The sequence below is a fragment of the Esox lucius genome, chromosome 4 (assembly GCF_011004845.1).
Source record: "Esox lucius isolate fEsoLuc1 chromosome 4, fEsoLuc1.pri, whole genome shotgun sequence".
In the NCBI taxonomy this organism is placed as follows: domain Eukaryota; kingdom Metazoa; phylum Chordata; class Actinopteri; order Esociformes; family Esocidae; genus Esox; species Esox lucius.
In genome coordinates, this window is record NC_047572.1 from 15,094,481 (window position 1) to 15,238,659 (window position 144,179).

The window sequence follows — 144,179 nt, forward strand, 5'->3', positions numbered from 1 at the left end:
AACTTTTTCCTGGTTAGTTTTTAAGCTTAGGGAACACGTGGACTTGCGTAGGGTGACCAGACGTCCCGGTTTTCTGTAAAACACTCAAATGTCCCCGGTTTCCGACATGCACTAGCAAAATGTCATGGTTTTCACTATAATTAAAATAATAAGAATAAAAACACTGTAATGATTCCATTTGAATCTGAGACAAAACAACTGCGTAGAAAAGCAACAATTCTCATCGAAGCTCAATGCGTCCCCCACCAACCGCTCCACCAACCACAAGCACGCATGATGACCAACTTGTAGGCATAAACGCGTTTCCGACGTGCACTAGCAAAATGTCATGGTTTTCACTATAATTAAAATAAGAATAAGAATAAAAACACTGTAATGATTCCATTTTAATCTGAGACAAAACAACTGCGTAGAACTGTGTAGAAAAGCAACAATTCTCATCAAAGCTCAATGCGTCCCCCACCAACTGCTGCAAGCATGATGACCAACTTGTATGCATAAACGCGTACATGTGCGCGTGCATTAACGGACGGTTACACAAGGGTCCCGGTGTGGAGGTTTGAAAATGTGGTCACCCTAGGTATAGGCTAGAGAGCAGCCACAATTAAACAAGAAAGGGAACCAAGCCTAGTTCAGCTGGCCCGCGATTAAAAGGGATGAATAATATAGCTCTCACTGGATTTGAACCAACAATGGGCCTCATGATCTCATCATGGTATCTCTGTGTATTCAAAATGCCATCAATAAAATGCACCTGTGTTCGTTGTCCATAACACACGCCTGCCCATACTATAACCCCACCGCCACCATTGGCCACGCTCCCTCTAAACTTGCGACATCTGTGGCATTGTGCTGTGTGATGGAACTGCACATTTTAGAGTGGCCTTTTATTGTGGCCAGCCTAAGGCACACCTGTGCAATAATCATGCTGTCTAGTCAGCATCTTGATATGTGAGGTGGCTGGATTATCTCAGCAAAGTGCTCACTAACACAGATTTAGACAGATGTGAACAATATTTGAGAGAAATAGGCCTTTAGTGTACATAGAGAAAGTCTTAGATCTTTGAGTTCAGCTCATGATAAATAGGGGCAAAAAGTGTTGCGTTTATAATTTTGTCCAGTGTAGTTCCCTAACCTAGCTAAAATCCAAACCAACAACAGGTTTAACAGGGTCGCTACACTACATTTGAGGCGTTAAATTAGAAAGAGTTTACTGTAAGTGGCTAGCTAATAGCTAGTAATTAAAACAATGACTCCAATCACTCCATGGCTGGTTTGTTGCTTTAGAAAACAATGACAGTTTAACGGCCACTACACTATGTGAACCTAGTACATAAATCGAAAGCAATGGTTAAACCTCAAATCGTATACTACATACCATATACTACAAGTAGGCTATGTACTGGTGAGGAGTGGGCCAAAATCCCTGCTACAGTGTGTGTAAACCTGGTCAAGAACTACAGGAAACATATGATCTTTGTAATTGCAAACAAAGGTTTCTGTACCAAATATTAAGTTCTGCTTTTCTGATGTATCAAATACTTATGTCATGCAATAAAATGCAAATGAATTACTTAAAAATCATACAATATGGTTTTCTGGATTTTTGTTTTAGATTCCATCACTCACAGTTGAAGAGTACCTATGATAAAAATTAGAGACATGCTTTGTAATTGGGAAAACCTGCAAAATCGGCAGTGTATCAAATTCCTGTAGCTATTGAAGCTTGTAGCCAGCAAAGTTTAGTCTATCCTGAACAAATCCTAATGCCTACTTTGTTCTGTCCAAGGATCAAACAGCGGTCGCCTACATGGCAGTTTGCGTCTCTAAACACTAAGCTATTTAGCAAGGGTCTGTCGGTCGAGGATAGATTCTGCCTTGCTTATTGTCAGAATTCACACAAACTTGGCAACCTGCTCCAGGTAAAAGGATTAGTAGGGTGTTTTAACAGCAGAACTGTTGATGATGTAATACTCAAGTGAGACAAAGGATCACACAATTATTATATTACGTTGATTTTCTTAAAAAGTATACAAACAAACTGACAAACAATGACAGAGCAAGCAATTACAGTGTTAAGATTTTTTTTGCATTATTTTCTGAAAATAAAATAAAAAACAATTCAGTAGGCTATCACAAAAAAACATTATTTCTCTACATCTCTTTCAAACGCGAGACAGTATTAACACATTATGGTAATGAAGGAGATAAGTTTAAATAAAGATACGTAATAGCCTGTATGTAGAAGGTAAAACACACAGCATAACATGCTGAACCGAATAATAACATTTCAACATATCACACCAAGTAAAAAGTAGCACCAGGACCACAATAGTGTGGTAAAAGAAAGCGTACAGTAACCGTCATAGCAGAGATTTTGTCTGTTTTTTTGGTTCACCTGATTGATTTTCATTTAAAATGCTTAAAAATAAGTACAGAACAATGAACAAAAAGTGAACATCTCTAATGTAAAGGTGGATTTGTTTTCTGGAATAACGTTGTAGCTTGAAAAACAAGTTCAAATAGGTTACATCTTGGCCGTCCTAATTGTTAAATCAACTTTTTTACCTGGCGTTAGCCTACAGTACCTACTGGAAAATGATTGTGGAACACAAAGAGGCACTCTCCCCAGTTTTTAAAGGGATAGTTCGACCTAGATTCATAACTGGGTGAAATTCCGCTTGAAGGTTTGATCTAAATATTAATCTAGTTCAAACTGTCCCTTTAATGTGCAATCTTTAGATAATAATGTTGTAACTTATCTGGAAATAATCGTTGTTCGAGCAAAAAAAGGAAATCAAGGAACCAAATGAACGGCTCCAAGCCTTTTATTATTTGTCGAGAGGCAGCTGCACTCATTCCAATTTGCTAACTGCGTGCTAAGACATATTAGTCAAGGGTTGTATGGCAATTGTAGTGCCATTAGGAAGCCCTGTAACAATTATATATTCTCGAAATGTCAAAGACCAATTTTACGGGGAGCCTTTCCCCAAAAAACGATTACACTAATAATATATCAAATGTAAGTTCTTGAAAATTAATATGAGGTGCATTAAAAAATACAGTGAAATTCCTTGAATATGCCAAAATCGGTAATCCATAAACTAAACTACTCACTCAGTTAAAATTAAAGATAAAATCCCCTACTAAAATGACATATGGGCATGTTTTGCTTTCCTTTCAGATCACTGGTCAATTTACCAGAATGTCAAGCCCTGGACAAGCTACACCACATGTAAGTACATTGTGAATCTGATGTATTACCTTCAGAATGCTATGCATGGTTAGTGACCTTTGGGTGCTACCTTTACTTCAAATAAGATGCTTTTATTTCAGTAAAAAAACATGTGTCCAAGTCAAACATTGCCCACTCAACAAGCAACACACGCATGGAGAAGAAAAATAGATTGGAAGCATAAAACTGACTACTTGAAGTGAGCCGTGCTTTGCCAAAGTGCCAATTATTTTCTTCTGGTGTAGCATTTCATTGATCACGCTCAACACCGGGAGTTAGCATAAACACTGCAGCCCACATTGTGCAGACTTAACGATGTAGTGGCAGCGTTGGTATAGTTTAGCTGTAATGCATTGGAACTGAGGGTTAACTGGGAAGTATTTAACGTGAAAGCCACTGAGGATTATGCATTGTTACAGTCACTGGAGATGTTGAAGGGTTAGTGGAAATATAATGTGATCCTTACAACGCAGGCCAAAGTGATCATTATATTTGTTGGCAATAAACCGCAGGAAAACCCATGAGAGTAAGTGTATGTTCTGACAGGGAATTCATGAGTGCAGGGTGAGTTTTAGAGTAGAGACAGTGAGTTGGCGTCTATTATCTGCTGGAGGATGCTGTCAACATCTGGTGTGTCCAGACTTATGCCCTGTAGGTCCAGGTGAGGCAGGATGGCAGAGAGCAGAGCCACCACGTTCCCACGGATCCTTTGGAGGTTCTCCTGCAGAATTCTGGAACACAGCAAGTAGAGAATGCAAGGCTTGAGAAGAGAGAACATGTATTTCTTGCCATGTATATGTATTTGTTGTCTTGGGTCTGTACGTGTGTTTCTGTCTGCATGGGTGTGTGTTTATCTCTGGGATTTTGTGTGTGTTTGTGTTTATGTCTGCACGTGTTTGTTTCTGTCGGTATCTCTGTGTCTGTGTTTCTGTCTGTGCGTTTCTCTGTGTGTGTATGTGTGTGTGTATACCCACCGGGAGCTCTGGTCCCTAGTCACTGGACTCTCAGTTTGCCTCAGCCTGCTCTGGGAGTCAGTCTTCTCCCTCCTCAGCCTGACCAGCTCAGACTGTTCTTTCTGGGTCTGGACACCCTCCACAATCAGTCCAGGAACCATTGAGCCACCAGGAGGTGCAGAGTTCTCACACTGTGGACAGAGAGGGTCATAGAATGAAGTTGTTTATTGTTTATTTTAAGTCCAAAAGATTATCCCCTCCCCCCAATTTTGTGGCTTCCAATTTGTGTTGGCAACTGTGTGGGCTTGAGAGAGTTGACCTTGGATCTATTCTCAGAAGCACGTCCCACCAATGCATCTTGCATTACATTTCTCTCTCAATCAGGATGTATGCTAGAGTACATACACTTTGAGGAGAATGCTTATTGTCTAACAACCACGATTAAACTTGCAGGTATCCGATCACAAGGGTGTTTCGGTCTGTGTCTGTTTCTGTCTCTTTGTGTATGTCTCTTTTTGTTTCTGTCTGTGTCTGATTCTGTCTCTTTGTGAATGTCTCTTTCTGTTTCTGTCTCTTTGTGTATGTCTCTTTTTGTTTCTGTCGGAGTCTGTTTCTGACTGTTTCTGTCTCTTTGTGTATGTCTCTTTTTGTTTCTGTGTGTGTCTGTTTCTGTCTCTTTGTGTATGTCTCTCTTTGTTTCTGTGTGTGTCTGTTTCTGTCTCTTTGTGTATGTCTCTTTTTGTTTCAGTCTGTGGATGTTTCTGTCTCTTTGTGTATGTCTCTTTTTGTTTCTGTCTGTGGATGTTTCTGTCTCTTTGTGTATGTCTCTTTTTGTTTCATTCTGTGTCTGTTTCTGTCTCTTTGTGTATGTCTCTTTTTGTTTCTGTGTGTGTCTGTTTCTGTCTCTTTGTGTATGTCTCTTTTTGTTTCTGTGTGTGTCTGTTTCTGTCTCTTTGTGTATGTCTCTTTTTGTTTCTGTCTGTGTCTGTTTCTGTCTCTTTGTGTATGTCTCTTTTTGTTTCTGTTTCTGACTGTTTCTGTCTCTTTGTGTATGTCTCTTTTTGTTTCTGTCTGTGTCTGTCTCTTTGTGTATGTCTCTTTTTGTTTCTGTCTCTTTGTGTATGTCTCTTTTTGTTTCTGTTTCTGACTGTTTCTGTCTCTTTGTGTATGTCTCTTTTTGTTTCTGTGTGTGTCTGTTTCTGTCTCTTTGTGTATGTCTCTTTTTGTTTCTGTGTGTGTCTGTTTCTGTCTCTTTGTGTATGTCTCTTTTTGTTTCTGTCTGTGGATGTTTCTGTCTCTTTGTGTATGTCTCTTTTTGTTTCATTCTGTGTCTGTTTCTGTCTCTTTGTGTATGTCTCTTTTTGTTTCTGTGTGTGTCTGTTTCTGTCTCTTTGTGTATGTCTCTTTTTGTTTCTGTGTGTGTCTGTTTCTGTCTCTTTGTGTATGTCTCTTTTTGTTTCTGTGTGTGTCTGTTTCTGTCTCTTTGTGTATGTCTCTTTTTGTTTCTGTCTGTGGATGTTTCTGTCTCTTTGTGTATGTCTCTTTTTGTTTCTGTCTGTGGATGTTCGTTTCTGTGTTTGTTGATACACCCACCGGGTGTTCAGATCCTAGGTCTGCCCAGTTCTGATATGACATCTTTTTTCATGTCACTCATTTTCTAAAACATTCAGCTCTTACATGTAAGAGATTAACAGTTCTCTATTCTTACCTCCTTTAGGTCCAGTTTAGATGCAATGGCTGCGAATGATGTCTCTGGCCCACCAGTGACCCTATCCACAGAAGCACTCTCTGTCATGACCCCAGCGTCCTGAGTTGCTGGGGGTGCGTCCGACCCCAGTATTCTCCTCAGTCTCTGAGTCTCCTTCTCCAGCCCGGCCAGCCTGTGGACCATTGTTCTTTTGTCCGACCCAGTCCCCTCCAGTGTCAGAGCCCGGGTCAAAGGGCCTTCTGGACGACTCAGTGGGGACACCACCACTGTTTGGGCCGATGGGAGGGACGGAGGCCAGGCCATGCTGGAGCTGGGCTGGGAAGGACATACTCTGTTGATCCCTGGCAATAACTTCTCAGCCTTGGTCAGGTCTGTCGGCCCAGTCAGTATCTGTGGTTCGTTGACCTCTTTTCCAGGTGGCTGCAACTCTTGGATCTCATCAGCAAACGGGTTTGGCTCCGCCCATGGATGGGGTCTCTTATCCATGTCCCTTGGCGGCCATCTTGATTTACGTTTGCTGCTCCTGAAAGATATTGATATTGAGATATATAAAGTGGGGAGAACAAGTATTTGATATACTGCCGATTTTGCAGGTTTTCCTACTTACAAAGCATGTAGAGGTCTGTAACAAGTATTGACATTAGTATTTGATCACCTACCAACCAGTAAGAATTCCGGCTCTCACAGACATGTTAGTTTTTCTTTAAGAAGCCCTCCTGTTCTCCACTTATTACCTGTATTAACTGCACCTGTTTGATCTTGTTACCTGTATAAAAGACACCTGTCCACACACTCAATCAAACAGACTCCAACCTCTCCACAATGGCAAAGACCAGAGAGCTGTGTAAGGACATCAGGGATAATATTGTAGACCTGCACAAGGCTGGGATGGGCTACAGGACAATAGGCAAGCAGCTTGGTGCGAAGGCAACAACTGTTGGCGCAATTATTAGAAAATGGAAGAAGTTCAAGATTACGGGCAATCTCCCTCGGTCTGGGGCTCCATGCAAGATCTCACCTCGTGGGGCATCAATGATCATGAGGAAGGTGAGGGATCAGCCCAGAACTACATGGCAGGACCTGGTCAATGACCTGAAGAGAGCTGGGACCACAGTCTCAAAGAAAACCATTAGTAACACACTACGCCATCATGGATTAAAACCCTGCAGCGCACGCAAGGTCCCCCTGCTCAAGCCAGCGCATGTCCAGGCCCGTCTGAAGTTTGCCAATGACCATCTGGATGATCCAGAGGAGGAATGGGAGAAGGTCAAGTGGTCTGATGAGACAAAAATAGGGCTTTTTGGTCTAAACTCCATTCGCCGTGTTTGGAGGAAGAAGAAGGATGAGTACAACCTCAAGAACACCATCCCAACCGTGAAGCATGGAGGTGGAAACATCATTCTTTGGGGATGCTCTTCTGCAAAGGGGACAGGACGACTGCACCGTATTGACCCATCTGCCTCAAGGTTGTGCGTGTTGTGGCTTCACAAATGCTTTGCTGCATACCTCGGTTGTAATGAGTGGTTATTTCAGCCAAAGTTGCTCTTCTATCAGCTTGAATCAGTCGGCCCATTCTCCTCTGACCTCTAGCATCAACAAGGCATTTTCGCCCACAGGACTGCTGCATACTGGATGTTTTTCCCTTTTCACACCATTCTTTGTAAACCCTAGAAATGGTTGTGCGTGAAAATCCCAGTAACTGAGCAGATTGTGAAATACTCAGACCGGCCCGTCTGGCACCAACAACCATGCCACGCTCAAAATTGCTTAAATCACCTTTCTTTCCCATTCTGACATTCAGTTTGGAGTTTAGGAAACTGTCTTGACCAGGATCACACCCCTAAATGCATTGAAGCAACTGCCATGTGATTGGTTGATTAGATAATTGCATTAATGAGAAATTTAACAGGTGTTCCTAATAATCCTTTAGGTGAGTGTATGATGCCAATAGGTTTCCATTCTGAAAAAAATAGGGGGCACTGTATGGTCTATTAGCATGGTGTGGTTTTGGGTGAAATACCCTATTCAAATTGCTTGAGTAAAGATTATAAGTACAGCTTGTACTCTTCGCACACACACCCATGCCTTATTGCTTAAATACAGTACACCACTCTATAAGCAAGCACTACATGATTAAGGGTAACTGTGGTGTAACACAGTATTCTACAGTATACTAGACAATTACTGTACTATAGTAGGTGCCACGGACGAAGAAACAACAGAGAGTAGTAGGGCGGCACGATATATCGTTTCAGCATGGACATTGGGATGTAGGCATCAGCAGTAGTCACATGGCAGAACGTGTGATTTAGTAAGGTCAACATATATCAGTCTACAATGTATATTTTTTTCAAATGGAAAAGCAGCATTATATCTGTCTGATATAAGGTTATTTACTCTGATTTATGGGTTATTGGAAACACAGTTTATTAGTATTATTATTATTTTAAACATGGTTCGTTGCTGAACTTAGTTGACATGTAGGCTCTGCTTGTGCGTGACGAAAAACAAAACATCGCAATGTCAGTTATTTCCAATATTGTGCAACCCTAGAGTGTAGTATAGTACACTACAGAATACCATAGTAAACTGTAGTATTTCCTTTCCTATTAACACGTATAAGATTAATTCATCTGCAGGCTGCATGGGCCAGGAGTCCATTTTATATGGACAGCATACTGTACTACATGTCTGTTCACACCATCTCACCCTGTCTTGGGCACTGCCATGCTGTCGTCATCCTCTGATGAGGCCACCACTGAAACTACTGTCTTGTCCATCTGGTTGTCCTCCGTCTCCTCCTGTGGGGGCGGAGGGAGGGGGGTACCACGGGGTAGAGGGCGGAGGAGGACTGGCTCAGAAAGGCCTTGGGGAAGGACTTGGTGCTTCCGTGGACGGCCTCGTCTTTTTCCTTGGTCCCTTTTTAGACACAGTTTAAAAACAGAGTGAGCCAACTAATGGTGCTACAGAATAGTTAAGCATGAGTAGATTAGGTCTACAGTTGGTTATATAAAGCTGTGGAAAAAATTAAGAGACCACTGCAGAATTATCAGTTTCTCTGGGTTTACTAATCATAAGTATGTGTTTGAGTTAAATTAACATTTTGGTTTTATTCTATAAACTACTGACAACGTTATAAAAATATTGTCATATAGAGTATTTATTTGTAGAAAACAACAACTGGTCAAAATAACCCAAAAAAAGATACATTGTTTCCAGACCTCAAATAATGCAAAGAAAACAAATTAATATTCATTTTTCAGCAACAAAATATTTAACTTAGGAAGAGTTTGGTGGAATAACCCTGATTTATAATCACAGCTTTCAGTCTTGGCATGCTCTCCAACAGCCTGTCACAATGCTGTTGGGTGACTTTATGGCACTCCTGGCACAAGTAGCTTGGCTTTGTTTGATGGCTTGTGACCTTCCATCTTCCTCTTGATCAAATTCCAGAGGTTTTCAATGGGGTTCAGGTCTGGCCATGACAGGGTCTTGATCTGGTGGTCCTCCATCCACACATTGATTGACCTGGCTGTGTGGCATGGAGAATTGTCCTGCTGGAAAAAACAGTTCTCAGAGTTGGGGAACATTGTCAGAACAGAAGGAAGCAGGTGTTCTTCCAGGATAAACTTGTACTTGGCTTGATTCATGCATCCTTCACAAAGACAAATCTGCCGGATTCCGGCCTTGCTGAAGCATCCCCAGATCATCACGATCCTCCACCAAATTTCACAGTGGGTACGAGACACTGTGGCTTGTAGGCCTCTCCAGGTCTCCGTCTAATCATTAGACGACCAGGTGTTGGGCAAAGCTGAACATTTTACTTGTCAATGAAGATGACCTTACTCCATTCCTCTACGGTCCAATACTTATGGTCTTTGCAAACTTCTGCCTGGTTCTTCTTTGCTTCTCATTGATGAACGGCTTTTTTCTAGCTCTGCATGACTTCAGCCCTGCCCCTAGGAGCCTGTTTCGAACCGTCCTCACCGTGCACTTCACCCCAGCTGCTGTTTGACATTCTTTTTGTAGGTCACTTGATGTCATCCTACGGTTGTTCAGTGACATTCGAATGAGTTGATGGTCATCTCGGTAAGTGGACAGTCGTTTTCGCCCTCTGACAGTTTGTAGCTTTGTTGTCCCCAATGTCTGTTGCTTGACCTTGTTCTTATGAACTGCCGACTTTCAAATTTTCAGGATGGAAGCAAACAACTCTTTTGTCATGCTGAATAGTTATTTTTTTATTCAAATTACCTTTGAGGTAATCACCTAATCAGTACCTCATTAAGTAAAATGAGGTGTGCCTGTGTTGGAATTTAACAGACACTGGAATGGAATGGCTGCCATACATGTAGAGATGCTGATTTAAGAAAAATTAGGAGTGGTCTCTTAATTTTTTCTGGAGCTGTGTACAGTTGTGGTCATACGTTTGCATAACCTGGCAGAAAATGTGAAATTTTGGTATAGATTTTGAAAATATGACTGATCATTCAAAAAAACTGTCTTTTATTTAAGGATAGTGATCATATAAAGCCATTTATTATCACATAGTTGTTTGGCTCCTTTTTAAATCATAATGATAACATAAATAACCCAAATGGCCCTGATCAAAAGTTTACATACCCTTGAATGTTTGGCCTTGTTACAGACACAAGGTGACACGCACAATGTGAAAATGGCAATTAAAGGTACATTTCCCACACCTGTAGCTTTTTAAATTGCAATTAGTGTCTGTGTATAAATAGTCAATGAGTTTGTTAGCTCTCACGTGGATGCACTGAGCAACCATAAGTGGTATGTTTGGAGAGGTGTCAGCAAGGCCTATAGTGAACAGAATACTCTCCTGACTGTGAAACATGGTGGTGACTCACTGATATTTTTGGGGGGTGAGCTCTAAAGGCCTGGGGAAGCTTTTGAAAATTGATGGTAAGATGAATGCAGCATGATATCAGAAAGTACTGGCAGACAATTTGCATTCTTCTGCACGAAAGCTGCGCATGGGACGCTCTTGGACTTTCCAGCATGACAATGACCCTAAGCACAAGGCCAAGATGGCTCTCCAGTGGTTACAGCAGAAAACGGTGAATGTTCAGGAGTGGCCATCGCAGTCTCCTGACCTTAATATCATTGAGCCACTCTGGGGAGATCTCAAAAATGGTTAATGCAAAGCGACCAAAGACTTAGCATTTTGCCAAGACGAATGGGCAGCTATACCACCTGCAAGAATTTGGGGCCTCATAGACAACTATTACAAAAGACTGCTTGCTGTCATTGATGCTAAAGGGGGCAATATGATTGTGCCATTTGTCTTGGCAAAATGATTGTGCCATTCTGTTATGACCTTCAGTTGAATGTGAATCCCATATGAAATAAAAGATGTGTTTTGCCTGCTCACTCATGTTTTCTTTACAAATGGTACATATATTACCAATTCTCCAAGGGTATGCAAACTTATGAGCACAACTCTGTGTATATATATCTATATAGTTACGCCTGAAAATATTTGGACACTGACACAATTTTCATAATTTTGTCTCTGTACGCCACCAGAAAGGATTTGAAATTAAACAAAAATATTGTATGAAACATTTAGGAATTGCAACCATTTTCATACACAGTCCCCTTATTTCAGGGGCTCAAATGTAATTGGACAAATGAACACAATCATAAATAAAATGTTCATTTTAAATACTTTGAAAATCAAGAATCCTTTGCAAGCAATGACTGCTTGAGGTCTGGAATGCATAGACATCACCAAACGCTGGGTTTCCAGGCCTTTACTGCATCCATCTTCAGTTGTTGTTTGTTCGTGGGTTTTTCTGCCTTAAGTTGTGTCTTCAACAAGTGAAATTCAGGCTCAATCTGGTTCAGATCAACTCCTGGGTTGCTTTCACAGTGTTTTGGGTCATTGTCCATCTGTAAAGTGAAGCGCCGTCACATCATCAATAAACACTAGTGACCCAGTGCCATAGGAAACCATGCATGCCCATGCCATCACACTGCCTTCACCATGAGTTACAGATGATGTGGTATGCTTTGGATCATGAGCCATTCCAAGCCTCCTCCACACTTTTTTCTTCCCATCATTCTGGTACAGGATGATCTTAGTTTCATCTGTCCAAAGAATGCTGTTCTAGAACTGGGCTGGCTTTTTTTAATGTTTTTTTGGCAAAGTCTAATCTGGTCTTTCTATTCATGAGGCTTATGAATGGTTTGCACCTTGTGGTGAACCCTCTGTATTTGCTCTCGTGAAGTCTTCTCTTTAAGGTAGACTTGGATAATGATATGCATACCTCCAGGAGAGTGTTCTTCACTTGGCTGGGTGTTGTGAAGGGGTTTTCCTTTACCATGGAAAGGATCCTACAATCATCCAGCACTGTTGTCTTCAGTGGACGTCCAGGCCTTTTTGTATTGCAGAGCTCACGCGTGCGTTCTTTTTTCTCAGAATATACCAAAGGATTGATGGATTTTCTTTGTTTTTGCAGCCTAAGGATGTTTTCACTTGCATTTAAGAGCTCCTTTGACCGCATGTTGTGGGTTCAAAGCAACAGCTTCCAAATGCGAATGCCACACCTGGAATCAACTCAGGCCTTTTACCTGCTAAACTGATGAAGAAATGATGAAGGAATAGCCCACACCTGTCCATGAAACAGCTTTTGAGTCAACTTTCCATTTACTTTTGGCCCCTGGAAAAAGAGGGGGCTACATATTAAAGAGCTGTAATTCCTAAACCCTTCCTCCAATTTGGATGTGAATACCCTCAAATAATACGGAGAGACTGCACTTTAAGCCCATAATCACTGTTTAACTGTAGCTTGAATATATTTTGGTAAACAGCCACAGTAACTAAACTTGTGTCAGTGTCCAATTATTTCCGGACCTAACTGTATATATATATATATATATATATATATATGTGTATGAAGGAAAGAGCAGAAGTTAGGTCTGCTATGACATTGTGGGTTTGACCACACCGGATTTCTCACACTCATGCTGAGAATAACGACGTAAAACACACAGGCTAAAAAACCACAAACTGACACATGCATACACAGAGAGCAGATGTATGACTAGCTGCGTACATATGTGCACGCACACATACATATGCAAATGTATAGCCATTAGCCTGTAGCCACACACACGCACACGCACACACACATGCACACACACACACACACACACACACAAAATATGGTGGCAGTGGAGGCGTTAACTGACTGTATATCCGGAGTGCAAGCAGAGCGGAGCGTGGTTGGAGGAGGCGGTGGGGTTGGAGGAGGTGGTGGGGGCTAGGGGGTAGGTTTTAGGTGAGGGTGGGCGGTGGGGTATTTACTTCTTGTTTGCTTTCTTCTGGTAGCTTGGTGTTAACTCCTCCTCACTCTCCTCTGCTTCCTCCGGCAAGGAGCAGCTCCTAAAACACCACAGATCATGTGACAGTTGATGAGAACAAAGGCCACCTAACATGCAAAACCCAGACAATAACAATAGCGGCCTCTTGCTTCCTGTCGGTCTGCCTCCTTTTCGCTCCTGTACCTGAGCATGGTGTTAGGGTTCTGGGTGCAGGTCCAGTGTTCTGGGACAGAGTTGTAGTGGCCTCCTGGGACACGCCTCCACTTCAGACAATCCTCACACTGCAGCCAAACTGGACTCCTGCAGACACACACACACACACGCACATAAACATTTGGATAAAGGTACAAAAGTTGTAAACAAACTCACTTTCTATTGCCCTTTATCCAAGAACCTGCACTGTGATGCCTTGGGAACAGCCCACCATAGACATGAAGCAGGGCTCTATATATATATATGGATGAGATACTGTCGGTTAACAATCATTCAAATAATTCAGACTAAATTAAACATTGTCATCGGCTCACTCCTCTTTCTCTTCCTCCTCCTCGTCAGAATCTTCCTCTTCAGTCAACTTCTGTGCAGCCTGGAATTCTCTTTCTCTCGCCCTTTTCTCCATCATCTCATTCCAATAGTCATTGAGTTTCAGGCCCAGTGAAGAGAGGGTCAGCCTGTGTTTCAAACCACACGGAAACAGCAAGACTTTTCACTCCAAATATGTTTGTCAGCTCTTTCAGTTGTTACACACAGATCTACCTCGGGGACCTTAGTGCTGCTATTTCTGCATCCCGGTTGCTCATGTTACCCTACTACATTACTCCTTTATTTGGCTCGTTTGCACACCTAAAATGCCATTTAAGAATTTGCCATTTGTACCCAAACATTTGTTATCCCACCTGTAACATTCACTATACCTAATACTTGTAAACGTTCTTCCCTCCCCTATTTGCCTTAATTGCACATTTAGTATTTCCATTTGCACTGCATTTGACATCTTCCCATTCCACTTCTAATATACATATACTTAATACTTGGAAATACTTGTACATTTTCAGCCCTCCATTTGCACTTCTGCTCAGATGCTAACTGCATTTCATTGTATTGTACTTGTACGGTTCAATGACAAAGGTGAATCTAATCTTATGAGTGTGTGAGTTAATGTGTGTAGTTCTACCTGTACTCCTTTGTGTACTCAAAGTCTTGCTTGTTGTGTGCTGGCTTTAGGAAATTGCACTCGATAACCCCAATGACCCCAACACCTGCCCTCTGACCTGATGACTGAGAAAAAGTAGAAGAGGAAAGAAATGGCGGTAAAGTAGAAGAGGGAATTCAGATGGAATTAGAGATGTAGAGAGGTGGACAGTAGAGCGATTATTTATTCCCTGTAACTACCAGACCAAAACCAAACCCCCACCCTGTATCTTATGCCAGCTGTTGACAGAGCCTGATAACATAGACTATGATTTATCTGTACCTTGATCTGGTATCCAACCTTCTCATAGGATTTGATGAGGCGGTTCTTATGGTACATCATGATGCCATAGTGGTCCTTGTTCTTACGGTTAAACCCAAAGGTGACCTTAACCCGGTCTTTCTGATGGAAATGGTTAAGGTTAAGTTTGTTTACTGCACATACGCCAAGTCTGACCCTGCCACAAGAAACCATGGTACATACGTCGTTTCTGGAATTACACTGGAAAAATCTGAAGGTTGAACCTTTAAGTTCAATTACTAAGAGAAGAATATTTGGGCTAGAAATTAAAGGACAAACATACTCCAAAAGGATACATTGAAGTGTGGCTTATAAACGTCATTCTCAATATGTGACAGGCTCTTGGCGACTAGCTTTGTCTGAACCTTCTTCTGTCTCAGGATGATCTGAGTACGAGGCTTTAGGTACAGGATGCTGAGGTAAGCCTGGGTGGAAAATGTGTGACAGAGAGAAACAGTCTGAAAGGTATGACACCTTTAAGACATTCTGTGTGATGTGGAGAATTCCTTTTCAGAGTATTGTCTTGCCATCCTGTGTAACAGTGTTAAGCAGTGCAGCCTATTAAACACTGAATGAGGAGAGACTGAAAAGCTGACCATAAATGTTCTCTTAAGAGTCTAACCTGTCTCCTACCACTGGAACACATCACCACCATCACCACAAACCCTCTCTCTCTCCTGTCTCTCTATCATTGTTTTCCTTGTCATCACTCACCCTCAGAGAGTAGTCCATCTCTGGTATGTTCTGGTCTGTCCTTTGTGGTCCTGGAAAGCTCCGCCTTTTGCCTTTCTCTTTCTTGGTCTCTTCTGAGTGGATTTCTGGCATCCGGATGTCAAATTCATCTGTCTCAAAATCCAGTTCTGGCTTCCCATCTTTGGTTCTGCATGGTTTACATTACAGACCTGAGTAACCACACACTCTCAAGTTTCTTCTTAAGACTCTCAAGTATCACTGTTAAATACATGGACAGTAATTTCATACTGTCAATAATTATCCTTTCTGTAATTTGAGATGTTCACAGTGACTGTGTTATAAGATCATTATAATGAAAATGTTCTTTAAACATTATGGGAATAGGCTATATCAGGCCAAGGGGTTAAGTTTAGGTTATTTAGGTTACGGTTAAGTTAGGGTAAGAGTTACGATATAGCGAAAATAGGAAATCATTTCTCTGGTCCCTAAAAGTATAGAAAAATAAATGTGTATGTATGTAAGCATGTACTGTGTGTGTGTGTGTGTGTGTGTGTATATGTGTGTGTGTGAGAGAGAGAGAGAGAGAAAGACCTGGTTTTACTATACATACAGGTTAGAGGATAATAGTGAATTGTTTCTCGTATCCCCACAACAATAGAAACAAACAGTGCGTATCCAGACCTGCGTATGTTCCATATGAGGATCTTAGTGCCCTTCTTGGAAGGGATGGAGTCAAAGTGCTTCAGCAGGTCTTCCTGGGTGTGGATCAGGGAGTGGGTAAGTATGGCCTTCAAACTGGCCTCAGAATCCTCAGTCACTACCAGAACCTGTAAGCCATAGTTAAGGAGGGCAACCAGGATTCACCTGCAGGCAGGCGAGCACACACACACGCACAAATAAACGCACACACGCAAACACACAACAGAATCCACGAATGCAAACAAATGCATTTTCTCTACATGCATGCACCCACGCACTCTCTCTCACTCCCTCTACTTGTCTCACAACCTCCCCTGAGAATGCCTTATTGGCAATACATTACAGTAGCCTAGATTTGTCCAATCTGAGGATATTAGTCTGTTGGTTGAAGGGCACTATGGGGACAATGACAGCCTGAGCCTTTATGGCCTGTAGGTAACTCTGAGACAGCATACCAACGGTCGAACAGCCGCCATTTTTAGTGAAGATGAGAGCGTCACGACCCAGACGCATGGACCCAGACTTAAAGCCGTTTCCATAGACACCGATTGCCTGGTGGCTGCCCTTACCAGAACCTTTCTCTGTGAAGCCAAAACTGAACAAAGACGAAGAGCCAGTTGAGATTTCAGCGTTAATTAGGTCAGCCTATTTTAGTTGAGTTAGAAAGTTACACATTAGACAATATTATTTAAATTGAAAGTGACAGCATTTTAACAACATTAAAGCTAACTAAAAAACACACCCCGGAATAATATGATATTTTCACATCTTCTGAAAAATTCACACATTGATGTGGTCATTTTGACCGAGATATCATCTGGATTATCATTTGATCGGAGAAAGATCAGCTCAAATCTAACAAGGGAACCGTAGATCCCTGAGCAAAGGGTTAAAGACTAGGGGCAATTGCATGCTTCTGTACCAACCTGGTTCCACTTCATGTATGACAACTAAATGGGAACTTCCACGTCTGACCGTGCACCCATTTGATTGATGCCAATGTCTTTCATTTACAAAAAGAGATATTAAATATGGATAACATTCATTACTATGCTCAGTATACTGTAGCAAGCTAGTAAAGTGATTCAGAAGTGTTGCAAACTAGCTGTATGGACCACTAGCTATATTGACCACTAGCTGTATAGACCACTAGCTGTATGGACCACTAGCTGTATGGATCACTAGCTGTATGGACCACTAGCTGTATGGACCACTAGCTGCATGGACCACTAGCTGCATGGACCACTAGCTGTATAGACCACTAGCTATATGGACCACTAGCTGTGTAGACCACTAGCTGTATAGACCACTAGCTGTATAGACCACTAGCTGTATAGACCACTAGCTGTATGGACCACTAGCTGTGTAGACCACTAGCTGTATACAGATCAGGTCATCCCTCTAACCAGGATGACTGAGCAAGTAGGAGAGTAATCAGACAGACTAGCAAAACAGCACCATCCCTGCATCATATAGTTATGGGTAAATTAATGGACCAATGTAGAGAAAAATCATTGAGGAAAACCTGCTGGAAATGGCACTTTTAAGCTTGACAGCAAATGTGTCTTTCAGTAGGACAATGGTCCAAAACACAAAGCTAAAACAAAATTATAATGGCTCAAGAACAAAAAAAAATGATGACCTACAGGGGATCAGTCAATGTCTTGATCTGCATGCATAAAAAGCTTAGCTAAAATGTGGAAAAAAGTGAGAGAAGTCGATCTGTATTTGTGACCAGAGATATAAATGTAAGATAAATGTTCTCGAGTTGAGTTTCTGTTTGTGCAATTGAAAAAGAGAAGATGTGTGTATTCACAAGTTTTTATCTGAGAGTAAGGAGAGTAGGGTAAGAAAGAAAAAAATTACCTCTGTTGGTTACTCATATTTTTTTTTTTTTGTGTATAACATATAGCATATAATGTTTCACCTTAGCATCTTATGCAGTTTGCCGGGAGTCATGCCACTACCATTGTCTGTGAAGGCCAGACAGAGCTGCTTCTGTTCCTCGACCACATCTATCCAGATCTGCTTGGCTGTCACTCCTGGGTCTGATGCATTATCTACACATCAAAAAGGCAATGTCTGTCAATCACTCAACTGTTGTTTGTTTGAATGACTGATCAATTAATCCATTAATGTAAAAAAGTTAGCCACAGACGTTTTTTTTTTACATCAACAACTTTTGTAAAATCAGAGTAAGATATGCTTCACGGAAACCTGGACTAGGTGAGCTGGTAATCAACCAGCCAGTTGACCAACATGTCATCCTGAGGTATGGCCACACATTTATGTAAAATAAAGGACTCTCATTATATCTGAATCAAGACATTTTAAGGTAATTTGGCTGACCAGTAATTCTATTTTATAATATATTTATTGTTTGTTAATCTTCTTTTAATTGAGATACTCTGAAAGCGCTGTAAAAGCTGAATATATTTATTATTATTATATGTATATTTAAACCGAACGCACTGTCCTGGAGAGTACACCGAGTACTCCAGGGCATTCAAAATATGCAAATACTGCATTTCCACCAGTTTGAAGGTGAATGATTGATCTACAGCTTGCACCGCACAAATCTACAGATCTGTTCTAACCAATGATCGTGTACAGAGTGGAGGCATCTCAGCGCTGACTGGTTGAAACATCTAGATTAGAATAAAAAGCGAAAAGATACACGACATGCTTAACGCGCATTGCAAGTAGTTGTACTTTCCTAAAATGGATGAGGAAATGAATTCCACCTAAGAATTCGGTGTTGCCGATAAAGTAGGATATTATCACACTTCATTTGTCCAAAGGGCCTGGTAACAGGACAAACACTATAGTTGCTTCCAACTAACGCTCGGTAGCCTAACAGACACATGCAGGTATTCCTCTGACAGTTTTGAAATATTAAATTGACCCCGCACACAGACAAAGCATTGCGGAAGTCAAGTCACCAGTAGGCTACGTTTTTTTTGCTGAAACCTTACAAAATAATAGGTCGTTACCTATTAATTCTGCAACTGCACTGAATGGCCACGTATGACTTGTTGAATTGCTATTCAGGAAGGATGGACTCATCTGCAACATAACAAAAAAGCAACAGGAAATATATTCTTTCTTTAAAATAAAAACAAAACGGCAACAGCCTATTCAATTATACAACGAAAGCAAATTACATCAATATTAATAATTAATATATGAATAAATGCAATGCATTTTTTAAAACTACAAATAACATTTGAAGAATACATACGGAACTGAGACGAATCCCATGCTCACTTAGCCTCGCCATGTTTTTTGTTTGCTTTTTTTATGAAGTGAAAGTCAATTCCAGACAATATGTCGCGCGTGCAGGTCGGCCCAACCCCCTCCACCCGGGGGAGTTTCAAGGTGGTGCACCTGCTTTTTTTTGCGTTTCAGGCTTATAAAGTTACAAAGTTCACTTAAGATGAACAAACTTCGATGTCCGTTTTGCAGAACAACAACTAGCCTACATGAACTACGTGTAGGCTAATGAAGAGTGCCTAACGAGGAAGGGCTTAATCTAATGTGGTCTAAAATTAGGAAACGACACTACAGAACAGAAGCAACATTTTCAACTATTTGAATAAAGGGAGTTTAGTTTGGACTGACGCAAACAGTCATGCGTGTGCTACTATAGTACATTGAAACCTGATTGAATTTACAGACATATCTCACGTGGAGTCGGTTTTTCAAAAGAGTTGTGTAGTATTAAATGTATTTTAGTAGCATGAATACAACCGTCAAATAATTTACTTTCATGGGGACTCATCTATTTATTATTTCTCAATGCAGTTAATCCATATCATACAGTTGTATGGTATACCTTTTTACACCTTCATAAAAAACAACCCCCTTTAATAGTGACTCCCTTATCCCCAGGGAAACCCCCATGAGACCTATCAGCAGAAATCCCTAAATATTTGTCAGAAATCGCAACATTTTGCTAACATGAATGTATCTAATAATTATTCTTTAGAAAGGATGAGAGAAGAATTTAAGTCAGATATTGGTCAATAATTCTACCAAATGCTGCTAGTTTACAATGTTATGTACAGTGAGTTTCGGAAATATTTGGACACTGACACAATTTTCATAATTTTGCCTCTGTACACCACCACAATGGATCTGAAATGAAACAGCCGAGATGGCAATGGCTGCTTGAAGTCTGGAACTCATGGACATCACCAAACACTGGTGTTCCTACTTTGTGATACTTTGTCAGATCTTTACTGCAGCTGTCTTCAGTTATTGTTTGTTCATGGGTCTTTCTGGCATTTCTATTTTTGAAGCTTGTGATGAACCCTCTGGATTTGCTCTCGTGAAGTCTTCTCTTTATGGCAGACTTGGATAATGATATGCCTACCCCCTGGAGTGTTCTTCAGTTGGCTGGATGTTGTGAAGGGGTTTTTCTTTACCATGGAAAGGATCTTACGATCATCCACCACTGTTGTCTTCTGTGGATGTCCAGGACTGTTTTTGTTTGCAGAGCTTACCAGTGCGTTCTTTTTTGCTCAGAATGTACCAAACTGTTGATTTGGCCACTCCTAATGTTCCTGCTATCTCACTGATGGATTTTTTACAGCCTAAGGATTGCCTGTTTCATTTGCATTGAGAGCTCCTTTGACTGCATGTTGTGTGTTCACAGCAACAGCTTCCAAATGCAAATGCCAAACCTGGAATCAACTACACACCTTTTACCTGCTTAATTGATGAAGAAATAATAAAGGAATAGCTGTTACAAATATAATCCATGAAACAGCTTTTGAGTCGAATGTCCAATTACTTTTGGTCCCTTGAAAAAGAGGAGGCTACATATTAAAGAGTTGTGATTCCTAAACCCTTCCTCCAATTTGGATGTGAATACCCTCATATTAAAGCTGAAAGACTGCACTTTAAGGCCATATTCATTATTTAACTGTAACTTGAATATATTTTGGTAAACAGCCAAAATAACAAAACTTCTGTCAGTGTCCAATTATTTCCAGACCTAACTGTATTTTACTACCATACTTGCCATATCTAAATGTTCAATAATACTACCCAGATTGCTGCTAGTTTACAGTACTCTTTTTTATACTGCTGCTAGAGTAAGTGTGATATGTGTTATGTATATTGTTGCTTTACTTTATTTAGTTATTTTTGTCTGGCTATATTTTTGCTTATATATTCTTCTTCTTAAAACCTCCTGAGACTCTGCAATTCATTTTTTCAACAGTTAGTCATTTGATGCTATCCTGTAGTTAAACACCTACAGAATAGCATCAGAGAACACTTAATGAGTTTTCAGGAAAGTTTGACTTTTTAAAAAATTCAATTAAAACATACACTCACCTAAAGGATTATTAGGAACACCTGTTCAATTTCTCATGAATGCAATTATCTAATCAACCAATCACATGACAGTTGCTTCAATGCATTTAGGGTTGTGGTCCTGGTCAAGACAATCTCCTGAACTCCAAACTGAATGTCAGAATGGGAATGGCATGGTTGTTGGTGCCAGACGGGCCGGTCTGAGTATTTCACAATTTGCTCAGTTTCTGGGATTTTCACGCACAACCATTTCTAGGGTTTACAAAGAATGGTGTGAAAAGGGAAAAACATCCAGTATGCGGCAGTCCTGTGGGCGAAAATGCCTTGTTAATGCTAGAGGTCAGAGGAGGATGGGCCAACTGATTCAAGCTGATAGAAGAGCAACTTTGAATGAAATAACCACTCATTACAACCGAGGTATGCAGCAAAGCATTTGTGAAGCCACAACACGCACAACCTTGAGGCGGATGGGCTACAACAGCAGAAGACCCCACCGGGTACCACTCATCTCCACTACAAATAGGAAAAGAGGCTACAATTTGCACGAGCTCATCAAAATTGGACAGTTGAAGACTGGAAGAATGTTGCCTTTTCTTGGCACACATTAGGCCCCTTAGTGCCAATTGGGCACTGTTTAAATGCCACGGCCTACCTGAGCATTGTTTCTGACCATGTCCATCCCTTTATGACCACCATGTACCCATCCTCTGATGGCTACTTCCAGCAGGATAATGCACCATGTAACAAAGCTCAAATCATTTCAAATTGGTTTCTTGAACATGACAATGAGTTCACTGTACTGAAATGGCCCCCACAGTCACCAGATCTTAACCCAATAGAGCATCTTTGGGATATGGTGGAACGGGAGCTTGGTGCCCTGGATGTGCATCCCACAAATCTCCATCAACTGCAAGATGCTATCCTATCAATATGGACCAACATTTCTAAAAAATGCTTTCAACACCTTGTTGAATCAATGCCATGTAGAATTAAGGCAGTTCTGAAGGCGAAAGGGGATCAAACACAGTATTAGTATGGTGTTCCTAATAATCCTTTAGGTGAGTGTATTAATGTAATGTACTCTGTAGAGGACATCAGGACTTGTTGACTATATTTTTCTCCTGTAGCACATAGTAGCTCACTGACAGAGGCAGAAAGGATTTTTTTATAAAATAGTTGAGGGTGACTCTGAACTAGACCTGTTAGATTTCCAGGAATTTCCAGAAGAAAAGGTAGAAGCTGTATCAAGATGTATGGCACAGTGCATCTGCCATAGATGGTTGGCTCCGCCAAAACATGCACAATTAAAGGATGTACAGGGACGTACATCAGATGTGTCAAATGTGACATGTTCCTCTGCTTAAACAAAATATACACAATAAGACCAGAGGTATGTGAACACCCCTACTAATTACATTCCGGTGTTTCAACCACAGCCATTGCTCACAGGTGCATAATATCCAGCACACAGCCATGAAATGTCCATAGCTCAGTGACTTTTAATGTGGTACTGTCTTAGGAAGCCACATTTGCCATGTCAGTTCATGAAATTTCTGCCCTACAAGATCTACTCTGGTCAACTGTAACTGCTAGAATTGTGAAGTGGAAGCATGTTGGAGCAACAGCAGTCCAGCCATGAAGTGGTAGATCACACAAACTCACAGGGCAGTTCCGCTGATTGTTGAAGCCTGTAGAGTGCCTATCACTCACCAGTTTCAAACTGCCTCTGGAAGCAACATCAGCACAAGAACTGTGCGTTGGGAGCTTCACAAAAAAATTTCCATGGTTAAGCAGCAGTACGCAAGCCTCATGCATAATGCCAAGCGTCGGCTGGAGTGATGTAAACCACACCGCCACTCGCCTCTGGAGCAGTGAAAATGTGTTCTCTGGAGTGATGAATCTGGGTGTGGCAGATTCCAGGAAAACAGTACCTAGAATGCATAGTGCCTACTATAAAGTTTGGTGGATAAGGGATAATGGTCTAGGGCTGTTTTTCAGGATTTGGGCTAGTCCACTTAGATCCAGTGAAGGGTCAGCTTAATGCTACAGCATATTAAGACATTTTAGACAATTGGATGCTTCCAACTTTGTGGCAACAGTTAGTGTGGTTGTTCCAAGGATATATCTGCTATACATGGATTGTGTGATGCAATCCATGTATAATAGACAACAATTTATAAAGTTCTGGGTCCTGACGTCCTCTGTAGAGGACATACTATATAAACCAAATAAATATTTAAAAAAAAAACACAAAATGTTTAAGTTGTTACTATAACTCCAAACAATTAGAATATGAAATAAAAAACACAAATGAGCAAAATGTTTCTCCCTGGGTCTCAGGAATATCTCTCACTACGTAGTTGTTGGGTGCCATGTCACAATAATTTCATTGTGCAGGATAACGCTGTGTTGTTCGGTACATTTGACAAATAAACCTTGAAACTGAAATGAATTACTTGAAACGCTAGATGGCGACAGTATTCACATCTAGGGAATCTTTGCTTTGTCAAGAACGGTCATGATCAGGGTTGCCATATCTGTGGTTTTCACACAATTGGGCTAATTTTCAAACTATGGTGGTGGGTTTTTGGCCCACCATTTCTGTCTTTATAAGCTACATCGTGTGTTTCTATGCTGTTTTCACAGTCAACATTTCCAAAAGTTGGGATGCATGGGTTTACTTTTGGCAAAAGACAAAATATATCTTCAGCCCACAGTGTGTGCTGCCAACTGTTTAACATGGTGGGGGAATCCATAATGGAATGGCAGCCATCTCATGAGAGTCGTCGGGTCCAATGATCACTCTGCATTGTGGTATAATGGCCAAGGAATATGTGGCCATTTTACAGGATCAGTGGTGCTCTATGTTGCAAGCACCGCTCCCGAACGATGTTTCAATATTCCAGGATGATAATCCCCTATACACACACTGTTAAACACATTTCAGAGTGGTTTTATCAATGCTAGGATGACGTCAAACACCTTCCATGGCCTCCACAATCACCAGATCTGAATGTCATTGAACCTTAATGGGATGTTGATTTTCACCTTGTTTGACTAAGTAGATTTTTACCTTGTTCGAGGAAGTAGATTTTCACCTTGATCAAAGAACTCAAGGCTTTTCTTCTTGAAGAATGGTGCAGTATCACACAGTTCAGGACTTGTATAACAGCATTCCAAATAAGGATTGGCGCTTTTCTTAAGGCAAAGGGTGGTCCTACTAGTTATTAGGTCCTTGATATTAATATATTGTTAGGTTTTTCCATTATTTTGTCCACCCCTTGTTGGTACCTGTTCCTGGACTCTGCGTGTCCCACCTGTGGACAATTGTCAAAGCACTTGGATTGTGGTCATTATACACTCACCTAAAGGATTATTAGGAACCATACTAATACTGTGTTTGACCCCCTTTCGCCTTCAGAACTGCCTTAATTCTACGTGGCATTGATTCAACAAGGTGCTGAAAGCATTCTTTAGAAATGTTGGCCCATATTGATTGGATAGCATCTTGCAGTTGATGGAGATTTGTGGGATGCACATCCAGGGCACGAAGCTCCCGTTCCACCACTTCCCAAAGATGCTCTATTGGGTTGAGATCTGGTGACTGTGGGGGCCATTTCAGTACAGTGAACTCATTGTCATGTTCAAGAAACCAATTTGAAATGATTCGAGCTTTGTGACATGGTGCATTATCCTGCTGGAAGTAGCCATTAGAGGATGGGTACATGGTGGTCATAAAGGGATGGACATGGTCAGAAACAATACTCAGGTAGGCCGTGGCATTTAAACAGTGCCCAATTGGCACTAAGGGGACTAAAGTGTGCCAAGAAAACATCTCCCACACCATAACACCACCACCACCAGCCTGCACAGTGGTAACAAGGCATGATGGATCCATGTTCTCATTCTGTTTACGCCAAATTCTGACTCTACCATCTGAATGTCTCAACAGAAATCGAGACTCATCAGACCAGGCATCATTCTTCCAGTCTTCAACGGTCCAATTTTGGTGAGCTCGTGCAAATTGTAGCCTCTTTTCCTATTTGTAGTGGAGAAGAGTGGTACCCGGTGGGGTCTTCTGCTGTTGTAGCCCATCCGCCTCAAGGTTGTGCGTGTTGTGGCTTCACAAATGCTTTGCTGCATACCTCGATTGTAAAGAGTGGTTATTTCAGTCAAAGTTGCTCTTCTATCAGCTTGAATCAGTCGGCCCATTCTCCTCTGACCTCTAGCATCAACAAGGCACTTTCCCATTCTGACATTCAGTTTGGAGTTCAGGAGATTGTGTTGACCAGGACCACACCCCTAAATGCATTGAAGCAATTTCCATGTGATAGGTTGATTAGATAATTGCATTAATGAGAAATTGAACAGGTGTTCCAAATAATCCTTTAGGTGAGTGTATATTACTAATGTTTAGTTCACCGGTTGTTGGGTGAAATAAAAATATACATTTTGAATAGAGAGCAGTGACTGTTTTTTCTGTTGGTGTGGCAAACAGGTTGTTGTGAATAGTCATGTTCACACCCCCAGCTACCACTGTGAATGATTGGTCAATAATGAAAAAGGTTGGTCGACTTCCAGGGCAAGATATGTTTTATTGACGAAGCCAAGCACAGGTGTTGAAACAGTGGACAAGAAAGCTTATCAAACTCATCCCTGTAATACCTGCTTTTGCATCATAATGTATTTTGCAGTAATATTTGGTTACAGGAATCAAATTTAAAATATCACAACAACTTGAATATAGAGAAGAGATAAGTGATAAGGGCGAAAACCTGTGTGAAAATAAATTGCCTGAATTAATCAGTTGAAGATGAATATAATAATAATTTAATAATTTATAGTCTCATGGTTATTCATCATTTCTCCATTAACAGTCACCCAGATAAAGTTATTTCCCTTCATATTTCCCTATTAAAAGTTAGGCTACATATAATACTGAACAATGTTAATAAAATGCATGCAATAAGTCAGTATGATTGATGTTAATAATTTTTGATTCATTGTTTTAGCTCTGTAAATGTAAAAAACTGACATACCATATTTGGCAACACTTCCTGATGATGAACTTCATATTACATATGTTTCTTCTATAATTTCACATTTAGAAAGTTATCTTATATTTCTTGAACTTATTTCACTCGAAATTGGTAGTAAAGTACTCCCTTGCCTAGAGTCAATGTTTTCTTATTATGAAACCACCTGCAGGTTGAACTCATTCTATCATATCAAAGAAATATGTTTGTTTCCAAATGCCAGTTAGGCATCACTGCATGGTTTGTCCATTCCAGCTTACAAACAAAACTGATTAAATTAAAATCAGAGTAGAAACATTGCATATAAACTAGTCACAGAGGTATATCTCTATTGAGCACAACCTATCATTACATTCTTGCATTTTGTCTTAAGTTTTGCTAATCTTTATGGCACCACCTTCTTTATTATGTTCACTGTGACCCGACCTTTGAGTCTAAACCTTTGTTATATACATTATGGACACTTAGCCCCTTACAGTCTGGACCAAATTCGGAAGGGGCTGGACTCCATGTCTGAATGTCTGGACAGACTGGTAATGTAGCAACAATGTCTGTCTCTCGTCTTGACCTCGTTCCCCTCTCATTTATAGACACTACTGTACAATTTCTCAACCTTTCCTGACTGGACAGAGATCAATGGGATACTGTCTACACATTTACACCTGTACCCAAACTACCCTCAAAAACAGGTAAAGACCTGTCTAACGTGTACAACCTCACATAATCTCCCTTGACATGCACCTTCATAACACTGACCGATTTCCATGAAAAGAAACTTTACATTGTGAGTTGTCTATGGTTGTTATGAGAGTAGTCCAGGGTGCAGCAGGCAGCACTCTTGGTGTACTCCAGTTCCTCGCTCCATGGCATCAATGAGCAACAGCGGGGTGTGTTTAAAGTGTTCTATCATCTCCTTCACTCCAGGGAAACTCTGCAACTCAGCAACACAACAGCATAGTATGTTATGGGCCACTGGTCGGTTTATGTTTCTTTAAGTTGACAAGTGCTAGTCTGTGCACAATCAGGCAATCAATACTGTACCCAGAGTGCCAGATATATTTAACTGTAGCCTGTTTATAAAACTCCTGCTTAGCTAGAACCTACTAGACCCCCCTACAAAAAGTTTTTTTTTCTAGTCCAAAAGTTCTGGAAAGTGCATTACTAATGATTATACTGATATTCTATACATTTTGCCATGAAGGGGAATGAAATAGTTAAAATTTTAAAGCAAATGCGTTTTTATTTAAAACTTTTATCTATGGCTTATAACATAGGTCTTTTGACCTCCAATCAGAAATAATAATAATTGGGTTGGGGCCCCTGGAGATTGACTTCCCAGAACAGGTATCTTGCAAAGCCATCAGTAAATAGGCCCCGACTACCACTGAGGTATACAGTGAGAGAGACAAAGGCAAATGATATTCACATAATGATGAAAATTGCAGGGTGGATAGAAAAGGCAGACGATTGATACTTTACGTGACAAACTGTATGCATATTATAACCAATTTAGAATTTTGTGAAAATTAAATTGACAAAAAAAAACTATGAAGTCAAACTAATTTGTAAAAAACAATATCTATGTAATGTTAACCCTGAACCTAACATTAAGTCAGGGTAAAATTTCATTAAAGGGGCAAAAACCTTGACAGAGCTGAGGGGAAGATGTTTGTTTACCTCACTACCCATGAGGCCCGTTCCCAGCTGATACGTGTTCCCTTTGCGGCGGATTTGGATGTTGTAGACCTTGTCTTGACTCAGCACCATTAGGGTGTAGGGCTGGTCAGGTGAGCCCTTGGAGCTGTCTCTGACCAGAAACGCAGCATCCTGAAACACACAGCTACACTGACACACACTACGTAGGCGGTTGTCCTTCATGCATGGAGGTCTGAGTGAAAGCTGGGTGTGTGTGTGAGGAGCATCGGGATGTGGGGAGATTGCTGACCTTGTTAACCTGTCTGAGGAAAGCTTCAGCCTGGCCTCTGGTCACCAGTCCTCCATACCACCCGGGGTCCATGTCCGTGCCCTGCCCGCCCCCCACCCCAAGCAAACACATGTACGCACAGACAGACCAGGGAATAGAAACAGAACAACTCAGTATCCAAAAGGAAGAGACAACCCCACTGCATCTACAGTAAATCCATGTGTCACTGCATGAGGTGTTTCTGCCAGGTTGTGGTGTATTAACCCCCCCCCCACCCCCCCACCCCCAAATTCTACACCCCTGAGTATGTTCTTAACATCTCAAAAGTGGTATGGAAAATATACATTTATTAGGGCTCTGCTGATGTAACAGCTTTGTATTGATTGATATGCTTACCCTCACTGTCCCTAGTTTTGTGGTGGTGACCTTTGAAGGAGGGTGAAAGGGCAGAGTGGGGTCAACATTTGGTGGTTTACTTGACCTGAATCTGTGGGTAGAGTATGAAATGTTTTTTTGACTATTGTCTTGAACTTTAAAGGAAATGCATTTTCTCTTCTTCTGTCTGCATCTGAATGTAATGAAGAAACCTGAGCTGGTACAAATGTAAATTCCTGTCATTGTTTGAATCAACACTGCCTTTCAATAGACAAGATTAGAAGAGGAAGAAGGCCCTTTCGACTACTGCCATAGGGCCAGTGGATGAAAGGTTTGGGTAGGTTACCTGTTAGAAGATTCTGGTGCCTTTAGTTGAGGGGACTTCCCTGTGGGGGACATACAATAAGAAACATAACATAGGAAAAATACATATACCAAACCTGAATGTTCTGTATCATTTGCAATGTAACTGTGATATGTAGAATAGTGTAAAAACACATTTCTAATTGCCCTTTGTGGATTAAATTTAAACATTTTATAATACTTGACCAGAACTGAATGAACTGACTATGAACCAGTTTAAATCAACCTGTCAAAAAAAAGTTCAATATGAACTCTAGTGTTACTTGTAGGAGTGACTGGGGTGGTTGGATATTGATGAGAAGGTCCTTTCATGGGGGGAGTAGACCGCCCCGGCTTTTTGCTGCGGTCAATCTGGGGGACCAAAGGGGCTGGAGAGGAAGATTTTAAGGAGGAAATTTCACAAGCAAAAAACTCATAAGCTTTCAAAGGCAATGCAAAGGTATGAACTGTTAGGTTGTTCTATCTAACAGGTAAAACCATACAATTTATTTATGACATGACCCGTCTAGTCATTTTAATGATATAGTTTTACCCAAGTTTGTATTCTTATTCATATAATGCACTAATTGTCCCAGTGGTTAAGGGTAAATGTAATTTTCTGGCCTCAGATTTCCTCAGGGAGCTTGATCTACCTCTAAACATATACCATCCTAAACCTCATTATGCTGATCACACCATTAAAAGACACAGACATGTAGTATTGGATTTCATGGAACATAGACAGAGACTTACGCTTTTTTATAACTTTATTTGATTGGTTTGGCCTGGGTAGGGGTGGTTTGACCAGCTAGAGAGAGAAAGATGCAATGAATGAGAGGGAGGGAGAGGGTAACCGAGAAAGAGAGACAAAGAGTACGATAAAATGACAAAGATATGTAAAAGAAGAAAGGGCGAATGTCGGTTGTGTGAAAAGGTAGGGGTTTATAAAAAGATATTGTCATAGATGAGCAGTCATAGTGGTTTAGCCTAAATGTGGCCAAGACATAGATCTGAAAAAGGGGTGTCTCTGAGATAGAAGACACTCACTGCGTCGCCCCTGGGAGCTGAGTGGTGATGAGCCTGAGGTGTGGGGCGCTGGGGTGGTCTGGGAGTCCTCCCTGCTTGAGGTGTTACTGATGGTTCTCCACGAACAGAATCTGCACACACACAGAAACACACGCACACACCAAGCTGAACTATAGAACATTCAGTGGTGCAGTCACTGAATAGTGTCTGACAGTGAAACTACTGGACCTATGTAGTCAGGGTTCTCCAAGGTCTGGGCAGGGTTGAGGAAGCGGGGGATCTCCTCAGTAGAGGAAGGAGGTAGCTCGTAGTCCTCATCACTGTAGTTATCCTCTGCAGCGCCCACTGGTGGTTGGAGTGATGGGTGATCCGACATGGCACAGATATAACTGTCGTCCTCTTCATTGTCGGGGCTCTCATAGTCGTTATCACTCATATCCTACCCGGGGAGGGAAAGGGTGGGGGCAGAGGAAAGGAAATGACGGGGGCAGGATAGGTTTTGATGCAAAAAGACATGTTAGTGATACAGTTATTTATAGTTTTTTTATTGTTGCTCTAAATCTGCAATTTTATTTTTTATTATCATTGCTCATGTGTATGCGACTTATTTGCAATCCAGTGTAAAAGTTCCATGCTTCATATTACAACTCACAAACTCTTCAGAATCCCAGCATTCTTCTTCTTGAACTAAATCTACAAAGACAATCATACAACATATACAATAAGAACAATGAGGGTGGATGTCTCTTATATGTTATAACAGTGGTGTCAGGACAGTCAGGGTGGATGTTTTATCTTATATGTTATAACAGTGGTGTCAGGACAGTCAGGGTGGATGTTTCATCTTATATGTTATAACAGTGGTGTCAGGACAGTCAGGGTGGATGTTTCATCTTATATGTTATAACAGTGGTGTCAGGACAGTCAGGGTGGATGTTTCATCTTATATGTTATAACAGTGGTGTCAGGACAGTCAGGGTGGATGTCTCTTATATGTTATAACAGTGGTGTCAGGACAGTCAGGGTGGATGTTTCATCTTATATGTTATAACAGTGGTGTCAGGACAGTCAGGGTGGATGTTTCATCTTATATGTTATAACAGTGGTGTCAGGACAGTCAGGGTGGATGTTTCATCTTATATGTTATAACAGTGGTGTCAGGACAGTCAGGGTGGATGTCTCTTATATGTTATAACAGTGGTGTCAGGACAGTCAGGGTGGATGTTTCATCTTATATGTTATAACAGTGGTGTCAGGACAGTCAGGGTGGATGTCTCTTATATGTTATAACAGTGGTGTCAGGACAGTCAGGGTGGATGTCTCTTATATGTTGTAACTATAGTGTTAGGACAGTGAGGGTGGATGTCTCTTATATGTTGTAACTATAGTGTTAGGACAGTGAGGGTGGATGTCTCTTATATGTTGTAACTATAGTGTTAGGACAGTGAGGGTGGATGTCTCTTATATGTTGTAACTATAGTGTTAGGACAGTGAGGGTGGATGTATCTTATATGTTGTAACTATAGTGTTAGGACAGTGAGGGTGGATGTCTCTTATATGTTGTAACTATAGTGTTAGGACAGTGAGGGTGGATGTCTCTTATATGTTGTAACTATAGTGTTAGGACAGTGAGGGTGGATGTCTCTTATATGTTGTAACTATAGTGTTAGGACAGTGAGGGTGGATGTCTCTTATATGTTGTAACTATAGTGTTAGGACAGTGAGGGTGGATGTATCTTATATGTTGTAACTATAGTGTTAGGACAGTGAGGGTGGATGTCTCTTATATGTTGTAACTATAGTGTTAGGACAGTGAGGGTGGATGTCTCTTATATGTTGTAACTATAGTGTTAGGACAGTGAGGGTGGATGTCTCTTATATGTTGTAACTATAGTGTTAGGACAGTGAGGGTGGATGTCTCTTATATGTTGTAACTATAGTGTTAGGACAGTGAGGGTGGATGTCTCTTATATGTTGTAACTATAGTGTTAGGACAGTGAGGATGGAGATGGTGTGCCATGCTGCATGTTTACCTTGTTTGTGGTTCTGAGTTTCCTTTGACCTGTTGAAGACAATAGATCCATCAATGTGTGCACTGTATCTCTCTATGTCTCCCTGTCTGCATCTCCCTGTCGATATCTCCCTAAGCAGATATATTCTCATGGGGAGGACACTTCGTACAGCAGCCTATCCACATAATCAATTATCATGGGTCAAATCAAGTCTGGCATTTTTAAGTGGAATTAGAAACCTCTGAAGCCTTTCTGAAGATGATACACTACAAGTGCAACAACAGGATGCTGAACTGGAGATGCAGCGCCTGTAGTATATAAGTATTTGTCACCTCCAGCCGAACATCCTCCTGTCTTCACTCCTGTTGATCTCACCACAGATCTTCATGATGATTCTAGAGAATACAGTCAGATCAGTTATATGATGTTGCCAACAGTCTCCCTCCCAGTTAACCCCATCTTCCTAATATTGTCCCGACAGTGAGACAGACAGACAGACAGGCAGATAGTGAGACACTACCTGATACACTGTCAAAGTCAAAGTATTTTTATTCGTCAAGTAGTGACTAGAAGCAATTTCAAATAACATATACATGGGAATATATATAGACAGTCTGAAAAGAAATCTTAAACTGTATAAATACAAGTGTTGTAGTACCTATAAATGGATACATTAAAATGTGCTAATGTAGATTGAATGTACATAGAACATTGACCAGAGCATATGAAGTGCCAACGCTGCTGCCACAACCAACCACTGCTGCTGTTTACATGGAAGCACATGCAGACCTAACCATTCATTTACTCAGTGGCCAGTTTATTAGATACACCAATCCAGTACCAGGTCGGAACCCTATACCTCCAGAACAACCTTCTGCGAAGGTGTCAGACTCATAACAATACTCTGGGGTCAATGCTGAATATTATTTTGATTGGAAGCTTTATGTTTAGAGTAGACTTGGCTGTAGACACGGCCTAGCTTGAAAAGCTATTTCAGAGATTCTGGAACTGCCACAGCTGACACTAACATATCTACCACGCTTAGCCGCTTATATCAATCATTTGGCCCATTGTAACATTCAATGAAACAGTAACTGAAGGCCTCAATGACTGTTTGGCTGTTTCATTACGTTGCGAAACAGCCATATAACTCACTGACAGAATGAGTGACCTGTTTTCCTAACGTCATCATCACTAGGCGCCATGTAAAAAGATGTAAACCCATTGAAGTCAATATATTTCAAGTGGTTTTATTCAATCAGACACTAAGTTTGGTAACAAAAACAACAAAGGTAAGACACAGTTTGTTGTTGTAATTCTTTTTAAATTAAGGTTTTTCTTTGATTAATAGTTTAGTGAGTGTTGGTCATAGAGGAACACAGCTATAACTGTTGGAATCTGTGAAGTAGCAGCGTTCGAATGGTGTATCGTTTGTGTAGATAGGTTGAGAAAAAGAAGTTATCTGTCTACATATATATGGGCAAGCATGCTTAAAAAATGCACGCTTAAAAAATTAAGAGACCACTGCACCTTTTTCTTTCCCTTCCAAAAACATTGAAAAGAAAGCTTTTGAGTAAGTAACAGAGTGGTTAAAATTTAGAGTACCCCAGATAAACAGGCCACTGTGTTTAGTTTTTAATGTTTATTTCAGGCCAAAAGTAGCCTGAAAGCCTTTCTATGCAGTTGAGAGGAAAGTGGTTAAGACACTGGATGATTTACATTTAAGATTAAAGAGTTGCTTCACAAGTATTACTTCATCTGATTATGAAATAACTTCAGACATACGGAATATGGATGGAGGGAAACCTCTGGAGATCGTTCTCTGTCATGTTCTGCAAGGGTGAACATTTTGGTAATTAAATACATGGATTAAACTTTGATATTTAGTTAAGTTCAGCCATTGTTACAACCAATATTTCATTGTAAACACATTGAACTCCAGAAGTATTTGGACAGTGACACATTTTTTTAAATTTGTTTAGCTCTGTATTCCAGCACAAAATATTAAATAATACAAAAACGATGGGGTCAAAGTGCAGCTTTAATTGACTGTCAGCTTTAAGTTGAGGAACCATTTAGAAATAACATATTTTGTCTCCGGGTTTTAAGGTACCAAAAGTATTTGGACAAATTGACACTAGCCACAAAAAAACAGTGTAACCCTTTTTAGGACAACCAAAAACGTATCACTGAATCGGTAACTATAGCGTATAGTGTATCGTTGTCATTGCATGAGGAAACGCTGTCCAATGATTTTAGAGGCATGAGGATATATTTGAGCAGACATGTCTATACTCTTCAGAAGCTGTAACACACCCTCCACCATGTTTCACGGATGTAGTGGTATAATTTAGATCATGGACAGTTCCTTATTTTCTTCGCTTTTCCTCTTTCCCCTGATAGAGGTCTCATATTGGTCTGTAGCAGTCTATCTTGGTCTTTGAGTTTGTTTGCTATTTCTCAGCTCACCAGTGCTTTCTATCTTCTTAATGTATCAAGCATTTGACATTGGCACACCTAACGTGTTTTGTACTGTATGTCTCTGGTCAATTTAATCATTTATATATCTGGCCAGCTTGACTTCGATTGACACTTCTTTGGTCATAATTTTGTCAGACTCCAGCCACAGACTCTAAGTGCAAATGCTACACATTGACAACACTTTCTGATGGTGCACTGCAAACACACCGTCCTGCCTAAAAACAAACAGCTGTGGAGACAATTGCACAAAAACTTTTGGCGCCCAAAAAGGGAAATATGCAAGCATCCTACATTAATGAAAATAAACTCAAATTAAAGCTGACTATCAGCATGCTAACAGTGTGGTCATTGTGTCACAATCCAAAGAACTGGTATACTAGGCAAAGAAGCTTAACATTTATCAGTATCTAAATACTTTTGGAGTTGCCTCATGAAAATGTGTCTAAGAATTGTATGTAATTCTCCAAAACATCCTATAAACCAACTAACTTATATTACATAAGAATGATATTGTACATAATGTCTGCATTCAAATATTTGTAATTTATCTCCTTTTGCAGAGCAATATATAGGCCACTTCGTAAAATGGGTGATCTGACACTTCCCCTTGATCTGACAGTATAACAGCACACAAGAGTTTCATGAAAGTAATAGCAGCTATGCACATACAAACATACACTCTTACCAGGAAGCGTTCTCCATTCATGTTGGATCTCTTCACCACATTGTCACAGCCAGAGAGCTTCAACTGAGAACATCACAAAAAATGCAGAGATGTCAATTTTTAAGACACAGGCATAAAATTAGAAGCATACATTTTCGTCACTCACTCGTTTCATGTAGTTGGATAGACTATGGGTGTTCCATCCCATAACCTCTGATTTCTGGGGGACACTCTCAAAACTCATTGTCTTTTATCCCCTTCTCTCCTTGAGTTTCAGCTCCGTAGGTGCTGATTAGGTTCAGTGCTTTTCTCAAAGTCTTCTTAGGTCCAGCGCTCTTCTTGATTCTTGGTTAATCTAAGCGTTCTGCTCAAGTCTTCATTAGGGCCCTGTGCTCTTCAATTAATTTAATGTCAAAGGCTTTGGCTTTCCTTCTAAGAAATCAGATTCACACTGCAGAAAACCTTAATGAATGTAGACGGGAGTCAACAACAAGTCTCCACTGTTAGTCCGGTGATGGTGCGTAGCTGCTGAACACCACTCTTCCTGTTGCTCGTTTACTTGGAAGGGTCAGTAGTATCAGTATTCATTTACTGGCAGCTGTTTCTGGAGTCCTCTCTGTAATTTTGTGTTCAGTTCAGGCGTCAGTGTGGATTTCGGTTTATCACACCCACCCTTTCTAGCCTCAGTCAGAAGGGGAAGTTTTGTGTGTGCTGGGTGGCAGCCCAGCAGTGCCAGAATTAGATGTGTCTTAACAATTCAGAGTAATGTGGTGTCTCAAACACATACAGTAAGTAGTTTCACTATTGTCTGACCCTTCTTGCACATGATTGCTTGCAGACAAATAGAACGTCTCTACCTCCTTTGTTGTATCAGTGTCTGAATGTAATATCTGCCCAGTAATAGAATAATTCTTAGATGATACAGTGCATTCAGAAAGTAGTCAGACCCCTTCACTTTTTCCAAATATTGTTACATTACAGCCTTATTCTAAAATGAATACAATTGATATTTTCCTCCATAATAACAAATCCAAAACAGGTTTTTAGAATTTTTTTTTTTTTCAAATGTATTAAAAAATAAAACACCTAAAAATCACATTATTCTAAGTATTCTGACCCTTTGCTATGACACTCCAAATTGAGCTAAGGTGCATCCATTTTTCCTTGATCATCTTCGAGATGTTTCTCCAACTTGATAAGAGTCCATCTGTGCTAAATCAATTGATTAGACACAAGGAATTGTGCACGCATGTCTATATGATATTTCATGTCAGAGCAAAAACCAAACCATGAGGTCTCACTAATTGTCCGTATAGCTCAGAGACAGGATTGTGTCAAGGCACTGATCTTGGGAAGGGTGACAGAAAAGGCTGCTGTCTGCCTTCCAAAAGCAAAGAAATAGAATCACAAAAATGAGTTTAGCCCTAACCATCCAGTCTATTCTTTACATTTCAATATGGCTGGCGATATGTCCGCTTTGATCATTACCACTGGTATACCTATTTCAACTGCATTTATATCTTCATGGACCTGGTCTGCAGACATTGACGTCTGTTACCATCGCATGGATAGCCAGCCCACCAAGCAGCCCACTGCTGAGTCTGGCATCTCACACCAAGGTGAGAAAGGAGGGCAAAGGCGATGGGGAGGATGGGAGGGGAGGGCCAATTTGAGGAGTCCAATAGAGGAAGGCAGTGGAAGGCTGTTGGAGAGAGGATGGGAGGGGTGAGAGGGAAGGGGAGAGGGGCGGATGAGGTGAGAGAACAGGGAAAGGAGGAGTGAGTGAATGAAGAGGAGAAGGGTTTGAGATGAGGGGGCTGGAAGGCTGATCAGTGAACCCCCAGGCATGCAGGGCTGTCTGGGTATGAATACATCTGAACTACTGGGGGGTCCTAACAGAGCCTGCCCCCTGGCAACCAGTCTTCACCATACTGAGAGACATTCCTTAATACGGAGGCTGCTGCTGAACTGAAGCGCACCCTATTGGCTTAAACTGTACACTGAATTTGACATGGGCCCAGTTCAGGTCAATAATAGTGCACGCTGAAGTGCAGAATAAGTGCACTATAGCATCAGAATCACCTTTATTAACTGAGTACATTTACACACAGAGAGAATTGTAATTAGTGTTTAGGTAAAGAACTGTGTAAGGTGTGTGAAACAGAAGTGAGTGAAAACAATGGCGTGCCAGCAGAGAACAGAGTCACTGTTTGTTGGCTGGTCACCACAGGACCTTAGAAGTGTTCCCCTGGGTCACAGCAGATGTCTCACACAGTAAGGTCAGAGTAACAATGTCAATACTGATCTAGGGCCATTTGTGCATTTTTGATCATAAAGAATGTGACTATGTTGAATCCCAGATCAGCAACTGAGACACTTTCAAAAAGAAGGCCCAGGAAATGTGTTCTCCTCCTCAATCAACCCCTAACTCGATGAAAATGCATATCTCCATGATTTAAAACAGATACACTCATAAAACATTTTTAACCAAAGTGGCAGCAATTACTTGTTTACCCTAACTGTTAGCTGAGTGTCCTCAATCTACTCAGCTAGCAAATTGATATATCTCCCTCTCCACATCCCACTATTCTCCCCCTGAGGCAGAGACCCCTGGTTGGGGTAATATCCCAACCATCAGTCACTGATCAGGGACTCTGTGACAGGTTTACGGCATGTCCAGCAGAGTGGAAGAAACCGGGCATGGTGGAGGACAAAACCAATGAGTCCTCAACAGGGTATAGGAGACAGATAATAGGACAGGACCATTCAGCTCTTTCTCCTGGTAATTATGAATAATGGAACTGTCTCCCAAAAATAAGTTAACCGTTTCTCCCCCTTTGCCCCAAAATATGTTGGCTCATGCTCATAACGTCAAACGTTTAAAGTGGCACTGTGCAGAATTCTGTCTCTAAATAATAATTTGACTGTCTCCTCTGCTGCTGAACGAGACTGGAATGGTATAGCCTAGGCAAGGGTGGTTTAGGGTGGGAATGATGGTACTGAGCGTCTAAAACGAGTATGGATTAAAAGTCATTGCAAATGTATAGACGGACCAGCGAGAACAATTTAAATGGGGAATATCTCAGGCAGCCCGATGTATTTGGGTAGAAAAAATATGATTAAAAATATGACCTGCAGATCTGTACTGGTCATTTTTGCTTTTTTATGCTAGCAGTACAGTAAATGGCATAAGGCCTAATTATTGTTCCTTGAAATGGCGATTAGCCTACATCATTTCACATTTGGCTACACCACGCGTGCACATAAAGCTTCCATGGACTTCGACTTTCGTATATGTCAAAAATGTGTTTAATGTTGAGCTACATTCCTGCCCAGTGTTCTGTCTAAGCACACCGCTTGCTTTATTGTGATGCAGTATTAAGGATGTGATTATAACAAGGTCGCTCAACCACCAGTGTCCAGGATTACCATGGCAAACCTCCATAAAGGTAAGCAACACCTCATTACAATTTCCTTCAAACCGCCTGATCCTAATTCGGATCCTTTAAGATTCAATCAACCAACGTTCATATCAAAGTGCAGTTAAACCAACGCTGAAACTGCGACCTGGTCAGGGTGTGAACGGCTGCATGGTTAATCCCATTTTAGTGTATTCACTGTCTGCCTTTTGTTATTCTAAGTGTTTTCGTGTTGTCCTAATTTGTTATGCGTAGGGGAAACGTTTTATTTTCATTAAGCGAAAAGTATTTAGAAGTATTTCTAACTATAAGTTCAACACGTAATGTAATGTTTTATAGGTCCATAAATAACTCCGGTAAGCAAAACAATAATTATTAGTATACTTTTATTAAATATATCCAACGAGGCACATAAATATATAATTTACATCTATAGGCAGAGGAACAGGGTCCAGCCAAGTAGGGGGAAGTGCAGAACAAATAATTCACAACACGTAAAGGTGGAGGAAAGTATTTGTGAATAGAAATAGCTTTGATGACAAGTGACACAAACAAGCTCGTGATTTTACAACGTCCATCATAATGATGTATACATAAAGCTATCATTGGCCTCTTCGGTTATTTGGGTCCTCGGTATCTCCGTCTGTTGTTTTGTCCATGGCCACCCTCTCTTCTAGCACACACGTGTTTTACTATCACCTGTGAGCAGTTATCACACTTAACCGTGCAGCACCATTGAAATATACAGTTACAGCTACTGACTATCTCCGTCCTTCTCTCCTCCACCCGTAGGCCGCACTCATGGCACAACCGGCGGCAGCTTCTCCTCTCCCATTGGTTCAAGCCATCACTGTGATGCAGGCACTCCCTGCCCTCCGTACCGTGAAGGCCCAAGCTGACGTTCCGACCGCAGTAGTCTGGAGATTCCTCCAGGTAAATGAGCTCCGTCCGGGCGATGCTGCTGAAAGCGTCGGCGATGGCACCCCTGTTATCCGCGCTGTTGCCCGACCTCACCCGCCTTTTGTCCATCTCCAGTTTTTGCGCCTGGTCGTGTTTGACTTTGAGGTAGTTGCCGATGTCTCTGAAGTCAGACAACTGCATCCAGCAGGTCTGGACCGAGCAGCTCTCAGACATTCCATGGCACCTACAGACTCGCTTCATGGTGGATTTTACCGCCTACTTGGCACACACAGACCAAGGTGTTAGTGGGTAATAAAAGAATGACCTAATAAAAGCACACACTACTAACACCATGGTTAACGTATGCATAATACGGTGCCCCGTTATTTTTGCAGCAGCGTGGAGGTTATTAACACACCAGTCTACCAGCCTCGTTGTTATGAAGGTTGACCGCAGCCCGGGAGTCCTGACCCGTCTCGAGTGCATCCACGTACTGTTTGGATATCCTCTCCCCGAAATCCACGTTATCACTGCAGCCACCCCACAGCCACCCGCGGCCCCCTAGGAGACAGAAGAAGAGGCCAAACACTTGAGTATCGGTACACATATAGCAGGATAAAACGTTGTCGTTCACGCTGGTTGTGTCATTGGTTTGTGTCTTACCAATTTTACCGTTCCTTGAGCCGTCGCAGCCACAGTTGTCCAGATCCCCAAGACTACAGTTGCGAGTCAGTGTGTACATGACACCTGCTGCACTGATCGCGTGTACAAAAGAGGTCTCTCTCGTGGCTACAAGGACAGATACAGACATCGAATATTTATTTGGTTGAGGCGCCTGCTAGCAGATATGGAAAACGTGACACATTGAGAATCACAATAAATTCAATTCTACATAAGGAGTATCAACCTCAACTCGTTTATCAGTATTTTGCATTACATTTCACTCTGTAGATATTAAAGCTGTTTTCAAAAGATAGTAACGATATGAGACGTAATTATGAGTATGCATTCTGAGCCGTCCTACCACTGCGGAGGCCTTTGTGAGTGGATAGTTGGAGCGCGCTCTCCGGGCAGTTCCACCTGTCCCATGCGAACTGGTGTTTGCATTCCTGAATCCCGCTCTGTGCGCCGACCTGCACGCTACTGGCATACGTCAGATAGGCCTGAAGATAGGTGGGAGAGCACGTTAAACCCAATACAGGTTTATTTCTCGAACTTAAATCCTCCAAATGATATTAGGATGCGAAGAATACGCTGTTACTAGTGAACATATTCATTCAAAATAATTCTACTAGAGTAGGCTTACAGCGTTTATGTTTATAATTACTTTCTATTGAAATTATTATATTGAAATAGATAGACACAACCTCTTTCTTTTCATAGTAAGATACTTTGGAACACTTATTTTATACTTACAAAACAAAAGCTTACCTTGGATCCAGTCATAAGGAAATTGTTTACGGCCCTGAAAGGAGAAAATGTAGCTTGAAACATCACTTAAAAACGGCACCGTAAATTCTACACAGGGTGAAGACCTATTGATCCAGATGAAAACTATTAAATATATATATATATAATATATTTAAAGTGGGTTCTTACCAGGCATGTCCAAAAATAGTTTTTTGAAGGAAAAGAAATAGGAGCCAATGAAATGAACAGAAGACCATTGTAAGTGTTTACCTCCAACCCCAAGGGAAGATCTTGGTATATGATGAGAACAAGCAACTTTCGCCTTTAATTTAAGGGAAGGAATCAGGAACAAATGGTAAGCTTGTTCTTTGTCTTGGCGTTCCGAGAACGCTGATTGGACAATGGCCACATAAGAGTTAAGGAAACTCCTATGGAGAACTTCAAACGGTGTCAGGACACTACAGTTTATTTTCTTCCCGCAGGCGACAAGACACCATGCAGCCAGATTAATGAGATGATCCCGGCCTCCCGTGGAGCCATGGCCCTCAATAGAACACCAATAAACAAAACAGACTGTCGAACCTGAATATAAAAATGTCCAAAACACTCTCAGAAAACAGGAATCAAAATAACATAACATTTAATATACAATTTCCAGTACAAAAATAAATCATTTAACGTGATCATAAAATTTAAAGCTATTTCATAACTGATGTGATCAAAATGGACAAACCAAAACATACATCCCAAACTGAAACTATATTTCTCTCAATAAAGTAAATACAGTAAATTGCATGAACAAAATAGTGTAGAAAAACAAAATTAAATATTTTAGAATAATTCACAATTCTATTAAACATGTTATAGAACATAAAGTGCATTTTAAACAAAGCGACAAGTGGAAATTGTCCTTCGATGTGGGATGAAAAAACGCCTACATTCATCAAGAAAATTGCAGGAGACAGCGTGTGGATTATTTGGGCAACAACATCAAATATAGATAAAATTAACTAATTAAACATTTTAAATAAGGAATTTTTAAAATAAACTGTCTTGGCCATGATCTGGGCATACACAAATCAGGTGCGTTGGACGTGGTGCCTTTTACCACTTTTCCTGGTGCTGTTTTGAGGCCTACGCACCTTGTCCCTGCGCGCGCAGTAATATTTGGTGACGACTTGAGTGCACCTCTCGCACTTGACTGTGCAACACCAATGGAATTTACAGTTGCAGCTGCTAATAACCTCCATCCTCCTCTCCTCAACCCTTAGGCCGCACTCATGGCACAACCGGCGGCAGCTCCTCCTCTCCCATTGGGAGAGATTCTTTCCCCCTTGCAGACACTCCCTTCCCTCCGTGCCCTGGAGCCCCAAGCTCTTGTTCTTGGTACAATAGTCGGGAGATTCCTCCAGGTAAATGAGCTCCGTCCTGGCAATGCTGCTAAATGCGTCTGCGATGGCACCCCTGTTGTCGGCGCTGTTCCCCGACCTCATCCTCCTCCTGTCCATCTCTAGTTTCTGCGCCTGATCGTGTTTGACTTTGAGGTAGTTGCCGATGTCTCTGAAGTCTGGCAGCTGCATCCAGCAGGTCTGGATGGAGCAGCTTCCCGACACGCCGTGGCACTTACAGGCTCGCTTCATTGTCGCCTTGATCGCCTAGACAGAGAGAGCATGCAGTAGAGAAACAAAATATTATTTAAAGCTCTAATAATGTCATACTAGCTCATTTGTATCTAAAAAACTACTACTAACTCAAAAGACCAAAATAAAGCTAAAGACACATAAGAACCAACAGCGGATATCGCAAATGAACAAATATTAAAAGGAAGCTGTAATTAAGGAGAAAACAATAAACACAAAACCTATTACGTGTTTGGAGATCAATCACTCACCAGTCTGCCTGCCTCGTTGTTGTGCAGGTTCACAGCTGCACGCGAGTCATGCCCGTTCTCCAGCGCGTCCACGAACTGTTTGGATATCTTCTCCCCAAATTGCACGTTATCACTGCAGCCCCCCCATACCCAACCCTTACCACCTAAGGAGAAATACAACATGGTTATTTCTGAAACGTTTCATTGTAGCGGTTTTCTGGTAATTCTGTACAATTTTCGTTCATTGCGTAATACTACTTTGCCGGGAAGAGACTTCAGGTGCTGCGTACATTTCGTTTCATTGATAATTGTTACTTAAGCAGTTACTAACTAACTAAATTTAAATGGTAATATGTTGTAGTGGTATCCTAATACTCACCCATCTGTCCAATCTTTGAGTCGTCACATCCACAGTTTTCAAAGTCTCCCATACTGCAGTTCTTAGTAAGAGTGTACATCACACCTGCAGCACTGATTGCGTGGACAAAAGACGTTTCTCTTGTGGCTGGAATTTAAAGACATGATATCTGGTTAAAATTGACACAACTGGCCTAGGGTGGTACAGTAGTTTAAGCCCCCTGCCTCTCATATAGATGTATGCCCTGGGGTCGAATGTGACCCACAACGCTAAATTATTTCCAAGCTTTAATGTCACAACATTTTAAATGTATAAATACGCATATACTTCCTCAGACCTCGTACTACTAACCTAACAGTTTATTTGCCACTGGGAAGTGCTTATGTCGAGTGAACAGGCAGGACTAGTAAATTAAGTGCTTATTGGTAAAAATAAATACATAAATAAAACAAAATCCATTCTCACCACCACGAACTCCATTTTGAGTTGACAGCTGGAGGGCCGTCTCTGGGCAGTTCCACCTGTCCCAAGCAAACTGATGTTTGCATTCCTGGATCCCACTCTGCGCGCCCACCTGGACGCTGTTGGCATAAATCAGATAGGCCTGGATGGGCAGAAGGATAAAGAGACCGTTTATTCGCACGCTGATTGAAATTGGACCAGACATTTAATGTGCTATGCCTTCTCCATCTTCGCCTCAATGTTTTAACCTTGTTTAAAAACCATTTACATTTGCAGCATATTTCTGTCATACAATAATACATATTCAAATGGATCAAAGAACCCAACGAAACAACATAATTAGGACTATTTTATCCCTATCATTTTTAGTGCACGAGTAAATACAGATCCCTTAGTTACCTTTGGTCCAGTCATCAGGAAGTTATTCACCGACCTGTGGAACAAAACAAAAAAACTCATGTTAAGTCATGGTATTTAGTCATATAGCCTAAACAATTTTGTACTATCCATAATCTATTATTAAGTGTTGAAATGCCCATAACAACAGGTAAAAACCAACCATGCAGTAGAGGACAGAAAATGACAACACATGCAAAGGACCAGTGATGTAAGCAGTTGGCACGGTCCCATGGCAGCAAATGCGTCTTCTGCGTCCAAAAACGACGGCCTCGGTGGAGTATCCAAAGCGCATGTACTAGAGGAGGGCGGTCAGAGAAGGAGAGGCTAGGTGCATACTGAGGTCTGCCGCTGGACCGTAAAGACATTTATAGTGTCGTTGTGTTTGATTGACAGATTTGTTCTGTTTGTAACATTTCACTGTGAAAATGCGCGAACTAGGTAATTGAATGTGTTCTATAGTCGTATAGGAAACACGTCGGCGCATTACAGCACTTCAAAGCTTCAGCACAGACACTATTAACAGCCCCCACATTCGTCCATCCAGCATTCGATCCATCTCCCTTTACAAGAGGAGACATTTATGGACTTAATACCAAAAATACAGTTGCTGGCATATCCTTGTTAAATTGCTGGTTTATTATAATAATCATAATTATTATTTTCATAATAATACATAATGTAGAAGTATTCATATTATTAGTAGGTCTAGTAATGTAGGCCTACAACGCGCATTTAAATATGCCATTTCTGGGTGTTGGATACACATACCAAAAGTTTGCCCAAAAGTTGAAATGTGTGCATATAAGAGGTCTTGCACGAATGTATTGTGTATGAACGTATACCTACCATATAACCCTATAGATATAACATTTGGGGAGCAAGCCTGTTCTCCACCAACTGTATGATGCAGAGATAAGTAATAAAGACATAGCATTTATTTAGAAGTAGGCTAATATACAGTATGTATATCTGCCTCAGTGTCCCCTAAAAGCTTTTGACTTCCTTGTAGAGCCTGTCTGTCTGGAGCAGTTCTCGGGGAAATAACACTGCGATGGGGCGGGAGGGGGGGGGCGAGACGAGACGAGACGAGGACGAGGACAAAGTCATAAAGGCATTCACCGTTCGTAAGAGTCCTGGAAATAATGCCTCACACATTGGTGACATTGGCACCGCCTTGATAATAAGATAATAGCCAATTTCATGGGAACGAATTTGGTGTGAAAATAGTCTGGAATTCAAGGAGGGATATGAAACGATATAAAACCATGACAAATAATGTGGTAGATTGTAGGCTAACTACTTGAAAAATGCATAATATTGAAGCAAAACAAGTCAATCCCCATAATTAGCCTACATTTGTGTTGATACATTCGCAAGGGAGCGGAATGATGGATAGGCTAAACTTGATCATCACTCTGCGTGACTGCTCTTATATTGGCTATAATCACCTGTCATCAGCTGCTAGTTTCTATTAATTCACATCTGATTTGATATGAGAAAGATAAACTATTGATTAAAATGGGCCAAAACCTTTCCAGTCAGATCACTGGGGCATGCGAAATCCTCTATAAACCACTCAAAATCCCCTAAAACAACTTCTCACTCCATGCTCGGACAATAGCGATGACCTTACAAAACAATAGAGGCGCGCGTAGGTGACGATAATCCGGACTAATTAGAGACATGCCACTTCACCGTTCCACTGGCTGAAACCAACACACAACTACCCATTCAAAATAAAAGGCGATTAAACGATGATCTCTACCTATTTCTGCATGTAGACAACTAATAGGATTTACCGATCTGCTTGTGACTTTGTGGGCAGACAAACTACATGACCACTTGTAAAACAACAGTACATCAATGTGGGCGTTATTTTACATGGCTGCTCTGAAAACAGAAACTTTGTTTTGAACAAACACAAAAACAGAAGCAAATTGCTAGTTCAACCAACCAATCGTTCACTTGATAGGCTACTGATCCGCAGTTAATTAATCGATCATATTTAAATGCATTGAGTAATTACTGAAACTCAAACGCAGTCATCGCATGCGTATCATTTTAAAACTTATTTAATTTGGCTAGAATAACCCAGTCAGTTGAGTAGCATACCGTTCCGCTTAAACATTCCATTATGTTTAACTCTCAATGGAATCTCAGGTGGCGAAATCAGAATCATCAGACGGCTTGATATAAACAAAATAGAACAGCCAAAAGTAATCTTCGTTTCCGTTCATCTAGATTGGCCAAACATTTTTGTATTTTTTCCACTATGCTAATTTGTAATTTGACCAATCAGAATAGATCTAGGGAAAACGTTGTAATGTAAAATATTAGTTTTTTGTTGTGATTGGTCAAAAGACAAATTAGTGGTAACATTTGGGCCACAGAATCACGCTGCGGTGGTAGCCTTTAGAGAAAAAATTGGACCCATACAGTGAAGTAGCCTGCAATACACTACAGTGAGTGGTGACTCGTGTATTATCCAACGGTCTGATTCACAATTCTGGACATCGAGTAGCATCCCACGTTAGGTTAACAATTATGCGTAAACACATTTTAATTAAATTGTTGAAATTGACGTTTGACTCCTTAGGCGCGTCCGTGATGTGCTGATTGAAGATTAACGGGGCTAGTGTTCTGATCAGGTAGGTTTATTGGGCTACAGTCAGGAGCGTGATAAGCGGAGTCATAAAACTGATAAAGGGAGCGGAGGTGAGAGGCTAGACGCACCGGTGAGAGGCTGGGAGGGGTGGCAGGACTAGCGACGCCAGCGATCCGTGTGCATCCATCAATCCATCAAAACAGCGGTAGCACTGCAGGTAGTTCAATAGTTGAAAGGCGAATGGTGATAACCTCACACTACAGTATTACACGATTAGCAAGTGTAAAACAAGACCAAACGAAGAGAATGAGTATTAGGCCTCCTCGTTAAGTGGTAACAGGTTAGATTATGGATGTGTGTTTGTGGAGAAGAATACAAGCAATAAATATCAATAATTGTTAGATTGTCATTGCCTTGTTTTTTAATATTACAGGGATAATACTCTCATTGTTCGCCAAGTATGTGCTGTCCCTCATCATTTGTGAGAGCTACTGATTAAGTAAAGGGAGAATCCCTCTAATTGGTAAAAACGGGTCATCTTTGGGTTTGTCATTATCCTTCCATCCTGAGACAAATGTTATTATTTTATATTTCATATTAACCCTGATGTCCTATATATGTTATATATCTGCAATCTACTAATTATGTTCTATGTGCACCTGCATGGTCTTGATCCTTCTCCAAAATATTAGTCCTTAGAGAAATTCAGACACTTATCTTTTGGTTTTTATTTCACCCTTTTGTCTTTATTTCATAAAGAAAAGTAAAAAGTGAAACATGAAAACACATCTGTAATCACCCCACCCCTCCCAACCTCTTATCCTGGATGCCTGACTTGGTTCTGTGTTCTACAACACAAACTGTTGTTTAAAACAGAACAGCTCAGGTTCTGTCAGACTCCAACTTTTTTCTACTAATGATAAATACACCCTGTGAAGACGCAATTTCCCGTCCCAAATGGCACCTTATTCCTTATAAATGGGTTCTAAAAAGGTTCTTGAGATGCCTGAAGAGCTAATGTCCTGCAAGTTTTCGTTCCAACCCTAATTTAGCACACTTTAGTATAATAATTAGCTGGATGAAAGCAACATCATGTTAGACCCAATTAGGGTTGGAGAGAAAACCTGCAGGATGGTAGATATCCAGGAACAGGGTTGGGCAGTCCCACTACAGGATAACACCTTTTGGTTCCAGGTAAAACTGTTTTTATTTCCACGTAGAACCCCTTTCATTTCCAATTAGGACCCTCTGTGGAAGGGTTTTACCTGGAATCAAAAATGGTTAGTCAAAGGCCATTGGTATGGGGATAGACAAAGAACCATTTTAGGTTTTTGATAGCACCTTGTTTTCTAAGAATGTACTGCATCTGCAGGGGTCCTACAGCACCCTATACAACTCAAAGTGATAGTAGAATACTGTGACGGTCAAAAGAAAGTGCTTCTGATGGTGGCATCTCTGCCACTTCCTCCTCTCCTCTTCTTCATCTAGCCATATCAAGGTGTGGCATCCCCTTTCCTCTCCTGTTCGATTGCTGAAACAGAAAAAAGAACATCAACTCCACTGCAAAAATCAATATATATATATATATATATACATATATATTGAGGTTCGGCTGAGAAATAATGGGCAGGGGTAGCCTGTAGTTGAATTGCAGATATGATACAGGCTGCTTCCACAATGGCACACTATTCCCTATATAGTGCATTATATAGTAGCAACAGAACTGACAACACCTATAGAATAGCTGCTGACATTAGGAATCCACTCCACTGCAAGAGCCAGATGAAGAGAGAGAGAGAGAGACACACACACACACACACACACACACAGACAGAGAGACAGCAAGAAAGAGAAAGGTGGGGGAGAGGAGGAAGAGCACTGCAGAGACAGTATGAACATTTCTCTCACCACACCCATTAAACACATGCACATCCACAAAGACACGCACACACACACACACACAAACTGCAGTAATCACTTACTCTCTTTGGTTGGCAGGGGGTTCTTTTCTTTGGTCTCAGTCTTCTTCAGTTTGGTCTTGTCAAAGCAGGCAATCTCCGTCAGGTCAGGTTTGTCGGACATGGTTGCTTAAGAAAGAGAGTGTGAGACAGTGAATTAGGCCGTGTGTGTGAGAGAGACATCCTTACTAGATACAGTTATTTAGCCTGTGGCTGGACCCCTTAGAAACCTTCTGGGACCCACTGTCCAACAAACAACAATCAATGCGGAATACTGCATACAGAAGATTGGTTGTATTATTTCTGGTTCTCTTTCTGCTGTGGTTTTTCAGACCAAAGATGACGATATGTTTTTCTAGTTCCCAGTAGATGTGCAATACATATCTTTAATCTTTGTCACATATCAGATGCAAACACCCCCACATTTCTCCTGATCAAGCCTCTCTTCCACACACACACACACACACACACACACACACACACACACACACACACACACACACACACACACACACACACACACACACACACACACACACTACCTAGTTTATCATGACAGCAAGCTTGCTCTCTGTCTGTCTGCCTCTCTGGGTATGTTGGGGATGGGCTCTTTGTTCTTTCCCTCTGCAGTATCTGTCTGTCTCTTCCTGTCTCTCGACTCATTCACCCTCTCATCTCTTTCCTTGCCATTGTGATCCTCCCATGTCTCAGCACTGTTTTCCCATGTTCTAATGCAGTCTAAGCCAACATCACCCCTCCTGTAGCACAGCTCTTTCTCACCAGCCAAGTCCCTTCCCTGGGCTATCCCAGCCCCAGCTCTTTCTCATCCCCAGTCCAGGACAATCCCAGCGCCAGCCTGAGTCAAACAAAGCCTGCCTTTCCTTCCCCAATCAATTATTCTTATATCCAAATCCTGTCAACATCTAATCTTCTCTCCATCCATGCATCGCTCAATTTTTTTATTCTTCAGTTCTCGCCATCCTTACATACCTCCATCAGATTATTACACCAATCTTCAGTGCTAAGCCACACCCCAGATCCTTTGTTTCATTCTACCAAGACAGAAGAAATGTAAGATGGAATGAGAGAGGAGAGATGACTGAGGCTTACCTTTGTTGCACAGCAGCGTGTTTCAATCCTCCGGGGCGGGGATGGAGAAAGACGGAGGAAGACGAGGTTGTGAGTGTCTGCCGATGTCTGCAAGTCTAGGTCTGCATCAGGATTTAACGGGGGGGAGGAGAAAACAAGAGACCGAGAGAGAGAGACGGCGAGGGAGAAAGAGAGGGAGAGAAAGGGGGAGGGAAAGAGCATGAGAGATGGGAGAAAGGAGCGAGTCATTTGTTTCCCCTCGTTCTCCATCTGGTTAATATTCATGTTCTTCTGGGAGAGGCTCCACCAGCTGTTGTGCTGGATGAAGATAGTCAGTGATGCATCATTCCATCATGACTAAGGGCATGTTTTTGGGTAGACTGGGGAAAGACAGATGATGTGAGACTTGAATGTATGACTTGTAATTGGTTTGAAGTAATAATTTGAAGTAAAAGATTATCGTGCATCATTTTGCACGGTTCATCAAGTCTCCCCCTGTTAAATAGTGTAATTTGTCTTAGGGCTTTTTGGTCACAATGCGCTATGTAGGGAACATGTCTGAACAGACCTGTGGCAGTAGAATGAGTCAGCCAGGAGGTATAAAGCCCATGTGCATAGCTCACACATCACTTAGCTGACAGCACACTTCCCTTTGAAACTCTACCACAGGACTGCATTGCAGGCTATTACGTACTGGCATCACTGGACAATGGCTGCCCACCGCTCATGACTATTTTAGTACCAGCTGCTCACTCATATCTCTCCAGGCTTAACACACGGCTAGTCATTAACAAGGCTTTTGCTTTTGACATTTGACGACTACTGCACAGATGCATGCCAACATACACATACACACAGGTTTTACCACCAAGGTGAGGACTGGATAAATACTTCACCTAATCCCTTTCCCTAAACCTATCCTCTAAGCACAAAATCACATTTTCTTTAGTGGGGACCGGTCAAAAAACCTTGTGGGACCGATTTTCAGGTTTTGCTATGGCATGTTCACATACACATGGATCACACACACACACACACACACACACACACACACACACACACACACACACACGTTTATTTAGCTGCTTAAAGGAGAACCTTAACTCTAATTCCCCATAAGTCAAATATTTCTGATTTAACCATAGTTTGGCAACATTTTTGTACCCATTATATAGTTAAATCAGAAACACCTTACCCACAGAAGGGAACAGAATACTAGCCCTCCTAATTCATGCGTGGTGTAATTTCCTGGATAGGGAAGGCCATGGGAGGTTTACTGTCATAGTCATTATTGAGTTATTGTGTGCATTCCAATTTGCAGCACATTTGCTATATAGTGCCCTGATTTATAAACACGTTTGATCAGGATCAGTGTAGGGGATAGAGGGCTATTTGGGACGTAATCATCATTGTCCTCACTTGGGTTCTCCAGTTATCTCTACTGCCCTCTTGTGGTTTTTATGAAAATATGCATCTATAGTTAGTGGCTTCCATGGTAAGGGGTGTTTTCAAAATGGAAATTGAAATCATTTTGGAATGAGTTTAGCACCAAAACAGAAAGGATGCGTTCAGTAGACTAAACGTTTGCAACCTGTTGGTGTGTTTTATACATATTTGTCATGATCACTATTAATATACCACCAGTAGTAATATCAAGTTCCTTAGCCTACCAGGTGCCATTAACATTCATTAAATGTTAAGTAAACGTTACATTATCTTTAATGCAGCCTACGTTTGAGAGAATACTTTGGTATGCACTATTTAAATAATATATATTTTTTTGTCTAATAACACATATAGTATTCTGCACAGACTCATTTAACAGACTCATTTAATACAGGAAAAAATATATAGGAAACATCCATTTATAAACTACTAGCCCTGTTCGTTACTCTGTAAATAGTTACAAACAGGGCTAGTAACAATTTTCCCCGGCTAGTGGAAAGTTTGGCCTACTTGCCCGGCTGGCAAGTGCCAGAAATCCTTAAGATCCACCCCTGAACACAACTTGTCTCCTCCTCATCTTCCCTTACCGAACAGGACTGGAATAGTATTAGTCCCCATGGTTTAGGGTGGGAAGGATTGTACTGCGAGTGTCAAAGTGAATATGAGGTGATTACAAGTCAATGTAAACTGTTGCGAGAAGGTTTATATGGGAAATATCTCAGGCACTATTTTTTAACCATTGTCTTTATCAAAGCCGTACTGGCACCATTTTGAACAGAACTTCTTTATCATTGAATGGAACTGCCACTTCCAAAGACACTTGCATCGCTGCCGCTTTCAGTAAATCAATTAGTTTACAACTAAATAACTGAAAGGGTACATTCTGCCTTATAATCTATGACTGCAGTGAAGCACAAAGCACATAGCCACTTTGTTCAAGGGTGCAGTTTCTTAATCATGATAAATCAAGTTCATGCATATAGGCCTGCCTACCTTCCTTTTCTCATTATGCTGCATCTTTCCATGTCTGTCAGCTGGGAAGGCCACATATTCCTAGATCAGACATTATATTCTGTCACTACGCAGTCAGAACTTTCCTGGGACGCCAGGGGAGGGCTTTCACCATCATAATTAACATTGGCGTCATTAGGATCAGAATGCGTGATTTTAGAAGAACAACATTATGGAACGTAATCATTGACTTCTTAACCTCTGTCTGGTGACAGTTTGTGATGCTCCAGGTCAGGGACAGGGTTTCCTGATGTGACTGTCAAACCACCATATTCAGTAACAGTCGCAGCAGTAAGCTATTAATGTTTGTGACACAAGTAGTAGCTGCAGCTGTTAAGCTACAACTGTCATGGACACTCACACTATTATCTTCCTTCCTTTATCTGCCCTGCTCACATAACATTGTTTCATACTTTGCATCATTTGGAGTAACACGATCAGATCTTGAGACAAACATTTTTTGCATAATTTATTATAATATTTAATAACATTTTCATTTCAGTTTGAATTTTCACGGGGCTCTAGACCTTCTGGGACCATAGGCAGCTGCCTACCTTGCCTAATTGTTGCGTCCGCCACTGCATATAGCCCCTGTACATGAAGAATGAACTGTGCTGCCTGTCTGCCACTGCGTAAAGTTGCTCATTCCAGTCGCCCATGTGCCGTATACAGTGGGGAGAACAAGTATTTGATACACTGCTGATTTTGCAGGTTTTCCCACTTACAAAGCATGTAGAAGTCTGTCATTTTTATCATAGGTACTCTTCAAATGTGAGTGATGGAATCTAAAACAAAAATCCAGAAAATCGCATTGTATGATATATACCGATTTAAGTTATTAATTTGCATTTTATTGCATGACATAAGTATTTGATACATCAGAAAAGCAGAACGTAATATTTGGTACAGAAACCTTTGTTTGCAATTGCAGAGTTCATATGTTTCCTGTAGTTCTTGACCAGGTTTGCACACAGTGCAGCAGGGATTTTGGCCCACTCCTTCATACAGACCTTCTCCAGATCCTTCAGGTTTCGGGGCTGTCGCTGTGCAATACGGACTTTCAGCTCCCTCCAAAGATTTTCTATTGGGTTCAGGTCTGGAGAATGGCAAGGTCACTCCAGGACCTTGAGATGCTTCTTACGGAGCCATTCCTCAGTTGCCCTGGCTGTGTGTTTCGGGTCGTTGTCATGCTGGAAGACCCAGCCATGACCCATCTTCAAAGTTCTTACTGAGGGAAGGAGGTTGTTGGCCAAGATCTCGCGATACATGGCCCCATCCATCCTCCCCTCAATATGGTGCAGTCGTCCTGTCCCCTTTGCAGAAAAGCATCCCCAAAGAATGATGTTTCCACATCCATGCTTCACGGTTGGGATGGTGTTCTTGGGGTTGTACTCATCCTTCTTCTTCCTCCAAACACGGCAAGAAAGCTCTATTTTTGTCTCATCAGACCACATGACCTTCTCCCGTTCCTCCTCTGTATCATCCAGATGGTCATTAGCAAACTTCAGACAGGCCTGGACGTGCACTAGCTTGAGCAGGAGGACCTTGCATGCGCTGCAGGATTTTAATCCATGACGGCGTAATGTGTTACTAATGGTTTTCTTTGAGACTGTGGTCCCAGCTCTCTTCAGGTCATTGACCAGGTCCTGCAGTGTAGTTCTGGGCTGATCCCTCACCTTCCTCATGATCACTGATGCCCCACGAGGTGAGATCACATGCCACCGGGATGCACTATGGGAAGAAGGCAAGCCAGTTGAGGCAGTGTGATGCTTTGGGCAATGTTCTGCTGGGAAACCTTGGGTTCTGCCATTCATGTGGATGTTACTTTGACATGTACCACATACCGGAGGATTGTTGCAGACCATGTGTACCCTTTCATGGCAACAGTGTTGCCTGATGGCATTGGCCTCTTTCAGCAGGATAATGTGCCCTGCCACAAGGCAAACATTTTCAATAATGGTTTGAGGAACACAACAATGAGTTCAAGGTGTTGACTTGGCCTCCAAATTCCCCAGATCTCAATCCAATTGAACATCTGTTAGATGTGCTGGACAAACAGGTCCGATCCATGGAGATCCCACCTTGCAACTTACAGGACTTAAAGGATCTGCTGCTTACATCCTGGAGCCAGATACCACAGCACACCTTCAGAGGTCTAGTGGAGTCCATGCCTCGACGGGTCAGGGCTGTTTTGGTGGCAAAAGAGGGACCTATACAATATTAGACAGGTGGTCATAATGGTTTGGCTGATCGGTGTGTATATGTGTAAACACAGTTTGTCAAACCTTGGAAAGGAACACAAATTATAAAGATCTTATTGGGATGTTTTAGCATGTTTCTGTAAGTATGCATGTGCAATAACTCAATGTATCATGTGAAATTTCATATCCACCCAAAACATTTTTTAGATATTGAACTTATGTTTATTCATATTGTTTCTAATGGTACATAGTTTTATTATAATATTCACCCGGCACAGCCAGAAGTGGAATTGCCACCCCTCAGAGTCTTCCTAAGTTTGGTCTTACTCGGGGGTGCTTCCTAGCCACTGTGCATCAACTCTGTTGTTTTTTGCTCTGTGTGGTTTTACACCCTGCTCAGATTAATAGCCTTATAAACAATTCTGGATGTTGAATTTTGTAAAAATTATATATTTTCTTCAGACAGAGGACAAACTGTGGAAGATGAATGTGAAGGAAGACAAAAAAGCAAGGGAGCATGCTGGGAATTGAATTCTAGTCTCCAGCAAGAAGCATCACATGTGCATACAGCCAGCAGGGTTTACCACTGGACTCCAGCTCTGCTGTGTCTTTCATGGAGGAACATTTACAACTGGAGTTGGGTTTATTTTCAGATTTTACTGGGATTGGAATGTTTTCATTTTGGTTTTGACCCCAAATCTGATAAGTGTATCATTTACGACTGACATTTGTATTCACCTGGCCAGACAAATTGTATATAAATATTTTTGTAGTCTGTGAAAAACTGTCTAAACTCTAGAGCCTGTTCTGAGTACCAACACAGAGAAGACTGTGGGAGAGGGAAGAAGGTTATATAAGAGCAGTGTTACTTAAAGACTAATGATCTTGCTGTGAGCTGTGAATTGGTGCTGTAAGATATTTGATGTAGCCAATGAAAATGTAGCGTTCATATGATAGCTTCAGCTTAGGACTTAGGACGGAGAGTGGGAGAGATGTTTTTCAGAAAGAGAGAGAGGAGGAGAGCCAAGCTGAGAAAGGAAAATAGGGAATGGGTAGTGGCAGAGATGGAAGGAGAGAGATAAATAAGATATTAGGAAAGAAGGAGAGAGAGAAAAAGATATTAGGAGAGAGATATGGAGGATATAGAGACAGCGAGGGAGGCATAAAGATTGACGGCAAGGAAGACCAACAGTTAGAATGCATGCTTAAAACCCCTTATCAAATATCAGAGAGGAGAATGAGTGATTTAAAATGCCTGTGTGTTGGTACACCACTGCCTCCAGGCTCCCCAACAGTCAATTGCAGATAAAGTGGTGGAGGAACACACTGCGTCAGGAAGGGACGGTTAAAACAATCACACAGCCATACTGTTTGGTGAGGGCGCTGTTTTTGTACTTACAACTGTACGGACACACACACACAGACACACAGACATACACACAAACACACACACACACACACAGACATACACGCAAACACACACACACACACGCGTGCGTGCGGCTCCCATAATCACATAGCATTGGTAACCATGGGAACAAGGAAGTGAGTGTGTGTGTGTTTGTGTGTGTATGTGTTTGCACATAGTGTGCACTCTCTTCCACCTACATTACCAGCATAAGCTCAGTGTTTCTGATGCTTGAAATGCCAGAGATAGCCGTCCATTCTCACACCATCTCAATCCCCCACACCCTTCTCTCATCTGTGGTCTCTCTCGGTCTTACGAGCGCTGTCAACCACAGATTTCCTCTTGCATGTTTCACAAGGTTATGGCCATAGACATTATAACATTTTGTATGAAGTAATATTTTATTTTTCACTTAAAGACCTGCCTTTATGGATAGAACATATGGATTTACTTTTCGGCAGCCAATTCAGCTGTCAAACGTATACAATAAGATTCTTCTGACTTTGCACAACTTAGGGCAATGAAACTCTGAGTGTATGACATCCTGAAGACTGAACAACCTTTGAAAGCTTGTGCATATCTACACTGAAATTCCAATTCCAATTGCTTCAATGGTTTTCTATGAGGAAAATGTGGAATAGTTTTTTTCGCGTTCTGAATTTACTGGAATTGAAATAGTTTTGATTCGAAGACTGAAAAAATGTGCAGTATTTACAGTTGTCTTCATAAGGCTGAGAACATTGTGTATGAATTATTTTTTGAATCTGAAAGCTTGTATTGTATTCTACAAAATGTCCCCACATTGAGAAGAACGTGACAAAATGAGACAAATCTTTGTATAAATAAAAAATTGTGTAGCATTCATTAGTCCACCCTAAGTTGAGCACCACTGTTTTGAAGTCTGAAAGCTTTCATAATTGTGGAAATATAACAAGCCTTGTGCTGACGGACGGATGAGGAAACTGTCTGTGACCTTCACTTGATATTCAGTCTCTCCCCTTAACCTTTGTGTTGTAAATGTTAACATTGCTGAAAGCTTCAGTACGCAAAGGTCAGTCTGACATCAAATTAACTGTAGGAAAACCCACAGCGCATTTTTAAATCCTAAAAGCATGCAACGCTGTTAAAAGTTGTCAATGATTTATCCAGTCCAGGTTTATTTTTATTGTGGGACAACATGGTCTGTTGCATGTCAATGGGTTTGTGTGTGATTGTTTCTGGTGTTTTATACATGTATGTTAGGCCCACTTTGGTGGAGGAGGCTGTAACATCTATGTGTGGCCACACAGTGGCGTCGGAGTCATAGCACTGGCACAGAGAACGACCACATCGCAAGAGCTGACAGCGGAATAAAGAGCTTAGAAGCTTTACACCGTTCCCAGAACGGCTGTGCATTTATACCCATGTGTGGCTTTAGGATTTCTTGACATCCACAACGAAGTTGAGCTTCTACATCTTGTAGAAGAATATAAGGTAGGATTTGTCTGGCTAACCTGAAGAGCAGTCTTCAAGGATCGTGTGGACTGCGAGGACAGTGAAAAGCACAGAGACAAGGACAGAGCACCAATCAGATGCAAAAGTCATTAATCCTCATGTCCAATGCAATTCTTATCTACCTCTTTTTCTCTCTCTCTTCATTTTCTCTCCTATCTCCTCTACTTCCTCTAATCAAATTTTGTCACTTGACCACCTCACTTGACTTCCCTTTCTTTATTGTGAAGGAAGTAAGTCCTTGAATATGTCCTTGGTATGTATAACTGAGAAAGAGACTGAGAAATTATAATTTTTATTTTAGAAAACCCATTATTTATTGTTACACTTTCTGATGATATACACAGTAAAATCAATGCTAATGTAAAAGGCTGAGACAGATAGGTTCAGAAGTACAGGAGGGTTGAAGCGACAGAAATGCCTGGCAGGCACTTAAGAGATTATAGACATCCCACACATCACTGGACAAATCCTCTTTTCTTTTCCATTTGCTACTTCCATCGTTTATTCCTCTCAGTTTTTGATCCTTGGAGTCGGGTTCATATGTCACTGCAACACAGTGTTCTGTGGAGCGTGGTGAGGGCACAGAGCAAATGGTCCACACTCACACACACACAAGTTGGCTTTACCATTCAAGTGAGGACCAGCAATTTAGTTTTTTAGTTGCTTTTCCTTGACCTTAGTCCTTGACCTAACCTTGACCTAAGCCTCATTTCAAAATCCTAAAATGTATGTCTTTATCTAACTCCTAACTCCTAACCCTTAATGCATAAATGTAACACACACAGACACACGTACACTCACTCACACACAAACACACACACACACACACACACACACACACACACACACACACACACACACACACACAGGTAACGGCACTTCTAAGTAACAATAAAGGCAGAGGTGAAGGAAGGGAAGTGAATATGAAGAAATGTAATCTACTTAAAATCTACTGATTGACGACCCTGCTGGGGCCATAGAGTGTGTCTCCTGAATAAAAGCTGCTTATTGGCAAAAGAAAACAGAAAGGAACTTAAGAGATGAGCTAGCCATTTTTCCAGCCACTCCAAAATGCGTTGAACAGTTTGACATCAACAGACTAGCCAAGGGTCGGTAACTTCTTGAGGAAGGCATGGCGTGTGGATAAGGCAAGCAACAGGCCTAACTGCTTTAAGAGACTCCTCGTCCATGTGCATCACAACAATGCCGGCTGCGAAGTACTCTTTATCCTTGTGATACTTCCAGCAGGTTTAAAGTGCAGCCAAGTAACTCTGTGTGAAGCAGTGCTTGAAATGGTTCATTAGAACCTGACTGTGATTCCGTCTTCTACGACTGAACGGATCAGACTCTGGGTAGACTGGCAGTGACAGTGATGAGTCTGGCCAACCCCCGGAAAAGGGAAGTAGGAGTGATTGGATCTGGATGGTCCTCAATAATTCTTCAGAAGTCATCTGTGCTCCGGTGGGCCGATAGTGGTTTCCAGAACAGTCTTGGTGGACTTTACATCTCTCAGGATTCTCCAAAATATGGTGGACTCGGTGGGTTAAAGGCAAATCAAATGTTCTGAATAGCCAAATGTTCCTGGAGCTGTGGGCGGAATGCTGCGATGGATTCATGGAGCGCTTATTATTTTCTTTTCAAATTATTTTCAACAGCAGACAGGATCTCAAAGGGCTTTTCTCTGTGAGAGATGAAGCAATTCAGGGCTATAAGAAAGGTCGAGCACCAACTGGTAAAGCAGTTCAGGGTGTCATTGTTGAACTCAGAGGCGAGTGTAACCAGATGGCTCGTCAGAAGAACTGGCTTACCAGCCTTTAGTAAAGAAAGGTCTTCTGGGAAGCCCTCAGACCAGGCTTGTCTGAGGATTTTCACACCAGCTTACTTGAAGTCATCAGTGGAGGGACTGTCATCTCTACTGATCACTGCATTTATCAACTGCACTGTGGCTTCAGCCAGTTTATTTTTGAAAGGTGCTAAAGTCAACAACATCAGGGAGAAATGTTGTCTTCTAGGACAGCATTACTTGGCCTGCCATATGTAAAGAGCAATGTCACTACCACAGTTGAGTTCTGAGAACTGAAATAGCATCTTGCTACATGTATCATCAGCCCAATTCCTCTTAATGTCTACATAACACCAGGTCAGGGGATCTGTGCGCAGCTGTATGTTACTAGCCTATTCTGGCAACAAAATAGGCTAATATTGTTTTTTGTACATGCAGCAGTCTGACTGAAACAAGGTTAAGACTGTGGTAAAATCCAACAGCGTATGTCCAGCTGGGCAGAGGTGGGGGCAGCGCATAGCTGGAGTTTTGTACTCTGGATCTTCAAGAAATGCCACATGGACACTGGTCCAAAGGTTCTTTCTTGGGGTTCCAAATCATCCTGAGTGAACAAGCGCTGACTGCTGCCTGACCTGGATTCTTATGGTAGATCACCAATGACTGCTGGATGATGGATTGGCAACTGGCATAGATTGTATCCAAACTCATCAAAATGCTTCAACTTGTTAACCAGTTTCTTGGTACATGGACACAGCGTTCTATAGAGAAGTGTGCCTCTGAATGGTTAAATGCGGTGCTGCTGAGACTGTGTGTCATTCCACAAGGACATTCTTACCACTAGTAAACATTGGCATGATAGTCAAGGTTCAGGTCTCACCATAGAAACCAAAGAAGTGGCTGGTGTTAGGCTAGCAGTTGAGTTTGAGTGAACTTCCCTATTATGTTGCTGCTGATGTACACAGAATCTTCCCTGGATCAGAGTCACCTGGGTCGAACGGGTCACCTGGGTCGGTCCAGGAGGGAATTGTTAATATCTCCAAGTCCTTTTGTTTTAAATTGAAGGAATGAGCTACTCATTGTGGTGGACTGTATGATGAGAAATGTGTTTGACTGTGGCTGGGGGAAATGTCTTGACATAGCCACAATCCACGTAACTTGTGAAGCTCTGCATTGCATGCTTGTTCTTTCTCTTGCTCATTGGACTGACTCTCGTTTGACTGACCTTGTCTTGACCTTATGACAAGCTTTTCACTCCTGTTCGGTACTTTAATTGTCTGAGCTTCTTCTCCTTCTTGAATGGCTCAGCAGATTGAGAGACAAAGGACATTAGAATACACAGTGGAACAAGACTAAGCTTAATGAGCATGTGCTCAGATGGGGATAGTCTGATGGAATTGGAAGGCCTCTGAGGTGCTGATACTGATACCTTAACTGAAGGACTTCAACAGGATAAGCATGCGATGCAAGGCCTGACTCTTCAGATGCAAAGGAGTGGGGGATGTTGAAAGATTGGTTTGACTGGGTAGCATGAGACACAGAAGGACACATAAGCTGTTTGGATTTCACATTCACGTGTCCAACAATTGTGATTTGTCTTTATACAGGATTCTTTCTGGTCTCTGGAAAGGAGCTGCAGGTTTGTGCACTGATTCATGTAATGGGCTTTCATATTGCAGAACAGGCAACACTTATTTGGCACCTTCCAAGACCAGTGCTTTATTGATAATTAGATTTTGTCTTTTCTCTGCTCACCTCTGTGAAGGATCAGGGTCATATTGCGCTCTCACCTTGAACTCAATCCACTTTGTCAGGTGAAGGATGTTTAAATATAATGCTTGATGCAGACATTGCACAAAATCAGTTCTAGATCAAAAGGGGGCATAACTTAGTTAACAAAATACATACAATGAATATAGAGGCACTATAACATTTGTTGAGTCAGATTCCTATTGTTTAATATTAGGTTTTGTTGAATATCTGAAAACATTCAGTGACCAAATCCTAAAATAGAAACAATCTTTCACAGCAGTGTAGATAAAAGCAATGTTGGACTTTAGGACTAATGATCCCTTTGTGGTGCTCTGAGATATTTGGTGTAGCCAATAAGGATGAAGCATTTATATGTTAGCTTCAGCTGAGGACTTATCTCACTGGACCAGCAGGATGAGACAGACAGAGACAGAGAGTGGGAGAGATGTTAAGAGAAAGCGAGAACCAAAGTGAGGGAGAAAGGGAAAGAAAGAGAAAAACACAGTGGCAGAGATGGAAGGAGAGAGATGGGGATATGAATCAAGATAAGGAAAAAGAGAGCTAGGGTGGGGGAAAGACAGAGACAGAGAGAAAGGCCAACGATTTACCTTTACAAAGAAGTCATACTTAAAACGCCATGTCCATATCGAGGATCAGAGAAGAAATGGAAACGTTTCCGCTGATAATGTGTGTGTTTTAGATGTAGGAAATGTCCGTGTCTCCTCTCTCCCACCAAGGTTACCAGCTTAAGCTCTGTGTTTCTGAAGCTTAACACTTCAAAGTCCTTTCTCGTTTTCTCCCTCTCCCCTTCCTTCTTTCTCGCTTTCGATCTCACGTTCCCTCCTCCTCCATCCTAATCTAGTTTCCAAAGTGACGTTGCGCCCTAATGCTGCCTTTATCCTTGAAGCCTTGCCCTACAGAAAAAGGCAGGTAAATGTAAGGACTGTGCAAGAGGTGTGTGGGCTTGCAGTCCTCATACATTTTTTGCTGTCTCTGTAGGACATGGATTCCAGCAGGAGGGCTACATTACTGCATATTTTCACTTTGGAAATGTTTAAGTGAAGCCAGAGCCATGAGCTGGTCAGTGTCCGAGCCAGGCAGTTTCCGAGCAGGGCAGTTTCCGAGCCGGGCAGTTTCCGAGCAGGACAGTTTCTGAGCCGGACAGTTTCCGAGCAGGACAGTTTCCGAGCAGGGCAGTTTCTGAGCCGGGCAGTTTCTGAGCAGGACAGTTTCAGAGCCGGGCAGTTTCCGAGCAGGGCAGTTTCTGAGCCGGGCAGTTTCCGAGCAGGACAGTTTCTGAGCCGGGCAGTTTTCTAGCAGAGCATTCTAAGATCCACTTTGAAATAAAGCCCCACAGGGCGTCTGTAGCCAAGCACCAACTCAGCGTGCTAGGTCAAGTCAGCGTGCTAGGTCAAGTCGATGTACTAGGTCAACTCAGCGTGCTAGGTCAAGTCGGTGTGCTAGGTCAAGAAACGTAGTGGTGCGCCGCCATCAAAACCCCCCAGGTGTCATAGCATCAATTCTCAGATAATCTTTTTCCCAGCCTGGGTTTTTGGATGGGCTTGAACCATCAGTGGCCTTTAAAGGTGTGATTGCTAGGTGTGTTCAGTTATTATGACTTGTCTCAGACTCTTTCCAAAATGACTCCTCCCAAATAACCTATTTTCTATCTCCATTGTACCTTTGCAGTGACCGGCTCCTCCAACCAGCCTCCCAACATCTGTATGTGAGGTTGTGGTCTGTCAAACAGCATGGTGAGGGAAGAAGGTCTGCTCTTTTCTAGCTGAGGTGCACAAGTTAGTTACTGTGCACAAGAAAACACTCATTGCCTTTACTGCGGCGCTCTTAGGCCAACATCCGTCCCTTCCCCTTCTCCCAACCCCCGTTGCCCATCTCCCAACAGACTATCTCTGCATCCTGCCGGTTAGGGTTAGGGTTACGGTTAGGGTTAGGGTTAGGGTTAGGACTAATTGGATTTCACCTCCATCCTCCTAATGCAGAGACAGCCTTTATCCACAAGCCTCACAGACTCTGGACAGTGAATGCTGCTAGTTAACACAACTTGGGCTTGATCTGGAGGCATGTGCGCATGCAGGTTGCAACAGTATATTCTGCCCTATCTGATTTAAAAGTAGTCAGGAAGTAACTGACCAAAAAGTGTCAGCACAGGTGTGAGGAGAGGGCTAACAGTTCTGAATGTATAGGAACTACAGCTAATTAATGTTTACTTCTGCGCCTCTGCATGCATATGGATGTTTTTATCAATAAATAATCATAAGTGTCCTGTTTGTCTCTCCCTAAATGGCATGGTTCCTGACTTCCAGGGGTTTCATTCTGGATTATGGATAATGGATTATGGCTAATGTTTAAATGAAAGAACGCGTTTTATGAAAATTCTTTCAAACTGAGTGAGAATCTTTCAAATCTCACTCAGTTTAAGAGATTTGGTGAATGGGAATTGAGTTGTCTTTAAACTTAATTTGTATGACTGTATTTATTGCATAAACAGGCTCCTAAACAAACATTGTTTATCACATCTTTTCAGTATTATTGATCTTTATTCATCAGCTCAACTCTTACTCGTTTATTAGAATGATTGTTATTGTGAGCGGACAGACAGCCTGTTCATTACCTGTTCATTACTGGATTGCTATCACTTGTGGCTTCCTGCCTAACGAGCTTCAGTTTGTGCAAATGGAGGATTGTGTTCACTGAGTGGGAAATGCTGGTATGTGGATTTTGTTTTTAAATAATATTTTTGGTACAAGATCCCAATCTGTCTCATCAAAGTGATTACACATCTTCCAACAAAAAACTAGCAAGCCACTCTAGTAATGCCAAAACTGGCATGCTTTTTCATTTGAAGCTCTTCTGTTACAAATACTAATCACAGCTGATTGTAACGTTACTCAGCTGACCAAATAAAGTAACAAGTTAAAAATTATGGAAAACATGTAAATCTTTTTTTATCTTCCCTTCAAGAGAATATGCAATATCATTTATTTTAAAAAGTTAAGCAAACTTTTTGTGTCAATGAAGGTACAAGAGTTAACTTCTTACTGTAGCTTTGTCAGTGTACTGAATATACAATCTATATAGCGGTTTATCAAGTCCCTGCAAAGGTTAATGTAATCCTTACATAATATAGCTTGTACAACTGCCAAGTATTAATTCACTTTCAATGGTATGTCATTTTTTCAATGGAATGGCAGGAGCTTGTCCCATTCACCTAATGCAAGCAAAGCCCAGGTCTCAATTAGCTTACTACTCCAATAATTTTTATGAACATCAATTGTCCTCCCTTTATGGCCTTCTTCTAGGGGGTTCAGCCCCTTTAAGTTCCAACATTGATCAGGCTTGAATAGTTGTTGAGAGAGATGTGGGAGTAAGCTACATCATGCCTATTCTTAATTCAATAAACCTCTCACATAATTTGTTGTCATTTAAATGAGCATGTTTGACCCAGAAATGTGGTACAAGCCTAGAACCTACGATTGTTGCCTTTTTTTAGAATCCTGAAATTCTTTAAAAAAAACTAGCCCAAATCGAGAAAAACACCTATCCAAACACACATTCATGTCACATGCTATAAGACCGCTTTGGGCCAGGAAATAAAACCGTTACCCTCCAAATGCTTTGAGAATTGAAGCTGCTAAACCAGGGGATTAATACAATACAGTTCGCCCAGAGTGTGTAATTCCCTGCTTTCTATGCTCCCTGTAATAAGAATCTGCAGACTGCTGCTCACCTGAAGACAAGGTTTGTGGGTGGGAGCTCGGGCACACAACGCTCAGAGCTGGATCGTGGTTGAATCGTCGGGTGGAGGTGGGGGGAGGGGGTGTAGAGTGTGTGTGGATTTTATATGCTTGTCTAGCGTTGGTATATCTCTCCATCCCTGACAGATTGGTGCCTGTAGTCATGATTCACTGACTCAGGTGCCACTGATAATTCAACACACATGCACGCACGCACGCACGCACACACAACCCTAAAGGAGCAGATGTTGATATTTCGATTGAGAAGTAGAGCAACATCACAGACAGATAAACATATGGGACAACTGCAGTTATACCATTCGAAACCCTATTTCTTTCTTACTCATCCTTCCATTTCTTTCCTCCTATCTCTCTTTTCCATCTCCTCTTCTCACCGACTCCATCCCCCCAGCACATTTAAAAAAAATCTCCTTCCCTCTCTCATTTTTCTTTTCCTCTGAGGGGGTTGTTATCCTGGTGTTATTTAACAGATTCCTTGGACATGTAAGTTAAAGGCTGGAGGGACAGAACGTGTGCTGGTGGTAGGGTGGTGGAATACAGAGATGAAGGGATGGAGAGATGGACAGATGGAGAGATGAAGGGATGGAGAGATGGACAGATGAAGGGATGGAGAGATGGAGAGATTGAGAGATGAAGGGATGGAGAAATGAAGGGATGTAAAGATGGAGAGATGAAGGGATGGAGAGATGGAGAGTTGAAGGGATGGAGAGATGAAGGGATGGAGAGATGGAGAGATGAAGGCATGGAGAGATGGAGAGATGGAGAGATGAAGGAATGGAGAGATGGAGAGATGGAGAGATGAAGGGATGGAGAGATGGAGGGATGGAGAGATGGAGAGATTGGGCAGAGGCCTGTGAGGGGGTGTGAGATGGAGATTGTGAACAAAGATGTTTCCAAATGACCAGCCCTCCACGCTTCTATCTCCATTTGAAAGTGCATATGAATGGATAAATTAATCTAAAGGACACTTGATGATAAACCTCTTTTTCACAATCACCTCTTTTTCTCTAGAGTAACATTTGTCGTTGTTGTGTATCAATAAATGTAAACCGTTTTTTTCTTCTCAACTAAATTTTACAAGCTGCTCCGCCTCGAGTTTAAAGCTTGTTAAACATTTCCCCAAAACCTGCACCGTCCTTCAACTGCCTTTAAGGTGTCTTTGCCCCTTCTTGATAGGTGTAGTGAGGTGTGAGCTGGTTCTTCTACATTCGACCACTCAACCAATGACATGCAGCGCACTGTACAAAATGGCCCACTCAGCCACCATTAATCAAACGGGTTTACATTAATCGCATTAAACGTTGCCCACCGGTCTGTCACGCTAAACGTGCCCCAGCGCTGGCTCAGAAGAGACACTAGCACGCCCCTGCGTTGTGGCTAGGGTAGGATTATGGAAAGAAAACGTTAGCCCCTGCTGCTATGGTCACGTGTTCAATCCCAATGCTAGGCCTACTGTATATTTATCCTTTGTCTATTTTTAACCCATAACCAGTTGGAATATTTGTCTAAACATAACTATTGGGATGTTTCTGTTTGAATGCCTAAGGTGAATGTAATGGATGTCCATCTTAATTGACATACCCAAAAGTAACTACAAATAGATTTGCTTAGTAGTTATATGACAGTGGCATGCATATATTTGGTATCATTGGAAAGAACACCTGAGCGATTATGATGAACTGCTCAGAACATACAGTCAAAAATGACAGTTCAGATTATGGGACAATCTTTCTTCGGCCTGGCCCGCATCGTTTTCCAGATAATGGGAGTTTGCACGGAGTAATGAAAGCATGAAATATAATATCTTACTACTTAGCAATGGTACACAGGATATAGTCACATTCCAATTAGCCACTTAGTATGAGACCTTATGCTTCAACAAAGTCCCAGTGTTTACATTTCAGTCATGGGCCCAGGACCAGGGCTCAAAACACCAATAACAAAACAGGCCAGTGTGTTCCAAGTCCTTCTGTAAACAATGAAACAGGCCAACCCAACATCATAGGCTTGTGAATTTCCTGTTTGGGAAAGCAGCGCAAACCTAGCTGAAGCAAAATAAATTAGGGTGGAAAAAAATTTCTATTGTAAAAGGCCTAGTTAATACGGTGGGTGTTTTTCATAAATTGCGAAATAAATGTAAAATGTATGAAAATGCCAACCATATAAATTCGATATACAGCATGTGCTTTTTTTTTTGTGGATATTATTTTACACTGATAATGACAGGGTATCTGTATGCACTCACTTGTGATAGGTATTTGAACTCTGCGCTGTACAAAGATGTTAGTCCTGCTAATGCAATAAACTGATCTGCACTTCATGTCAACTGATAATACAGAATACGTCCCTTGTGTTTATCTCGGGATTACATTTTGAAATATTGTGATAGCCCTATGGATATTTTAGATGCATACCACAGACAACTGCAGCCTGACAAGCAGCTATTTCTTATTTTTTGGGCGAGCTGCCAAAATTGTGCCCTGACTATGCTTGTGATTGACCCTATCATAGCGGTATAACCGATTAGATCTCAGGAAACTGCCACTGCATTTCTGATTAATCAGGAGACATTACAGCCAGCCGTCTTTTTTTAAAGGCGTGCTGTTTCGGGGGACCAGTATCCAGTCTGACAGGGCAAAGTCCAGCGGTTTCACCTCTTCACATGAGTCATTGTCTGTAAGTCACTACCAGCATCCATGTCTAACCTCAAAATAATTTCCTTCTAAGTCTCTTTCAGGGTAAACTGGGCTTTTATCATATTTTGACCTTGTCGCTATGTGATACTCTTGACTAGAGAAGCCATATTTACGCCAATGCGATGAAATATAACTTCAGTAGTCTAATGAGCTCTGTGCGTTCTGAGTGTGCCCTCAATTAAATGCCTGTAGCAAGGGTTCCGTTATGCAAATAAGAACCAGTGCCCTTCACAATTCTGTCAAGATTCCCCTTTCTACGTGCTACAGTCTCACAAAATGTACACTTTAATCTTGGAAACTATATAATAATAATATTCAGTGATGACAAATACAATAGTGTTCGAACCCTAACACATTTTTTTTACAAAATACTAAACAAATAAGTAGATCAAAATCCCACTCCATTCATATTCCAATCCAAATCATATCCATGCTTAGGCACATCGTCTTTTTCATGTGGGCGGTACAATTAATAACATGCGCAAAAAACACCACAAAATCCTTCTTCTTCAGTATCAGTGTCCTTCATCTGTTGAACATCTTTTTTAATTGCCTTGATTCCCCAACCCCTCTCACTTGTACTTTTTCCTGTGCCTCTGTGTAGGAGACCTGCTTTACTGCACATCTGAACTGCTTCGCACTCTTAAACCATGCAGGGCAATCCATGAATTTAGGAATGTGATTTTCACAACAACTGGAAAGCCTTCATCAGAATCTTTAACATACAGTATATATTTAGTTGGCACACATACATTATTTCTCTACTGCAAAGTTTTGTTCACGTAAGCTTGATACTCCTGTCCCCTATCGTATGATATTTCAGACAAATGAAATATAAAATATATGGTTGAAACAAATAGATGAAAACTCCTTAAAAACATTTTAAATAGTCTGTCAATAATATAAGTGTAATTAAACTTCATTTTAAATACAATATATTTTAAAACACATTTCCCAGAATGCATCAAGCACTACAGAATAGAAGGTAACTTGCTTATTTCATGACAAAAATATATAAAAAATACATATTTGATTTGTAATCATGCAGATTTTGGTATGTAATCTTTACTTTGCAAAAAGGGCAAATAATCTGGGTAAACGATTTATCTTGATCTTTCATGCTTTATGTCTCACTTGAGCTGGTTTCAATTAATTTTGACTTGTCTGTATTCAAATTAACCTCAAACTTCTCTTACTGTAAGATGTGACAAATTCCGATGTTACAATCCTTAGACACAATGGGGAGACAGATGAAGTGTCTGTTGTGTGGTAATTGATTTATATTAGGTTACTCTGTGTGACTGAAAACCTAGAACACAGAATAAAATAGACAAAGCCTGGCATTACCATGTGATGAGGATGGCATTGTTCCACCTGTCAGATGCCGCAATGACAGTATCCAGTACCTCTGTTCTGGTGCTGTGTTTGTGTTTGCCACCTGCTCTATGAGGCTGTTAGCTCTCGTCCGTCCTCTGTGATTTCATTGGCTCTCATTATGCAAACCATAACAGCAGTCCCACAGATACAAACACAGCCCTAATGGGTGATAACGAGCAGCTCAGTTTCCTCACTGCCGTCAAGAGAGAGCAGGCGCCGTGCCATGATAACTGCATCGCCACAGTCCCCAGCAAATCAGCAGGGCAATATTAGACAAGAAACGGGTGCTTCAAGACAAGCCGGATGTTACATAGAAAAAGGGAGATTTAGTACGTCTTAATCTCAGGTTGATGGTGATTATTAACTGTTGGCGAAATAAAGCTGTGAGAAAACGTGTCCCAACCAAGATAAGAAGAACAATAAAACATGAAACTGAGGATAAATCAAAGCACAAGTGGGGTGCTCAGAACGACTCCTTTACAGTGGCACTAGCACAAAATCCATTTTCTCTCCCTGTGTCCCAAACAATGAAAACACAGGGCTTGAATAGGACCACCCTTTACCCTGAATGTCAATTGACCCTTTTAGGAATGCAAACACATAATACTGCACATGATACAGATTCACACATCAGGAACACAGATAAAACATGTATTAAACATCCATTGACCACAGGGTGTTACGGGCCAAAGCAATTCACCGGATTTTCCAATTGCGTTTTGATTCAGGCAACTTAAATGGGGTTGCCAGTAATATGGTTAGTCTGCATGTGTACTGTCTGTGCTGTTCTCCTCGTTAGTGCGGCTTTCTTTCAACTGGGCTGGGGACAGCTAGTATTTAATAGCTGCTGGCGGGTGCTTCAAGTTGAAGAGTCGAGTTAAGAGCTGGTGATGAGAGCTGTCTGGCCCTGAATGAGAGCCTTAATGACAGGCAGCCAGGAGAGCCGGAGAGTGGCTCGGTACATAGGCTATAGGGATGGTGTCTGTGGTAAGAAGAAGGCGGAGGAGTACATTTGATCTTCAATCAGATGGTGGGAGAATTTAGGTTTGCTATGCCAGGAAATGGGAAGACTAGGAAAAATATTGTGGTTTAATAATACACATTCTGGTGGGTGTACAGTTTATTGAAGGCGAGGATAGAGCCCCCTAAAATCTGATAAATCCATTTTAGGGGGCCGAGCTGCTGGAAAGGGTGTTGGGAAAGGATGTGAGGACAACGGAAAGTGGATTAGTACTGATTTAGTGCATTTCTGTGCATCAGAAAAAGTGCATGTTACACATCTCCCAATTCAAAGGCTATGTTGTGTTGAGTATAGCACTTCCGAATCACCCTCTGTGAAAAAAGTGATTTCTGGAGTAGCGTTGGAAGTTGATCTTATGGAAATGAAGAATGTACAAGGACTGATTGATGCACGCTGAATACATCGGGTGGTGAATGATGTTAAGATGAATAGTTTTTTTTCTGTTCCATTGTTCTTTGATGCAGAGTTCCTTTCTACCCAGGTGACGTTGAAGTGGGTGTATGAAAAACCCTGTCAGAGCATTCATCCTGAGAATGATGCGGTGTGAATACTGAAATGCCTATGGCCATGTGAAAAATGATTGTAGAAGAGAGAAGCCAAGAGATTTTGTGGGAGGGGTCTTTTGGAAGAGTGAAGTGTTGCAACTCTGGATCAAATCGTGTAGCTAACATCTGAAGAGGGCAAAGCAGAAAGACGTTACCAAAGTCAGGGCTAAACAGACCATTCCATTTGTCGAAGCAGTGATTTTTTTTTTTGGGAACTAATTATACTCCTGAGCACTTCAGGGGGTGGATAGGCTGCAGAGTTGGCCTCTTGCCAGCCGGATCCAGAAAAGTTACATGCCAAGATGGTGGGTATTGTTGCGTTTCTAAACAACAGTAATTAATGGCACAACAAAAGGGGATTAGAAATCCAGTAGGATAAATGTTATTGTGTTGGCAGTGTTGGTATTTGAGGTGCTGGAAGTTACGAGGAGTTACATTATTAATTTCTGGGAGTAGCGATGAACTGAAAACGTTGGAGCTACAGTACTGTGCAAAAGTCTTAGGACACCTGACAAAAGTCTTCAATGCCATTTATTTGAGCTGAGAATAAAACATACAAATTATGACAGTGAAAAGTAACAAAAAACGTATAGTATTTCTTCAGCATTTTGTGTGGCCTTCCTTGCGAAATAGATGCCATTTGCTTTGAAAGATTACAGAGTAAGTAAGCCCATAGTAAATTCTTCCAAGCTTCATAAAAGATTTGCCTCCTTTCAATATTTGTGTCCAAGTAATCCCACAGAGTTGAAATTATGTTATGGTATTTCGAATTTTCCATATTTCTCAGTTTTCAAATTTCTTCTAGCCCTCGTGTCACGGGTTGGATATTAATTGTGCATGTATTTTGATTATGTTTGTGACTTGATTTACTGTGATTTTGGTTTGGATATTGTGTGTGGTTTAGTGTTGTGATTGGTGTTTTGTTTGTAGTGCTTTTGTGTTATTTTTCTATTCGTTAATTTGCTAACAACCCGTGAACTTCGACCTGTACAATGAGGCTATTGATTGGACTGTAGAATAAGAACAGGAAATAAAGACCGGACACCGAGAAGAAGGACACCGGAGACAGCTCGAAGCGGTGGAAAAGTTACTACGTGAGACACAAGATCTACGAGCCAGAGGATCCACGTAGGATCCCGTATACCCATAAGGCTAGACGTGCCCATCCCGGGGAATGGGCTACTCCTGTCTGTGACCCGGGCAGAGTTTGAGTACGCTAACGTGGAGAGATTGTTGCGCTCTGTTTGGGTATACGGAGAGTGGTTGTCCTGTATGTAGGATCCTGGTCGTGGATGACAGACGTGGTATACTCCTCTGGAGTGACCGTTTTGAGCCTAGTTAACAGAACACCAGACTGGCACATTGTCTTCCTCTGTTTTCCGGTTTAGCCCTTTCCTGCCAGTTAGACGAAGGCCGAACTCCGGTGGAAAGAAGCGGATTGCTCGGCTGGTCGCCGGTGTACGCTGCATCTCAGGGACTGGGACATTTACATGGATATGGGTTTTCATATATATATTTTATTGCTCGATGTTTTAAGTATTGTAATGCAATTTATTGTTAATGTAAATACATATTGAAGTTGTGGTGCAATAAAATATTGATTAAAGTATAGCTTCGCCTTTGGGATACTTTATATACTGCTCCTCCCTCCAAACGAACCTGATCATAGTTTGTAGTCTGATGAGAATTTATTGTAACTTTTGGTTGAGTTCCTAGAGCTCTTGTTAATTCTAGGTGGCGTTGTCGATAGGAAAAATAGATTAGCCCGACCTGGTTACACTCGCACAAGATGTCAATTACCTATCAAACAACAAAATGTTTTAGTTACTTTGCATTATATGTATTATAATGTTTATTTATTTAAGAGTCATCCTAATATTGTGTTTTTAAACTCTTACTGCCCAGATAAATAGCTTTCAGATGGCTAAAGACTATGCACAGTATTGTATTTTGCTTAAAATTTTGGCAGTGTGAAGTTTTTCGATTAGAAAACCTATAGTTTTTGTAGATTTTAAGTTGTCTTCCACTTATATGCCGTTTCCCATGAAAATTAAGATCACTCTTCTCACCTACTCTGAAGCTCCATGTTATTTTAGTCACTGACCACCAAGATAGGTGTCATATGAACATTAAACCATTGTGAAAGTTATATACAACCCAACGAAAACTAAAGTGAGTTAGAATTTCATATTTTGTGTAAATCCCTATTTAAGTGCACATAAATGCTAGGTAAATGTAAATCAAATCTTATAATTAATTCAAAGCACTTTGTCATAAATTGAACAATTGTTTCGCTTGACACAGCTGTGTGTAGAGGAGAACCCTCCCATCTAGAAACATTAATTAACTCAGTAAAATAGGAGTAACAGTCCTCGGACACAGATTGAGCCTAGTTCTGATGTAAAAAAATTTAGCTCAGTGGAGAACTGGATTTTTTTTTTGTCCAAGACCAGGGCATGCGGGTAATCTGGGTATGACCAGGGCATGCGGGTAATCTGAGTATGACCAGGGCATGCAGGTAGTCTGGGTATGACCAGGGCATGTGGGTAATCTGGGTATGACCAGGGCATGTGGGTAATCTGGGTATGACCAGGGCATGTGGGTAATCTGGGTATGACCAGGGCATGCAGGTAATCTGGGTATGACCTGGGCAATATGTGTAATCTGGGTATGACCAGGGCATGCGGGTAATCTGGGTATGACCAGGGCATGCGTGTAATCTGGGTATGACCAGGGCATGCAGGTAATCTGGGTATGACCAGGGCATGCAGATAATCTGGGTATGACCAGGGCATGCGGGTAATCTGGGTATGACCAGGGCATGCGGGTAATCTGGGTATGTGAAAACAGTAATGATCATAAGCATGCCATTTAAGTAAACAAAATGCTTTTGGAAGCAAAACAAATGAAAAACTGGGCTCATTTTAAATAAAGTCAGGCCATCCTACACCCTTAACAGAGCTCTTCATAAGTCACAACAGCTTTCTTAGACTGCCACACAAAGATAAGGAGTTGGATGTACATTTTAATCTGTGTAAATGGCTTGCTTAAATAACCGCCTGAAATCTGTTCACTCTTTCTCCAAAGTGTTCTTGAGGGAAAGGAAGCTCAAAAAGTGTATGTTGTTTCATTTCTGGATCAAATTCCAGTTTATGAAACATGTAAAGCTACTTACAAGCTGGTCACAAAGGCATACAGACAAAAGTTCTGTATACTACAAATGACAAAATTGTCAAGTCATATTGAATTTGCAAGGAAACTGAAATGTCCTTTTGAGTTTGAAATGTCCATTGGGCTTGATTTTTTCTATTTCTTCCCAGACTATACTTAATCTGTGTCCGCAAAACCAGCCCTAACTATTTTATACTATATGGGCAGTTCAAGAATTTGCCTTATGTAAGGGCTGCTATCTACTTAAGCTGGTAAAAATATCTATCTTAAAAAAGCTGCCGTCTTTGCTGAAGATGTTGACACAAAACAAAGTTAACAAACAGGCTACAAAGTACAGATACCTACATAATAAATAATCCAGAGAACTGGCGTGCGTCCACATGCTGTGCTGAAACTGTTTCTTCCTTAACACATGATCTCATAAAGAAGGACAGTGGAATAAACATATTGTCAAAGTGTATTTTTAAATGGCTGCAATTGTCAGTGTTTGTTTAAAAAAAAAACGTGTTCTGAAACAAAAGACCAATCCAGCTTTGATTTTAAGTGAAGTTATGAACTGCATGGGAATAGGGTGTACATTTTGGTAGTGTCTTCATAAGATCCCATTAATAACCACATGTTATAGGTCCTGTTGACACCAGAGCTAGAATCTGTCCGAAAGTAAAGTATTTAATTTCTACCTCATGCAGCAGAGCTCACCAGACCCTAGAATCACGCGGGATCAGGCCAGATAAGAAGTATTGTGTGGGCATGCGTGCGCGTGTGTGACGCTCTGAGAAAGTTACTTGTGGCTAACTACAGCGAGACCTTTGTCTCCCTGTCTGTGTGTCGGAGCTTGAGTCAGAGCAGAGAGGAGGAATCACTAGAGCACTAACACTTTGATCCATGCTGGAACAGCTTCAGAGAGAGGGAGAGAGAGATACAGGGATATAATGAAAAAAAGAGAAATACAGGGAGAAACTTCCAACTGAAATGAAACCCTGCAGCCAAAAGTATCACCGTGCACCCCAGAGAGATTCAAAAAAGAGAGGGAAGAAAACGAGAAGGAGAGAGGTATTAGGGAGCGTGTGTGTGTGTGTGTGTGAGAGAGAGAGAGAGAGAATGCTGCATACTATCTTTCTTTAAAAACTTTCTATGTCTCTCAGCACAGATTGTGTGCTAATGGTGAGCGTGAAACTTTTGACTGACATTTCCCAAATATGTGTGTAGTGGTGCATTGTAGGTCCTCTGTAGCTCAGTTGAAACATCAAGATGGAGAGAATGATTCCTGAGAACACATATACTGTATACTTAAAAATGCATTAATGAATGAATAAGGCCTTTTGGCCAAAGACTCTTCATACTGGTTGATATCCATTCCTGTACATCCAATTTCAGATGTTCTATTCATACAAAATTGACTAACCAAAGGGTTTGGGCTATGGATACCTACATCTGGCACACTCATTGAATTCTTGTTCAAAGTTTTTTCTGTGGTGTACACAGACATCTACGGAGACATTTGAAAGTATGTCACTTGGGGTGATTCAAAAATGAAAGTGTATGGTGTGCAATTACTGATAACAGTTTGGTCTAGAGAACAGAAATATGTCCTGAGTGCTCGAGTTTTCACAATACCTTTATCCGTATTATTTTTGGACAGTCTGTTTGAATGTTTTATTACATGCATCCCTAGTTCATAACAGTTAAGGCCAATTTCAGTAAAACTGTAAAAAAAAGTATATATCCTTTTTTATACCTAATTGCACACTATACCCCATAGTATAAAGCAAAAACAGGTTTTTAGAAATTTTTGCTAAACATAAACCAAAATATCACATCTTCTTTTTACATCAACACTACAAGCTTGGCACACCTGCATTCGAGTTTCTCCAATTCTTCCCTGCAGATTCTCTCAAGATCTGTCAGGTTAGATGGAAAATGTTGCCTCACAGCCATTTTCAGGTCTCTCCAGATATGTTTGACAGGGAACTGTATGGGCCACTCAAGGACATCCACATACTTGTACAGAAGCCATTCCTATGTTGTCTTGGCTGTCTGGATATGATTTTTTTCCTTTTGGAAGATCAACCTTCGCCCCAGTCTGTGGACCTGAGCCCTCTGGAGAAGGATTTCATCAAGGATCTGTCTTTAATGTGCTATGTCCAACTTCCCCTTGATTGTGGCTAGTCTCTCAGTTCCTGCTACTGAAAAACATCCCCACAGCATTATGCTGCCACCACCATGCTTCACTGTAGGATTGTATTAACTAGGTGATGAGCAGTGCCTGGTTTCCTCCAGACATGATGCTTGGCATTTACGCCTAAAAGTTCAATCTTGATTTCATCAGACCAGATAATCTTTTTTCTCATGGTCTCAGAGCCCTTAAGGTGCCTTTTGGCAAAATGGCCACAGGTTTTGGCTATGTCTCTGCTCCATTTATTTAGATTAATCTTCCTGATGGCCAGCTTGACTTGCGAGGACACTTCTTTGGGTCTCATGTTGTCAGATACCAACTCAATCCAAAAGGAAATGCCAAGCCTAGAACAAGACTAGACATTGACAATATAATATACTGAACATGCACTAATAAGGTTTCCTAAAATAGCGGGACTATGTACCAAACATGCTGTCATTTCATCCAAATGAAAATACCTTCAAATTAAAGATGACAGTCAGCAGTTTAAACCCATAGCAATTGAATTCAAAGTAATGGTCACAGTTTATTCAAAGTAAATGTCACTGTATGTAAAATAGGATACAATTTGCTAGCCTTAAATAATTACCTGGACCTAGACTTCCCCAAAATCTATCCTTAACCATTATGCTATGCTTCCCTTGCCTTTCCTCAAACTAAATGGGCAAAAAAAAATTACTAGTGTAGTATTTAGGTTGCCTTTTGAGACAAGCTCGGGAAACTCTCTTGCTAGTGTTTTCAGGAACTCTTGAATACAAAAAAAGAGCTTTGTGAGTTTGACTACAAAAGATAGAAAGCTGTGGTACTAATGAAGGCCCCTGTCTTAAAAAAGGTATTGTACCCATTCTAGCCCCCCCCACCCCACACGCTGTCTGTGTGTTCCTATTGTTTTGTTTGCTTGACGGTTTCCACTCAGTACAATCAGCTCTGGGGTTATTCATCAACACACATTAACTCTTGGTCACCCACCCACACATATACACACCCACCCACACATAAACACACGCGGCATGTACACGTACACATTGTGTGAACAATCACGTTTGTGCATAAACCCACAGATACATATGCAAGAATGCACCCCCCAACACACACACACACACACACACACTAGGGTTATTCAAACACAACCTGGCATTAATGAAATGTCATCCCCCCACATACACTGGGGTTGTTCAAACACAGCCTGGCATTAATAAAACGTCATCCCAGACGCCCTGTGAGAAGTGTCATCCTAGCAGCCTCTGCCTGCCTAGGTCATAAATAACCCCCTATTATCTTCATAGGGCACTACTTCTGATGAGACCCAATACCCTATAATGGTGGAAACTGGCATATATCCTCTGCCTCTCTGGGAAACCAGACACAGCTTATCCACTAGAGGCAAACACACACACATTAATATTCCCTTCCTATTTCATTTCTGGTACCGGAAGTAGAAAATTGTTTGCCTTCTGATGCTACAAGCCAGGCTTTGCTTTTCGGCAACTCCCGTTACCTGATGCACTTCATTAATTTGACTTTTCAGGATATTGGTTTTGATACATTCATGTGTGTGTGTGCGTGGGGATCCATATTACAACGGTTGGGGAAGAATTGCAACAGAACGGTTATAATGCAATTACAGTTGTCCCGATCCGTCCTGCCAACTGGCCTGGGACTAGGTCGTAAGGGACATAGAGGTTGCGACTGACAGGTCAAGTGTGCCACTGAGGGAAATGGTAAACCCAACCACTCATAGGGTGTAGGAGCAGAGGGCAGGCCATCCTCTCTTCAGCAGGCCTTGCATCTCCAAAAGATTAACAAGCCCTGACTTGGCGGAGGACTTTCAACACATAATAATTCAAATGTCCCTTTGCTGCAGGACTATTCTCAGGCTCTAGCAGACTGGATGAAATTGTAGCACAGTAATTTCGCTGTCTGTTTCCAGGCTCAGCTGAAAACATGTAAACAAACTTAGCCTGAGGAAATGTTACTTTGTGTATTCTGTGGGACTGTTTGTTTACATTATGATTACATGACTTAAATTTCACTTTGAGATGGGATAGTTTGGGTTCATGTGGAGTTTGAGGCCTGCTAACAGTTATTGTTTGTCACTCTTGCGGTGTGCTGAGCTGATTTGACTAATTGGTTACAGTGTATATAGAGCAGCCGGTTGCCATGCTACCTTAATGGATTTAAGGTAGCATGCGGCCAATTAGACTAATATTCTCTGTAAGCCAAATGTAAATAAAAAAATCTGAATAATAATTGATATTCTGAATAATAACAATTGAAAATCAGGGTTGGAGATCTATGAAGACGTGCTATGACGATTTGATTGTTTTCACATTGGGGTAATTTGAGGACAAACCAACATGTCTTACAAACGTTTATTTGATTTATGTTCGATAAAAGGTTGTTAAGAATCATGCTCTGCCGGCCTGTCTCTCGATGGCTGGGGGCCAGATGTGGTCATGTCCACCCAGGACACGCAGCACATCTTGTCAGGGAAGGCAGGATGGGTGCCCAGCCTCTGGGGCAGAACAAACTGGGGCTGGGAAAGATAAGAAGTGTATGTTGTGTGCGTGGGTGGGTGGGTGGGAGAGAGGGCTACAGCCAGGACTGAGGGTGAAGAAGATAAGGATGTGTACCAGTCAGACGACTCAGTGTTCAGGAGGTGTAGCTTGTCTCAGGTCCAGACTACGTCCTAAATTACACCTTTCTTCCTATATAGTACACAACTTATTTTTAATTAACACAGTATAGGGGAAAGGCTGCTAATAGTGCACTGCAAAGGGAAAAGGTTGCGATTCGGAATGCAACCCCAGTTGTCAGATAAAGGGAGGGATGGCATTGCTCTATTGCTCTCCTTGGTTTTGATGCCGCATACAGCATCTGCAGAGTCATGATTCACTGGCTGCAGTACAGTGGTTGTCAAGGATTCAGCTCTGTCTGATGAAGGTATATTCAACATGCTCTATTCTATGCGATACTTGAATGCCCGACGTCATGAATTTGCCAGAATCAGATGGACACAGGGCTATTTATCAAATAGACAGAGATATTTATCACAGAAAGTGATTACCTCATGGTGGGATAAGAGAAGTACAGACATTCTTATTTATTTTAGTATAGTACAACAATATAAGATCAACATTAATATCTGAAATGTAATAATTACAAATAACAGTCTGTTCTGATGGGATGGAATTCCCCCACAGCCCTCTAATAGGCTTCAAAGGAAACAGTCAATATGAAAAGTTTGACTGCAACCTAAATGGAACTCTATTCGTGTACAGGGCCCTACTCTCTGGTGAGATTTAATACACTATATAAGAAATAGTGAATCATTTGGAACATAGCACCTGCAAATATAAGAACATTAAATTAATAGGATGCCAGTATTCCCAAAGCAGTTTCCACTAAATGCCTAACGGTCAAAAGGCTAACAAGCGCCCCAACAGAAAACAGATTCTCTCTGAGAATGTAACGTTTGTTCTTTAGCAGCATACTGAATCCCTCAAATATCTTCAGTGTTTGTCCTTTATTCTCTCTCCCTCTCAGGCTTTCTCTGCATTATGACAGAGGACTTCAAGTGAGTTTGAATTAAGCCAAACATATTACTGACAATGAAGCCTTAAGGAAGGAGGTGAGAAGCACAAGGTTGAAATCCAATGTATGACCACCTTAGTGTGGGTTTTTAAATGTATATTTTAGGGGGCTTTTTTTCCTGCAGTGGGGAAAGATAGTTGAAAGTTTGCCAGAAGAGCAGTGGGCTGGATTTAACTACATGAACTGGAGGCAACAACTGAAACCAATATCCACTGAGATACTGATTACTTGTGATTGTTGGCCATTGCGACATTTGATTTGGTGCTCCCTTTCTCCTAGCAGTTAGAGTCTCATTAGCAGTTATGGCCCCCTAGTGGTCGGGGGCCCTAATCGACCGTTTTTGTTGCTTATGCCTAGAACCGGCCCTGTCATTCGGGTCTGTCACTCATCGATCCTGACTGCAGAACAGAAAAAGACAATTGTTCTGAAAATGTAACACAGGTATCATCATCCCTTGTAATACATATGAAAACAAACAAGATAATACAGAGTGTTTACCCAAGTCCTGATCAATCTAGTTGGAGTTTCCTTCTGATCTATAAATGACTACTATATCTATACTGTACGTGTCCCAAATGTTTCCCTATTCCCTGTAGCCACTACTTTGGACCAGAACCCTATCCTTTGTAGAGAATTGAGATGTTCTTGCTAAGGAAAGATAGTACAGCAGCAGTAATTCTTTATGGCCACACTTCTACATCATGGAGAAACAAATAAAATGATATCTGAAATCCTCACACAGTGGCTAAACAACCAGTGTTGCATTTTCATACCAGACGTCTGATATGAAAATGAAGCTAAAGCTTACACTGTAAAAACACAGACACTTAATAAAACACCTTGATCATGCGCGCAAACGTTGAAAGGTAGTGCATCCGACATGAAATCCTGGTGTTTGCTGCATGTTTTAAACACCCAAAGTTATTCTTGAATCTGACTATATATTTTTTAGGAGAGTGCAGGTTTTTGTGGGTTTCACTGTATGCAAAAGGCATAAAAAAGGGATAAAAAAGGCATAAAAAGGCTTATTGTTTCTAATACAATCAAATTGTTTATAGGCTAAACACTGATTGACAATATGGGCCTAATGAACACATTTGTATTGTAATTCACTTCTGATTTTCCCTGATTATTTTACACACTAAACCACACAGTCACATTATTAATTCATATTATGTTGGGAGTTGAAATAGGCAAAATAGAAAAAAGAAATGTTTTCAAAGATTCGTTCTCTTCATTTTAACAAAAATGTTCAACAATAAATCTGTGATGTTGCTAAAATGTAATTATATTTGATTGAACAAAGTTAAAGAACATTTTGTGATTAGATTCATTGATTGTCTTGCTTAATATGGTTACGCTCCAGCTAACTCAAGATTTAATTTTCTTTAAATTGGTGATGGCTCAGTTGCCACTCAGTTCTGGTGTTTCAAAGCACTTGATTTGAACAGTGTAGGCATTACCGTTTCTTAAGGAGCTAATACAATTACTCATCAAGGAATTAGTAGTTAACTGAAACCCCTCAACACAAGGATAATGAGGAGAAACTAATCAATTGCTGTAAACTGTCTTTAATTGTCATTTGATTACTGTGCTAAACTCCTCCAAGACCTCAGCTGAATGAGAGAACATACATCTCATGAGTTTTTAATATGCCATTAATGGCTATGGCTTTTTCCCTCACCCATTCCCAGAGGAGCAAGACCGATCATTGGACGTGTCCAGGTGTGTCTGAACGTGTTTTTCACAGAAAAGCCTGGCGCCGATTCAGCATGTCAATGGCTAGCATCGATTTAGCCACGTCTGCATTCGTCTGTTTGGATGGGCGTTTTATTGACAAAGTGACAGTTAAAGGACAAATTCAGCCGTGGGTCAATCGCTGTTTCCCAAATGGTACCCTGAGGGTGGTGTGCTGTAATCCACAGGGTATAACCTATTGGGCTCTTGTCTAATGTGGTGTATTATACAAGGATATGGAGTCATTTGGACATATCCAATCTCCTGGACGGGGTCATTGACTGCTTTCTGCAATTGAAGGGTGGGATTTCAGAATGGGATCTGAGGGGACCACTCTATAACAGCCCTAAATGTAGAGCCTGGTTTTGTTACAACCCGGCTGAGCAAGCCATCACCCCTGTTTGAAATAATACACTCATGCTGTTATTGAAGAATTGGTTTTTAGCACTCAGAACGAACAAATGTTTAAATAATCTAATTTTACATTAAACATACAGTTGTTCAATTTAATAATTATTCAAATTTGATCACTTGAATAATTACTTTTTGTAGAATTCCAGTGAGAAAGTCTTTCTTGTAATAAGATAGGGCCCATTTTCTTTTTTATCGGATATGAAGTCATTAATCATAAACTAGTAAAATTGCCTGGAGAGAAAAATAGATGGAGATAGCAGAGAGTGAAAAACAAGGCATGAAAACTAGGGAAACATAAAGGAAAGTCAAGGAGACCGGGAGAAAGGAAGAGTGGGTAGATTAACTTCTAAACCGGACTGTCTGATCGCCATGGCTTCAAATCCTCCAATAATCACCAGGTCACATTCCTCTCCTCTCTGATTACCACTCCCTCTGACTCTCTCTCACTCTTTCACCATATATTTCTTTCTCTAATGCGCGCACACACGCACAAAATAAAAGCAGGAGCTTTTCAGGCAGCCACTCAAGAAGGAAATCCCTGGGATTTAAAGACTGATTCCATCAGGTCTCCAGTTATCCATGCAGCCGCCATTTTGGAGGGCAGGATTACCTGTGCTGCATCTCAAATGGCAGCCTATTCCCTGGCTTATGCCTATTTGCCATTTGTGTGCATGGACAAACTGTGTGATTGACTTATCCTTTTGATTTCTCAGTGGGAGATCATAGCCCCACTATTCTACAGGGGAAGGGGACAGACTCTCTGTGTGGTGTCTGTCTTTTTCTCTTTGGTTATCTCTGACTCTCTCTGTCTGTTTCTCTATCTGTCTGTTTCTCTCTCTCTGTTTCTTTTTCTTTTCGGTTATCGCTGTCTCTCTCTCTCTCTCTCTCTCTCTCTCTGTCTGTCTATTTCTCTATCTGGCTGTCTCTCCTTCTCTCTGTATATCTGTCTGTTGTTAAAAGAGCATGTGTCTGCCACACAGAAACTGTCATCACATTTTGCAACCATTTCCGCTTCCGCTCCCGTCCTACCCTGTTCTAACCCTATTTACTACTGGGGACCTACAAAACCCATATGCTCTATGTGGGGATTTTCTGTCCTCCTCAGGTTAGTAATTCATGCATGCAAGCACTCTTTCTCTGTCTCTCTCACACACACGCATACAAGCACGCACAAACAATTCTGTGCACAAACACAAAAAGACACAGAATCAGACCTTGACAGACATACATGAACAAAGACACACGTACATACATACATCTACTCACTGCCAAATATGAATCTCTTTAGAGAGGGTGCCACTAACATGTGGAGCATTATTGGAGCAGTGAGGCATGACAGAAGTCGACAATCAATTTAAAAATGTAATGTATAAAGTGCTGCCTTTTTCATGAGCAACATTTAATAAATTAGGCTGTATAGTAAGATTGCTAGGGTCTCTGTGTTTCAAGGACTTGTATTAAAGGGGCCCGTCTTGTGATTTATGCAAATATCGACATGTGACCATGAATATCACATTGAAGCTTGTCATTGCGTGTGAATGTGGATACTAAAGGGCAGACATAAGCTATACATCATCAGTATTCTGTCTGGTTGGAATATAACAAAGAGAGAGGCAGAAAGACACAGAATAGCGTGGAGGGAAGAGTGGCTGCATCAACTACCCAGGTAGTTAAACCACCATATATTATCCACACAAACCACTAGACAGCCAACCTTTGCTCATCTTCTATTTTGGATGGTTGAAAAACCACTTCGGGAGGATTCTGGGATGTAATCTTGATGTATTTTCTGTTTGTTAGTGATTTATACTACACAATTTCATTGTGATGATAAAAACTTAAACACCTGTTAAATATGTTACAGGGCACTAATTCAGTCACTGGTATGGAGTTGGGTGCTGCTTTTTGGTAATGACACAGAAACCTGAAAAAAACTATTTATTTTCTAAAACAACGCAAATATTGTTGCATGAACATTTAGAAAATTGGATTTCCCTGTGGTTGATCCTTATCTACAGCCAGCTGTGATGGTTGGGTAATGAGACAGGCAGGAGAAAGATCATTATCTACAGGCAGGAGAATCTTCTGACCTGTTGCCCTGACAGATGTCCAATGTGCATCTATTTTTCAAACCGTCCCAAATATCTAAAAGTAAAATATCTAAAAGTATCTAAAATGGTTTGCTGTTTTTCTTTCTCCTTGTCCTTCCTCCCTTCTGTCCGCCTCTTTGTCCTGTCATTAAATCTGCCGCCACTTCTTTGGCACAACCAGTCTCCATGGTAACATGGTCATTAAGGTCAATGCAAATTTGCTGCCATAACGGTCAGGTCTAAAATGGACATCTCTTCAAAGTGTCTCTGTTTCTCAGTGGGCCCCTCTGTCCGTGTTGTATCCACGCCTGACATGCTAAATCGTCACCCACAACAGCAGGCCTTCAGTGGGGAAACTGAACCAGAGACTCTGGGCACTTAAGCAATTTATGGAATTATGTCTAGACGGGCGGCTACACTTGGGCATGAAGATGTCATGAGACGCATCCTACTTCCTTTGTTTATCGGGACATAATAAGCTAATTTCACTGTTTTCTTTCTCTCCATTGCACCCCTCTGATCAGGGACTGGTTTAGACCTGGGGCACCAGGTGAGGGGTATTAATTACCAAGTAGAACAGATAACCAGGAGGCTCTGGTCCTCGCAGGAGCCTATGGTTCATAGGCTCTGCTAAAAAATAATGACATTAAAAAGAACAAGGCTATTTCTGATTTTAATCCAATGAAAGATGGAAGTTACAATTGATTTAGCAAATTATTGTTTATTGTTTAGGTTTAGAAGGTTGGGTTTGGTTTGGGGTTAGGATTAGGGTTAAGATTATGTTTTTTGGGGTTATATTTGAGGGAAAATTGATTCTTTATCATTTGTTTGGATAGATATTCCTAAAATGTTTGTATTTGTGTTTGTGTTTGTATCTGTGTAACAAAGAATATTTGCATCCATAGGGAGAAATGGCTTCACAGCAGTTTGGTCAAAAATGGCAATTATAAAATGAGACAGCTGGACTTGATAGAGACCTATTTGTTTATTGAAGCCAATTCATCATCATCATCATCTTCCGCTTATCCGGGGCCGGGTCGCGGAGGCAGCAGTCTAAGAAGAGATGCCCAGACTTCCCTCTCCCCAGACACTTCCTCCAGCTCTTCCGGGGGGACACCGACGCGTTCCCAGGCCAGCCGGGAGACATAGTCCCTCCAGCAAGTCCTAGGTCTTCCCCGGGGTCTCCTCCCGGTGGGACGGGCCCGGAACACCTTCCCAGAAAGGCGTTCAGGTGGCATCCGGAACAGATGCCCAAGCCACCTCAGCTGACCTAGCAGCGGCTCTACTCTGAGCTCCTCCCGGGTGACCAAGCTTCTCACCCTATCTCTAAGGGATCGCCCAGCCACCCTGCAGAGAAAGCTCATTTCGGCCGCCTGTATCCAGGATTTTGTCCTTTCGGTCATGACCCAAAGCTCATGACCATAGGTGAGAGTAGGAACGTAGATTGATCGGTAAATCGAGAGCTTCGCCTTGCGGCTCAGCTCTTTCTTCACCACGACAGACCGATACATCGACTGCATTACTGCAGAAGCTGCACCGATCCATCTGTCAATCCCCCGTTCCATCCTTCCCTCACTCGTGAACAAGACCCCTAGATACTTAAACTCCTCCACTTGAGGCAGGCACTCTCCACCAACCTGAAGTGGGCAAGCCACCCTTTTCCGACTGAGGACCATGGCCTCAGATTTGGAGGTACTGATTCTCATCCCCACCGCTGCACACTCGGCTGCAAACCGTCCCAGTGCATGCTGAAGGTCCTGGTTTGAAGGGGCCAACACGGCAACATCATCCGCAAAGAGCAGAGATGAAATCGTGTGGTCCCCAAACCTGACACCCTCCGGCCCCTGGCTGCGCCAATCCATAAAAATTACGAACAGAACCGGCGACAAAGGGCAGCCCTGATGGAGTCCAACATGCACTGGGAACAAGTCTGACTTACTGCCGGCAATGCGGACCAAGCTCCTGCTTGTGAAATAGTACGAGATGTGCTGTAATCTTTTCAGCCAGACTGAATCAGAAAAAATATTAGATTTTGATTAGTAAGGAGATAATAAGGTAATAGTGCTGGGCCTGGACTCAGACAAAATAAAAATGCGTTCTCCTATATTTGCTGTCATCATTACAAAGGACAACATCGCTGAATAAACTTGAGTCAGTCAACATAGACTTTCACTCTGGACAGTTTGGGAGACCGTCAAGAAAACAACTTGTATAGATCAACAATACTCACATTTGTTTTTGTACTTCTACTAATCACTCCAAAGCGGAGTGTATTTGGAAATGATGGACAGCAATTGCACTCAATAGTATTTATTCAAATGCACATATCTAATGGGATTGTTATGACGGCCTCTAGCTGACTAGTTGTTCTAATTTGCACAGGCCTCACCCCTTCACCCACCCAGCTTTGGGGCAACACTTTCGTGGGGGCACAGCCAATAAGCAGTGTGGGGATGCCCTGCCTGGACCAATAGAGAATAGGAGTTTGAGTTGGATGTCGGGGTTCTGGGACTGTCTCTGGTGCTGCCACAGCCACAGGAGACTCTCCTTTTCTTCCTTCCCAGTTTTCTGTGACATAATGAAGTGCCTTTTTTATGGTTGCATTATTGAAGTGTTAAAGTGCTATTACTGTTAATGTCTTGTGCTGCCAGTTCCGCTATTTATGCTGTCAGATTGTTTCACTAGGTGCTTTTTTGACAAGGTTATGTCTCAGCTTTCTAGGTTTACTACAAGAGTTTTCAGACCATTTCTGTCCTGTTTATTCATCTTGGCAACTAAACTACTCACTCAAGTACCTTTTGTGTTAATTTGCTCCAGATGTGTGCTCATTCCTCCACCATCCTAGACTACCACAACCATCGACATATTGGCCTTACATGCCGCCAGTAACCAACGTCAAACCTCAGTTCTTCTTCTGTTAGCTCTTGAGGTATCTTTTCCTTGCTGCATTCTACCCCATGGTGGCAGTGACATCCTTAATCAGTCTTAAACAAACCCTCTTCATAACGTCTCTTCCTCTTTTTAGTGATTCCCAGTGAGTAATTTAAAAGGTATAAACACCCCCAGGCTATTAATTCTCTGGGCCTTCTATTCTATGTGTCGTTAAAGGCTCAGAGTTTGACCCTAGGCTAAGCCCAATGAGGTGGGTGTGTGGTATTACTTTGCATGCTGAATAAGCCTGTTTTTTGTGTCATTTTGGAAGTGGGCTGCTCATTTGACCTTCACATGGAGCAGGCCTTTGTTGATAAGCTCTTTAAATGCCAACCCCTAGTATCAAAACCTGGGACAGAAATGAAGACTGTTGCTATTTGGGAATCACACGCACATCTTTAGGTCCTAGGATTCAGTCTAGGAGTAGAAATACAGCTGTTTAGATACTCTGGTGTCTCTCACATTTTGGGTAGGCTGCTTTGTGTAGTGTTGTTTTCTCCATTCATGACTCATTGGTTATTAAAGCATCAGGCATTGTAGGCTCCGGCCTACATACATGGCCATAATGCAGTCCCACAAGTTAAATTATTTCAGAATTAAAACACTGTCATTCAACAATTTGTCATTTACTTATGGCCCAACTTTTTGGCTCATGGCCATCTACTGCAATCATTACAGACAAACATACAGCAACAATACTATCTAGGCTGTGAAATAAAATAGATTGATTAATTGTCTTTGTCTAAATGTTGACTAGTTTGGATTCTCGCAAGTCTCTATGTTGTAAGAATAACAATGTTTTACAATGGGCAATTCTGACAGCACACACTTAAAAACATGACAAAATTATTATCATTACCATCACTAACCTTGATGATTCCCAGATTTTTACCATGTGAAAGTAGTGAGGTTTTGCATATATTTTGTATAAAAGTGGTGTCCCACTGCTCAATACTGCTTATTAGATTACATTTTATTGTCATCATAGTTATCAATGATATTGGCAACATCCATTTCCATCCACATATTCTGACCTGCACAGTATTGTAAAATAAAATGGTCACAAGCCATTACATTTTGTGGTTCCTGACAAAATTAGAAAATAATCCCTGTCAATACAAAATAAATGTAATAATCTAATAAAACTGCCTGTATTTTAATTAAATAACAATATGATGGTATTTTGGATGTAGACATCTTTTGTTTAGACCTGTATGGAAATGTGTTTTGAGTCTGGGAAAAATTTATAAATATCAGCATGCTCCCCAATCAATTATTAATTCTATTTTCTTATGAATTATAGAGTAATCTTTTCAACTCTCAAATATTTAGCTATTTTCACAGTCTTTAAATATTTATGGACAGGACAACAAGATGTGTCTGTACTTTGATACCCATCTGTTGTAAAGGGATGTTGTTAGCATTAGATTATGTTTACGTTCCAGCCCTGTATTCAGTTAGGGATTCATAGAAAATTGTTTACATATGTGTATTTATATTTTTATAAATCTTTTTGAGTGTCAATGTCTATAACCTTTAGTGTAGAAGGAGTCTGAGTGTCAATATTTAGAACCCTTAGTGTCGAAGTGTGACAGTCACTCAGACAGAAAAAGACTAAGTTAGTATAGAATATTATTTTTGTAATCTTGCAAAAGGGGAGAACAGTCCATCAACTTTATAAATACATTGTAATTTACATTCAATAATTGTTGAGTGTTTCAGAACAGGAGCTTGTCTACTCAGCCAACATGAAGTAATCCCGTATTTTGGAGCTGAGATTTACCATTTAACTGAATGTGTATTTTCTTCTTTGTATTTGAAATCAAATAGCTGGTATCACAAATTGTTGATGTAAAAAGTCAGAAGCAGGAGTTCCACACTTTTCCACATTTTTATAAATGGCCCTTTTCACACATTTGAAAAATGTCACACTCCTCGCACTGACACAGTTGATCTGCAAGGAAGAGTCTTTACTGAACTCTGCCGTGTTAGGGAGCCCCTATTATTTGTATACATTTTTTGATTGATTTAGTATATATATTGTAAAATATTATTACAATGGAAATGCATTAAAGTCTTTGTATCAAATGTGCTCATGTCAGTCTCATAGCGGCTGCAGAATTGAGAGTGTGAAAGCACAAATTAAACTTGGCTATTGTATATCTGCCCTCCACTTTGGTTTGATTAGTGGCAACTCCATCTGCCCTGACAGCCATTAGTAGTGCCTGGGTATACCTCATAGAAATACAATACTATTCCCCTAACAAATGCAATATCTACATTTAATTACAGATTATTCTACATTCTACAAGGTATTTGACGATGTATACGAAACCTCAGTGTATTTTTTACAGTACACATTCTCCTTTATATAATGTAAATAAATCAGTTGATAGCAACAATCACACATCATATGAAATTACTACCCAAACAAAGTCATATGTCCTTAACTCCTTGTTCATAGCTGAGCAAATGTTCCATTGTGCATCACAGTTGTATCTTTCTTACATTTTACATCTTGTTCATAACCTGACTAATCATCACAGATTTACATGCACAGTGGATATAAAAAGTCTACACACCCCTGTGAAAATGCCAGATTTTTGTGATGTAAAAGAATGAGACAAAGATAAATCATGTCAGAAATGTTTACTTTTAATGTGACCCATAATGTGAACAACTCAATTGAAAAACAAACTGAAATCTTTGAGGGGGAAACATTTAAAATAAAAACCTTACAATAACCTGGTTGCATAAGTGCACCTTCTTATAACTGGGGATGTGGCTGTGTTCAGAATTAACCAATCACATTCAAACTTGTTAAATAGAAGTCATTACACACCTGCCATCATTTAAAGTGACTCTGATTAATCACAGCTGTTCCAGTAGGATTTTCCTGACATTTTCTTAGTTGCGTCTCAGAGCAAAAGCCATGGTATGCAGAGAGCTTCCCAAGCATCAGAGGGATCTCATTTTTGAAAGATATCAGTCAGGAGAAGGGTACAAAAGAATTTCCAAAGCATTAGATATACCATGGAACACAGTGAAGACAGTCATCATCAAGTGGAAAAAATATGACACAACAGAGACATTACCAAGAACTGGACGTCCCTCCAAAATTGATGAAAAGATGAGAAGAAAACTGGTCAGGGAGGCTTCCAAGAGGCCTACAGCAACATTAAAGGAACTGCAGGAATTTCTGGCAAGTACTGGCTGTGTGCTACATGTGCATCAATCTCCTGTATTCTTCAAATGAATTAGCTATGGGGTAGGGTGGCAAGACGGAAGCCTTTTCTTACAAAGAAAAACATCCAAGCCTGGCTGAAGTTTGCAAAAACAAACATCAAGACCCCCAAAAGCAAGTGGGAAAATGTGTTATGGTCTGATGAAAACAAGGTGGAACTTTTGGGCCGTAATTCCAAAAGGTATGTTTGCCGTAAAAACAACACGGCACATCACCCAAAGAACACCATACCCAAAGTAAAGCATGGTGGTAGCAGCCTCATGCTTTTAGGCTGTTTTTCTTCAGATGGAACCGGGGAGGAGGGAATTATGAACAGTTCCAAATACCAGGCAATTTTGGCACAAACCCTTCAAGTGTCCGTTAGAAAGCTGAAGATGAAGTTCACCTTTCAGCACGACAACGACCCAAAGCACACATCCAAATCCACAAAAGCATGGCTTCACCAGAAGAAGATTAACGCATTGGAATGGCCCAGCCAGAGCCCAGACCTGAATCCAATTGGACATCTGTGTGGAGATCTGAAGACCGGTGTGCACAGGAGATGTCCTCGCAATCTGACAGATTTGGAGCGCTTTTGCAAAAAGAGTGGGCAAATATTGCCACGTCAAGATGTGCCATGCTAATAGACTCCTACCCAAAAAGTATGAGTACTGTAAAAGAATTAAAAGGTGCTTCAACAAAGTATTAGTTTAAGGGTGTGCCCACTTATGTAACCAGTTTATTGTGAGTTCTAAAATAAATATTTTTCCCCCTTTAAAGATTTCAGTTAGTTTTTAGTGTATTTTGTTTCTGAACATTTGGCCTATATGATCAATTGAAAATGTGTAGACATGGCTGTAAAACAAATTAAAATCTCTAAATTTCCCTGATACATTCCATGAGGCACCATGTGAGCCCACAATCCTCATCTCACCCAGTGATGGGTTGGCCAGTGTGGCCCGGTACCTGGACAATATCATACATTTCTGACATTATCCCTCAAAGCCTGGTGTCTGCACATTTTCATAATTTTGGCCTTGTTGTAAACCAATATACTAGTGTCCTGAACAAATATCCCTCAGTATATTTGACATTTAGATTTTAGTGAATTACTCTACTTGACTGGATTTCTGTAAATGTGTAAGGTTGATTTGGAAAACTATATCAAGAATGGCTTGTTCCTAGGCTTCAGAAATGATTCATAGTCTCCTGCCATCACATGGTGTCTCTTAATTCAAAAGTAGAAAAACATTTATTTGACAAAATGTCTTTCTCAAGCTCGTGTTTTCTTTGTACTGTCCTGTGTTTGCAAATGCATACAGATTCAGAGTACAGAAATCAGGGTAACCAGTCCAGTAGTCAGTAAAATGTACAGTAAGTAACTTTTCTTTATGAAAGTTCAGACAAATTGAGCAAAAGTGAAATGACTCAGTGTTGATTGTACTCTAAGCACAGTTTCCCCAATTGTCACAACATGGTCAAGTACAATGTCGCAGATGTCATTAAAGATAATTTCTTCTTTCCCTTCCCCTCCCTCTCTCTGATTGTCACCCCCTGGTTATGCCCCTAGCCATCTCTGCGCTGGACTGGGGCCATAGCCAGGACAGGACAGAAGGTGGTGCCTCTAGGCACCTCTACTCAGTTTGGTCTCCCCAATTGGAGGCAGATGTAGATCGTTGCCTCCAATTGGGGAACCTATTTATGTTCCATGTTTGGCCACACCTGGTGTGGTTCGTTTTGGTTTTGTTTGTGCTTGATGCCCCACGTCACTGGTTGCGGCTATTGTTTTGTTTCTTTTTTCATTAAACATGGATTACATCCACCTTTTCTTCTCTGTGCCTGTGTCCTACCATGACTGTGACACTGATGTTGTCAAACATAATGTTTTCTATATGACAACACTGTGACAGTTGTGCTTTACACAGAGTTGTTTGTAGGGTTTTGTATAATTGCTGAACGAAACAGAAATGAATGTGAAAACATAGTGCTTATGGTTTAGGGTAAATAGTTTTACTTCTGGAAAAAAATAAAATAATGCATGTTGTTCATAGAAGCAATTTTTGTGTGAAGGGGATTGTGAAAAACTATTTTCATATAATTTCTTTTATCTTATACCTGCATACTCCATTGAATCCAGGCCACTAGAGCATGCAAACATGTGCAAGTACACCCACACACACGCTAGCACACGCTAGCACACACTGAAACGCACACTCGCTTCCTTGTTCCCATGGTTACCAAAGCTCTGTGATGATGGGAGCCACAGCAGTTCGTGTGCCTATGTGTGTGTGTCTGTATTTGTGAACAGCCGTATCCATGAAACCAGCCCCCTCACGAAAAAGCAAGGCTTTGTGTGTGTCATAACCCAACAAGATCTCACAGTATCACATCAGTATATGATGTTTGTTCTGGAGAGATATGTCTGAGAAAAACAAACGTAGACTTACAAGGGATGGAATGCTTAAGAGCATATATATATACACTCACCTAAAGGATTATTAGGAACACCTGTTAAATTTCTCATTAATGCAATTATCAAATCAACCAATCACATGGCAGTTGCTTTAATGCATTTAGGGGTGTGGTCCTGGTCAAGACAATCTCCTGAACTCCAAACTGAATGTCAGAATGGGAAAGAAAGGTGATTTAAGCAATTTTGAGCGTGGCATGATTGTTGGTGCCAGACGGGCCGGTCTGAGTATTTCACAATCTGCTCAGTTACAGGGATTTTCACGCACAACCATTTCTAAGCCACAACACGCACAACCTTGAGGCGGATGGGCTACAACAGCAGAAGACACCACCGGGTACCGCTCATCTCCACTACAAAAAGGAAAAATAGGCTAAAATTTTGCACGAGCTCACCAAAATTGGACAGTTGAAGACTGGAAGAATGTTGCCTGGTCTGATGAGTCTCGATTTCAGAATTGTCAGAATTTGGCATAAACAGAATGAGAACATGGATCCATCATACCTTGTTACCACTGTGCAGGCTGGTGGTGGTGGTGTAATGGTGTGGGGGATGTTTTCTTGGCACACTTTAGGCCCCTTAGTGCCAATTGGGCATCGTTTAAATGCCACGGCCTACCTGAGCATTGTTTCTGACCATGTCCATACCTTTATGACCACCATGTACCCATCCTCTGATGGCTACTTCCAGCAGGATAATGCACCATGTCACAAAGCTTGAATCATTTCGAATCATCTCAGCATGTCTAAAAGTGACCTCACCCTGTCTCAGACATATTACCACCAATCCCAATCAAGACATGGTTCAGGTGTACAGCAGGTTGTTTGACTGGGAGGATGCACTGCTCATTCTGTTTCAATAGACTAGAGTCAGATGTCCCTCTTATTTTGTCCTAATAAACCAATACCATCTTGCAAGCAGGGACCTTTCACCAGGAAAGAGATTTCAGTACATGTGACTTCAACAAAAAGTTAGGGCTGGGTAATAATTATAAAAGGGTTACGGTTACGTTCAAGGCTCGGGTCAGGTCTATGTTCAGAACAGTTAAGGTAATTGTTACAGTTTGGGAAAGGCTCCTCTGTATCTTTCCATGCATGCCACTGTAGTAGAGCCTGAGGCCAGTGGTTGTACACACATACACACAAATATTAAGTTAACCTTAATGCACTAGCACAGGTGTGTGAGTGTGTGTGTGTGTTGATGTCTCCTAGTGTTTAATACTATTACTCTGTCTCAGCAGAAAGCAGATTAGTAACATGAGAAAATAGTCAAAATAGAGGCATGGGGCAGAAAGAAAGGGAGTGAGAGAAAATAAGAGAGTAGAGGAGTGAAAGAGAGAGAGAAGGGGAGGAGAGAGTGACAAAGAGATGAGAAACAGAAAGAGGAGAGAGTGAAACAGGAGTGCTGGTGGGTGAGTGTTGAGGGATGGAGAGTGATGTGAAGCGAGATGTCAAAAAAAGCAATATAAAATAGGATGATAGGGACAGGATATGAGAAGGGAACCATACGCAAAAGTGCGGGAATAGGAAGGAATGAGAGAATGAGGTGGTGAGGTGGGACGCGGAAAAGGAGAGCTCACCCTGCCACAGACATTAAGCTGACAGGAATCAGTGGGGAAGCTCCACTTTAAAATATATGTTTGTGTGTGTGTGTGTGCGTGTGCGTGCGTGCATACAAACTTGTGTGTGTGTGTGTGTGTTATTGGGGTCTGCATGATCCCCTTTAAGCTTCACTGTCACTTCCACTTCAGTGGAAACACAGAGCAAAAGTGGGATAGAGAGAAAGACACGCACAATCATCACCCACAGTAAAACCATATTACACTGATAATTACAGTCATCCAATGCATTTGTCATGAAATGGTCTTGCAAAAGATCTGTGCTTCTCTTGCCAGTAGTGGAGTGTATGTTTATGTTTGCGTGAATATAGCTTTTTAATATATATTTCTGTTGGGAAAAGGTATGGATTATTTTGTTGTGTAAGAGGTCTACCTCATCATCTGCATCTAAAATGGATAATGAGGCCAATAGTTATTCAACAATTCTGCCACGAAGTAAGCAAGCAAGAAAGGAATAGTTGAACATGGAAGAGTAATTAAGAAAAAACAGTAAGGAAATGTCTATTTGGGGCCACAGGCGTAATGTCCCTAAGAGGCCTATGAAATGTTAACATATCACCACATTGACTAAGGAAATATCCTACTCCCTCTAACTAGTGTATACATACATACATCATCTTCCGCTTCATCCGGGGCCGGGTCGCGGGGCAGCAGTCTAAGCAGAGATGCCCAGACTTCCCTCTCCCCAGACACTTCCTCCAGCTCTTCCGGGGGGACACTGAGGCGTTCCCAGGCCAGCTGGGAGACATAGTCCCTCCAGCGTGTCCTAGGTCTTCCCCGGGGTCTCCTCCCGATGGGACGGGACCCGGAACACCTTCCCAGAAAGGCATTCTGGAGGCATCCGAAACAGATGCCCAAGCCACTCTAAGGGATGGAGGTACTGATTCTCATCCCCACCGCTTCACACTCGGCTGCAAACCGTCCCAGTGCAAGCTGAAGGTCCTAGTTTGAAGGGGAGATAGTTGGGATCACCTCTACGCACTTCGGTTTTGTTACATACCACCGGAGAAAAAATATTTCAAACTTTCAGAGTTCTGCTGGAGGGCCCTGCCCAATGACACAATAGACAGATTTGGAAAAAAAGTACAGTAAATGATTAAGAAACAGATTTAGCTAAGCTATTGTCAAAAATTTACAAATGAGTCAGATATAAACTCAGTTTTTTTCTACATTTCTACAGCTCTATTATGCATGCTTGCAGTTGCTTTTGTTTTCCTCGTCATGTGTTTTTGCAAGTGTGTGTGTATTTGTTTGACAGTGTTTGTGCATGTTTGCGAGTGTGTGTGTGTGTGTGTGTGTGTGTGTGTAAGCAGATCTAATCTAAAAAGCACATCTATTTATGTTCCAGTCCAACCAGCCCAGTATTTCTTTAAGAAGGCTCTATTCCACAACAGCATGATAGCCAACAGGTATGACTCCTTTTGTTCTTCAGTGTTTCTAGCACAAATAAACTCTTGTATTTCACATAGTGGCTGACGAACCATAAGAAAAACACAGTGCTCGATGACATTTGAAAGCAATCTTTTACCATACCAAACAAATGTACCAGCATCCATGCCCTCTTATAGAGCTCCTCCACCCACACACTCACCAATGCACACAAGCAAGAACATAGGCTCACAATACATAACCACTGCTGACAGCTAAGATCATAGCTAAACAATGGGATAGCATACCCCTGACCTCTAGATTCTAACATCAATTACCCATCTATTGACATAATGACCTAAATGGGTTTCCCTAAATTCCATGGATTGCCATAACCTTGTCTGTAGATTCTGTAATTTAATAGGATAATAGGTATTTGGGGGTGGGGCAAACATGAAGGACTGAAAGCTGAGACTCTATCGAGGAAAAATGTTGTGTTCGTATTCAATACAGTTTTTTAAATTGTTTGTATGAATTAAGGCTTAGGTCTCAAACATAATGTGTTGTGGTAGTTCAGTGGCCAGCTGGAGGAAGATGGGACAACAGCGACCTCTCCAGGCGTTAGGCACTCGGTGTAATCATCAATGAGACACTTGGGTCCACTAATTGCTTTGTGCCTTTTTGCTTAGGCGTGGAGCATCCAGCCATCAGCCTCTTTGGAGCAGCTGCACAGGGAAAGCAGCCTGATGCCAGTTCCTTCGTTTGAAAGCTCACTGTATAGCATCAGGCCAGTATATGTGCTTTACTCACCAGACTTTTCACAGTCTAATGTTGGGTATTTTCATTTGTTTTCAACTACGTATTACTTTCTATACCTGTTGGGATTTTGTGTGAAAATAAAATAAAACAAACAAGAACGTCATGAGGAATATAGTCAGAATATTGAAAATATTAAAGACAACCTGTTCGGGATCTCTGTGCACCTGAACATTTAATCCTTCATAGTAAATTTAAGGATATTTTTTCATCAAGGAAAGGAGACAAGTGCAATTTTGTCTCGCTGCTGAACCTGAGCTAAAACTATTATCCAAGACTAAACTGGTCTAGGATAACAGCGCAAAGTGGCTGAATGTTTGAAAGAGTGTAACTCAGGCCAAAATGTACTAATTTTGAAAATGCCTTCAGCATATGTACATTTAATATTGTGACTGTTAGCGATGGTTGAAGACACTGAAGGTTCAGAATGGTTCAACACTTACCATTGGGGTTCCCCAAGGCTGGGCCCTCTCACCTCTCTATAAACCACGTCACTTGGCTCTGTTAAAAGTTACTATTACTGCCATGCTTATAACACAACAATGTTTCCCTCTTCCACACTGACACCCAGATTGTGCACACCCGGCTCCTCTCGCGGGTTCATGCTCTACAACATTCCTAGATAATGACCTCTGCAACAACGCCATGGTGGTTGCCTACAGAGCAGTGAGGGAATTCTTCCTCCCTAACTTCAGAGAATACTCAAACATCCCAAAGCGGCCTCTACCACTTCTGGGGTGTGGGCCTCCCGCTACTACGGCAAGGCAGCTCCTGATCTGTCCAGCCCAAACTCTTCTCTGTCTTTTCACCCTAATGGTGGATCCAGCTTAGATGGGGAGTGTCGGTGAACTGGGATCTTCAGGTCTCCCTGCATATTTTCATCAGAGTTTTAGTCCAAGCTTTAGCTGGGTCATTCAAGGACATTCCAGCATTGTCTTGGCTGCGTGCTTTGGGTCGTTAATAAGAAACAAAAATATCTGAAAGATGAATCGTCTCCCCAGCATTAGGACCTGTACTCTCTGGATCAGATTCATCAAGGGACTCTTTATTATGCTCTGTTCATCGTTCCCTCAATCCTGACCAGTCCCTACCGCGGAGAAGCGTCACCAGTTTTTCATTATACATAAATTGACACAAGAAATTGTATGTAGATTGATAGGAAATGTATTAAATCAATTGTAAACAAAGAACACAAAACAAAACCAGAAAAGGAACCAGGCAAGCCTAGTTCTGCCAGCCTGCAATTAGAAGGGATGGATGTTGATACCACTGGCTGGATTCGATCTGTGGTTTCCTATGTGGCAGACTGTCTTTAACCAGTATGCTATAAACCGTGGGTGTTGTTGCACGTGATATGTGTGTAGAGATGAGGTGTCTGTTTACTTCTGCATTGTTAAACCAATAAGTTGAAACTCCATGGATCTCAAAACCAGTTCCCTACATCAGCTAACATCCAAAACAACAGGTATAACAGGGTCACTACATTACATTCAATGCATTAAATTAGAAAGAGACTACTGTAGATGGCTAGTTAATAGCTATAGAGTAATGACAGTTGAATAGGCAATCACTACTCAATGTGAACTACGCTATGTAAATCGATATCAATAGCAATATGTTCCTTTCCGGTGCCATGCATCTATGAAAATATAACTGTAAACAATTTTATTATAGGCTTACTATAATGTTGCTATTGAAACTTGAAGCCAGCCAAGTTTTAGTCTATCCTGAACAAATCTTAATGTCCAATATGTTTAGTCCATGGCGAGGATTGAACACTGGTCACCGATGTGGCAGCCTGCATCTCTAACCCCTACACTATTTATCAAGGGGTAATCAGTCAGTCAGTGAGGCACTCACCCACTCACTCAATCACTTAGTAAGTGACATTTGCTCCTCTTGGCCAGCTCCGCTTACGAGGTTCAGCAAAAATTGGAGTAATATGGATGATTGAACCCGTAATCTCAGACAACGCACTAGAATAAAAGCATATATAATATGTAATTTTAAAGTTAATTGATATGACAAATTGTAAAATAATATGTTTTATTACAAATGTATATATACACTACATGAGCACACATATGTGGACACCCGACCATCACAACTATGAGTTTTTTGGACATCCCATTTCAAAACCATGGGCCCCTTTTGCATATATATCACCCCCCAATCTTCCAGGAAGGCTTTCCACAAGATTTTGAAGTGTTTCTGTGGGAATTTGTGCCCACTGAGCAAAAAGAACATTTGTGAGGACAAGTACTGATGTTGGCTAGCTGTCAGGCCATTCCAATTAATCTCAAAGGTGTTCAGTGGGATTGAGGTCAAGGCTCTGTGCAGGCCACTCAAGTTCCTCCACACCAACCTTGTCAAATCATGTCTCTATGGACCCCACTTGGTGTATAGGGGCACAGTCATGCTGGAACAGGTAAGGGGCTTCTCCAATATATTGCCACAAAGTTGGAAGCACCCACATGTGTAAAATGTCTTTGTATCATTTAGCATTAAGATTACTCTACACTGACTAAGGGGCCTAGCCCAAGCCCTGAAACACAGCACCAGACCATTATCAACCATTATCAATAGTTGGCACTATGCATTCTGCAAGGTAACATTCACCTGGCACCCACCACACCCAGACTCATCCTTCAGACTGACAGACTGATTCGTCAGTCTAGAGAACACATTTTGATTGCTGCAGAGTCCAGTGGCGGCGTGCTTTACACCTATCCAACCGACGCTTGGCATTACACATGTTGATGGACAGCTACTCGGCCATGGAAACCCATTTCGTGAAGCTCCCGACGCACAGTTCTCACTGTTTATCTATGGAGATTTCATGGCAACATGCTGGAATTTATGCACCTCTTAGCAATGAGTCTGGCTGAAACACCTGAACTCAATAATTAGTAGGGATGTCCACATACTTTGGGCCATATAGTATATATTCAGAAAGGTATATCATTTATATAAAATAGGCTTTCATTTCTAAATGGTTCATCCAATATGGTAAACCTTAAGAGCTGACAGTTTGCAATTTAACCCCATATTCAAGTGTTGTACCATAGAGTAGAATAACAAAATGTATCAAAATGTATCACTATATACAGTTAGGTCCAGAAATAATTGGACACTGACACAAGTTTCCCAAAATATATTCAAGTTACAGATAAATAATGAATATAGGCTTAATGTGCAGTCTCTCCAAGTCACATACAAATTGGAGGAAGTGTTTAGGAATAACAGTTCTTTAATATGTAGTACATTCTAATTCAAGGGACCAAAAGTAATTTGACAAATAACTCAAAAGATGTTTCATGGACAGGTGTGGGCTAGTCCTTCGTTATTTCTTTATCAATTAAGCAGGTAAATGGGTTGGAGGGGATTCCTGGTGTGGCATTCACATCTGGAAGCTGTTGCCGTGAATCCACAACATGCGGTCAAAGGAACTCTCAATGCAAGTGAAACAGGCCATCCTTTAGGCTGCAAAAAAAAATAGAAATCCACAAGAGAGATAGCAGGATCATTAGGAGTGGCAAAAACAACAGTTTGGTGCATTCTGAGCAGAAAGAATGGACTGGTGAGCTCTGCAACACAAAAAGGCCTGGACGTCCACAGAAGAAACAGTGGTGGATGATCATAGGATCCTTTCCATGGTAAAGAAAAACCCCTTCACAACATCTAGCAAAATAAGGAACACTCTCCAGGAGGTAGGCATATCATTATCCAAGTCTGGAATAAAGTGAATACTTCACAAGGGCAAATACAGAGGGTTCACCACAAGGCGCAGACCATTCATAAGCCACAAGAATACTGTAAAAAGGCCAGATTTTGCCAAAAAACATCAAAAATGCCAGCCCAGTTCGGGAACAGCATTCTCTGGACAGATGGAACTAAAATCAACCTGTTCCAAAGCATACCACATAATCTGTAGCACGATACATTTTCACTTAGGGGTGTACTCACTTTTGTTGCCAGCGGTTTAGACATGAATGGCTGTGTGTTATGCTATTTTGAGGGGACAGCAAATATACACTGTTATACAAGCTGTTCACTCACTACTTTACATTGTAAAGGGTTAATATCAAGAGACTACAGCAAGAGACTACAGCAAATTTTCCTCACTCAAAACTTAACTTTTCAAAATTTTTGGAAAGGAAAGAAAATGATGCAGTGGTCTCTAATTATTTTCGAGAGCTGTATGTACATACAGTATCTCACAAAAGTGAGTACACAGTCACATTTTTGTAAATATTTGATTATATCATAATTATATCACCCACCATATGGGTGGCAGTGAAGGCCAGGGGCCTCGACGGACCAGACCCGGGCGGCAGGGCTGGCTCTGGGGACGTGGAACGTCACCTCTCTGTGGGGGAAGGAGCCGGAACTTGTGAGGGAGGTGGAGCACTATCAGTTAGATCTGGTGGGGCTTACATCCACACACAGTCTTGGTTCTGGAACCGTACTCCTTGATAGGGGATGGACTTCTTCTCTGGAATTGCCCAGGGTGTAAGGCGCCGGGCGGGGGTTGGGATAATCACAAGCCCCCGGCTGAGTGCCGCTTTGTTGGAGTTTACCCCAGTGGATGAGAGGGTCGCCTCCCTACGCCTACAGGGGGGGGGGGGGTCTCTGAATGTTGTTTGTGCCCCAAACAGCAGCTCGGAGTACTTGGCCTTCTTGGAGACCCTGAATTGAGTCCTGTATGGGGCTCCAGTAGGGGACTTCATAATTCTGCTGGGGGACTTCAACGCACACATGGGCAATGATGGAGACACCAGAAGAGGCGTGATAGGGAGGAACGGCCTCCCTGATCTGAACTTGAGTGGTCGTTTGTTGTTAGAGTTCTGTGCTAGTCATGGATTATCTATAACGAACACCATGTTCGAACATAAGGATGCTCATAAGTGTACGTGGTACCAGAGCACCCTAGGCCGAAGGTCGATGATTGTTTTGTGATCGTGTCATCAGACCAGAGACTGCATGTTTTGGACACTCGGGTAAAGAGAGGCGCGGAGCTGTTAACCGATCACCATCTGGTGATGAGTTGGGTCAGGGGGTGGGGGAAGACTCTGGACAGACCGGGAAAACCCAAACGGGTAGTGCGGGTGAACTGGGAACGTCTGGAGGAGGCCCCTGTCCGAAAGATCTTCAACTCACACCTCCGGCGGAGCTTTTCTGGCATCCCTGTGGAGGTTGGGGGCATTGAACCTGAGTGGTCGATGTTCAAAGCCTCCATTGCCGAAGCTGCGGCGGAGAGCTGTGGACTAAAGGTCTTAGGTGCATCAAGGGGCGGTAACCCTCGAACACCCTGATCTCAAGGCAGCTGAGACCATAGTCACCAAGAAAACAATTGGTAACACACTATGTCGTGAAGGACTGGAATCCAGCAGCACCCGCAAGGTCCCCCTGCTCAAGAAAGCACATGTACAGGCTTTTCTGAAGTTTGGGAGTGATCATCTGAATGATTCAGAGGAGAACTGGGTGAAAGTGTTGGGGTCAGATGAGACCAAAATTGAGTCTCATCTTTTCCTTTTTCTGCTAAGGGGACAGGACAACTTCACTGCATCAAAGGGACGATGGACAAAGCCATGTACCGTCAAATCTTGGGTAAGTAACTCCTTCCATCAGCCAGGGCATTGGAAATGGGTCCTGGATGGGTTTTCCAGCATGACAATGACCCAAAACACACAGCAAAGTCAACAAAGGAGTGGCTCAAGAAGAAGCACATTAAGGTCCTGGAGTGGCCTAGCCAGTCTCCAGACCTTAATCCCACAGAAAATCTGTTGAGGGAGCTGAAGGTTCGAGTTGCCAAGCATCAGCCTCGAAACCATAATGACTTGGAGAAGATCTGCGAAGAGGAGTGGGACAAAATCCCTCCTGAGATGTGTGTAAACCTGGTGGCCAACTACAAGAAACATCTGACATCTGTGATTACCAACAAAGGTTTTGCCAACAAGTTCTAAGTCATGTTTTGCAGAGGGGTCGAAAATGTATTTCACTCATTAAAATGCAAATCAATTTCTAACATTTTTGACATGCGTTTGACTTGTATGGCCATACATTAGTAATACATCCATCCATCCATCTTCTCCCGCTTATCCGGGGCCGGGTCGCGGGGGCAGCAGTCTAAGCAGGGATGCCCAGACTTCCCTCTCCCCAGACACTTCCTCTAGCTCTTCCGGGGGGACACCGAGGCGTTCCCAGGCCAGCCGGGAGACATAGTCCCTCCAGCGTGTCCTAGGTCTTCCCCGGGGTCTCTTCCCGGTGGGACGGGACCGGAACACCTTCCCAGGAAGGCGTTCCGGAGGCATCCGAAAAAGATGCCCAAGCCACCTCAGCTGACCCCTCTCGATGTGGAGGAGCAGCGGCTCTACTCTGAGCTCCTCCCGGGTGACCGAGCTTCTCACCCTATCTCTAAGGGATCGCCCGGCCACCCTGCGGAGAAAGCTCATTTCGGCCGCCTGTATCCGGGATCTTGTCCTTTCGGTCATGACCCAAAGCTCATGACCATAGGTGAGAGTAGGAACGTAGATTGACTGGTAAATCGAGAGCTTCGCCTTGCGGCTCAGCTCTTTCTTCACCACGACAGACCGATACATCGACTGCATTACTGCAGAAGCTGCACCGATCCGTCTGTCAATCTCCCGTTCCATCCTTCCCTCACTCGTGAACAAGACCCCTAGATACTTAAACTCCTCCACTTGAGGCAGGCACTCTCCACCAACCTGAAGTGGGCAAGCCACCCTTTTCCGACTGAGGACCATGGCCTCAGATTTGGAGGTACTGATTTTCATCCCCACCGCTTCACACTCGGCTGCAAACCGTCCCAGTGCATGCTGAAGGTCCTGGTTAGAAGGGGCCAACACGACAACATCATCTGCAAAGAGCAGAGACGAAATTGTGTGGTCCCCAAACCTGACACCCTCCGGCCCCTGGCTGCGCCTAGAAATTCTGTCCATAAAAATTACGAACAGAACCGGTGACAAAGGGCAGCCCTGCCGGAGTCCAACATGCACTGGGAACAAGTCTGACTTACTGCCGGCAATGCGGACCAAGCTCCTGCTTCGGTTGTACAGGGACCTGACAGCCCTTAGCAAAGGACCCAGGACCCCATATTCCCCAAGCACCCTCCACAAGATGCCGCGAGGGACACAGTCGAATGCTTTCTCCAAATCCACAAAACACATGTGGATTGGTTGGGCAAACTCCCATGAACCCTCCAACACCCCGTAGAGGGTATAGAGCTGGTCCAGTGTTCCACGGCCCGGACGAAAACCACACTGTTCCTCCTGAATCCGAGGTTCTACTATCGGTCGTATTCTCCTCTCCAGAACCCTGGCATAGACTTTCCCGGGGAGGCTGAGAAGTGTGATCCCCCTATAGTTGGAACACACCCTCCGGTCCCCCTTCTTAAAAAGAGGGACCACCACCCCGGTCTGCCATCCAAGAGGCACTGTCCCCGACCGCCACGCGATGTTGCACAGGCGTGTCAACCAAGACAGCCCCACAACATCCAGAGACTTGAGGTACTCAGGGCGGATCTCATCCACCCCCGGTGCCTTGCCACCGAGGAGTTTCTTGACCACCTCAGTGACTTCAGCCCGGGTGATGGACGAGTCCACCTCTGAGCCCTCATCCTCTGCTTCCTCAATGGAAGACGTGTCAGCGGGATTGAGGAGATCCTCGAAGTACTCCTTCCACCGCCCGACGACATCCTCAGTTGAGGTCAACAGCTGTCCACCTCTACTGTAAACAGCGTTAGTAGGGCACTGTTTCCCTCTCCTGAGGCGCCGGATGGTTTGCCAGAATCTCTTCGAGGCCAGCCGATAGTCCTTCTCCATGGCCTCACCGAACTCCTCCCAGGCCCGAGTTTTTGCCTCCACAACCACCCGGGCTGCAGCTCGCTTGGCCTGTCGGTACCCGTCAGCTGCCTCAGGAGTCCCACAAGCCAACCAGGCCTGACTCCTTCTTCAGCTTGACGGCATCCCTTACTTCCGGTGTCCACCACCGGGTTCGGGGATTGCCGCCTCGACAGGCACCGGAGACCTTACGGCCACAGCTCCGGGCGGCCGCTTCGGCAATGGCGGTGGAGAACATGGTCCACTCGGACTCAATATCTCCAACCTCCCTCGGGATCCAGTCGAAACTCTGCCGGAGGTGGGAGTTAAAGATCTCTCTGACAGGAGACTCGGCCAGACGTTCCCAGCAGACCCTTACAGTACGCTTGGGCCTGCCGAGTCTGTCCAGCTTCCTCCCCCGCCATCGGATCCAACTCACCACCAGGTGGTGATCAGTTGACAGCTCCGCCCCTCTCTTCACCCGAGTGTCCAAGACATACGGCCGCAGGTCAGATGAGACGACAACAAAGTCGATCATCGACCTGCGGCCTAGGGTGTCCTGGTGCCACGTGCACTGATGGACACCCTTATGCTTGAACATGGTGTTCGTTATGGACAAACTGTGACTAGCACAGAAGTCCAATAATTGAACACCACTCGGGTTCAGATCCGGGGGGGCCGTTCCTCCCAATCACGCCCCTCCAGGTGTCACTGTCGTTGCCCACGTGGGCGTTGAAGTCCCCCAGTAGAACAATAGAGTCCCCAGTCGGAGCACTTTCCAGCACCCCTCCCAGAGACTCCAAGAAGGTCGGGTACTCTGCACTGCCGTTCGGCCCGTAGGCACAAACAACAGTGAGAGACCTATCCCCGACCCGTAGGCGCAGGGAAACGACCCTCTCGTTCACCGGGGTAAACTCCAACACATGGCGGCAGAGCTGGGGAGCTATGAGCAAACCCACACCAGCCCGCCGCCTCTCACCATGGGCAACTCCAGAGTGGTGAAGAGTCCATCCTCTCTCAAGGAGTGTGGTTCCAGAGCCCAAGCCGTGTGTAGAGGTGATCCCGATTACCTCTAATCGGAACCTCTCAACCTCACGCACCAACTCAGGCTCCTTCCCCGCCAGCGAGGTGACATTCCACGTCCCTAGAGCCAGTTTCCGTGTCCAGAGATCGGGTTGTCTAGGCCCCTGCCTTCGACTGCCGCCCGATCCTCTTCGCACCGGCCCCTTATGGTCCCTCCTGTGGGTGGTGAGCCCACGGGAGGGCGGCCCCACGTCGCCCGTTCGGGCTGAGCCCGGCCGGGCCCCATGGGGGAAGGCCCGGCCACCAGGCGCTCGCATACGAGCCCCAACCCCGGGCCTGGCTCCAGGGTGGGGCCCCGGCTGCGCCATACCGGGCGACGTCACGGTACTCAAAATGTTTTTCTTCATTTAGGGGGTTTTGAACCGCTCTTAGTCTGACCCGTCGCCTAAGACCTGTTTGCCTTGGGAGACCCTACCAGGGGCATATAGCCCCAGACAACATAGCTCCTAGGGTCACTCGGGTACTCAAACCCCTCCACCACGTTAAGGTAGCAGTTCTTGGAGGAGATTAGTAATACATATTATACAATATTAGTATATGTTTAAAAAAAATAAAGGCACATATTAAATATATAGGTTTTCAAAAGATATGTCAATATATAATACTTCCATATGGGACATTTGAGCCCCTGAAATAAGGGGAATTGCAAAATGGTTGCAATTCCTAAACTTTCATAGGATATTTTTGTTCAATCACTTGAATTAAAGCTGAAAGTCTGCACTTCAACTGCATCTTGGTTGTTTAATTTAAAATCCATTGTGGTGGCGTACAGAGACAAATTATGAAAATTGTGTAAGTGTACAAATATTTCCGGTCCTAACTGTAATTATATACTATGTGTACTGTAAGCAAACACACACACACACACATAAACACAGACCTATACACACAGCACAGCACACATACATACACACATACATGGAGGTATACTCACATGAACAATGCTAGGGATGAAGCATACGACAGCAGTCAGTAAATAGATGACAGGACCGGTAGTATCGTAGTAAAAAGTTTGGTTGAAGATCATAACCAACACCAAATCCCCTCTTTGTGGGATGATACATTTTTCAGGTAGAATATAATACAGTGCAGAGAGAAAGAGACTATGGTGCCACTTCCGTGCCAGGAAGAGGTCATCCATCAGTCCAGATGAGGAAGGAGTTAATCTCATCAGGAAGTACATCTAACATAGAAAAATAGTCTTGCTGGATCAGAATCCTGGCAAGTCCATAACTGTCCCATAGCCACTCAAATATTTGAGGAAGTGAAAGCTAGTTCCAAGTTGCAGCAGTAGCATTTCCAAATTTAGCCCTGTAAAGACACATACCCTCTGTAGAGGATGAACACATGAAGACCTCGCTTTTGATCTCTACTCTCAGAGGCACTGGGTAGAGCAGAGCTAACGTTGATGTTCTGCCAGAAGAGGGACTTGGCCTCCTTAAATGTAGCCCATTCCCCATTCATGGCATGGCTATAATCATTGTACACTATGATCCATTAATCTCCTCAAATGGGAATAGACTCGCTATATGACCTCAACCTCTACATCCCCCACTCAATGTTGTGTAACAATCATCCCTTAAATTCTCCGTCTAAGGTGTAATAAACAGCTTCTGCCTTCCTTCCCTTTCTCCATTCCCACTCGACAATGCTGCTTACTACCAATAACCTATTGAGGCTCACTCTTCCTGATGATTTCTGATGTCTCCACGATGTCTCCATGTCTTTCTGATGTCTCCACATCACATTATCGTTTCACCACCACTTCAGCCCAAACCAGATGTTCACACTGCCACCTACAGGAGAACAACCTGGCATCCAACCTCGTCCCTGAAATATTATTTTGTGTCTAACAAATAATATTCTGGGTATGTGTAAATATATTTAGCGAGCAATGGTTGATTGTAATTCTGATTCCATTACATATGAGTGTTTACAGATTTGAAAAAAGTATCTAATATTGGTAACAACAATCAAGACTCAATTTAAACGAGAACAGTCTGCTTATAAAAGTTGAGTACCATCAGCTAATATATGGTTGCATGCAGTCCTAAGTTTGTCAAATAAAAGTAATCAGTAACACTTATGAAACCCATGTTGTACTCTGATGCTTTGAGTTTGACTGGTTTTGTTGAGTATCTGGATAGTGCTTTTCACCTGGAGAAGATTTAGTACCCCAGTACCATTACCATTACTTAAAAATGGCTACTTAGAATAATGTGCACCAAAACAGGTGCAAATTATTTAAAAAAAACAACATAAAGAGAGCAGCTTGAGAGGGTCTATCCTTCCATGAAGATTACACATTTGGTCTGGTTGTAATAATATGGGTGTGTGGCAACACGTAATGCCAAAAGACCTGTTTGAGGCCTTAGAAGAAAGGTTATTTATGCCCATGTGTTTATTTATGCCCAAGCCATTAAAATTCCACCATTCCACAGTCATCTACAAATGGAGAAAACTCCAGGCCTCTGGCAATCTACACAGGACAGGTCATCCCACCAAGGGATCTACAGGCCACTTTTGTCACAATCAATTGTGCATGAGTCAACTCACACAAAGACACACACTCAGGAGGTCAGGGAGACCAGGAAAGAAGATGCCCCTGCTCTCAAAAAATGAATATTAAGACAACTGATGTTGGCCAGACAAACCTAGATAATGATCAATACTACTTGAACATTGTGCTCTGGAAAGATTAGTTAAATGTGGAGTTGTTTGGCTGCTATTACAGTAGCCATGTTAGCCAAAAGCAAAACAATGCATCTCAATGGAGTTAAAATGACATACTCTCTAGTGAGTGAGTTTATGGAGTCTATGGTTGGATATTTAACATTTTAAATCCACTGTGTTTTGGGCTTGGACTGAAGAGCACATGGTCAACCTCACTCCTCCCTAACCATGTTGTAGTTTACAAAAACCACGACTACCCCCATAGTATACATCACAGAGGGTTGAATCTGGAAAACCCGATTCCAAAAAAGTTGGGACACGGTACAATTGTGAATAAAAACAGAATGCAATGATGTGGAAGTTTCAAATTTCAATATTTTATTCAGAATACAACATAGATGAGATATCAAATGTTTAAACTGAGAAAATGTATCACTTTAAGGGAAAAATAAGTTGATTTAAAATTTCATGGCATCAACACATCTCAAAAAAGTTGGGACAAGGCCATGTTTACCACTGTGTGGCATCCCTTCTTCTTTTTATAACAGACTGCAAATGTCTGGGGACTGAGGAGACAAGTTGCTCAAGTTTATGAATAGGAATGTTGTCCCATTCTTGTCTAATACAGGCTTCTAATTGCTCAACTGTCTTAGGTCTTCTTTGTCGCACTTTCCTCTTTATGATGTGCCAAATGTTTTCTATGGGTGAAAGATCTGGACTGCAGGCTGGCCATTTCAGTACCCGGATCCTTCTTCTCTGCAGCCATGACATTGTAATTGATGCAGGATGTGGTCTGGCATTGTCATGTTGGAAAATGCAAGGTCTTCCATGAAAGAGACGACGTCTGGATGGGAGCATATGTTGTTCTAGAACTTGGATATAACTGTCAGCATTGATGGTGCCTTTCCAGATGTGTAGGCTGCCCATGCCACACGCACTCATGCAACCCCATGCCATCAGAGATGCATGCTTCTGAACTGAGCGCTGATAACAACTTGGGTTGTCCTTGTCCGGATGACATGGCGTCCCAGTTTTCCAAAATGAACTTCAAATTTTGATTTGTCTGACCACAGAACACTTTTCCCACTGTTGCCACAGTCCATTTTAAATTATCCTTGGCCTAGAGAAAACGCCTGCGCTTCTGGATCCTGTTTAGATATGACTTCTTTTTTGACCTATAGAGTTTTAGCCAGCAACAGCGAATGGCACGGTGGATTGTGTTCACCGACAGTGTTTTCTGGAAGTATTCCTGAGCCCATGTTATGATTTCCATTACAGTATCATTCCTGTATGTGATGCAATGCCGTCTGAGGGCCCGAAGATCACGGGCATCCAGTATGGTTTTCCGGCCTTGACCCTTATGAACAGAGATAGTTCCAGATTCTCTGAATCTTTGGATGATATTATGCACTGTAGATGATGATAACTTCAAACTCTTTGCAATTTTTCTCTGAGAAACTCCTTTCTGATATTGTTCCACTATTTTTCGCCGCAGCATTGGGGGAATTTTTGATGCTCTGTCCTTCTTGACTTCTGAGAGACACTGCCACTCTGAGAGGCTCTTTTTATCATGTTGCCAATTGACATAATATGTAGCAAATTGGTCCTCCAGCTGTTCCTTATCTGTACATTTAACTTTTCCGGCCTCTTATTGCTACCTGTCCCAACTTTTTTGGAATGTGTAGCTCTCATGAAATCCAAAATGAGCCAATATTTGGCATGACATTACAAAATGTCTCACTTTCAACATTCAATATGTTATCTATATTCTATTTTGAATTAAATATAAGTTTATGAGATTTGTAAATTATTCCATTCCTTTTTTACTCACCATTGGTACAGTGTCCCAACCTTTTTGGAATCGGGTTTGTAGTTTTTGAACTACAGAACCTGTTGGGAAGATGTTTTCATAGTCTTACACTGGAAACATTATCTGCACAATGATTTTGAGGTGTTTTGTGGTCTGAAGTTTCAGAAAGAATTATAGGCAAGGCCGAATTCAGACACTTCTAATATTACAGTTTTTCTTGATTGCTTACAAGCATCGGTCAATACAGAATCAACAATAACAAAACTCTTCACACAGTGTGCATTACTAACATGCATTGTTGCATAAAAGTTAATCTCAACACCAAAACAAGAAATGTTCAGTATACTTGCAGCACTTTGAAGGAATATACTTTTTCTACATCTTTGCATATAATAAATTATACTTTTGAAAAATAATAAGTTAAAACAAAAAACGAATTTACCCAAATTCCAGGGCTTCAACTAAAACAAACAAACATCAACATATATAGTATAATCACTAGCCTCTCTGTATTGTAGGGGCCAATGAGTGGTTTGTGTAACAGCAAACCATCATTGGGGAGTGCTACACATATTGTGATGTTAGTTCCTCTCTGGCCTGGGGCATCCACTGTGGCTCTCTATCCAATTACATTTCTTCCCCTGTGGCCTGTATTTGCCAGGTTGAATCCAGCTTCATCCACGAAGATGAATTTATGTGCAGTTTGACTGGCTTCCATCTCCATTACTCTCCAAAAACAGTAAATCCATAGTTTTACAGTACTTCGATATATCTGGATATATTGATACCGGAGTTCTTTCACACATTCGTCGTTTCTCTCAAAGGGTACAGTGTACAACATTTGGGTTGTTTTTCAGTTGAAACTGCAATCAACTGTGTTTGGATTGACTAATTATTCTCATACAATAAAAATTTTCCAAAAAATATCAAAAAATATGTCTATATTTTTCAATCTGGTTACTGCAGAAATGCACACAAGTTGCCATCATTCTGTTCTGAATGTGTTTTTAACCGTTTTGAGGACAGTATGTAAGCATTTGAGAGAATGTACTGTGAATATATTGTTTCGTAGGTGGTTGAGTTTGAATGAGAAAAGAGTTCATGGATTTTGGGGAATGTGTTCATTGAATGCATTTTGTGTGAAAGCAAGGAGAAATTATTCACAGTTTGGTCTGCATACAGTTCCATTTTACTGACGGTGTGAAGAGTTTTGTTAATGTAACTTCTGTATTGTTCGATGCTTGTAAGCAATTGGGAAAAACTGTAATGTTATCGGACAGGGTCAGGCTCAGTGATAAGAGGTTAGAGATGTTGTCCTACAGCAGTCACAGCCACATGAAACAGATGACATTCACTGTGAAAAGAAAATAATGGTTGTAAAGTTGTTTTTCTTTCATTCTTTTTTCTATTCTCTGTCTGTCTGGCACCCCGTTTCTCTCCCTGTTAAATAGTTTGTCCTGTGTTCAGTGGCTCAGAGGGCATCACGGCAACGACAGCTTTATTAATCACATCCATCATATCTAACGCCATGGCGACCAGTGGGAACTCTAATCACCTCTCTCCTGAAGGGCTCTCCACTGTCTGCATTAACCTGACGTGTGGGTGTGTGTGTGTGTGTGTGTGGGTGGGTGGGCGTGTAAGAAGGAATTTAACTGCCAATCAGAGTATTCTGTGTTTGTGGAGAATCCAGTGGGAAAGAACCTTGTTTTTCAGAACTTGTAATATTATAATTTGTTCACCAAACTTTGTTATTCTTGAAAGTTGGTCTTGGAGGGAAGGTTTTTTAGCTAGCCTGCGTCAGGTCTTCAGAGCCTTGAATGCCAAAGGTGTCTGTTAAAGATTTATATGGTGTTAGAAGTGCTTGTGCTCTTGCACTAGAAAGTTATATCTGCTCAAAGCATAGTTCTGAGATGTTGAGGATTAAAGAGTTTACACCCAGATCCCAAACCAGTCGTAAAGTGAATTATTCTCAATAAGGTTCTCACCTTAAGGGTAGCCTAAAGTACAATGTACAAAAGTTTGGCTTTTTTTGCTGTTCGCCCCACAGATGGAACTTCACGAACAGCACATTGTGCATGTGACCCCCCTCTAGTTTTCACTTGTAAAAAAAGTTTGTGATCCTGGTTGCTTGAACAATACACAATTTCGATTGTGTGTGTCACAGTTCATATGCTATTTTGCCTGTAAATACTATATGTGTAACTATTTCCATATGTTTACATAGATAGGCACATTATATTTCCCAGTAGCTGCTAAAATAAACTGTGTTGCAAGAAACTGAACTTAAATGGAAACATACTGAAGGTTATCAGAGATATGTAGCATTAAACTGTTCTCCATCTGTTTAAAGCTACATCCTGTATCCCTGATGAATAGTTACCAGATCTCTAAGCAATAGGCTATATACAAAATAAATTAATGTGCATGAATTAGCAGAAGACATTGTGCATTCTGGTTAGAGACGCATAGTGCATTTGCCCACTCTTTTTCTTCATGTCTCGAAATTTAAAATAAGGGATGAAAACTGTAGACCATAAACTACGCCAGGCTACAACCCAAAATGCATGTGAAGCGTTAATGTTGTCTGACAGACAAGTCAAAACTATTTGGCCGCCTAGCAGGGCAATAAAGCATGGATCTTCTTTACCTTTCACATCGATTTGCGTCTAATATATATATAACCCAATTTAGACTCAATTCTCTTTCATCTCTGACATATATTACATCCCAGTCAGATTAGGTATTAATTCCCCTCACAGAATTTCATGTAAATGTACCTTTTAAAAAATGTCTCACATGTGTAGCACCTAAAAGTATCTTATGTGAAGGATCTAAAGAGCAATTTATGTCAATAATTTAAAATCTTCCAATCCCACAGTCTAAAAACAAACTAATTATCAATGAATATGAATGTGAGTGAGAGAAAAACAAAATGACTAACATTAATCCTACGTCCACACATTGTTAGCCAACTAGTGTCCGTAATTCCTCTGGACATGAGCTATGGCCTATTAATCAAGAATTAGATGATGTTCTGTCATGGTGTGTGTGTGTGTGTGTCTGTGTCTGTGTGTGTGTGCGTAAGTGTGTGGGCGTTCCTTTGTGCATGCGTGTGTAGGAATTCTTTCAAACATGTGACATTTGAGCTTAGCAAGCAGATGGCTGGTGATTAGTTAATAAAGAGAAATACAGTGAGAAGTGGTGTGTTGGCAGACTTGATGTAAATCCGTGACAGTGATGAGGTGAAACTCAGTCTCTCGCCCAGACAACGAGAGACAGTCACCGGATCATCTCACACTCGGAGGAACACACACTTGAACTTCTCTCCTCGGCAACCTACCATCACACATTTTGGTAGACAAAGACAGCATCCTAAATGGTCCCCTATATGGTCAAAAGTAACGCTTGTTAGCAGTCCTACTACCCAGACAGATATATCAGCCGTTTACATGATTTCTAAACTATATCTGGTTGGGCTAATAGCTAACGTGTCACACTGTCAATTCACCATGCCATGGAACTGAAAATCATGTACTTTCATGGGTTACTTTAATAGGCTACTCTCCCTCATGTCTCTTGCTCTCTCTTGTCTTCCCTCTTTCTATTCTCTTTCTCTTCACTCTCTCTCCTTCTCATTTGGTGCAGATACAGAGTTTCTAATAACGGCCTTATCAGTCTTTCCGGGCAGCAATTTGTCTTGGTCCTCCCACCCTTGCAGCTAGTCAGCCGCTATCAGTCGGCGGGCTTTGTCCCTCCTGACACGCCTGCCTGACAGTGGCTAATGAAGGTTAGGAGGCCAACTCATACACACCCGCACCTCTCCCTCCCCAGTGCCTCGCCCCACCATAATACCTCTAAAGACATGCAGAGGATTCCCTCACTTTCATTATTCTCATTATCAGCCACGTGTTCAGTTGAACTGAAGCTACTTAGGAAATTGTCAGCTCATTGGTAATATGTTTGGACGTGATGAAAGTTCTGGAGAGTTATTATAATCTTGGTCGCCCAAATTTGTGTTCTCAAATTGGGCTAGGTGGAATGGGAGAGCGGGGTATTTGTCCATTTATAAGCAAGGTCCAACCCAGATCTGGCTTCAACCCAACCCCTTCAAATTGAAGAAGTGCAGGGATCTGCCATGGTTAGCACTCAGGGAACAATTCGGTTTAACTGTCTTGCACCAGCACAAAACAAAGGATTCTTCACCAGGCCACCTCTGGGATTTGATCTGGCAACCTTTAGGTTAGAAGTCAGATGCATCAATTTCCAGGCTAACCACTGATTAACAAGACTCAGATGCAAGACAGAATAACTAATGTGTAGCAGTGTGCATCCTGCATATCTATTGTGTTAACATAGACTTTGTTCATGAATTAGTTGGTAAAGTAATTATACAGTCTTATAACAGCCCAGCTAAAAAGTCGTTTACTATATAGGAAAGCGGATTTGGGATTCAGTCACAGTCATTAACTTCCCCTTGTGTAATCAGATGATCTTAATTCACTTACAGTGGTGTAAACGAGGCATAACCGCCTCCTTCGCTAAGTTGTTGTAATGCAGATGAACATGAAGATTACAGAGCCTTAACGAGGACTCCCGTTATAATGTGATGTCACAACTACTTACTGTTCACCAGGGGGAGGGTGGGTGCTGTTCAGTAGGTTGCAGAGCAGCTTATGATTTTGCAATGGATAAGAAGATGGAACTCTAAGAGAGGAGATATCGAAAATATTATCTTGTGCTCTGGCCAACAGGGCTGGCAACCTTGTTTAGTTTACCTATCTAGGTACTTTTCTATGACTTTAATCAAAATGTAATAACTAGTGGCAAAAGTCACATGGATCACTAAAGAAATCCTTTTAATATTGATAATATTGGCTCTGGTCAATGTTTTCCGGCATATTGACAGCCATGTACCAAGCAAAAGCTAAGGTGAGCCATTCCAAATTCAATGCACTGACGTGATTTTTTGCTCTGACGTGTGAGATGAAAACATTACTTGGTGACGCAAACAAAATTGCTTTCCATAGCTAATGGATTTCTTTGAACTAACAATGGAATGTTTTACAGTCACAGGAATTAGCATGCTAGCTAATGACATAGCTTCAAAGCCAGTCAAATGTCAGAGCTAGATTTACTCTGCTAGCTACTCAATAACATCATTAACAGGAAGCATCCAAATAGACACATAGCTTTAATTTCTGCCAAAGTTATGTTTATAATATTTTTTGTTATTATCGAACAATTAACACATTTTAGTTTTGTCTTTTACATAACATACTTTTTTGTGTTGATCAGTGGTAAAAACACCCAATAAAATCAATTTTTATTTAATGTTGTCACACAACCAAATGGGGAAATTTCCAAGGGCGTGAATATTTGTGAGAGGCACTTTATATGCACTGCTCAAAAAATGAAGGGATCACGATCATCACAGTATAACACCAACATCAATTAAACTTCAGTTCTCCTCACAGATGCAAGCAGGTTCACACTGAGCACATGTGACAGACGTGAAAGAGTCTGGAGACCCCGTGGTGAATGTTATGCTGCCTGCTACATCATCCAACATGCCCGGTTTGGTGGTGGGTCAGTGATGGTCTGGGGAGGCATATCCTTGGAGGGTCATACAGACCTCCATTTGCTAGCCAACAGTGCCCTACTGACTGCTATTAGGTACCGGAATTAAATCCCCTACGCTGGTGCAGTGGGACCTGGGTTCCTCCTGGTGCAGGACAATGCCTGGCCTCGTGTGGCCAGAGTGTGTAGGCAGTTCCTGGACGACAAAGGCATTGATGTCATTGACTGGGCCTCACGTTCCCCAGACCTGAATCCAACTGAGAACATCTGGGACGTTATGTATCGGTGCATCCAACCCTGCCAAGTAGCGCCACAGACTGTCCAGCAGCTCACTGACGCCCTGATCCAGGTCTGGGAGGAGATTCCCCAGGACACCATCTGCCGTCTCATAAGGAGCATGCCCAGACGTTGTCAGGAGCACATACAGTGGGGCAAAAAAGTATTTAGTCAGCTACCAATTGTGCAAGTTCTCCCACTTAAAAAGATAAGAGAAGCCTGTAATTTTCATCGTAGTTTTTCCCCAGAAAATCACATTGTAGGATTTTTTTTGTGAATTTATTGGTAAATGATGGTGGAAAATAAGTATTTGGTCAATAACAAAAGTTAATCTCAATACTTTGTTATATACCCTTTGTTGGCAATGACAGTGGTCAAACGTTTTCTGTAAGTCTTCACAAGGTTTTCACCCACTGTTGCTGATATTTTGGCCCATTCCTCCATGCAGATCTCCTCTAGAGCAATGATGTTTTTGGGCTGTCACTGGACAACACGGACTTTCAACTCCCTCCAAAGATTTTCTATGGGGTTGAGATCTGGTGACTGGCTAGGTTTGAATCCAGCCCTCAATCGGTTGGTGATTTTGGTTTCTATTGACCGTTGTTATGTCATTTTGTTCTCAACGAATTACACAATGTACAGTAAAGATTTTGATCTTTAATATATTTTCAATGTGTGATTTAAGTGTTTGAGCAGTGTAATTACAAGCCACTGCCTTTTTTAACCTGTTAATGTGAGGATCTGGTAAATAACCTTTTAAAGAAAATAAATTACTGATACAGTACTGTTTGATCAGTCACACAAACAACAGGGCATGTCACTCTCAGCACCTCCACCAGATCCAAGTCTTTGGCTGTGGGAACGTTTTATCCCCATAGTTCTTAAAAGCTCTTCTGTTTTCAAGTTCAGTTCGATTTATTTCTTTTTGTTAAAGCCCTCTCTTGTCCCTGCGTCTGTATATGACCTCCATCTGCAATGTCATGGTACCTTTTTACCCATGTTTTTAATCAGGGCGGTTTTAACTGTCTGAACCAAATCTATTTTATAAATGTTTTATTTGATTCCTGCATATTTCACAGCATTAGTCTCTTACACATTTTTATCTGATATTTAACATAACTTCTTATTGTGTTAATCAGGTGTGCACTATTGACTTGATTTGTTGATTCACTGAGGTGAGGAGAAAAGGACGGATAAGAGAGGAAAGGGGAGAAGATATAAAATGACAGGATAGGAGAGAATGAACGAATAACCAAGCAGAAGATGAGAGAAGGAGACGTGAGAGAGGAAGGGAAGAGGATAGCAGAGTGTACAGGAATAGAGAAGGAGCAGTGCAGAGGAGGAGAGCAGAGAGGATTGAAAATGATGAGAGAAAGAGAGGCGAGGCAAGGACCAAAGGGGAGAGGTAGGGAAGGATTGAGGAGAGGAGAGAAACAGAAAGCAGGAACGGGATGGAGAAGCAGAGGAGATAGTAGAAATGTATTAGCTAAACAAATCAATAGAGCATTACGACCTCAGGGACCCTAAAGAAGAATGATGCCCAGAGTACCCCACCATCCCAAGCTCCGCTGTACAGCCACCCCAAGCCTTGCTCTGCCAGGCACTCACTGAGTAAATCGGATAAAGTCTCAGGGTGATCCATTACTGTGCTGATGGGGAATTTTATTACCGGAGCAATGAGAGGAACGGGAGATGACTAGTTCGGGCCAGTCGCATCACTGCCAGGCTCTGGTGAATGCGCCCCCGGGAGAAACTGAGAGATCATGAGGAATTGCAGTGCTCCAGCACATCCAACTGCTAGCCGAGACATCTGGTTTGAGTTTTAAAGATAATTCTTAATGCAAAGGGGTGTTGCAGTAGTTGTAGCCTCTTAGAATGCCACTAACATTATTCTTACAAATGCGGATATCCACCATTACAAGGTAGTTGAAAAGGTTTATTTTCTTGGCTAGAATAGAAAAGGCAACAAGCACTAAGATGAAACTGGTCACACATCGAGATTGAGGCTGTCTCCCTAGACAGACGGTTGCCTAGCATAATTGTTCCGGAGACTAAATATGTTACAAGAGAACTGTACAATCATGTTTTAATCCTTCATGGAATAAAGACCAAATTACATCCAAAATAACATAGATATCGAAAACAGCAATGCTCAGTAAGTAAGTGCTTGATAAGAAATATATTCAGATCATCACAGTGAATTGACTTAATCCCAGATGGGTAAAATCTGTTTACCAAATTATTATCCAACAGGCCCAGTGTGGAGAGGAGAGCTGTTCAAACAACACAAGGGCACAACAAAGCACATTACAGTATGTACTATGCTAGTAGATTAGAAAACTACTTCTAGTCAGGACATAGAGCTCCGGGTGAATTTGGCACTAGTGAGGGAGGCCACCAAAGAAGCCAGTTGAAACTCTTGAGGAGTTGCAGTCTTCCATGGCTGAGTCCAGGTGCTTTACAGAAGTGGTCTTCATGGAAGACGGGCAAAAAGAGAAAAACTCGAATCCAATCCCAGTTAGAGTTCGGTCATGTGGGAGACAGAACAAGTGGAAGAAGACTGTATGGCCTGGTGAGACCAAAATGCTGCTTTTGTAACTGAATTGCTAAGCTCTGCCTAACACCGCACGTTATCCTGAGATAACCATCCCTACTGGGAAGCATGGTGGTGGCAGCATCTTGTTATAGGAATGCTTCTCAACATTAGGGACTAGGAGGCTGGTCAGGTTTGAGGGAAGGACAGAGAGCAGAGCAAATTAACAGAGCACATTAAGAGAAGTCCTTGAAGGAAATATGATCCAGAGCGTAGAGGACCTCTGGGGTGGAAGTTGAACTTTCAGCAAAACAATGAGTAATTTAACAAACAACAATGGACAAGTATTGCTATGTCCAGATGTGCAAAGCTGGTAAAACATTCAACATTAAGTTTTTATTTTTTATGTTGGTCAGTGGCAAAAATGCCTCATTAAGTCCAATATGTTTTAGTCTTATCATACAATAAAATGTGGAAGTCCAAGGGGGTGAATACTTTTAAGAGGCACTCTATGATGAAAAATAGTGTCACTATGCAAGAATGCAGACTTGGCTTTTGCACTTGATTTAGATGGCATTTAATAAATTGCTTCCTTGTCTCTTGACCGTACATCAACTGTGTTATTGTCCTCTACAGAGCTTCATGTCACTGAACACCAACACTGCTTCATTAACTCACTTAATCCATGGCCCTTTCTTCAGTTCACTCTTGTAGTAGTTCTTTTTCTGGGATATGGTTATAGTATATATTATTCTGTCATCCAGCAGTGGGAAGGAAGGACATTTCCCACCAACATTCAGGAACAAGGTCTTCAGATGGAACCATAAGTTGAAACTCATAAATAATGATGGATAAACTGTTGAGCCATTACTAAATACCTACTTAGTAACCCAGGACCCATCTGGGAATCATCCATTCCTCGCCAATGTCACCAAAGGTTAAAGAAATTAGTTAGCAAATCCAAGTGATCCTAGAGGGAATAATCAAGCTATTTTATTATAGAGAATAGAGAAGAATAAACCAAGAGAGACTGTTTCAATTCTAAGATGCCCCACAGCGCTGACCCAAAATTAATTGTTCCTGTTGCAGCTGAGAAAGAGAGAGAGAGGTGGAGGAAGAGAATGAGAGATAGAGAAAGGGAGCGACAGAAAGGAAAACACCCGCCGCCGAGACAGGAGGAACAGAGGAGGAATTAGGTAATTATCAGAGTTTAAAACCAAAGCCTCTCAAAGAAAGAATGCTGATCTTAGATCCAGTTTGCCTTAAGTTAATCTAGACAGAATTTTCTATGCATTTCATGACTGCACATCAATTTGATGTTCAAGATATCTTTGGGACAGCACAATTGGCGTGATTTGAACGATTCTAGGTATTAACAAATTCAGTCCACAATTGCAACTCTTCGTTATATTAAGCAAAGTCTTAATTTGCTCGCCCAGACCAATAATTGATAACACATACTGGTCTTACAAATAGATGTTCCTTCAAAACACTTGTCCCGTCTTGACACCCCAAGCTGTTAACAGAGCTTTTCCCTCGCTGATAAATGTCTTGGAAGAAAAAAAACAGACAACCAAGCTACCTTAAGTGGAATCCAGTGGGGCTATATGGCACCATATGTTGAATGCTAGAAGCATTCTTATTGTTGTAGTTACTGGGAATCTAGAGGGTAATGGCACACTCAGAATCCCATTAACCCCTAGTGAACAAGGACCAAACCCTTCAATGCAATATTTACAGCTGTAGTTAAACACACACAGACTGCAGGGTAGTGGGTAGTACGGGGGGGGGGGGGGGGGGGGGAGAAAGCAGGAATACTGCATAATAAGGGGAACATCGAAATAGAAAGAAAAGAGACCGAGAGGGAGAAGAAACAGATCTAGAAGAGAGGGAGAGAAGACAAGAAATACTCCAGAGAGAAGGAATTGATGTCAGGGGAGAGAGAGGGGAGAAGAAATAGATCTTGGAAAAGAGAGGGAGACAGAAATGGGAAAGCTAGAAAAACCTTGTGTAAAGAGGGCCTGTGGGTGACTGTAATCAGCTCTCATACATCACTGAATAATGCAAGCACAGATTGAATCTATGGACAGGCTGCCTTAGTTTTGATAGAAAATTATAGGGAGAAGGAAAAAGGCATTGAAAGAAAGATGGGATGAGAGAATGAGGGAGGGAGGGAGGGAGGAGAGAAAGAGCAGGAAAAATATGTGAAGAGAGTTCTGGGTAAGTCTCACGTTACTTTGCTAATACTCAGATTCATAAGTTCCAACCTATACAGAAAGTCAGTCAAATCTCACTTGTTCATGTATGTTTGCTCCTCAGGCTGGGAGCCAGGCTATTTTGATACAGCTTTGAGATCTACCAAATATAGAGCTACAAGGTAAGGAAAGAGTAAAAGGACAATGCTAGCCAAAGGCATTGTGTGTATGCTTGCTACAGTGCAGTCCACTAATAGTGGCACCTTTGGTAAATATGACCAATACGGGAAGTGTCCTTGCTGTGTATCCTACTCGTATTTTATTAAAAAAATAAATGAATATTTTTCTCCTAAACATGGGTGCCACAACTATTGTCGCCCTTAGAAATGATGAGTAAAAAAGTAGATTCACATTATTTTTTTTTACTTTTTTGTACACTTCGATCTTAATCCAGTTTCACTGAGTTATAAATATGATGTGACACACAGGCAACATTACTCTAGTCAGCCAATACTATGGGAAAGACCTGAGGATACAGTAATGATGTGCAACAAAAGTTATTGAGCAGCACAAAATCAGAAGATGGCTATAAGAAAATAGGTAAACGGTTGAATGCCCATTTCGAGGCCAATAATTACAAAGCAACGGAAGATGTTAAAAAGTGTCCTGGAAGAGGACGTGTGACTATATTGACCCCACACAAAGTAAGGAAGACGGTTCGAGCGACCAAAGAATCTCCAAGGATCAAAGCTGGAGAAATGCCAATGTTAGCTGGGTCATGCAATCAGAAAGTTTCCAAAATAATACCACCTACATTACCACACATTGTTTGGAAGGGTTGCCTTCGCTGTCCTCAAACAAACCCAAGCACCTACAGTTTGCCAAATGTTACTGGAACCTTCAATGGAACTGGGTTCTATGGTCAGATGAGACCAAAATAGTTTTTAGAAACAAACACTAGAGGTGGGTTTGGTGTAAACTGAAAGATAGCCATACATAACCGTACCTCTTCCCCACTGTGAAATAGGGTGGTGGATCTTTGATGTTGTGGGGCTGTATTTCTTCCAAAGGCCCTGAACAACTTGTTAGGGCCTTGATGGAGTCCACTGTATCATGGTACCAGGAAGCTTAAACTGGGCTGCAGTTGGATTTTCCAGAAGGACAATGATCCAAAACACACCTCAAAGTTAACACAGAAATGGTTCACTGACCACAGAGTGAATGTTCATCCAAGTCCCCTGACCTAAACCCCATAGAATACCTTTGGGATGAGCTGAAGAGTTTATTAGCTTGGACCTCGCATTCTGAAGGATCTCGGGAGAGATTCTATATGGAGGAATGGTCATATGTCGTAATGAGGAATAGTCGTAATGAGGTTATGTTCTCTAACCTCATTACATATTATAGATGACTCAGAGCTGTTATCTTGGCATAGTGAGGAGGCACAAAGTGTTGAATCAAGTGGTGTCAATAATTGCAGCACACATCTTTTTAGGATAATAATACATTTTTTATATATATTTCAACTGTTTACTTTAATTAAAAGTTAGATTTTTGTTAATATTTCAAATGGATGAACAATATATTTTGCTCATATTTACCAAGGGGCCAACATTAGTGGAGGGCACTTTATATGATTAAAATGTCACATCACTTTTCATGGTTTAACAGTAATAACAAAGCACATTCAGATTATCATGGACTTTAAGGTGTTTGTGTGTAATACTTGGTTTTGTTTATGCTCACTAGTTGATGTGTGCTCATGAGAGTTTGGCCATTTCTAGTTCCGCAGGATTATGGTTGGAGCTAAGATTAGAGCCTTGCTTTTCCTCCCCCTTAGCAGAAGTCAAGCTCTCTGAAGAGCGTATTTAAAGTCCTGTCTGGGAAGGTGAAATCTTGATGTGCTGACAGTTCTTGAGACAGAGAAAATGGAATTTGAGCTCAATGGGGAGAATGAAAACTACCAAGATAAGTATTCCAATTTTACTATCACACATTTAATTAAAAATCTAAATTTTTGATCTGTCTGGGAGGAGGGGTTGAAATGAGCGTAAGGCAATCCGACAAGGTCGGTCTGACTTCCCTCCAAGGCCATCAGGAGAAGGTCATTATAGAGACTTTAGTCTAATTTAAGGAAGTTGTCTGTCTCCCGGTAAAAATGATCTCTATGAGGTGGTATGAATCAGTTGAGAAAGGGTGTAGGGATTCCACTCCAGTTCAAAAGCAAAAATGTCCCCGACCATAACAGATAAACAACAAAACCAACATTCAAGTGAAGGTAAAGCATGACTCAACTTCAAACTCCACTTGGAAGTCTTATTCATAATCATATGTAATGAACAATGGGTCTATTCAACAATCGAGAGAAAGTGGTTTATTACAACATGAAAACAAAATAAGAGCTGTAATCAGGAACACTTCAGGGGTAGACAGAGGGAGACTTAGAAAAGAGACACACAAATAGACACACACACCCCATACTGCAGCGTTTGATATCAGCAGAAAAAGCCCAGACATGGGGCTGTGTGACTTTTAAAAGGCAAGCAGCAACAAGCCCCACAAATCCATTAGGGATGCAGAAAGACAATACAGACTCAAACTTAGATGGATGGTTGACAATTAAGACGCACGGTGCATGTGGCAGGAACATCACGCTGTACCAGACCACAACAGTAGATCCATGTGTGGCAGGAACATCACGCTGTACCAGACCACAACGGTAGATCCATGTGTGGCAGGAACATCACGCTGTACCAGACCACAATGGTAGATCCATGTGTGTCAGGAACATCACGCTGTACCAGACCACAATGGTAGATCCATGTGTGTCAGGAACATCACGCTGTACCAGACCACAATGGTAGATCCATGTGTGTCAGGAACATCACGCCATCCCAGACCACAACAGTAGATCCATGTGTGTCAGGAACATCACGCCATCCCAGACCACAACGGTAGATCCATGTGTGTCAGGAACATCACGCTGTACCAGACCACAACGGTAGATCCATGTGTGGCAGGAACATCACGCTGTACCAGACCACAACGGTAGATCCATGTGTGTCAGGAACATCACGCTGTACCAGACCACAATGGTAGATCCATGTGTGTCAGGAACATCACGCTGTACCAGACCACAATGGTAGATCCATGTGTGTCAGGAACATTACGCCATCCCAGACCACAACGGTAGATCCATGTGTGTCAGGAACATTACGCCATCCCAGACCACAACAGTAGATCCATGTGTGTCAGGAACATCACGCCATCCCAGACCACAACGGTAGATCCATGTGTGTCAGGAACATTACGCCATCCCAGACCACAACGGTAGATCCATGTGTGTCAGGAACATCACGCCATCCCAGACCACAACGGTAGATCCATGTGTGTAAGCGATGCCTCCATTCCAGGCAGACAATAGTGAGCCATTGAGGAAAGCTCAATGGGCCGTTACACCCACCCTTGTCATCATTAAAGGCTTCAAGACCCTGTTCCTAGACCACATCCAGAACATTACGCCAGGCACTCTAGATCCTCTCCAATTTGTGTATTGCTCCAACCCACCCATGGAAGACGCCATTTCCTTTGCTGTTCACGCAGCCACAATAACACACGTGAAGGAGAGGACTATCCACGTGAGGATGCTTTCTGCTGACTACAGTTCATATAATTCAACACTATTGTCCCTTCAAAACTCACTGCCATGCTCAGAGCACTAGTCTGGACAACATGCTCTGCTGGATGTTGGATTCCTCATGGGAGAACCACAGACTGCGAGTCCCTCGCAGTACCTGCTGTACGAGGCCCACGGGGTGTCCATTTGCACCCTGGCTCAAAAAATAAACAAGGTCACCGGCGCCTCACGCCAGCGGAGAAACATGCGTCATAAAACAATTGTTGCGAGGGGGGGCCCCCGAAACTGTGGTATTGGCTGAGAGTAACGGTAACAACACCTCCTCCAGCACATCGACTCTCACCACTGGGGTTTCCATTGCTCTCTGTACTCTGTTTTCATGCATGACTGCATAGCTTATCAGGACACTGACTCCATTGACACATTTGGTGGTGACACTATAGTTGTAGAGAGTAAAGATTTCTGACCCTTGCTGAATATACTGTAGAATTTGTCAATTACTGGTCCTTTTTTTGGGACTCACACAAAAAAAAGCCAAGCGAGACCTGTTGGAGAATTACAGACTTCATCAAAGCTAAAGGGGTGCTTTTCTTTCATTCATCAACATAGACAGGAATACCTCCTTTAAGTCCCAGTGAGATACAATGCAGACTGTTAGCCATGCTTCCAGCTTACATTTCAGACCCACTACATTTGCTGTGTTGCGTCAATGTGACGTTTTCCCTGCTACACAAGGCTAGTTTATTTTGACAGCAGAAGTGTCTTCATATTGTCCCCTACGGTGCCCTGTACATCAATAATGCATAGCTAAAATAGCTTTGGTACAGCTAAGGCAAGTACCCAACTCATTAAATTGATGTAATTGGTTGTGCTAAATTAGCTGATTGAAATTAGTTGCTTTGTTCATATTGTGAACATAGTCAAAGTAGCTAGGTAGCTTGGTAGCCAAAGTATTTGGAGAAGAAAGAGAAGATGGTGTGTTTGTCCCCTAAACCACGAATAAACTTGTTAAGTTTAGTGTATAGTTATTTTAGTTATTCATGTCAACCACTAAATACATGAATAAACGCTAAATAATTTAGATTTAACCTTGGAAAGATTCTAATATGAACATAGAGTACATATAGGTGGACAGATCATAAACTATTTCAATCTAAGAGACATATCCCTGAATCACAAATAAGGCAAACAACACCTTACAACACTGCAATATTAATAAGCCAACATAATGAGGGATGAGGCAATACCACTCAGTTATCTCTAGCGACTACATTTAATACCAGACAGACCTCATACTAATATCTACACTGCCTCAAAATCAATAGGTTGAGGGTACTGCTATCTGTACGTTAGGTTTGAGAGGGCAGGTTTGAGAGAGCAGGTTTGAGAGGTCAGGTTTGAGAGGTCAGGTTTGAGAGGTTAGGTTTGAGAGGTTAGGTTTGAGAGGGAACTCTGCTGGGGTGGTGGGTTGTTATTCCATCTGCGGACCTCTGAGTGACTGATGCACAGAAGGAGCTCTGTTGGGGTGGTGGGTTGTTACTCCATTTGACCATCTCCAAAATAATTTTTCAGAGGGAACTCTTCAGAGAGGGAATGGTTCAAACAGGGGAATGGTTCAGAGAGGGAATGGTTCAAACAGGGGAATGGTTCAGACAGGGAATGGTTCAAACAGGGGAATTGTTCAGAGAGGGAATGATTTACATGATTTACAACACTGTTTACAGTGGAGGTGGGCAGCTGTTGACCTCAACTGGGGATGTCATGGGGCAGTGGAAGGAGTACTTCAAGGATCTCCTCAATCCCGCCGTCACGTCTTCCATTGAGGAAGCAGAGGCTGAGGGCTCAGAGGTGGACTCGTCCATCACCTGGGCTGAAGTCACTGAGGTAGTCAAGAAACTCCTCGATGGCAAGGCACCGGGGGTGGATGAGATCCGCCATGAGTACCTCAAGTCTCTGGATGTTGTGGGGCTGTCTTGGTTGACACGCCTCTGCAGCATCGTGTGGCGGTCGGGGACAGTGCCTCTGGGATGGCAGACCGAGGTGGTGGTCCCTCTTTTTAAGAAGGGGGACCGGAAGGTGTGTTCCAACTACAGGAGGATTACACTTCTCAGCCTCCACGGGAAAGTCTATGCCAGGGTACTGGAGAGGAGAATACGGCCGATAGTAGAACCTCGGATTCAGGAGGAACAGTGTGGTTTTCGTCCAGGCCGTCGAACACTGGACCAGCTCTATACCCTCTACAGGGTGATGGAGGGTTCATGGGAGTTTGCCCAACCAATCCACATGCATTCGACTGTGTCCCTCGCGGCATCCTGTGGAGGGTGATTCGGGAGTATGGGGTCCTGGGTCCTTTGCTAAGGGCTGTCAGGTCCCTGCACGACCGAAGCAAGAGCTTGGTTCGCATTGCCGGCAGAAAGTCAGACATGTTCCCAGTGCATGTTGGACTCCGGCAGGGCTGCCCTTTGTCGCCAGTTCTGTTCGTAATTTTTATGGACAGAATTTCTAGGCGCAGCCAGGGGCCGGAGGGTGTCAGGTTTGGGGACCACACAATTTCGTCTCTGCTCTTTGCGGATGATGTTGTCGTGTTGGCCCCTTCAAACCAGGACCTTCAGCATGCACTGGGACAGTTTGCAGTGTGAAGCGGTTGGGATGAAAATCAGTACCTCCAAATCCGAGGCCATGGTCCTCAGTCGGAAAAGGGTGGCTTGCCCACTTCAGGTTGGTGCAGAGTTCTTGCCTCAAGTGGAGGAGTTTAAGTATCTAGGGGTCTTGTTCACGAGTGAGGGAAGGATGGAACGGGAGATTGACAGACGGATCGGTGCAGCTTCTGCAGTAATGTGGTCGATGTATCGGTCTGTCGTGGTGAAAAAAGAGCTGAGCCACAAGGCGGGTCTCTCGATTTACTGGTCAATCTACGTTCCTACTCTCACCTATGGTCATGTGCTTTGGGTCATGACCAAAAGGACAAGATCCCGGATACAGGCGGCCGAAATGAGCTTTCTCCGCAGGGTGGCTGGGCGATCCCTTAGAGATAGGGTGAGAAGCTTGGTCACCCGGGAGGAGCTCAGAGTAGGGCCGCTGCTCCTCCACATCGAGAGGGGTCAGCTGAGGTGGCTTGGGCATCTGTTCCGGATGCCACCTGAACGCCTTCCCAGGAAGGTGTTACGGGCCCGTCCCACTGGGAGGAGACCCCTGGGAAGACCTAGGACACGCTGGAGGGACTATGTCTCCCGGCTGGCCTGGGAATGCCTCGGTGTCCCCCCGGAAGAGCTAGACGAAGTGTCTAGGGAGAGGGAAGTCTGGGCATCTCTACTTAGACTGCTGCCCCCGCGACCCAGCCTCGGATAAGCGGAAGAAGATGATGATGATGACAAATACCTTGAGGTTTGATTAGACAAAAATCTTTCAAAACAGATATTACTGACTTGAAGAATAAAAATTGGTTTCTTTTATAAAAACAAGTAATGTCTGTCATCTTGGCAAAGAAATGAAATTGTAGTAGTCACTTTTATGTCAGTAGTAGATTATGTTGATGTACTATTTAAGCATGCCTCAGAGTCAGTACTGAAACCTACAGTAGATGCACTCTGTCGTGCAGCTTTGCGTTATATTATTAGTGATCTTTTGCACACACCATTGTTTTTTACACTTCAGTTGGCTGGGACTCTCTGGCTTCCAGAAGGGCCAGACTTTGTTTTATTTTTGTACCGATGGCATTAATACAAAACTTCAAATCTATCTAACCCAACAATAAATTGGAACATAAGCAGACATGCTCTCAAACATGCTTTCAAGGCTAAGATATACCGCAAGCTCATTCAGAGTTGGGTTATTTGTCTATTTTGCCCCTCATTCTTGGAATATTTTGCAGATTAACCCTTATTTAAACATGTTGGTGCCGATTGGGCAATTCCTATACTTGATAAAATACGTTTTTATTTTCCAATGAGACTGTTTTTGCCGGACCGCGTAAACAGAGCCGGCCAAGAAGAGCAAATGTCTCTTACTGAGTGACTGACTGACTACTCCTTGTTAACTTGGGTAGTGGTTAGAGAATCAGCCCAGCAAACTGTAGGTCCCGCATTTGTATCTTGTCAGGACAGCCAAAAACTTCCCTGGCTACAATTTTTTAGTAGCTATGTTATAGTACGGCTAAACAAAAATTGTTTGCAGTAATATAGCGACTATTTCTGGTGCATTTTCAAAGTAAGGATCCGTGTGTGCTTTCTGGATCAGGATAGACAAAAATGTTGTGGGCTACAACCTTCAGTATCTATGTTATAGTAAGCCTAAACTAAAACTGTTTACGGTTATACAGTATTGCGACTATTTCGTTCGAAGTACGCATTTGAGCATGATTTTTGGGGTAATATAGGCTTTATCAAAACCCCTTGGCTAGGAAAAGAGTAGGGGTTTCTATGATTCTCTCATTGACGAAAAAGTCAGGTATCCTCACCTACATTATTAGTTATAGTATCAATGTCATTCACAAATGAAAGAACAGTAAAAACTAATGTTTTTGTGCCATGAAATGAAATGTATCAGTATAATCTTCAGTCTTCCTAGCAATTGCTCAAGTGTTAGGGCTATTTCAAGTAGTTAGTAGATACCAGTAAGCCTATTACTGGCTAATAAGATGTCAAAATGGTCAGTGGCAAAAGCCATAAAGTTCACTGATGCTGTTTGTGGTGGAGGTAAACTTATTCAAACTTGGCATGATGTTAATGCGTAATGAAATTATCTAATGTTGAGATACTGACCAGCAAATGTGTGCTGTAGTGGTTAAAGACACAGCCTCTCGTGTGGGAGACCAGGTTTCCAATCCAGTAAGGGAACAACCTTCATCACTATAAATTGCCGGCTCACTGAGCTAGGCTTTTCTGGTTCATAAATACATGCTTCTCATATACATCTTCGGGGAAAAAATCAACAACTTTTTCTTTCCTTTCCAAAAAAGTGGAACAGAAGTGTTAAAATTAAGGTACCACTGCAAATTGAATGCTTGTGTTCCTCACTCAAAACTCCTTTTCAACTTTTTTGGAAAGGAAAGAAAGAGGCGCAGTGGTCTTTTATATTTTGTCCGGAGGTATGTTTTCATTTGCTGTAACACAGGGCTCAGCTTTAAAAGAAACCTAGGTCTTACACTCTCTTTTCTGTATAAATCAAGGTAAAATCAAACAAAGGGAGGCTGTGTGAACCAATAAAACAAGATTTGTATACTTTGTAGTGAACAGTTATGCAACACCCATTGTCTCCCTGTTGAAACTTGAGTTCCATGGAGATCTCAACAACCTTTGTAGATTTTTTTGCATTAACTGCCTTTTTCAGGTCCTGCCACAACATCTCAGTAAGGTTTAGGTCCAAAACTTGAAATGCATTGCTGTTCAACTATTCTGCTCTTATTGTCCTCCTGCATGATCTAGGTGCTCTTGAGAATCTGTTCACGGGTGAGTTACCTGACATTCTTTACTATAATTTTCTGATTCAGAGCAGAATTTGTGATTCCTTCAGTGATTGCAACTCTTCAAGGTCCTCATGCAGCAAAAACTAATTCTCACTACCATCACCATCCTTGACCTTTGAATTGGGGTCCATAGTTTGGAATGCAGTATGTTCGGTTTTCACCAAATTTACTGTATAACAACCCATGCCGTCCAAAACGCTTTACTTTTGACTCAGATTGTCCAATGCATATTCTTCCTGCAATCTCAATGATATTTCACAGGTGCTTCCAGGTTTATTTCTGTATAGCATGGGTCCTACTGTGTCCAGAGAAAACCAAATATGGTTATATATTTGTTACCCAAACAATACATTCTGATTTCACGAACTGAGGGAAAGTCACAAGCACAAAACAACACTTCTTTCTAGTTCGCGCGGTTGAGCTTTTAAAAATGATTCTCTGAAGGTTGTCGTTACTGGAAAAGCTTACACTGGCAAAAATAGGAAACCAAGAATTTCAGAGAGGGGAGGCATCAGCTGGGATTTCCTGCTTTCATCATGCTTTAGCAACTCCCTCAGGCTGCTTGGTCGCCAGCAAAGCCAACAGAGGTGTTAGAGGTGAATATGTCTCCACGCGCATTGACCCATATCACGTTCTGGTTGATGGAGCAGTGTGGAAAGAATCAAAATGGCATAGCTGCCTATGAGAAAGGCATGCAGTGATGAGACCAGGCCTGGGCGAGACCCATCTATGTTTCTCATTTGTAGGCTAATTGTCATCTACTAGCCTGGCTATGGAAGAAATGAATGGTATAACAATGCAGAGACAATTTTCAACTGGTACCACTAGGTTTTATGCGGATAATGACTCAAACTGTTTCTGTCAATTTGTGTTTAAATGACAGCAGCAGTAGGCTACAGAACCATCTTACACCAGGACATTCCTCTCTTGCTAATTGAGGGATTAAAAGTCCAGATGCGCTACTAAAAGTAAAATGTGATTTTGACACAGAACATCTGCATTTGTCTATTAAAACTAGTAATTTTCCAAACAGAAAAGAGTATTTTATAGTATCTATATTTTTACAGAAAATGCCCAGCATTATCTCTTGTACACCAAGGAACTAGAATATGTTGCAGAGAAAATTACAATGTGTCTATTTGAAAGCTAAAAAGTAATTATTACCTTGTGACATGACATTTCTACACCATGTGTTGAACAGAATACCTAAAGATCTACCCAACTTACCAGACTACAGATAACCACCATACGATCTACCCAACCCACAAGAATACAGCTAACCACCATACCTTAAGATCTACCCAATCCACCAGAATACAGCTAACCACCATACCTTAAGATCTACCCAATCCACCAGAATACAGCTAACCACCATACCTTAAGATCTACCCAATCCACCAGAATACAGCTAACCACCATACCTTAAGATCTACCCAATCCACCAGAATACAGCTAACCACCATACCTTAAGATCTACCCAATCCACCAGAATACAGCTAACCACCATACCTTAAGATCTACCCAATCCACCAGAATACAGCTAACCATCATACCTTAAGATTGTCACGTCCTGGCTATGCCCCTAGCCATCTATGCGCTGGGCTCGGGGCATAGTCAGGACAGGACAGGAGGTGGCACATCTAGCCACCTCCAATTCTTTTGGTCTCCACAATTGGAGGCAGGTGTCAATTGTTGCCGCCGGCTCCTGACCTTCCGCCGGCTCTCCTGCCGGCTCTCCCGCCGGCTCCTGCTCCTCCGCCGGCTCCTGTCCCTCCGCCGGCTCTCCCGGTGCCAGTGTGGTTCATTGTGGTTTTGTCTGTGTATTTGATAACCCACGTCACTGGTTGCTTTTGTTTTGTTTGAGTCTTTTCTTTTCTATTAAACATGGATTACCCACGTTTTTTCGACTCTGCGCTAACGTTTTTTCGATACAGCTAACCACCATACCTTAAGATCTACCCAACCCACCAACCAGCCTGTACTTTCAACAAAAAAATTATAAATATCATTAAGAGCATTACAAAACGGAATAACAAGCAGAGGTTCATCAACCTTCAATGTAATTGATTAATTGATTTGATTAACCCTCTTATCATGTATTTGGAGGCATTTTAACCAGCTTGCTTACTTATTGATCAGAGTGTGTTGTTGCGTAAGTAAACAGACCTTACCGAGAAAATATGAATATGAAAATATGTTCTTTGCCGAAGCAGTTATGAATTTCAAGAAAACAGGGAAGGGGTACAGGTGGGTGCCTTCTTCACCTGTTGAGCACCTGCCCACTGAAAGATATGTACATTGCTGTGTGTGTGTGTGTGTGTGTGTGTGTGTGTGTGCGCGCGTGTGTGTGTCCAATACATTCTCTGAAACATAGTGCTGTGGTAGCTGTAAAGAAGGCTAGAGCCTTGAAAGATTTGAAAGGAGGAGAGGAAAGCCAGTCTGTTTCTAAAAAGATTAACTCTCCCTTCCTCCATCTCCCTCCATTCTCTCTCTTTCTCTCTACCAATTCTTCTATCTCACTCTTTCTGTCCCCTCGCTTTCTTTTTCCCCTCACACTTTCTCTATATCCACAGTAATTCACTTACCCCTGGTTTCTCTCTCACTCTCTTTCTTCCTCTATCCATGCATCCCTCTTTGATCTGTGTTGGAATTCTCAATGTGAATCTTTCCATTACATCATGTGTATGGGAACACATCTGTCTATTTATGTGTGATCATCTCTCTTTCTCTCTCTCTCTCATTGTCTTTATGAGTGGCTCCCATTAATATAATTTAGTCATTGTAGTGTTAGTGACAAAAAAGCAGATGTAAAATGTATTAACATATCTACTAATCTGGGAAGTTTTTTTAAAACCTTTTTAAATCTTGCTAGTTAGCAGACTAGGTGGCCGACTGGTTGCTTGACTGACTGCCTGACGGTCTAGATAATTACCAGTTGGCTGGCTGATGGCATCGTTGGCTGGCTGGATAGCCTACTGGCTGAATGACTGGATGGCTTGCTAACCGTCATGCCAACTGGATAAGTTACTGGCTGGTTGCCTGGCTAGTTAGCTGGCTGGATAAATACATGTATATTGATGTATCTGCATTTGGCTGGTTGGTTGGCTGCCTTGCCTTCTGGCTGGGCATGGACAGGGTTTGATAAATGCTGTTAAGTTCAGCGGGTCAGTGGGCAAAGTCTTATCTACCACTACCAGCTGGACATGGGACCAATGACTATAATACTCATCGCATCGCTGCCACGATAGAATAGCTCTCTGTAAGGGTTCCAAACAGCACTCTACCCCCTATACAGTGCACTACTTTGAACATGGCCCTGTGTGGTCTCTGTTCAAAAGCAATACAATATATAGGAAATAGGATGCCATTTGGACACAGTCAGAAAGAGCAGCCATCCCTGGGCTGTCACCATGGGAGATCACCCACCCGGTTAACCCTTTAATACCACACTTTCTTTCTCTTGTGTCCTTTTCTCCTTTTTGTGCACTCCATTTCTTGTTTGTTTCTCTCTAGAGCTGAGTGCCCACAATCTTCTCTACAGTCCTTGTGTCCATCTCCATCTGAGTACTAGAACCTGTTAACACCTTTAGGTTTAGACCCAGACCCCTCCTTGTACTAGAACCTGTTAACACCTTTAGGTTTAGACCCAGACACCTCCTAGTACTAGAACCTGTTAACACCTTTAGGGTTTCCATGGCTGAGCAGGTGTATACAAACCTGACATCAAAATGCACAATGCCAAGAGTGAACTGGAATGGCGTGAAGCACTCAGGAGCAGTGGAAACAAGTTCTCTCAAATGATGAATAACACTTCACTATCTGACAGTCTGATGGACAAATGTAGATGTGGTGGATGCCAGGAGAATGCTACCTGCTGGAATCCATAGTTCCTACTTAAAATTTTCGTGGAGGAAGGATAATGGTCTGGTGCTGTGTTTCAGGGTTTGGGCTAGGCCCCTTAGTTCATGTGGAGGGTCATCTTAATGCTACAAGTGACAAAGACATTTGAGACAATTTGGTGCTTCCAACTTTATGGCAACAGTTTAGCGAAGGCTCTCTCCACGTTTAATTGTTCCATTCATAAGCTGAAATACCTCCCGCTCTTCTGTTTCACCACGCACTGACCTGCATGTGTAAAATCTCTCCAGGCTTCCAGTGACTAGTTTTCCCTAACACTTTGTACTGGACAAGAGTTTGCACATGTGTGCGGGTTCTGTGGAGCACTCAGTACTGGAGATCCTTCCAATTCTGGTTTGGGTCCTAGGCCATCTGAATTTTCCCATGACTAAAAGCATCCATTAGCTGTATGTGAGCCATGACACGAGCCAGGAGACCCACATAGTCAATAACGAGACTAATGCAATTTCATGCTCCGAAGAGGTTCCTGACAAATGTATACTGCCGGAGACCACCTGAGTGGAAGGGGTAAGGATGGAAAGAGAGAACAAGAAAGAGAGAGACAGAGAAAGGAGGATACAGAGATAGGCAGAAATGTGTCCGTTGCCAGATCAAATTATTGGTCTCCATTAGCAGCATTATCTTTCTAGATGATAATTTTTATGAACAGGTGAAATGAGCCATGAACATACAGGTATATTACTATATTACCATACAATACACTTTAGCAGTCGGTTCCAATTTCGTTTCATAGGCCAAGAGGTAAGTCTACAATAACATGGAAATTTGCCATAAAACCACTTTCTCCATAATGCTGTTTCCTGTGGGAGCCGTGATACTGCCGCCCATTTCAAACTCTGGTTTTGAAGTGTTTTGTTGGTCTCATGTCAAGGGCCATAAGCATCATACCAACAATGAATTATTCTAGAATGTTAGCAGCCATTACTTCTAAAACACTGCGGTCCATTCAGGAACAGAAAAAGTCCCAAAAACGACTAGGGTCCATTTGGGAACAGAAAAAATCCCGAAACGATTGAAGACATTCAGCCTGACACTTTTTAACTAAAGCCACCCTTTCCTTCCAGCGATCGGCATCGACACTGGGAGTTTAACGCCTGTCTCTAACACATCAGAGAAATAGCCTTAATTCCCTGTGGCTGGGCTAAACCATCGACGTGTAAAATTGGAGGACTTTTCCACTGAGGGGCATTACAAAGCAATCATCAGGTATTTTTTATTTTTTTTATCTTAACAAGAAAGTGGGAAAAGACCTCATCGCTGCCTTCAGGACTTTGATATACAACAATGGTCCTTAACAATTACAGGCCAACAATAAGGTATTGGAATTAGCACTGTCTTACACACACACACACAAGCACAAAAATCCATCCTAAATCTGCATTCTTGGCACAAGATGTCTTGCTGTATAACTAGGCATCCACCTTTCCTCAGAGGCACCAATGAGTTGTTGCTGGTGAGGGGCAGTTTGCTTTAGCAGGAAAAGCGCAACTGGCAAAACCCATGCATTTCACTCAGTGACTCATCCGGATCCATGCACAGTGCTTTTTTTACTCCTCTGTTGTCTCACCTTGGGGACAGGCAAGCTGGACCAAATGCTCAAACCCTGCTCTTGGCCTAACCCTCACTGCACGCACAAACCTTCAGTTAGAAAATCCGTCTTCTCGCGTAACTCTCTCTATAGGCATGTCTTGGCAGTGGTTCCGCGAGGAGATAAATTGTCCAAAAGAAAATAAACGATGTAAAGCCTTAATGCAGTGGCTAAAAAGAACTTGTTTTCTTTCCAAAAGGTACTCTATTTCCAGAACAATTCCATACAGTAGAGTTAAACCTCCGGTTTTGTGGTGGACGTGTAATTTGTTGCTTATATGTGCATAATCTGTAATCACTATCATACCTCAGCTAACTGTGAAATTCTCTTTGTAAGCGAGAAGTTTTGATGACAAATGGGACCCATTTTTGGTTCGACAGCACCACTTTTACAACCTGTGGCCAGAGATTGTGAACTGCATCTTTAAGTGTGTCAGCAGTTGTGCATATCATGTATCATAACCCACAGTGTGCAGACTTCACATTGAGAGCTGTGACTCAAACCGTATAGACAGGGGAGGTTTTGGTTCAGAATGTATTTATGTCTATAGGGGTTTGGTGAAATAATCCCCAAAAATGTAAGTATAAATCCAAAGCCCACCTGGTTGTGTGGCTGATCTAGTTTGTACATGACGTCTTTTGCTGTCCCTGCTCACAGTCCGCCTGGTGGTCCCTGTCCAAGTCCAGGTTTCTGCGCAGCTCATTCTGCCTGGAAACTCTGGCCACAGCCCACCTGTTTGAGGCTGTATTTAATGGCCTCTTAGGGAGTTTTTCCTAGCCACGTGAATAAATATTTTGTTGTTTTAGGCTCTTGAGTTTTAGGCTGGGTAAATAGGCTTATTTGACAAATCAAACAGAGTTATTTAAAGTGTCAAAGTTAAACAGCATTCCAAAGCTTTAGCGTGTGTGTGGGTATGATCCATGTCTACACGCATGTGATCTTTGGCAGGTTCCCACTATGGAAAATACAATTTCAAGGTTAGGGGTTAGGGTTAAATTCAGGGAAAAAGGCATATGTAAATTTTTGTTATAAATATAAATGATTGAGATTAGGTTAAGGTTAGGATAGGAGTTTGTGTAAAGGCATAGGGACCATTGATTTCTGGGTCAGGGTTAGGACTTAGGTTCCCACAAGGATATTCTGTGTCACAGCCTAGTTACTAATGAGTGTGAATAAAACTGTGATAATAATTATCACCGGCTACATTATATCATTTGATCACGTTGGTGCAGTACAGTAATTTGTCAATTATAGCCAAGTATATACCTTTTGTTGAAATATTATAACAGAAATTGAAATAGAATGGGAGAGGGCTAATCTCACTTAATTGGAAAGTTGGGCACACACTTCTTTTCTCAGAGTCGGGTAGGACCTTTTTTGTTGTAACATTTTTTGGGGGTGTAATCATGTGCAAAAAGAACAGGTATAAGTAGACTTTCCATCCGTCATCGTACAACAGGTTAAGTCAGAGGTTTCATTTGCCATCAGTGGGTTTCTAAAACGGAGCAGAGGGATAGATCACCATAAAAGCACCATCCCAAGTGGGCCAAGTGGAACACACGACTCATTCATTCAGCAGAACAATAATTGTAGCATCTGTAGCTAGGCTCCACGAGAGAGCTGTTGCAGATGGATGGCTCGTTTAAATGACAGTATGCAGTATTTGCCAGTGCTGTAGACAACTAAACTGTCCTAACTTATAGCAATGTTTTTAGTTTTACTGATCAAGTGAGCTACGACTGTGTAAGCCATATACAACCTTTTGGCATTCACTCAAGCTCTGACACTTCCACATACAACTCAATTCCAATCCCTGAAATAAATGTAATTGGCTGAGTAGTTCTATATCTTGATTTTCATACTTTTTTGTCCTGGCCCCCCGTAGGAGTCAGACACATAACCCAGATTTTAAAAACCTTTTTTTTTTGTATGAATGTTAAAGAAAACCTCAATGTTTTTCTTATGTAGGAAGTAGAGTAGTTTCTACACAATATTGATAGAACAGCCCCTAGGCGCTTGATTACAACCTCATGAAGGGTTGCCAACATCTTGTGGCTGATTTGTCAGCAGGGGTGGGTAAATGAATGTGTCAAAGGCCTGGTTTGCAAACTGAGGCCATTTTCATTTTCCTTGCGGCTTTGGGTGTTTTTAAATGTAGTACTTCAACATAGCATCACTTCAGAATGCGTGGCATACTTCAACACAACATATACACAGCACATGCTTATGTATTATCTGATGTAACAGGTTGGGCCACATTTGCATTGATTGTCCGACAGTTATACCACAGTATTAAACCTTTTCAAACGCAGGACACATGGTAATAGACACTTTGGCAAGACACGTATGTGGTGCTAGACATAGTGGTTTCTTGTTTATGTTTCTATCCAGGTAGATTTTTTGAGGATAAGGAACCCTGGGAGAAAGTAAATTGACTTTGACTGTAAATCTCTGGATCTCAATCCCCAAATATGGGGAATCGTCTCCCCATGAATTAACTTTTTACAGACCAGTCTATTGGAGATCAGTGAATGGACAGTCAGAAAGTGGCTATAAAGTCCTTTTAAAGGGCAGTGAAATAAAGTGGGTCTTGGTCATAAGTGGAGCACTATAACATAGATTTGGGGCCCATTTGAGAAGAACTGGGAGGTTTGCCATCACATTTACAAAAAACCCAGAGTGATAAATAATAATAGAAGCTAGTGATTAAATTAAACTTTAGACTGGGTTTTTCACAGCCTGAGGGTCAGACACAAGGGCTCTGACCAAAATTATCCCAAACCCTCTGTCAATTAGGCCTTTACTCTAATGTAGTGCACAACTGAGGGAAAGGGACACCATTTGGGACAGAATGCAAACACAAACATAGTGTGTGTGTATTTGTGTGTGGGTGTGTTGAGATATGGAGTCTAAGATAAAAACTACACCAGCGCAGCTGCAGATAAATGGATCAATATCTGATTAGAAGAGGCCTGGCTGAATCCGTGGCATGGGTTCACACACACACACACACACACACACACACTAACACACAGTTCTAGATTGATTGGGAGAGGTTTAGATCTGAGAGAGAGAGATGGATGAGCTTGCCTGCTGAGACTGGTCTTAAAGTTCAGCAGGTTTAGCCTACAGACACCGTCACATGAAAAAGTGCTTGGATTCCAACAACCTTCATTGATAAAAGTAATGCAGTTTAACAAATCCCCAAGACATAATTTTATTTTGAATCCATTTCTACAGTTAAAACAAACATAAATTAAATTCTAAGTTAGTACACCCTTACATTTTACATCACATAAAATGGTTCAAATTACAATCAGGAGCAACAAAACAAGTGCAAATGATTTGAAAATAATTAGAGAGTAATTTGGGAGGGTCCAACTTTCAATAAAGATCAGACTGATTTGGTCTTAACCATTATGGCTGTGTGGTAACACATCATGCCAAGATTAAAACACCTATTTGATGCCCTCAAATATATTGATGACCATTAGTCTGGAAGGGGTTACAAAGCCATTTCTAAGCAAATCAAAGTACATTAATCCACTGTCCAACAAATCATCTTCAAATGGACTAAATTCCAAACCACTGACAATCTACAGGTACACCCGACAAATTCAGCCCAAGAGCTTACTGAAAGCTTCTCACAATGGATCTACAGGCCTTTCTTCCCACAACCAATGTCAAAGTGCATGAGCCAACTTTCAGAAAAAGACTGCACAAACTTGGACTACATGGCAGGGCAGAAGCAAAGAATACTCAGCTGTCAAAAAAGAATATCAAAACACGATTGACATTTGCTAGATAATATCCAGCTAAAGACCAGAACTATTTGAACAATGTGCTTTGGACAGGTGAGTCAACGGTTTATTTGTTGGTCACATAACAGACAACATTATTTGTAAAAACAAAAACACTACTTTTGAACAGAAAAACCTCATACCAACTGTAAACCATGGAGGTGGTGGGATTATGGTTTGGGACTGTTTTGCTGACTAGGGCCTAGTCAATTTGACCTCATTGAGTTAACCATGAATTCTATATTGCACCAGAGGATTCTTGAGGAGAATCTGATTCCATCTATCAAAAGGTGGAGGTGAACAGAACACGACAGTTGCAACAGGACAATGACACAAAACACACAAACATAGCTATAGAATGGCTCAAAAAGAATACTAATATAATAACAATAAATGGAAGATTATGAAATGGCTACCGTTTAAAGGTAAGTTAAAGCCTGGATCTCAAGGCAATATGAAGTTATTTCAGCCAAACACAGCAATACCTGCTATCGAAGCTAGGAGTGTACTTGTTTTTGCACTACGAAATTTGATTTCTATTTAATAATTAAAATGTAATCAATATAATTTACTTGGTTTGATTTGTCAAACTGGGTTTCCTTTGCCAATAAATATGGTTGGAATTTTGCTCAAATATCCATCTGTCCAAATATATAACAAAAAAGATAACAGTCCAGCTGGTGTACTTTTTCACGACTGTAACTATTGCTTTCTCTGGCTGCTTTACCACTGGGATTTACCATGATGCCTGGATTTACCATGATGGCTGGATTTACTCTGCAACACTGAGATGCATCATGCTCTGTATTGCTACAGATACAAGTGTTACTGTGTGTTTTTTCTACCCTTAGAGAGAGAAACAGCAGAGTAGAAATGGGAATACCCCCAGGATATTGGTCACAGAGTATACAGTGTAGCCTGGAACATCAGCTATTGTAAATTGGCCTTATTGGGAGTGATCATAGAATTATATGGGAGTGACCTTCTGTGCAAAGAATGTCATCATTGAATTTTTGCAAATCGATTACCTTGTCAGGTTTTTCCCATGCACGGCTTGTTACTTAGCAACAACAACACTTCCTTAAAAACATTGTCAGAATAAGTCAAGATCATTTAAGAAACCTTTAATTCATATTGATGTTAGGCCAACAAGGTCTTAGTGCCACAATTTAAAATCAAGCTATGGAGTTTAGTGCTTGAGCTATATTTCTGATGTTTCATAATGTACAATTATGCTTGATGAACTCTCAAACATTAAGCCTGCGCCAAAAATTTCAATGGAAATGACAGAGAATTTAATCAGCTAGTGCAACACAAAATTCAGTGTTAATTATCGTTGCCCGTTATGTAGCTTCAAAAAATACAATAAATGTATGTAGCTACTGTGGTAAAACAAGATCACAAGTGAAGCATTAGGAGCAACTACACGATCTAACCTGCATTATCCACAACAATAGAATCTAGAGATTGGTACAGACAGACATACAGGAACCATACACAGAGACAGACAGAAACAAACAGAAAAAGAGGGATGAGTGAGGAGGACAAGGACAAAGGCAGAATGGATGTGGTGCCAGGACTTGTCAAAAATGACAAATGGATGTTTCACAGATAAAGCAAGTAAGACATTACTGAACAGTGATCTACCACTCTGCCAGGTGCCTGTGTGTGTGTACCTGTAATTAGATTTTCTGTAATTCTTAACAAGAGCCCACTGTCTGCAAAGTTTAATTTGTGTGTGTGTGAACAAGTTTAATTATATGAATTGTTACAAAAATGGCACCACACTGTAATTAATTCAGGAAAACTGAACTAATGAGGAACATTTTCCTGCTCCCATTTTAAAAAGCAGAAATGTTAGGTCAGCTTAGAATAAAAGTTAACATAGGTCTTAATGTCAGAATGATTGTTAGGAGTTAAGTTTAAGGGGAAAAGTGGAATTTGTTAAACCTAAAATGTGTGTATGAGTATGTTTTTTGCTAGCAGCTTGGTTTCGCCAACCCTAACAGCCCTGGGAAATGGGTGTCCGACTGCCCAGGGGGACTGTAGGTAATTGACGTAACTAGTGCCTAAAAGAAGCAGAGATGAATCTCCTCTTCTGATTGGAGAAGAGAATGAACACATTATTAAGAGAAACAAAAGAATAGAAATGCACACATACAAAAGAGGGGATAGAGCAAGAGAAAGGGAGAGAAATAGAGATTGAGAAAGCAAGAGAGATAAATGGAGATAGGGAAAAATAGCAAGAGAGAAAGCAAATGGATAGAGTGAAAGTGAGAGACAGAGACAAAGACAGTATGTAAGATAGAGATACATGGAGAGAGCAAGAAAGAGAAAGAGGCAGCAAAAGAGAGAGTGTGAAAGAGAGTAAGAAAGAGATGTATTAAAACTTGATGTTTTTAGAGAATAAAGAATAGTGACTTGTGTTCCACACTAGATTAATGGTTGAGGCAAACCTGACAGAGACAAAAGAGCGGACAAGTTTAGATATGATGATGTACTTTATTTAAATGTATTTCCCTATAAAAGCAAGTTTGTTTAATATAATTTACTAGTTATATAAATCCTAATATAATCCCCAGATTCTAGCTACGAGGTTAAGTAATCCTCAACATTCAAATTAAAATAGATTCAAAGGATGTACAGTGAACTCCAATTTGAGGGTATTTCCATCAACATTGGATAAAAAGAAATTAGACAAGATATCACATTTTGTACATTTCTCCCCCGTTATAGTGTACCAAATCTATTAATTTGGCTTCACACACGTTTCTCATTAGGCCAGTGCGATTTTTGCATTGTTCGTGCATTCAAATGAGAGCAACCAATGTCTGTTCTTGAGTCTAGGTTTTGCATGTGGAGGTTCTGACAAAATGAGGACTATGCGTCAATGCCGGTCAAGTTGGCAATCTGACATCTATTCGTACCTAACTGAAGCTCCAGGTAATTGTAGTGTTCATTCATTTATATCATATTTTTTTTTTGGATTGTTTGCTATTGTCAGCTTCTAATCAGGGATCTAGTGTGGCTGTATAGTACTAGCTAAAGGTAAATGTTGACTGAAATACTACGGGAAAATGTTCTTGCTCTTTGATACATTTTTATGTACTATATCAGAGGTTTTATCAGTTATCTTTCCTCAATAAAATTTCATCCATGCATCAGCCACAAATCCCCCGGGCATTGTAATATTCAGCTTCTTTCTCCAATTGGGTGTATACTTTATATAAGGGAGATTGTTATGATGAATACTGTAACAACACTGTACTGATCCTAACAAGTTCTTATTGGGTAACTAAATGTACTGAAGTGATTTCCAGAAGTGTTTGGACAATCAGTCATTGTTTGACTCTTTATTCCAAGACTTGTAAATTGAAATGATACAATAACTGTAGGCTTGAACTTGAAAGTATGTAATGTAAATAGTAATGTAAGTTTGTTTTAGTTTTTTTTTTTAGGGAAGAGGGCAGCTTAACTGGATTGCATGCAACGGTTTAACAAACAGTCAGTACGGTTCAGTTGTGTTTGGAGGACAGTTATGTTGTCCAACTGAAATTGTATTAACCTATTCACATTGTTCCAAAAGCTTTCCATCTCAATATAAATAGTGTTGCCCAATTTAGTTAAGGTGTTTGGGAAGCCATACCAGATATTTCAACCTAACCTGTTTTCATAGTCAAAACTATATTGACAGCTGCATGTCCTGAAATACAGTGGGGAGAACAAGTATTTGATACACTACCGATTTTGAAGGTTTTCCTACTTACAAAGTATGTAGAGGTCTCAAATGTTTTATCATAGGTATACTTCAAAAAAAATCCAGAAAATCCCATTGTCTGATTTTTAAATAATGAATTAGCATTTTATTGCATGACATAAGTATTTGATCACCTACCAACCCTGTAAGAATTCCGGCTCTCACAGACCTGTTAGTTTTTCTTTAAGAAGCCCTCCTGTTCTCGTTTGATCTCGTTACCTGTACAAAAGACACCTGTCCACACACTCAATCAAACAGACTCCAACCTCTCCACAATGGCCAAGACCAGAGAGCTGTGTAAGGACATCAGGGATATATTGTAGACCTGCACAAGGCTGGAATGAGCTACAGGACAATAGGCAAGCAGCTTGGTGAAAAGGAAACAACTGTTGGCGCAATTATTAGAAAAAGGAAGAAGTTCAAAATGACGGCCAATCTTCCTCGGTCTGAGGCTCCATGCAAGATCTCACCTCGTGGGGCATCAATGATCATGAGGAAGGTGAGGGATCAGCCCAGAATTACACGGCAGGAACTGGTCAATGACCTGAAGAGAGCTGGGACCACAGTCTCAAAGAAAACCATTAGTAACACACTATGCCGTCATGGATTAAAATCCTGCAGCGCACGCAAGGTCCCCCTGCTCAAGCCAGCGCAGGTCCAGGCTCATCTGAAGTTTTCCAATGACCATCTGGATGATCCAGAGGAGGAATGGGAGAAGGTCATGTGGTCTGATAAGACAAAATAAGAGCTTTTTGGTCTAAACTCCACTTGCTGTGTTTGGAGGACGAAGAAGGATGAGTACAACCCCAAGAACACCATTCCAACTGTGAAGCATGGAGGTAGAAACATCATTCTTTGGGGATGCTTTTCTGCAATGGGGACAGGACGACTGCATCGTATTGAGGGGAGGATGGATGGGGCCATGTATCGCGAGATCTTGGCCATCAACCTCCTTCCCTCAGTAAGAGCATTGAAGATGGGTCAAATCTTTGCAGGGAGCTGAAAGTCCGTATTGCCCAGCGACAATCCCGAAACCTGAAGGATCTGGAGAAGGTCTGTATGGAGGAGTGGGCCAAATATTAAGTTCTGCTTTTCTGATGTATGAAATTCTTATGTCATGCAATAAAATGCAAATTAATTACTTAAAAATCATACAATGTGATTTTCTGGATTTCTGTTTTAGATTCCGTCACTCACAGTTGAAGAGTACCTATGATAAAAATTACAGACTTTTACATGCTTTGTAAGTGGGAAAACCAGCAAAATCGGCAGTGTATCAAATACATGTTCTTCCCACTGTATATAATAAAATAAGGTTATTTTCAAGAATGCTGCTTAATATTTGTTGATTTGCTTATTCGATTGAGCCCTGGCATAACCTAAGATGCCCCGGGCCTATTTAACCTCTGCATGTCAGCAACTATGGTAGTGTAAGTTGGTATACGACGGTCCTGCCATTGCAGAGCTCACCAACATTTTCAGTCTTCTTCCTAATGTGTAACAGCAACATGACACCTCAGGGGGCAGTGGTATGATGGCATATACAGAACAACACCCCCTCATGCCTTATTGTTTATATACCTTCACTGTAGTAGGTGTGCTGGAAAATACTTTGTTGATCATGGGTGGATTAGGATTGTGGATTTTAATTTAGTTTATTCTACACCCAATAAATTCATATTCCTCACTTAAGTCAAGTACTGTATTTTTTTTCCTGATTAAGATGGTCTGTTTACAAAACAATATATATTATAAGAGTCTGGCTGGCTTGATGCTGTACATGTACTGTATGTTAATGCCTAGTACATCTTTTTCCTATGTTGTGAATGGGTGTCTGTGTGAGTGTGTGTCTACATATACTCCCCATGACTGCTAACATTGCTTCTCTTTCATTTGTTCTTTCTTTCTGTCTTAATTCCGAAATTTAGGCCATATATCCACTCTTTATATTAATTGCATTAATAATACCAGAGGCCATGGTGAAGATACTACACATGCAGAAACACACACACACACACGAGGGAGAGCATTCTGTAGATGTGAAAGTATCATGCTGATCACATACCCATGATTAATTCCCTGTCCCTTTTTTCCTGTTAGATATATAGGATATGTTTCTCTTTGTGCCCAGCC

At 41.8% G+C, this 144,179-nt stretch overlaps 5 protein-coding genes across 8 annotated transcripts; all 5 read right to left on the minus strand.

Annotated features, from left to right (window-relative positions):
- Nucleotides 1–1,771: 1,771 nt before the first annotated feature.
- Nucleotides 1,772–19,658, minus strand: zgc:152774 (uncharacterized protein LOC553526 homolog). The gene is made up of 16 exons (XM_010894376.3): nt 19,369–19,658; nt 19,121–19,193; nt 18,055–18,187; nt 16,502–16,722; nt 16,110–16,257; nt 15,450–15,615; nt 15,032–15,160; nt 14,718–14,837; nt 14,418–14,521; nt 13,771–13,914; nt 13,427–13,543; nt 13,227–13,304; nt 8,606–8,815; nt 5,897–6,419; nt 4,210–4,379; nt 1,772–3,966 (listed from the first exon to the last, which is right to left on the minus strand). The coding sequence occupies exons 1-16, from the start codon at nt 19,405–19,407 to the stop codon at nt 3,807–3,809; spliced, it is 2,535 nt and encodes an 844-aa protein (XP_010892678.2). The 5' UTR covers nt 19,408–19,658; the 3' UTR covers nt 1,772–3,806.
- A 6,372-nt stretch (nt 19,659–26,030) lies between these two features.
- lcp2b (lymphocyte cytosolic protein 2b) lies at nt 26,031–35,941 on the minus strand. Of its 2 annotated transcripts, XM_010894377.3 has the most exons (15): nt 35,476–35,941; nt 35,331–35,393; nt 33,950–33,996; nt 32,497–32,559; nt 32,186–32,214; nt 30,805–30,845; nt 30,381–30,591; nt 30,174–30,283; nt 29,880–29,934; nt 29,411–29,515; nt 29,131–29,170; nt 28,806–28,896; nt 28,431–28,511; nt 28,163–28,312; nt 26,031–27,416 (listed from the first exon to the last, which is right to left on the minus strand). In XM_010894377.3, the coding sequence occupies exons 1-15, from the start codon at nt 35,551–35,553 to the stop codon at nt 27,288–27,290; spliced, it is 1,293 nt and encodes a 430-aa protein (XP_010892679.1). In that variant the 5' UTR covers nt 35,554–35,941; the 3' UTR covers nt 26,031–27,287. The 2 variants fall into 2 exon arrangements, with proteins under 2 accessions (XP_010892679.1, XP_010892680.1); XM_010894378.3 differs by lacking the exons at nt 33,950–33,996; nt 35,476–35,941 and having other exon boundaries at nt 35,331–35,381.
- Nucleotides 35,942–39,187: 3,246 nt separating this feature from the next.
- LOC105024438 (protein Wnt-8a-like) lies at nt 39,188–41,422 on the minus strand. Of its 2 annotated transcripts, none has more exons than XM_020045867.2 (6): nt 41,309–41,422; nt 41,060–41,093; nt 40,653–40,791; nt 40,292–40,417; nt 40,047–40,189; nt 39,188–39,904 (listed from the first exon to the last, which is right to left on the minus strand). In XM_020045867.2, exons 2-6 carry the CDS (start codon nt 41,072–41,074, stop codon nt 39,347–39,349), a joined length of 981 nt encoding a protein of 326 aa, XP_019901426.1. In that variant the 5' UTR covers nt 41,075–41,093; nt 41,309–41,422; the 3' UTR covers nt 39,188–39,346. The 2 variants fall into 2 exon arrangements, with proteins under 2 accessions (XP_019901426.1, XP_028975299.1); XM_029119466.2 differs by lacking the exon at nt 41,309–41,422 and adding an exon at nt 41,228–41,275.
- Nucleotides 41,423–41,895: 473 nt separating this feature from the next.
- On the minus strand, nt 41,896–46,325 carry LOC105024433 (protein Wnt-8a). Of its 2 annotated transcripts, XM_010894379.4 has the most exons (7): nt 46,240–46,300; nt 44,288–44,422; nt 44,128–44,161; nt 43,732–43,870; nt 43,288–43,413; nt 42,930–43,072; nt 41,896–42,693 (listed from the first exon to the last, which is right to left on the minus strand). In XM_010894379.4, exons 2-7 carry the CDS (start codon nt 44,356–44,358, stop codon nt 42,118–42,120), a joined length of 1,089 nt encoding a protein of 362 aa, XP_010892681.3. In that variant the 5' UTR covers nt 44,359–44,422; nt 46,240–46,300; the 3' UTR covers nt 41,896–42,117. The 2 variants fall into 2 exon arrangements, with proteins under 2 accessions (XP_010892681.3, XP_019901419.3); XM_020045860.3 differs by lacking the exon at nt 44,288–44,422 and having other exon boundaries at nt 46,240–46,325.
- A 1,125-nt stretch (nt 46,326–47,450) lies between these two features.
- On the minus strand, nt 47,451–49,932 carry tmsb2 (thymosin beta 2). Its single transcript, XM_029119388.2, has 3 exons — nt 49,801–49,932; nt 48,715–48,819; nt 47,451–48,263 (listed from the first exon to the last, which is right to left on the minus strand). Exons 2-3 carry the CDS (start codon nt 48,812–48,814, stop codon nt 48,226–48,228), a joined length of 138 nt encoding a protein of 45 aa, XP_028975221.1. The 5' UTR covers nt 48,815–48,819; nt 49,801–49,932; the 3' UTR covers nt 47,451–48,225.
- Between the last annotated feature and the right edge of the window lie 94,247 nt (nt 49,933–144,179).

Bases quoted from the DNA above. Each gene is read 5' to 3' on its own strand.
- lcp2b (XM_010894377.3), bottom strand. From the start codon at position 35,553: ATGAGTTTTGAGAGTGTCCCCCAGAAATCAGAGGTTATGGGATGGAAC. The intron at 35,394-35,475 runs GTGAGTGACGAA...TGATGTTCTCAG, and splicing joins TATCCAACTACATGAAACGA to TTGAAGCTCTCTGGCTGTGA. The intron at 27,417-28,162 runs GTAAACAAACAT...GCTGAGTTGCAG, and splicing joins CGGGCCTCATGGGTAGTGAG to AGTTTCCCTGGAGTGAAGGA.
- tmsb2 (XM_029119388.2), bottom strand. From the start codon at position 48,814: ATGTCCGACAAACCTGACCTGACGGAGATTGCCTGCTTTGACAAGACC. The intron at 48,264-48,714 runs GTAAGTGATTAC...TTTCTGTTTCAG, and splicing joins CCCCCTGCCAACCAAAGAGA to CAATCGAACAGGAGAGGAAA.
- LOC105024433 (XM_010894379.4), bottom strand. From the start codon at position 44,358: ATGGGACCGTGCCAACTGCTTACATCACTGGTCCTTTGCATGTGTTGT. The intron at 43,414-43,731 runs GTGAGAATGGAT...TTTAAATTCCAG, and splicing joins TCAAAATGGAGTTCGTGGTG to CCACAAGAGAAACGTCTTTT. The intron at 42,694-42,929 runs GTGAGTGATTGA...CTCTCTGTCTAG, and splicing joins ACAACGAGGCAGGCAGACTG to GCGATCAAGGCGACAATGAA.
- LOC105024438 (XM_020045867.2), bottom strand. The intron at 40,418-40,652 runs GTAGGACGGCTC...CTGTCCTTGTAG, and splicing joins TCACAAAGGCCTCCGCAGTG to CCACGAGAGAGACCTCTTTT. The intron at 40,190-40,291 runs GTAAGACACAAA...TCTGTCTCCTAG, and splicing joins CTCAAGGAACGGTAAAATTG to GGGGCCGCGGGTGGCTGTGG.
- zgc:152774 (XM_010894376.3), bottom strand. From the start codon at position 19,407: ATGGCGAGGCTAAGTGAGCATGGGATTCGTCTCAGTTCC. The intron at 15,161-15,449 runs GTGAGTGATGAC...TTTTCCACCCAG, and splicing joins AGATGGACTACTCTCTGAGG to GCTTACCTCAGCATCCTGTA. The intron at 6,420-8,605 runs GTGAGATGGTGT...AATATCTTTCAG, and splicing joins ATGGCAGTGCCCAAGACAGG to GAGCAGCAAACGTAAATCAA.